Here is a 144,179-nt window from a genome sequence, read left to right as displayed (position 1 = left end):
TTAATTATTATTATTTTTTGTAGCGACAGGGTCTCACAGTGATGCCGGTTGGTCTTGAACTCCTGGCCTCAGGTTATCCTCCTGCCTCGGTCCACCAAAATATTGGGATAACAGGCATGAACCACTGCACCTGGCCTCCATTTTACATTTCTTTATCAATATTTTGGTGAGATTTTGGGTGGTAGTGAGATTAACAGGTGTTTTGCTTTGCCGTATTTGAATGGCAGTCTAAATTTTTTTTTTTTTTTTTAAGACAAGGTTTCACTCTGTTGCCTAGACTGGAGTGCAGTGGTGTGATCTATGCTCACTGTAACTTCTGCCTCACGGGATCAAGTGATCCCCCCAACCTAAGCTTCCCTAGTAGCTAGGACTGCAGGCACATGCCACCATGCCTGGCTAATTTTTGTATTATGTTGTAGAGATGGAGTTTCGCCATGTTTCCCAGGCTGATCTCCAATTCCTGGGCTCAAGTGATCCGCCTACCTCTGCCTCTCAAAGTGCTGAGATTACAGGCTTGAGCCATCGCACCTGACCTGCAAACTTCTTTGTTTGTAATATAAATGGTGGTTGCTTCCAAACGATAAGTCTTATGGAGTATCTGCATACTCAGGGAATAAGGAAATAATGCCAGCACTGTCCACTGTATGTTCTATTCTTCTTTAGTAGGAATTTTCACATGGGCCTAAGACTGCCTGCTTAAGCCCATATCTCTGCTTACAAGGCTTGCCAAGTGGTAGATTTCACAGCCAAATCTAGGTGTTTCTATGGGACTAATTTCTTTCTTTCTTTTTTTTTTTTATTTAAATTTTACTTTAAGTTCCAGGATACATGTGCAGAATGTGCCAGTTTTTTATATAGGTATACATGTGCCTTGGTGGTTTGCTGCACCTATCAACCTTCATCTAGGTTTTAAACCCTGCATGCATTAGGTATATGTGACTAATTTATTGCCATTTCTGTGATCTGGAATATAAAGCAACAAGATAGAAAACAATCTTGAATAGCAATCCCAGAGATAACACTACAGAGCAAGATAGAATAATCTGGATTCTTGACACTGTGAAACTGCCACTCCCTTATGCTTGGAATGCTGTGTAAGAGAGACATTAGCTATAACTTCTATTCTGTATAACCCTCTCCTATTGCTTTTTATTTGTCTATTTTGTTTTTCTTCCACCAAGTAAATATTTAAATTAATAAACAATATTTTATGTTGAGGAAGTCAAGAATTATGGCATGTGGTAAAGTGATAAAGAGGAAGGATGAAAAAGGAAGAAAGAAAAGAAAAATAGTTAAGAATAAATATTTAAGAATTTTAAGAATAAAACAAAAAACATTATTCCTTTAAGATTTAGAGAATAAAAAATTCTCATCCTGCTTTTGGCATCTTTTCCACAAAGAGCTTCTGTGTACCACGTAATTTGATTTCTTTTTTTTTTTAAATAAGAAAAGGTTGGAGAAAAATAGCATCATGTAATACTTGGTAGTTGACTAATCTTAGGTTTATTTTATTATTAGTGAAAAAATGGGATGCCTTTCTTCCATTTCTATATTTTAGTCAGACATTATATCATGCAAACTGATTCAATTTTTAATAGTTGTTTTCGGGTGATTCAGTGTCTTTCATTTATTTCTTCACCATGTCTAGATTCTTGTATTGGAAAAAGATGATATTAGACAGATATGTTTTATTTAACATTGACCAAAAAAGTTCAGAATGTTGATATTACTTTTATTTTTAAGAAATAAAACTCTTTAAATATTTATTTTTATTTTTCTTTATTATTATATTTATGGGCATATAGTTTACATACAATAAAATGCACAAACATTACATGTTCAGTTCAATGAGTTTAGACAAAACAAGACAGAATACTTACAGCACCAAAGAACTTTTCCTCATGCTCCTTCCCAGGCAATATTCTTTGCTATGGTTTGAATGTTTACTCCCTCCAAAACTCATGTTGAAATGTACTTGCCTGGCTGGGCGCGGTGGCTCACGCCTGTAATCCCAGTACTTTGGGAGGCTGAGATGGGCGGATCACAGGGTCAGGATTTTGAGACCAGCCTGGCCAATGTAGTGAAACCCCGTCTCTACTAAAAATACAAAAAATTAGCCGGGCGTGGTGGCCCGTGCCTGTAATCATAGCTACTCAGGAGGCTGAGGCTCAAGAATCGCATGAATCTGGGAGGTGGAGATTGCAGTGAGTGGAGATGGCGCCACTGCACACCAGCCCAGGAGACAGTGTGAGACTGTCTCCTGCCCTTGTAACAGTATTAAGAGCAAGACCTTTAAGAGGTGATTAAGATACGAATGGGTTGATGCTGTCATGCTCTCTGTCCCTCTCTTGCCCTTTTGCTCTTCTGCCATGTGATGATGCAGTAAGAAGGTCCTTGCCAGATGTTGGCACCTTGATATTGGACTTCTGAGCCTCCAGAACTGTGAGCCAATAAGTTTCTGTTCGTTATAAATTACTCAGTCTGTGGTATTCTATTACAGCAGTGCAAACCAATGAAGACATCTTTCAAACCCTCAGAGTTAAGCAATGTTCCGATTTCTGTCATTGCAGATTAATTTTGCCTGTTTTGGGAACTCATATTTTGCTCAATATGATTGAGTACAATTTTTTGAGGTTAATCTATGTTGCTGTGGGTATTGGTGGCTTAAAAAAAAAATGATTCCATTGTATAAAAATATCACACTTTTAAAATCCATTTTCTTGCTGACAGATGCAGTAGGCAGCCTCTTTCACGGCTTCCAGTGATCCTCACCTCCTGGTATTCACACCCTTGTGTAATCTCCTCCCTTTAAGGATGGGTTCAACCTAGTGACTCTCTTCTAATAAATAGAATATGGCAAATGCCATGGCATGTCACTTCCAAGATTTGGATATAAAATATTTGACTTCCATGTCTCTTGTTCTCTGTAGTTCTTCTTGCCTGCTTGTTGTGATAAAGCAAGCTGTCATGGGGTCCACATGGCAAGGAGCTGAAGAAGACCTCCAGCCAACAGTCAGTGAAGAACTCAGGCCACCATTCTAACAGTCTGTGAAAAATTGAATTTTTCCAACAACATGTAAGTAGACTTTTTTTTTTTTTTCATTTATCCATTCATCAATCATAAACCCGGATTTGTTGTACTGGAAGATACAACTGTGACAAGATGTCAATCCTGTGTCCTCATGGAACTCATAGCCTGACAAGCTCCAATTGATTACTAAGTCCTACTAATTCTACTCCCTAAGTATTTCTGGAATTTACCCTTTCTTCTTTGTTTCCTTAGCCCTTACCTTAATTCAGTTGTCATCACCTGATGATTCTGCATTTGTTTTCCCCCTAGCTCATTTATCACGCTACAAGAATGATTTTTTTAAAAAAATTTTATTTCCATCAGTTTTTGGGGAACAGGTGGTATTTGGTTACATGAGTAAGTTCTTTAGTGGTAATTTGTGAGATTTTGGTGCACCCATCACCCGAGCAGTATACACTGAACCCAATTTGTAGTCTTTTATCCCTCAGCCCTTCCCACCCCTTCCACTTGATTTCCCAAAGTCCATTGTGTCATTCTTATGCCTTTACATCCTCATAGTTTAGCTCCCACTTATAAGTGAGAACATATGGTGTTTGGTTTGCCATTCCTGAATTACTTCACTTAGAATAACAGTCTGCAATCCCATCCAGATTGCTGCAAACGCCATTAACTCATTCCTTTTTATGGCTGAGTAGTATTCTATTGTATATCTACACCACAGTTTCTTTATCCACTCATTGATTTATGGGCATATGAGTTGGTTCCATATTTTTGCAATTGCAAATTTTTCTGCTATAAACATGTGTGTGTAAGTATCTTTTTTGTATAATGACTTCTTTCCCTCTGGGTAGATACCCAGTATTGGGATTGCTGGGTCAAATTGTAGTGCTACTTTTAGTTCTTTAAAGAATCTCCACACTGTTTTCCATAATGCTTGCACTAGTTTACATTTCCACCAGCAGTGTGAAAGTGTTCCCTTTTTACCACATTCATGCCAACATCTATTTTTTTTGTTTTTAAATTATGGCCATTTTTGCAGGAGTAAGGTGGTATTGCATTGTGGTTTTGATTTGCATTTCCCTGATCATTAGTGATGTTGAGCATTGTTTCATGTGTTTATTGACCATTTGTCTATCTTCTTTTGAGAATTGTCTATTCATGTCTTTTTTGATGGGATTTATTTTTCTTGCTAATTTGTTTGAGTTATTTGTAGATTCTGGATATTAGTCCTTTGTCGGATGTATCATGATTGTGAAGATTTTCTCTCACTCTGTGGGTTGTCTGTTTACTCTTATGACTATTCCTTTTGCCATGCAAAAGCTCTTTAGTTTAATTAGGTCCTAGCTATTTATCTTTGCTTTTACTGCATTTGCTTTTGCTTTCTTGGTCACGAAATCCTTGCCTAAGCCAATGTCTAGAAGGGTTTTTCCAATGTTATCTTCAGAATTTTTTTTTTTTTTTTTTTTGAGACAGAGTCTCGCTCTGTTGCCCAGGCTGGAGTGCAGTGGCACGATCTCAGCTCACCACAACCTCCACCTCCTGGGTTCAAGCGATTCTCCTGCCTCAGCCTCGCAGGTAACTGAGACTACAGACACATGCCACCATGCCTTTCTAATTTTTATATTTTTAGTAGAGACGTTTCACTATGTTGGCCAGGCTGGTCTCAAACTCCTGATCTCGTGATCCACCTGCCTTGGCCTCCCGAAGTGCTGGGATTATAGGCATAAGCCACCATGCCTGGCCCTAGAATTTTTACAGTTTTAGGTCTTAGATTAAGTCTTTGATCCATCTGGAGTTGATTTTTGCATAAGGTGAGCGATGAGGATCCAGTTTCATTCTCCTACATGTGGCTTGCCAATTACCCCAGCACCATTTATTGAATAGGATGTCCTTTCCCCCACTTTATATTTTGTTTGCTTAGTTGAAGATCAGTTGGCTGTAAGTATTTGGGTTTATTTCTGGGTCCTCTATTCTGTTTCATTGTTCTACGTGCCTATTTTTATACCAGTACCATGCTGTTTTGGTGACTATGACCTTATACTATAGTTTGAAGTCAGGTGATATGATGCCTCCAGATTTGTTCTTTTCGTTTAGTCTTGTTTCGGCTATGCAGGTGCTTTTTTGCTTTCATATGAATTTTAGGATTGTTTTTCTGAAGAATGATGGTGATATTTTGATGGGAATTACACTGAATTTGTATGTAGATTGCTTTTGGCAGTGTGGTTATTTTCAGAATATTAATTCTACCCATCCATGAGCATGGGATGTGTTTCCATTTGTTTGTGTTGTCTATGATTTATTTCAGCACTGTTTTGTAGTTTTCCTTGCAGAGGTCTTTCACCTCTTTGGTTAGGTATATTTCTAAGTATTTTGATTTTTTGTAACTGTTTTAAAAGGATTTGAGTTCTTTATTTGATTCTCAGCTTGGTGTCTGTTGATGTATAGGAGGGTAAAGATTTGTATATTAATTTTGTATCCTGAAATTTTGCTGAATTCTTTTATCAGTTCTTGGAGCTTTTTGGAGGAGTCTTTAGAGTTTTCTAGGTATACAATCATATCATCAGCCAACAGCAACAGTTTGACTTTCTCTTTATGGATTTGGATGCCCTTTATTTCTTTCTCTTGTCTGATTGCTCTGGCTAGGACTTCTAGTAGTATGTTGAAGGGGAGTGGTGAGAGTGGGCATCCTTATCTGGTTCCAGTTCTAGAGGGAATGATTTCAACTTTTCCCCATTTAGTATTTTGTTGGTGGTGGTTTTGTCATAGATAACTTTTATTACATTGAGGTATGCCCCTTGTATGCCCAATTTTGCTGAGAGTTTTAATCATAAAGTGATGCTGGATTTTATCAAATGCTTTTTCTGCATCTATTGAGATGATCATTTTATTTTTGTTTTAAATTCTGTTTATGTGTTGTATCACATTTATTGAATTGTGTATGTCAAACCATCCCTGCATCGTTGGTATGAAACCCACTTGATCATGGTGGATTATCTTTTTGATATGCTGTTGGATTTGGTTAGCTAGTATTTTGTTAAGATTTTTGTATCTATGTTCATCAGGGATATTGGTCTGTAATTTTCTTTTTTGGTTATATCCTTTCCTGGTTTTGGTATTAGGGCGAGACTGGCTTCATAGAATGATTTAGGGAGGATTCCCGCTTTCTCTGTCTTGTGCAATAGTGTCAATAGGATTGTTACCAGTTCTTCTTTGAATGTCTAGTAGAATTCAGCTATGACTCTGTCTAGTCTTGGGCTTTTTTTTTGTTGGTATCTTTTTTTATTACCAGTTCAATCTCATTGATTGTGATTGGTCTGTTCAGGGTATCTAATTTTTCCTGATTTAAATTACGAGGGTTGTATCTTTCCAGGAATTTATCTATCTCCTCTAGGTTTTCTAGTTTATGCACATAAATGTCTTCATAGTAGCCTTGAATGATCTTTTGTATTTCAGTGGTGTCAGTTGTAATATCTCCCATTTTGTTTCTAATTGAGCTTATTTGGATTTTTTCTCCTTGTTTCTTGGTTAATCTTGTTAATGGTCTATCAATTTTATATTTTCAAAGAACCAGCTTTTTGTTTCATTTATCTTTTGTATTTTGTTGTTGCTGTTTCAATTTCATTTAGTTCTGCTCTGATCTTGGTTATTTCCTTTCTTCTGCTGGGTTTGAGTTTGGTTTGTTCTTGTTTCTCTAGTTCCTTGAGGTGTGACTTTAGATTGTCTATTTGTGCTCTTTCAGACTTTTTGATGTAGGCATTTAGGGCTATGAACTTTCCTGTTAACACTGCCTTTGCTGTATCCCAGAGGTTTTGATATGTTGTGTCACTATTGTGCAGTTAGAAGAATTTTTAAATTTCCATCTTGATTTCATTGTTGACCCAATGATCATTCAGGATCCGGTTATTTAATTTCCATGGATTTGCATGGTTTTGAAGGTTCCTTTTGGAGTTGATTTCCAGTTTTATCTCACTGTGGTCTGAGAGAGTACTTGATATAATTTCAATTTACTTAAATTTATTGAGACTTGTTTTATGGCTTATCATATGGTCTATCTCGAAGAAAGTTCCATGTGCTGATGAATAGGATGTATATTTTGCGGTTGCTGGGTAGAATGTTCTGTAAATATCTGTTAAGTCCATTTGTTTAAGGGTTTAAGTCCATTGTTTCTTTGTTGACTTTCTGTCTTGATGACCTGTCTAGTGCTGTCAGTGGAGTATTGAAGTCCACCACTATTATTGTGTTGCTGTCCATCTCATTTCTGAGATCTAGTAGTAATTGTTTTATAAATTTGGGAGCTCCAGTGTTAGGTGCATATATGTTTAGGATTGCAATATTTTCCTGTTTGACAAGGCCTTTTATCATTATATAATGTCCCTCTTTGTCTTTTAACTGCTCTTGCTTTAAAGTTTGTTTTGTCTGATATAAGAATAGCTACTTCTGCTCGCTTTTGGTGTCCATTTGCATGGAATGGCTTTTTCCACCCCTTTACCTCAAGTTTATGTGAGTACTTATGTGTTAGGTGAGTCTCATGAAGGTAGCAGATTGTTGGTTGGTGAATTCTTATCCATTGTGCAATTCTGTATCTTTTAAGTAGGGCATTTAGGCCATTTACATTCAGTGTTAGTATTGAGATATGAGGTACTATTCCATTCATTGTGCTACTTGTTGCCTGTATAGTTTGTTTTTTTAATTGTATTTTTGTTTTATAGATCCTGTAAGACTTACGCTTTAAAGAGGTTCTGTTTTGATATGTTTTCAAGATTTGTTTCAAGATTTAGAGCTCCTTTTAGCAGTTTTGTAGGGCTGGCTTGGTATTGGCGAATTCTCTCAGTGTGTGTTTGCATGAAAAAGACTGTATCTTTCCTTAATTTATGAAGCTTAGTTTCACTGGATACAAAATTCTTGGCTGATAATTGTTTTGTTTAAGGAGGCTGAAGATAGAGTCCCGGATCCTTCTAGCTTCTTGGGTTTCTGCTGAGAAATATGTTGTTAATCTGATAGATTTTTCTTTATAGGTTATCTGGTGCTTTTGCCTCATCGCTGTTAAGATTCTTTCTTTCATCTTAACTTTAGATAACCTGATGACAATGTGTTTAGGCGATGATCTTTTTGCAATAATTTCCCAGATGTTCTTTGACCTTCTTGTATTTGGATGTCTAGGTCTCTAGCAAGGTCAGGGAAGTTTTCCTCAATTATTCCCCCAAATGTTTTCCAAAATTTTAGAATTCTCTTCTTCCTCGGGAATGCCAATTATTCTTAGGTTTAGTCACTTAACATAATCCCAAAGTTCTTGGAGGCTTTGTTCATTTTTTCTTATTCTTTTTTCTTTGTCTTTGTTGGATTGGGTTAATTTGAAAATCTTATTTTTGGGCTTTGAAGTTCTTTCTTCTGCTTGTTCGATTCTATTGCAGAGACTTTCCAGAACATTTTGCATTTCTCTAAGTGAGTCCATTATTTCCTAAAGTTTTTATTATTTTTTATTTATGTTATCTATTTCACTGACAATTTCTCCCCTCATTTCTTGTATCCTTATTTATTTATTTATTTTTCAAGACAAAGTTTCACACTTGTTGCCCAGGCTGGAGTGCAGTGGTGTGATCCTGGCTCACTGCAATCTCCACCTTTCGGGTTCAAGCAATTCTTCTGCCTCAGCCTCCCGAGTAACTGGGATTATAGGCACCTGCCACCACGCCTGGCTAATTTTTGTATTTTTAGTACAGACGGGGTTTCACTATGTTGGACAGGCTGGTCCCAAACGTCTGACCTTGGGTGATCCACCCGCCTCGGCCTCCCAAAGTGCTAGCATTATAGGAGTGACCCACCATGCCCAGCTTTGTATTTTTTTTTTTTTTTTTTGAGACAAAATCTCGCTCTTGTCCCCCAGGCTGGAGTGCAATGGGGTAATCTTTGCTCACTGCAACCTCTGCCTCCTGAGTTCAAGCGATTCTCCTGCGTCAGCCTCCCGAGTAGCTGGGATTACAGGTGTGCCACCACGCCGGGCTAATTTTTGTATTTTTAGTAGAGACAGGGTTTCACCATGTTGGCCAGGCTGGTCTCGAACTCCTGACCTCAGGTGATCCGCCCACCTCGGCCTCCCAAAGTGCTGGGGTTACAAGTGTGAGCCACCGTGCCCGGCCTAATTTTTTTTAAATTCCCTTAAATTGGACTTCATCTTTCTCTGGTGCCTCCTTGATTAGTTTAATTACTGATTTTCTGAATTCTTTTTTAGGAAAATCATAGATTTCTTCTTGGTTTAGATTCACTGTTGGTGAGCTAGTGTCATTTTTGGGGGGTGTTAAAGAGCCTTGCTTTGTCAAATTACCAGGATTGTTTTTCTGGTTCCTTGTCATTTGGATAGTCTATGTCAGAGGAAAGGTCTAGGTCTCAAGGCTGCTGTTCAGATTCTTTTGTACCATGGGGTGTTCCCTTGATGTAGTACTTGCCCCCTTTTCCTATGGATATGGATTCCTGAAAGCCGAGCTGTATTGTTATTTCTCTTCTGGATCTAGCTACCCAGGAGGTCTACCAGGCTCTTGCCTGGTACTCGGGGTTGTCTGCACAGAGTCGTGTGATGTGAACCATCTGTGGGTCTCTCAGTTGTAGATACCAGCACCTGTTCTGGTGGAGGTGGCAGGGGAGTGAAATGGACTCTGCGAGGGTCCTTATTTTTGGTTGTTTAATGCTCTATTTTTGTGTTGGTTGGCCTCCTGCCAGGAGGTGGTGCTTTCAAGAGAGCATCAGCTGTGGTATTATAGGGAGGATCAGGTGGTGGGTTGGGGCCTCGAACTCCCAAGAGTTCTTTGTCTTCAGCTACCAGGGTAGATAGGGAAAGACCATCAGGTGGGGGAAGGGCTAGAAGGGTCTGAGCTCAGACTGTCTTTGGGCAGATCTTGCTGCAGCTGCTTTGGAGGATGGGAGTGTGGTTCCCAAGTCAATGGAGTAATGTTCCCAGGAGGATTATGTCTGCCTCTGCTGTGTCATGCCGGTTGTCAGGGAAGTGGGGGAAAGCTGGCCGTCACAGGCCTCACCCAGCTCCCATGCAACCCAAAAGGCTGGTCTCACTCCCACCTTGCCCCCGACTCCCAACAGCACCAAGTCTTTTTCCAGCAGTGGGGGAACAGGGCTGAGAACTTGCCACAGGCTACCAGTCTCCCAGCAGCAAAAGCAAGCAGGGCTTTCGTGTCTACCCGCTTGTGGAGTCTGCACACCAGAATCACTCCCTCCCCGGAGTTCTGGCCAGGAGATTTTGCGTTCTGTTGGAATTGTTACAAAGTTCAGCTGGAGGTTTCCTTTTCCCTGTGGTCCTTTCCAAGTTCCTCTAGCAGCCCTCCCCAAGGACTCCTGTGAGACAAGGCGGAAATGGCTTCCCCAGGGACCCCAGAGAACCCACAGGGCTTTTCCCACTGCTTCCTCTACCCCTGTATTTCACTCAGCTCTCTAAATTGACTCAGCTCCAGGTAAGGTCAGAATCTCCTCCTGTTATCTAGACCTTCAGGTTCCCCAGTGAGGGTGTGTGTTAGGGGACAGACAATCCCCCTTTCCCACTTCCACAGCTTGGGCAATCACTGTGTTTGGGCTGTCTCCCAGGTTCTGCAGGAGCAATCTTCTTCCTTCAGAGGGTCTTTGGGTGTTCTTGGCTTTCCTGATTTATTCCTGCAGTAGTTCTGGAGCAAAAGTTCACGATGAGAGTGTCCACACACTGCTCTGTTGTCCGAGTGGGAGCTGCAAACCTGTCCTGCCTCCCATCTGCCATGACGTTCTCAAGTCTCTTTTGTCCCTTCTCTCTAAAATACATTTGGTGAATTCATTCTTCAAAATACAGGTAAAGCCTCACATTCCCTGTGAGACCACTTCCAACCATCTTTTGCACATCTCTAGGATATCACTTAGCATATCACGTTAGAAATTTTTGTTTGATCTATGTCTCTCCTTTGAGTATAGGAAACCTCAGTTTCATGAGAGCGATTACCTGAATTTATTTTGTTTGTTTCTTTGTTTTTGTTTTTGAGACAGAGTCTCGCTTTGTCACCTAGGCTGGAATGCAGTGGCGTGATCTCAGCTCACTGCAATCTCCACCTTGGGGGTTCAAGCAATTCTCCTGCCTCAGCCTCCCGAGTAACTGGGACTACAGGCGTGTGCCACCACGCCCAGCTAATTTTTCTATTTTTAGTAGAAACAAGGTTTCACCGTGTTGCCCAGGTTGGTCTCGAACTCCTGACCTCAGGTGATCCACCTGCCTTGGCCTCCCAAAGTGCTGGGATTACAGATATGAGCCACAGCACCTGGCCTGTTTATTTTAAAAAATAGTACCAGGCATGTAATAAAAACTCAATGAGTTAATGAATGAATGAATGAATAAACCTATGTAATGAATACAAGATTCACTCACTTAACTATGGAGTGACAGCCATCTTCTTTTACTCATTTAACACATTTATTTGGCAGTTATTTGTTTCATGTCTACTTTATGTGGGGCATCAATCCAGTACAGCCAATGAGCAAGACACACAAAGTCACTGCTTTCATGGAGTTTACATTCTAGCAGCAGTGACAGAAAAAAACCTGAGAAATAAGTAAACAAGGAAATTATCAGATAATGATGAGTGCTTTGAAAGACTCAGCATAGGCTGATATGATAGAGAAAGACTGGGTAGCTATTAGAAAAGAGGGTCAGGAAAGGCCTCTCTGAGGAGGTGACATTGAAGCTTAGATCTGAATGACCTGAAGGAGCCAGCCATGCCAGACAGATGGGAAGGCTGGAGCAAAAGCCATGCGGCAAGAATGGAGTTGACCAATTCTCCAAAAACAAAAGGGAGAACAAAATCATGAAAGAGCTTAGTGAAAGGGGGAACTTACTGAGAGGGGAAAGGTAGGCAGTGGCGGGTACTATGGGACTGTGTAAGCCAGGTTGGGCATATGGAGTTGAATTTATACGCAGCAGGAGGTTTTTCAGCAGGTGACAACATGATTTAATTTGTGTTTTAAAAAGATTGCTCTGATGTCTCATCAGAGAACAACTTATAGTGGATTAAGAAGGGGAGCAGGGGCCGGGCACGGTGGCTCAAGCACTTTGTAATCCCAGCACTTTGGGAGGCCGAGACGGGCGGATCACTAGGTCAGGAGATCGAGACCATCCTGGCTAACATGGTGAAACCCATCTCTACTAAAAAATACAAAAAAATTAGCCGGGTGTGGTGGCAGGCGCCTGTAGTCCCAGCTACTCGGGAGGCTGAGGCAGGAGAATGGTGTGAACCTGGGAGGCAGAGCTTGCAGTGAGCTGAGATCTGGCCACTGCACTCCAGCCCGGGCGACAGAGAGAGACTCCGTCTCAAAAAAAAAAAAAAAGAGGGGGAGCGGGGAGTCATCTTGGGAGACTACTGCAGTTGTCCAGGGAGAGTTGATGGGATGGTGGCTTGGATGGTGATGGCAGAAATGGAGAAGGGAAAAAAGTGTACTGGTTCAGGGTCATTTTGGAGGTTTGCTCTTGAGGGAGTAACAGCTTTCAAAGATAGTTTGATGAATGCAAATCCTTTATTCACTTTTGTTACCACGAATTTAGTACGAAGGATTTTATTCACTTTTGTGACCAGGAATTTAGCACTAAGTATTAGTCAGAAAAGAAAAGAGTGTGGAATCCCTTTGCACATCCTTGCTGATGGCTGCTGGGTCAAGTGGAAAGGTAGAGAAGACTTGTTTTTGGACAGAGGCTGACCTTGGGGATACTAAGCATTTTCTTGAGGAGGGGAGTGCTTTGGCTAACAATGTTTAATATGCCCTAGCAAGATAGCAAAACCAACCAGCAAGAGACCCATAACATCTACTGAGGTGCCAACAATATCAGAAGCTGAAGATGCCAGCACAAAAGGACCTCCTGGGCCTTTTGTTTAGGTGTGTCAGTGAATGTGAGATGTGGAGAGACAATGGAACATGGTTAACTAAAGTCTTTTTCAAAAATGCCTTCTAGGAGAAGACCATCAGGCTGCCTACTGGAGCTTTGGCTACTTTTCTAGCCAAATAGGAAATATGTGAGTGTCCTAAGGGCTCGGGCCACGACTTAGTCATGTTTGAATTCCCACCCAAGGATTAGCAGAATGCATGACACAATACATTGCAAGAGCTGAGTGAAGATTTAAGCAAAGGGAAAAATGATAATTGTCCCAGAGGATAGCCCAGCCCTTTGTATGCTGTAACCTCAATATCAAATTTATGTTTTGTGGTTTGGCTATGATCCCATTAAGGCTAATTTCTCTTTCCTGGGAAACATTAGTTCATAATCAATTCCTTTGCTCCTTTTTTTTTTTTTTTTTGTTTGAGACGGAGTCTCGCTTTGCACCCAGCCTGGATTGCAGTGGTGTGATCTCGGCTCACTGCAACCTCCACCTCCCGGGCTCTCGCCATTCTCCTGCCTCAGCCTACAGAGTAGCTGGGACTACAGGTGCTTCCCACCACGCCTGGCTAATTTTTTGCATGTTTTTTTAGTAGAGACGGGGTTTCACCATGTTAGCCAGGATGGTCTCGATCTCCTGACTCCGTGATCCACCGACCTCGGCCTCCCAAAGTGCTGGGATTACAGGTGTGAGCCACCGCGCCCAGCTTTTTTTTTTTTTGAGACAGGGTCTCACTCTGTCACCCAGGCTAGAGTGCAGTGGCGTGATCTCAGCTCACTGCAACCTCCTGAGCTCAAGCGATCCTCCATCCTTGGCCTCCCAAGTATCTGGGACCACAAGCATGCACCACTGAGTCCGGCTAATTTTTGTACTTTTTGTAGAGACAGAAAAATACCCAGCTCAGCTAGTCTCAAACTCCTGAACTCAAGCAATCTGCCTGTCTTGGCCTCCCAAAGTGCTGGGATTACAGGCATAAGCCACCATGCCCGGCCCTCCATTTGTTTGATTAAATATGCTAAACCCAATTTTCCAATGTACATTTACAAAATAATTTTTATTTTTTGTTCTGTTGCAAATTTTTGTGTCACTTGATAACTAATTGCCACCTCAGTTATATTTACTTATGTGTACAAACATGCTATATACATATTTTCTTCATTTGTTAAAGAAAATAAAATTTAATTGAATAAAAATTATGAATACAAATAAGTGTAGAAATAAAGGGTACCCATAACTTTACCTTCAAAGAGACTTTAAAGATTTATGCAGGGACTTTTTTCTATGTATATAAACGCGCGCACACACACACACACACACACATTTTGTGGGGGTGACAAAAGTGGGATCACTGTAGACTTAATGTTTTGCAATTGTATTTAAATATTCTTTTTAAATATAAGTAATAATTAATAAGTGGGAACTTAACTTTGAGTTTAGAGTGTGCTGCTTCTTCTTTTTCTCTTTTCTTTGACAGTATTTCTTTTTATACCTTTCATAACATAGAACATTATTCTATGAGCCCAACTGGGAAAATGAATAGAAGTTCAACTAAGTAAGATGTCAACCCAATTTAAGGACTTAGGCATCTGGTGAGTGGTTGGACAAGATGACCTCTGATTTCTCCAACTCTGAGATTCTGTGCATGGAGACAGGAGATAGGAATTTGTAAGGCCAATTGGACTAAAAAGACTGAATTACTGGTATAAGGGAGTTCTGGGAAATTAGGTTGCAAAGGCAGATTATGGCCTGGTTGCATTTACATCTTGGCTCTCCAGCTGGGCATGCAGATGCATGTTGGGAGCAAATGCACATGAAAGAAGAGTGACAAGATCAGGAATAATCTTCTTCTCCTGCTCCTCCTCCTCCTCCTTCTTCTTTTTTCTTCTCCTTCTTCTTTTTCTTCTTCCTCCTCCTCCTCTTCTTTTTTCTTCTTCTTTCTTCTTCTCCTCTCTTTTCGTCTTCCTCTTTTCTAACTTTTATAGAAAATGAACATCAAATTCTCTCACTTTTGTGAACCTCCTCTTCCTTGAATTCCCATATGAAGTAACTTGAACTCACTTCGCACATAATGAAGGAAAGTTCTATGCCAGATACACAAATCTATCCTCTCTTTTCCTATAAATCTGAAAACAGTAAATCTCCATAAAGACAGGGACTAGTTTTACCTACATCGTCTTACAATAGTATACAAAGACTTGCATGCAAATAGGACTTACTACAATTTTTACTATTTATTTTTAATTGTGGTAAAATACACATAACAAAATTTATCATCAACCATTTTTAAGTGTACATTCCAGTGGTATTAAGTACATTCACATTGTTGTACAACCATCACTACCATCCATCTCCAGAACTCTTTTCATCTTGCAAAACTGAAACTCGGCTGAATGCAGTGGCTCACACCTGTAATCCCAGCATTTTGGGAGGCCGAGGTGGGCGGATCACCTGAGGTCAGGTGTTTGAGACCAGCCTGGCCAACATGGTGAAACCCCGTCTCTACTGAACATACAAAAAAAATTAGCTGGGCCTGGTGGCAGGTGCCTGTAATCCCAGCTACTCAGGAGGCTGAGGCAGGAGAATCGCTTCAACCCAGGAGGCAGAGGTTGCAATGAGCCGAGATGGTGCCATTGCATTCCAGCCTGGGGGACAAGAGCAAGACTTTGTCTCAAAAAGACAAAAATAAAAACAAAAACAAACAAAAGACAAACAAACTGAAGCTCTATGCTCATTCAACAATAACCCCCCATTCCCGCCTTCCCTCATCCCCTGGCAACCACCATTCTACTTCCTCTGTAACTTGGATTATTCTAGGTACCTTATATAAATGGAACCATATAATACTTGTCCTTTTGTAGATGACTTATTTCACTTAGCATAATGTCCTCAAGGTTCATACATACTCTATCCTATATCAGATTTTCCTTCCTTTTTAAGGCCAAATAATACTCCATTGCGTCTCTATGCCATATTTTATTTATTGATTCATCTAACTAAAATTATTTTGATGAGAATCCTGTAGCCCATAGATCCATTAAGGCCACAGACTTCTTTTTGGGCCTGCTAAAGTCACCACTGTATCACTTAAAAGTTTCCCAACATTTCCTGATTTTGTTTTACAGCCTAGAATTCTTTGAGATGCTTTTTATTCTCAGACATAGCTGCTGTTCTTTCAGGGATCAGGGTATCTTAGGGCCAGGGCTGTGGTTAAATAGGAAGAGGGGTGAGATCAAGGCCACAAGTAGGTTAATATTACCTTGTTCAACAAGTATTCACAGGTCACTCTTTTTGGAAAACACCACCTTAGTTGCTACGGTAGCTACTCTATATCACAATGGCCAGGTGGCCTTTGGGTGGAGAGAGTAATGTAATTTGTAAATCAACGGACTTGACACTACTTAGACTCTGGACTCAACAACCAAGATAGACTCTTACAGAGAAGTTGTGCTTTTCACACACATGCAGGCATTTCCACAAGTCAAGAAACAGCAGAAGATGCCGGACGCGGTGTCTCACGCCTGTAATCTTAGCACTTTGGGCAGTCAAGGCGGGCGGATCACAAGGTCAAGAGATCAAGACCATCCTGGTCAACATGGTGAAACCGCCATCTCTACTCAAGATACAAAAACTACCTGAGCGTGGTGGTGTGTGCCTATAGTCCCAGCTACTCAGGAGGCTGAGGCAGGAGAATCACTTGAACCCAGGAGGCAGAGGTTGCAGTGAGCTGAGATTGTGCCGCTGTACTCCAGCCTGGGTGCCACAGTGAGACTCCATCTCAAAAAAAAAAAAAAAAAAAAAAAAAAAGAAAAAGAAACAGCAGAAGATGGACAAGAGACTCTGCCTCCCATCTTCCCTTCACAACTCACCCTCCTTACCCCAACCCCCTCCTGCTGGTGGCTTGGTTTTGAGGCCACGTTGTAAATTAGCTGCAAAAGAGGACCTGGGAAGACGTTTCTCCTAACATTCTTTCCGTACACCATACAAGCCCCCCTCCCTGTATTTTCAGTATTTCTGGTAAGGACCTCACCACATGTGGTACAGGGCATGGTACTATGCAGAATGACGTAGAGAGAATGAATTTTCCCTTTCCAGACACATTTTATGTTATCACTGTTGTCAAAGCAGATGAAAAATCAGGTTGCCGCTGAGTCACAGCCTCCACAATGGCACACCCCCTCTCCTTCATGTGTCCAGGGAACTGATGTAATTTCTTAAGAGATTTCTCAGGAAAAAGTGATTCTTTGTGTGTATCCCCCAGTAATATTACTTTGGTTTATGCTCATAAAAGCATAGGTTGGCTGTAATCTTAATTAGCCCTCAATGAACAATTTTTTTCTTATTTCTTCCCTAAGGTTTTCTTCAATATCCACATCTAATTCTTTTCTCATAGACTAGTGTGCCCCAAGAAAAAGTTTCAGACAGCAGAAACAGATCTAAAGATTAATAGCATATACAAGATTTTCTACTTTTTTCCAAAAAGTGAAGCTAATCAGAATGAAATATAAGAAAGTGTAATTTTTCTAGATGTTTATGTCTGTACCACAGCAGGGGGGTTCCCTTGTGAATGAGTTATCTTGTTTTTGCCAAAAAGAAGTTTATTGCAAGGAGGCTTATTAACCACTCCTGGGAGTTGATGAAAGTCCCGTCTCTTTGCCTGGGGTGCGTAACTCAGTGGGAGTCAATTCCACACGGAGTTTTGGTGTCGATGATCTCACTATTTTACACCTCATGTCTACACTTTAGTTTATGTAAAAAAGTTCCTTTCCCTGATGAAAAATGTCCTGTCTGTGACAAAGTTGTTCTTGCCTTTTAATGTGTCCTCCCAGGAGGACATGAATCACACTCTTCATATTTTGGCATGTAGTAGTTATTAATTAATTCAGCCAGTTAAAGACAGTCCCATGCCAGATTGTTACTGGCACTTGTTATTTGACATCTTTGGGTACAACTGGTAATGAGTGGGCTTTATCTAAAATCCTCAGTCAGCAGCACAATATTCCAGGAGACGGGACCATCACAGCTAGCATGCACGCCCTGCTGCTTTCTGCCTCCCACATAAAGGCTGGGAGATGGCCACATAGATGCAATGATCTAGGGCTAATAAAGTATAGGCTTCCCTAAAGCAGCTTCTTCACTGTTATTCTAGTAAGAATAACATTAAAGTTAATTTAAACAATTTCTAATTGATATATAGTATTTGTACCTTTTTATGGGGTTCATATATTTTTTATAGGCATAGAATGTATAATGATCAAGTCAGGGTATTTAGGGTATTTATATTTTTGTACTGGGAACATTTATTTCCAGTATTTATTTATTTGTATTTCTTTGTACTGGGAACATTTCAAGTCCTCTCTTCTGGCTAATTTGAAATATACAATACGATGTTCTATTCTGCTATAGAATATTAGAACTTAGTTTTTCTATCTAACTGTATATTTGTACCTATTAACTAACCTGTTTTCATCCCTGCCACACTCCTCCCAGCCTACAGTAACTACTATTCCACTCTCTACCTCTATGAGATCAATGCTTTTAGCTCCATGTATGAGTAAGAACCTGCGATATTTGTCTCTCTGTGCCTCGCTTATTAAGGTAATTCTTTAGGTTAATATTTTACCCTGTAAAATTTCATTTAAACCAGAGCCCTTAATCTAGGTTCCATGGACTCCCAGGGGTCTATGAATGGCTTAGGCGTTAAGTGAAACACCTGAAATTTTTTGCAGGTTTTTTGTATGTAGGAATGCTTCTGGGAAAAGAATTCCTAGCTCTCGTCAGAGTCTCAAATATACCTGTCCCTCCCTCACTCTTGAAGTGATTTGGGTGATTGCATTATGATATATGTATAATAGTTCCCGATCATTTAGTCAATTAACCTTTATTAATAAACACAGGATAAATGATTGCCTGAGAAGGGCACTGCATTAGTGAGGGTTCTCAAGAGAAACAGAACCAATAGGATATTTATAGATATATGGAAAGAGATTGATTATAAGAGATTGCCTCACGTGTCTGTGAAGGTTGAGAAGACCCACAACCTGCCATCTGCAAGCTAGAGCCCCAAGAAAACCAGTAGTGTAGTTAGAGTCCAAGCCCAAAGCCCTGAGAACCAGAAGCTCTGGTGTCCAAGGGTAGAAGTAGATGGATGTCTCAGCTCAAGCAGACAGAATAAATTCACCTTTTCTTTGCCTTTTTGTTCTGTTTAGGCCCTCAATAGATTGGATGATGCCTGCCCACATTGGAAAGGGCAGATCTCCTTTACTCACTCCACCAATTCAAAAGCTACTCTCTTCTGGAAACACCTTCACAGACATGCCCAGAAATAATGTTTTCCCAGCTCTCTGAGCATCCCATAGCCCAGTCAAACTGACCCATAAAATTCATAACCACAGGCTCTATGTTAGACATTTTTGGGAGAAACACAGATACAGCACAACTCTTATTTTGGAAAAGATTACCATCTTTGGGAGAATGAATTGTATAATGGTTCCCCAAAGACAGTAACGCAAGGCTGTAAATGTGCCCAGTAAGTGGTATGGACAAAATGTGCTAAAATCATTTAGAGAAGGGAGGGATCACTAGGGGCCCTTGGGTTGTTGGAAAAGGAGCTTAAATTGAGCCTGAAGATGCATCAGCAAAGCCTGACACTGGTGTTCAGTCAGCATGCGCTAGAGGTTTAGACCAGTTGTTAAATAATGAACTACTTTTGTGTCCTTTGGTAAGCAGTAGCAGTCTTTCCCCATCTCCATCCTAGCGCCTCCACCAACCTGGCCATACCTGTTCGTCCACCAGGAATTCCCAACTTCTCTTCCCCTGACCTTCTTAAGATCTAGCAACTGAGGGATTAAAGGCCAGCCTAGAAAGAATTCTCTGGGACACTGCTCCAGCACTCTGGTGAGAGCCATTCTCATGGTTCAATGTCCATGCTGAGCAGTTGTGTTTTCACTATCACCACTGCATGAATAGTGTTTTGTTGAAAGTTCACTTGTCTGACTGTATGACTGAAATAATAGGAAAGAGGAAACAACTCAGGAGAGGAAAATAGTAAGAGAGAGAAGAGGCCTAGTTTGTTCTGGAGTTGGATAGCTGACTAATTCAGAGGGATGTGGAAGGGAGTAATGAATGATGAAGTTACAGATAAACTGTAGTCAGCTTCTAGTGAAAAGTTTGGTATCGGGAGTGATGGGAGGAAGCGTACATCTTACACTCTGGAATTTTGATGGTATATATGGAATGTCATCTGCAAGTGCTTAACATGTCGAATGACATGATGTTACTAACCCTTTTAGAAGAATAATCTGGCATGAGTATGCCGGATGAAAGGAAAGAGAATCATTAGCAGGGTAAATTCCAGATGTAGATTAGCCCCATGAAAAGTCCTGTGGGAATAAAGCAATCAACTATGAATTTTCATACAAGAGAGTATGGGGAAAAAGAGACACTGGCTGTGGCATGAGAAATGAAACTGGGCAGAATTTTTGAAATCAAGTTTTAAGAAATCTGTGCCATCTGGTCACATTGTCCTTTGCAGGAGGCCAGATGAGGTTTGTGGCCACAGAAGGGACTGTGTGAGCAGCAGAAAAAACTGAATTGCTGATTGGTATATCTTCAGAGACTACATCACAAAAAACCCACTCAATATTACCTGTCTTTCTTATGTGTAGTTCATTAAAGAATACGGCAAAAATGGCCAGGTGCGGTGGCTCACGCCTGTAATCCCAGCACTTTGGGAGACCGAGGGGGGCGGATCACGAGGTCAGGAGATGGAGACCATCCTGGCTAACAGGGTGAAACCCCGTCTCTACTACAAATACAAAAAAAATTAACTGGGCGTGGTCGTGGGCGCCTGTACTCCCAGCTAACTCGGAAGGCTGAGGCAGGAGAATGGCGTGAACCCGGGAGGCGGAGCTTGCAGTGAGCCGAGATCCGGCTACTGCACTCCGGCCTGGGCGACAGAGCCAGAGACTCCGTCTCAAAAAAAAAGGAAAAAAGAATATGGCAAAATTAAGAGAAACAGAGTGAGTAAGAGAGAATCTTAGACTTATTCTTTGACTTACTTGTTTTTATGTGTTCTAACTAAATCTAGATCAGCAAACGACTAAGTCTTGGTAGCCCAGAATCCGTTCCTGGCACACACTGCACAATTCCAGGGGACATGAGGAGGCATTGTGCGGTGCCCATCCAGTGTCATTTTATGCAGTTGTCTTGGTGACTCTATTCAGGTCTTGCATTTTATATTTTAACCTATCCAATTATTTTTCCTATGCAACAGTCATCCCTTTCAACTCTTATAATCATAGCTTAAAATCAGATGATAATATTAATATTAATAATATTATTTAATTTTGCATTTACTGTTTTATGTACATTAGCTAAATTAATCCTCACAAAACACCCTATAATTGGTAGGTAAACATTATTGTCATCATTTTTACTTTTGAGAAACTGAGAAATGGATCCTCAGAAAGCTAAAGGGAAATGCGATCAGTGGTGACATTTTTTTGAGCACCTATTATGTACCCTTTACGTATGCCCAAGTTCACAGAGCCAGTCAGGGTCAAAGCAAAGACTCAGCTTGGTTCTCCTGGTGATTTTAAGGTGGTGCAATTTCCATAACAAACCAGCCTACCAGTTGTTGTTTGTCCACCTGAGAAAACTTCTATTTGAGTATTGGCACCAAAATTAGAGTTTCTTATTCTTCAAAAGGTTGAAAAACAGCTGAGGTCAATCTCCGAAAAGGCAACAATGTTTCCATTCCAATTCATAAAGTCGCCAAGCAGTAAGATCTGAAGGACACTGTTTTGTTTATTTTTATTGGAGATGAAGCTTGTTTTTATTTATAATTTCCCTGGAGGGGTTTAAGCCCTGAGAAGGATGAATTAACCGTGGCTTTGTATATTAAACATCATCAAACTGCCCCATGCAGATATCATGTTATTAAAATGAGTCCTGTGTGTGAGATCATTCTATCTTGTTACATTGTACACTAGGGCAAACTCTTTAGAATAAATTGAAATGAATAATTAAAGAGAAAAGAATACCCCTTTCAAGATCCCGTATACACTTGCCCTGTTCTTTGTTCTTGGCTTCTCCTACTTCCTCTTTCCACTCTTTAATGTCATTTTGACTCATTTCCCCTCACTGTTTATTCCTTCCTTTCCATCAGAGTAGCTATAATGGCAGCCTAGCTACAAGCATGAAGCCAATGCTCTCTGAAGGAGATGGCATGAAAGACAGGAACAGCTGTTCTTTCCTCAGGAAAAGCACACCAGGGTGTGGAGACAAAAGGTCTCCATCTTGGATGCCGATCTGCCATGTTGAGTTCTGATTACCCCAGTTCCATGAATGCCTCCTAATTCCACATTTATTTATGGTCCTTAGTGTAAGAACATGTCAACCCTGATGTTATCACACAAATTATAGGCTATAATGCATATGGCATTCTTGCCTGTTTTGGAGGGTTGCTTTTAATTGTCTTGCTGGAGCACACATATCCTTTCCCCATGGTATATAAGCCCTGGGTCTGGGGAGTAACAGTGCAGAGAGCTGTTTTGCGGCCATACTTCCATCTTAAGTTTCCATTGGAACACTCCTTACTGACAAACTGGATTTGTCTGCTTTGTTCTTTGGTATCTCAGCTCCTTTGGTATTTGGGGGCTGCTTTGCATATACAGCCCCTTCTTGAAACACAGGGACACCTAGAAATACCTCACTTTCCGACTATGGACTCACCAACCAGGCTGGCAAAGAGGAAGAGGGTTCTGTGCTTCCTCATAGCCAGGACCTGAAAGCCAGGTAGCACATAAAACCCATCCACCAGAATGACGATTTCTGGTCATGCTTTTAGTGAATCAGTTAGTCTACAGCCTTGTTACTCAAAGAGTAGTCCAAGGAACAGCACCATCAGCATCATCTAGGAGCTTTTGGAATGCAAAATTCCAAATTCCTCTGTCCCAAGGCAGAGGTCGTAGTGAGCCAAGATCACACCACAACACTCCAGCCTAGGTGAGTGAGACCCTTTCTCAAAATACATATGTGTGTGGGCAGCGGCGTTGGGGGGTGGGAATTACATTCCTATATCTAGGCTCACTAAGACCAACTAGAAGACAAATTTAACATAATACAAAAAGTTGAGCTCTTTTGCCTCTTACGTTTTTTAAAATTCTGAATAGATTAGTGACTAGTGACTTTCTTTGTTGCAATCATTTGATACCTTTTGTAAAGTACTATTTCAGACAGGAAAATAATCAGAAACAACATATTCAGAAACAACCCTAATCCTACAGAATCACACTGTGTATTTTAACATGATCTTCAACTGATTTGTATGGACATGGAAGTTTGTGAAACACTGGTCTACAGAAAGTCTTCTTGCCCAGAAACATATTTTCCCCTTTCTTGTAACTATGCCACACATTTCAAGGGAGATGAACAGAAATAATTTATTATATCAAGGTATATATTAGGCTGGGCTAATATGTATCTTCATAGATATATATTAATCTATCTTGCTAGATTAATTAGGTGGTGGCTCATGCCTGTAATCCCAGTACTTTGGGAGGCTGAGGCTGGTGGATTGCTTGAGTCCAGGAGTTTGAGACCAGCCTGGGAAATGTGGCAAAACCCCAATCTGTATCAAAAATATACACACAAAAAATTAGCTGGCCGGGCGTGGTGGTGCACACCTCTGGTTTCAGCTACTGGGGAGGCTGAGGTGGGAGGATCTCTTGAGCCCCACGGCAGAGATTGTAGTGAGCCAAGATCAGGCCACAACACTCCGGCCTAGGTGAGTGAGACCCTTTCTCAAAATACATATGTGTGTGTGTGGGGGGGGGCGGGGGAAATTACATTCCTATATCTAGGCTCACTAAGACCAACCAGAAGACAAATTTAACGTAATACAAAAAGTTGAGCTCTTTTGCCTCTTACGTTTTTTAAAATTCTGAATGGGTTAGTGACTAGTGACTTTCTTTGTTGCAATCATTTGATACCTTTTGTAAAGTACTATTTCAGACAGGAAAATAATCAGAAACAACATATTCAAACACCAATCTAAATCTTGCTGCTTGACAATTTCTAGAATGCCTCCAGCAGCCCCCTCAGGCAAAACAGACTACAAATTCCCAAATCAAAAAACATAGTCAAGGCCGGGCACAGTGGCTCACGCCTATAATCCCAGCATTTTGGGAGGCCGAGGTGGGCGGATCACGAGGTCAGGAGATAGAGACCATCCTGGCTAACACGGTGAAACCCTGTCTCTACTAAAAATACAAAAAAAAAAAAAAAATTTGCTAGGTATGGTAGCGGGCACCTGTAATCCCAGCTACTCAGGAGGCTGAGGCAGGAGAATGGCATGAACCCAGGAGGTAGAGCTTACAGTGAGCCGAGATCTTGCCATTGCACTCCAGCTTGGGTGACAGAGTGAGACTCCGTCTCAAAAACAAACAAAACAGAAACTAAAACAAAACAAACAAACAAAAAACATACCAAAGCAAAATAAATGTCTTTTAATATTTCCTTAGCTGTTTTCACTATGTTTATGCATGTTTTTTTTTTTTTTTTTTTTTTTTTGAGACGGAGTCTCGCTCTGTCGCCCAGGCTGGAGTGCAGTGGCCGGATCTCAGCTCACTGCAAGCCCCACCTCCTGGGTTCACGCCATTCTCCCGCCTCAGCCTCCCGAGTAGCTGGGACCACAGGCGCCCGCCACCTCGCCCGGCTAATTTTTTGTATTTTTTAGTAGAGACGGGGTTTCACCGTGTTAGCCAGCATGGTCTCGATCTCCTGACCTCGTGATCCGCCCATCTCGGCCTCCCAAAGTGCTGGGATTACAGGCTTGAGCCACCGCGCCCGGCCTATGCATGTTTTCTTAAAAACTGAGCTCCCTGAGAAGCTGACTTGACATATTTGGATGCTTTGCTCAATTCTTTCTCATTTGAGATTTTTGGCGACAAAGTTAATATTTTTGTTTTTCCAACTTTCCAAGGCTATGTTCTCTTTGGGTCTCTGAAAACCTCAAGATTCATTGGGCTTTTTCTCCTTTATGATTTTAAGTTCAAAGCAAACAGTTGGGTTTGTCCGACCATCAGTTCGTCCTATGACAGTTCTGTCAGAAGCCATTTTTGGATTGTAATTGAGACAAGCAAAGCAGGAAAACATCAGCAGTATTCTCAGATTTCCTTTAAGAAATTTCCTTAACCTGATATTGAGATTTACTGCTATCTTACAGCCTTGAATACTACAGATAAATGTTTATTTTTGAGCCTTTAGTTTATAAGCAAAACACTAACTGTTCTTCTTTATAGCATTGTCAAGGATATCAACTTTATTCTCTATGTACTTTATTTAACACAACAAAATTTTCTAACTGATCATTTATGTTTATATGATAAATCAGTGGTCCAGGCAGATTTGACAAGAATAAAGTCCTTAATTCTTTAATTTTATTATTATTAGTTTGCTTGGATTTATGTGAGTCCTTCTTTTCTATGGACTCATCTGACCTCTCCCCTTTTCCCCAGGCTACTCCTTGCCAGGCCGAGCTAGGTCCCAATTTTTCCTCAGCCTCCGCTCCCCAACCCTATAATCCTTTTATCACCTCCCCTCCTCACACCTGGTCCCAGCTTACAGTTTCCTTCTGAGACTAGTCCTCCCCCACCTGTCCAGCATTTTCCTCTTAAAAAGGTGGCTGGAGCTAAAGGCATAGTCAAGGTTAGTGCTCCTTTTCTTTGTCCGACCTCTCCCAAATCAGCATTTAGGCTCTTTTTCATCAAATATAAAAACCCAGCCCAGTTCATGGCCCATTTGGCAGCAACCCTGAGATGCTTTACAGCCCTAGACTCTGAAAGGTCAGAAGGCTGTCTTATTCTCAACATGCATTGTGTTTTATTACCCAATCTGCTCCTGACATTAAATAAAGCTCCAAAAATTAAATTCTGGCCCTCAAAGCCCATAACAGGAGTTAATTAACCTCGCCTTCAAGGTGTACAATAATAGAGGAGAGGTAGCCAAGTAGCAATGTATTTCTGAGTTGCAATTCCTTGCTTCCACTGTGAGACAAACCACAGCCACAACTCCAGCACACAGGAACTCCAGACGCCTGAACCCCAGCTGCCAGGGGTTCCTCCAGCACCTCCTCCCCCAGGAGCTTGCTACAAGTGCCAGAAATCTGGCCACTGGGTCAAGGAATGCCCACAGCCCGGGATTCCCTCTAAGCCATATCCCATCTATGCGGGACCCCACTGGAAATTGGACTGTCCAACTGGCCCAAGGCTCTGACTCCTTCCCAGATCATCAGGGCTTAGCAGCTGAAGACTGACACTGCCCAATCACCTAGGAAGCCTCCTGGACCATCACAGATGCTTTGGGTAACTCTTACAGTGGAGGGTAAGTCCGTCCCCTTCTTAATTAATACAGAGGCTACCCACTCCACATTACTGAGAGGTGACAACGTGCTAGCAGCCCTTGCTCTCAGTGTCTCCTCGGCCTCAGCGTCCACTCTGGCAGCACTTGAGGAGCCCTTCAGCTTGCCACTGCACTGTGGGAGCCCCTCTCTGGGCTGGCCAAGGCTGGAGCTGGCTCTCTCTGCTTTCGGGGAGGTGTGCAGGGAGAGGCGCGGGCAGGAACCCGGGCTGTGTGCAGTGCACAGAGGCCAGCCCACGTCCCTGTGGATGGGGTCTGCCAGTGCGAGTTCCCGCCAGTGTGGGCTCAGCGGGCCCCGCACTCGGAGCAGCCGGCCGTTGCCACCAGCCCAGGGCAGTGAGGGGCTTAGCACCCAGGCCAGCAGCTGCGGAGGTTGCCCCGGGTCCCCTGGCAGTGCTAGCCCGCCAGTGCTGCACTGGAGTTCTCGCTAGGCCTCAGCTGCCGTCCCATGGGGCAGGGCTTGGGACCTGCAGCCTGCCATGCCCCAACCCCCCCAACCCCACAGTGGGCTCCCACGCGGCCTGAGCCTCCCCAGTGAGCACCGCCCTCTGCTCCACAGCACTCAGTCCCCATCAACAGCCCAGGAGCTGAGCAGTGCGGGTGCATGGTGCAGGACTGGCAGGCAGCTCTGCCTGTGGCCAGGGTGAGGAATCCACTAGGTGAAGCCAGCTGGGCTCCTGAGTCTAGTGGGGACTTAGAGAACTTTTCTGTCTAACTAAGGGATTGTAAATGCACCAATCAGCACTCTGTGTCTAGCTCAAGGTTTGTAAACACACCAACCAGTACTCTGTATCTAGCTAACCTAGTGGGGACTGGAGAACTTTTCTGTCTAGCACTCTGTGTTTAGCTAACGGATTGTAAACACACCAATCAGCACTCTGTGTCTAGCTCAGGGTTTATAAATACACCANGATTGTAAACACACCAATCAGCACTCTGTGTCTAGCTCAGGGTTTATAAATACACCAATCAGCACTCTGTGTCTAGCTCAAGGTTTGTAAATACACCACTCAGTACTCTGTATCTAGCTAACCTAGTGGGGACTTGGAGAACTTTCATGTTTAGCTAGAGGAGTGTAAATGCACCAATCAGCATTCTGTCAAAATGGGCCAATCAGCTCTCTGTAAAATAGACCAATCAGCAGGATGTGGGTGCAGTCAGATAAGGGAATAAAAGCAAGCTGCCCCAGGCAGCAGTGGCAACCCGCTTGGGTCCCCTTCCACACTGTGGAGGCTTGATTCTTTTGCTCTTTACAATAAATCTTGCTGCTGCTCACTCTTCGGGTCCACGCCGCCTTTATGAGCTGTAACACTCACCGCAAAGGTCTGCAGCTTCACTCCTGAAGCCAGCGAGACCACGAACCCACCGGGAAGAATGAACAACTCCAGACGCTCCACCTTTAAGAGCTGCAACACTCACCGCGAAGGTCTGAAGCTTCACTCCTGTCAGCGACACCACGAACCCACCAGAAGGAATAAACTGCGGACACATCTGAACAACTGAAGAAACAAACTCCGGACTACCATCCTTAAGAACTGTAACACTTACCGCGATGGTCCGCGGCTTCATTCTTGAAGTCAGCGAGACCAAGAACCCACCAATTCTGGACACATTACCTTCTTTTCAAAAGCCTTTTTCCTTCGCCTCCATAACTGTTGTGGGTATTGATGGCCAGGCTTCTAAACCTCTTAAAACTCCCGAACTCTGGTGCCAACTTGGACAACATTCTTTTATGCACTCCTTTTTAGTTATCCCCACCTGCCCAGTTTCCTTATTAGATGGAGACATTTTAACCAAATTATCTGCTTCCCTGACTATTTCTGGCCTACAGCCACACCTCATTGCCGTGTTTTTCCCCAGTTCAAAGCTTCCTTCACATCCTCTCCTGTATCTCCCCACCTTAATCCACAAGTATAGGATGCCTCTACTTCCTCCTTGGCGACCGATCATGCACCCCTAACCATCCCATTAAAACCTAATTACCCTTACCCCACTCAATGCCAATATCCCATCCTATAGCACACTTTAAAAGGATTAAAGCCTGTTATCACTCGCCTGTTACAGCATGGGCTTCTGAAACCTATAAACTCTCCTTACAGTTCCCCCATTTTACCTGTCCTAAAACCAGACAAACCTTACAGGTTAGTTCAGGATCTGCGCCTTGTTCCCACGCTGCCCCTAGTCCTGCTCGAAGCAGCCCTGAGAAACAATGCCCATTATCTTTCCAACCCACCCCCAAAAATTTTCGCCGCCCCAACACTTTACCGCTATTTTGTTTTATTTTTCTTATTAACATAAGAAGACAGGAATGTCAGACCTCTGAGCCCAACCAAATTGTCTTGCCTATCCACCCCGTGGTGCCAAACCCATATACACTCCTCAATACCTCCCTCCACAACCCCTCCATAACCCAGTATTCTGTTCTGGACCTCAAACATACTTTCTTTACTACTCCTTGTACCCTTCATCCCAGCCGCTCTTTGCTTTCACTTGGACTGACTCTGACACCCACCAGGCTCAGTAAATTACCTGGGCTGTACTGCTGCAAGACTTCATGGACAGCCGCCATTACTTCAGTCAAGCCCAAATTTCTTCCTCATCCATTACCTATCTCGACATAACTCTTCATGAAAACACCTGTGCTCTCCCTGCTGATCGTGTCCAGTTAATCTCCCAAACCCCAACCGCTTCAACAGAACAACAACTCCTTTCCTTCCTGGGCATGGTAGGATACTTTCGCCTTTGGATACCTAGTTTCACCATCCTGACTAAACCATTATATAAACTCATAAAAGCAAACCTAGCTGACCCCACAGATCCTAAATACTTTCGCCACTCCTTTCCGTTCCTTAAAAAACAGCCTTAGAAGCTGCCCCCACACTAACTCTCCCTAACTAATCCCAACCCTTTTTCATTACACACAGCCAAAGTGCAGGGCTGTGTGGTTGAAATTCTTACACAAGAGCCAGGAGTGCACCCTGTAGCCTTTTTATCCAAACAACTTGACCTTAACTGTTTAGCCTAGCCATCATGCCTCCGTGCAGTGGCTGCCGCCGCCCTAATACTTTTAGAGGCCCTCAAAATCACAAAGTATGCTCAATTCACTCTCTACAGTTCTCATAACTTCCAAAATCTATTTTCCTCCTCACACCTGACACATATACTTTCTGCCCCCTGCCCCAGCTCCTTCAGCTGTACTCACTCTTTGTTGAGTCTCCCACAATTACCATTGTTCCTGGCCTGGACTTCAATCCAGCCTCCCACATTATTGCTGATACCATACCTGACTCCCATGTCTGTATCTCTCTGATCCACCTGACATTCACTCCATTTCCCCATATTTCCTTCTTTCCTGTTCCTCACCCTGATTACACTTGGTTTATGGATGGCAGTTCCACCAGGCCTAATTGCCACATACCAGCAAAGGCAGGCTATGCTATAGTATCTTCCACATCTATCATTGAGGCTACCACTCTACCCCGCTCCACTACCTCTCAGCAAGCCGACCTCATTGCCTTAACTCGGGCCCTCACTCTTGCAAAGGGACTATGCATCAATATTTATACTGACCCCATATCCTGCACCACCATGCTGTTTTATGGACTGAAAGGTTTCCTAACGTTGCAAGGGTCCTCCATCATTAATGCCTCTTCAATAAAAACTCTTCTCAAGGCCACTTTACTTCCAAAGGAAGCTGGAGTCATACACTGCAAGGGCCACCAAAAGGCATTAGGTCTCATTGCTCAGAGCAAGGCTTATGCTGATAAGGTAGCTAAAAAAGCAGCTAGCATTCCAACTTCTGTCCCTTCTCTTCTGTCAGATATAATTCCTCAGTTTGGCCTTCCCACCTCAGTTTCTCAGGCTCTTGGTATTTAGTGGCTACTGGTTTTACCTCAAATCGCCACCCTTAAGTCTCTCTTGAAGTGGATAGAAGATCTTCAGTATCCGCCAATACTTTCACCCTGATGAAGTCCTATTCTTTACTTTTATACTCACTCTTACTCTGGTTCCCGTTCTTATGCCACCCTCTACCTCTCCCCAGTTATCTCCACCACACTATCAATCTCACTCCCTCTTAGCCATTTCTAATCCTTCTTTAACAAACAGTTGCTGGCTTTGCATTTTTCTTTCCTCCATAATCTCCGAGGCCTTGACTTACTGCTAAAAAAAAAAAGGTGGACTCTGTATATTTTTAAATGAAGAGCGCTGTTTTTACCTAAATCAATCTGGCATGGTGTATGACAACATAAAACAACTCAAGGAGAGAGCTTAAAAACTTGTCAACCAGGCCAGGCGCGGTGGCTCACGCCTGTAATCCCTGCACTTTGGGAGGCCGAGGCGGGCGGATCACGAGGTCAGGAGATCGAGACCATCCTGGCTAACAAGGTGAAACCCCGTCTCTACTAAAATACAAAAAAAATTAGCCGGGCGCGGTGGCGGGCGCCTGTAGTCCCAGCTACTCGGGAGGCTGAGGCAGGAGAATGGCGCGAACCCGGGAGGCGGAGCTTGCAGTGAGCCGAGATGGTGCCACTGCACTCCAGCCTGGGGGACAGAGTGAAGACTCCGCCTCAAAAAAAAAAAAAAAAAAAAAAAAAAAAAAACTTGTCAACCAAGCAAGCAATTACGCTGAACCCCCTTGGGCACTCTCTAATTGGACATCCTGGGTACTCTCAATTCTTAGTCTTTTAATACCAATTTTTCTCTTTCTTTTATTCGTACCTTATGTCTTTCATTTAGTTTCTCAATTCATACAAAACTGCATCCAGGCCATCACCAATAATTCTATATGACAAATGCTCCTTCTAACAACCCCACAATATCACCCCTTACCTCAAAATCTTTCTTCAGTTGAATCTCTCCCACGGTAGGTTCCCACGCTGCCCCTAGTCCTGCTCGAAGCAGCCCTGAGAAACATTGCCCATTATCTCTCCAACCCACCCCCAAAAATTTTCGCCGCCCTAACACTTTACCACTGTTTTGTTTTATTTTTCTTATTAACATAAGAACACAGGAATGTCAGACCTCTGAGCCCAAGCTAAGCCATCATATCCCCAGTGACCTGCACGTATACATCCAGATGGCCTGAAGCAACTGAAGATCCACAGAAGTGAAAATAGCTTAACTGATGACATTCCACCATTGTGATTTGTTTCTGCCCCACCCTAACTAATCAATGTACTTTGTAATCTCCCCCACCCTTAAGAAGGTTCTTTATAATCTTCCCCACCCTTAAGAAATTTCTTTGTAATTCTCCCCACCCTTGAGAATGTACTTTGTGAGATCCACTCCCTGCCTCCAAAACATTGCTTTTAACTCCACCACCTATCCCAAAACCTGTAAGAACCAATGACAATCCCACCACCCTTTGCTGACTCTCTCTTCAGACTTAGCCCACCTGCACCCAGGTGAAATAAACAGCCTTGTTGCTCACAAAACAAAGTCTGTTTGGTGGTCTCTTCACACGGACCCATGAGACAGTCCTGTCCTTTCGTATCTTCTTATAAAAAATAAAAATAAAAGAAGAAATGAGGTTCAACTAAATAAACTTGGAAGTTCATATTCCCTCTAAAATTTCAAGGTAAAACCAAAGTAATTCTTTCCCAAGTTGCAGCAGATGGAGTTTTTGTATTTTCTTTTCTTTTTTTTTTTTGATGGAGTCTTGCTCTGTTGCCCAGGCTGGAGTGTAGTGGCGTGATCTCACCGCAAGCTCTGCCTCCCGGGTTCACGCCATTCTCCTGCCTCAGCCTCCTGAGTAGCTGCGACTACAGGCACCTGCCACCACGCCCGGCTAATTTTTTGTATTTTTGGTAGAGACGGGGGTTCACCGTATTAGCCAGGATGGTCTCGATCTCTTGACCTTGTGATCCGCCAGTCTCCGCCTCCCAAAGTGCTGGGATTACAGGCGTGAGCCACCTCGCCCGGCCGAATTTTTGTATTTTCTAACTGGTCTGATAAGCCCAAAGAAGTCTAGTTTTTTTTACATAGAAATGCCACTTTGGCCGGGCGCGGTGGCTCAAGCCTGTAATCCCAGCACTTTGGGAGGCCGAGGCGGGTGGATCACGAGGTCAGGAGATCGAGACCATCCTGGCTAACACAGTGAAACCCCGTCTCTACTAAAAATACAAAAAAAAAATTAGCCGGGCGTGGTGGCGGCGCCTGTAGTCCCAGCTACTCGGGAGGCTGAGGCAGGAGAATGGCGTAAACCCGGGAGGCGGAGCTTGCAGTGAGCCGAGATCGCGCCACTGTACTCCAGCCTGGGCGACAGAGCGAGACTCCGCCTCAAAAAAAAAAAAAAAAAAAAAAAAAAAGAAATGCTACTTTACAGGAGGCTGAGGTAATGGGATCACTTGGGGACAGAGCTCAAGATCAGCCTAGGAAACACAGTTAGATACCTGCCTGCAGCCCCCAAATTAAAAGTACAAAAAATCTGGGTGCGGTCGTGAATTCCTGTAATCCCAGCTACTTGGGAGTGGAAGTGGGAGGACTGCTTTGAGCTCAATCTCAAAAAAAAAAAAAAGGAAAAAGAAATGTCACCACTTTAAACTGGTTCCCATCTTTTTGATATACAGAAAATTTGCTTTTGTTAATCTGTTATTTTAGACAACTATATCAGTTATTATATGTGACTAGGAAGCATGATAACCTAGAATTTATGCCTTGAAATCGTTTTGATTCATTTTCTTTCCACATCTGTATTTATGAGCAGGGGCAGCTGTGGGGTGGTTCTTTGTGTGGGATTAAGAGACACTGCAGTTCTTGAAATAAAGCAGATGTTTGAATTTTCAAAGGAAAAGTTCACACCTAGTGAAGTATTTATTTACAAGCTCCGCAACAAAACAAGAGATTATAAGAAAACTTTCAAGGGACACGGGTCATAGAAACCAACAGGAACACCACAGCTTTCCCAACTTCATGGCCCGGGGGATGTTACCAAAGACACAGAAACGCCGATCTTGTGCTGGCTGTAAAAATGTATAAACTAGTGCTACAATGACTAAGAAATTACAAGAGTTACAATCTGAAGAGCGATTCCTGCTTTGACTTTGTTTGGTTTCTATCCACTTTTCCTACATGCCTTGTAAAATACATGCAAAAACTGGTTTTAGAAAACATTCCCTAAAATTAGTGTGTACAGAAACTTCAGGGATACTTCTGCTTTTCTCCGCAAAACCACCCCTTTTTAAAAATCGAAAGTGAAATTAGTTCTAACTTTTTTTTTCTGTTAGTGACTCATCATCATGCGAGACACCAGATTTAGTATTTGAGCAGTGGTTAAGTGCTAAAGAAAAATCGCCGTTAAAGCAGTTTTCTTTTTCACTTTTTCCTTTCGCAGGGACCTGAGCTGTTCCTGCGAGGCCCACCTCCTCAGAACTACACCCCAGCTCTCCCGAGGCGCTTCTGCAGGAGGCAGCGCCAGTTTCGACAGCCCGGCCCTTCCCCTCCCAGTGCCTCCGGGGGTTCCGGCGTCCCGGGCCCGGGCGCTGCTGTTTTCCGGGAAGAGCAGGCGCGCTGGGCCTCTGCGAGCTGCGCTCGGCGGGCGGACGCGGGTGAGTGGGGAGTCCGTTTCCCGGCTGCCACTCCCGCTGCTGGCATTCCCGGGCTGGAGAGCGGGGGTGGAAAGGGAGGCTTGGGACCTCAGCGCCGACGGGAGTGGGACAGCGCCAGGGTTGAGATCCTGCTCCCGGGAGCTGCCCGCAGGCGGGTCGCAGAGGCCACGCTGCCTTCGAGGGGGCGCACCTGCTCCTGGGCCGGCTGTGCAGTCTCTGGGCCGTCAGGGCTTCGAGCCCTGTCACTTGTTTGCTTTGCTTCATTCAGGAAATTGAAACATAAAGTTATTTGTGTTTCCTCGCTGTTTTCTCGGAGTGTCTCTAGATACAGTTCTTCGGAAAACGGATTTCTTAAGAAAACGGTTCTTGGCAGGGGCAGTGTTGTGCATTCATGGCTGGCATTTCAGAATAGGCAAGGTTTTTCTTGAAGGAGACATCCTAAGGAGAATACTATGTTTCCAGTCTGTACAACAGGCAGGCGCTCTATGGCCTTTCTTTCTTTTTGCTGCCGGGCATGCATATAGGAAGATTCGATTCTACACGGCCTGGCACCGCAGTGATATGCCTATACTTAGGGAAATACGGTGATGGTGATTTGTATTAGTTTTTTTTTTTTATTCGCTGCCATAACAAATTACATGGATTTAGTGGCTTAAACACATAGGAACGCGCGCGCGCACACATACATACACACACTCTCTCACACACAATTTACTATCTTAGGATTCCGTAGCAGTCCTACCGAGGTCTCACTGGGTTAAAATCAAAGTGTTGGCAGGGTTGCCTTCCTTTCTGGAAGCTCTTGGGGTGAATCCCCTTTCCATCTTCCGGAGGTCACCTACCTCATTTGGCTCAGTAGCCCTTCCTCCATCTGCAGGGCCAGCAACATTGCACCTCTGAGAGTTCTGGGTTCACATCGCACTCTTGACTCTCTTCTGTCTTCCGCTTTCACTTTTAAGTATCTTCATGATTACAGTGGGCCCCCACAGGTAATCCAGGATTCTCTCCATATTTAAAAGCAAGCTGATTAGCAACCTTAATTCAATCTGCAGCCTTCATTCGCATTTGCAATGTAAACAAACGTAATCACAGATTCTTGGGATTAGGATGTGGACATCTTTGAGGGAGCCATTGTTTTGCCTACTACATGATTGCATAAAAGGAATGACCATACATCCCACTCATGCGTAGAGCAAAAGTATCCCGACGGTAAAGATGCCAAAAGCGTTCTTGGGGTGTTAGACAGTAGGCCATTTATGCTGAGAACCTTTATTACAGGCTCTTAGGAAGATTGGCATTGTCACAATAATAAAGATAAAAAGCAACTAAATAACATTGCAGTTTCTGTCTTCTGAAATGTAATGAGGACTTCATATGCACTTGACGTCCTGAGTCCAACAAATACTGAAGATCCCACATAATTATCTAAATTGAGTGTTTTCAGTGTGTAAGCTTATACTGAGAAAGTGCTCTGAAGGTCTGCAGGGAGGAGTAGACATGGTCCCAGCCCTCAACATCTTTACTGACGTGTCATGGAAAAATGACACAGGTACACACATAATTAAAGTGCCACAAAAGAGATAAAGGAGGGGGAGTAACATCCTTTAGGGGAATCAGAAAAGGCTTTGGGAACTTGGGGAAAATTTGGAATGGACCTTGAAGAAGAGTAAGATTTCATTAGATGGAGATGAAGGTTAGGAGAGGAGGAAGGATGTGACAGTTTGAGGGACAGAGGAAAGAAAAGGAACTATGCACGTGTTCAGTGTGGTTAGGGAACTGGGTTGTGGAATTGACTAAATAAGACTGGAAAGTGAGTTGGAGTTAGAATGCAGCAGACCATGGCTGACCATTAGGGAGATTTTGCAGTTGATACAATAGCGATATATGGCCGGGCGCGGTGGCTCAAGCCTGTAATCCCAGCACCTTGGGAGGCCGAGACGGGTGGATCACGAGGTCAGGAGATCGAGACCATCCTGGCTAACACGGTGAAACCCCGTCTCTACTAAGAAATACAAAAAACTAGCCGGGCGAGGTGGCGGGCGCCTGTAGTCCCAGCTACTCGGGAGGCTGAGGCAGGAGAATGGCGTGAACCCGGGAGGCGGAGCTTGCAGTGAGCTGAGATCCGGCCACTGCACTCCAGCCTGGGCCACAGAGCGAGACTCCGTCTCAAAAAAAAAAAAAAAAAAAAAAAAATAGCGATATATATGTATGCTCTGTGTGTGTGTGTGTATGTGTCAGAGATAGAGAGAGATGTGGTTTAAATATATATATGTGTGTATATATATGTGTGTGTGTGTGTATATATATCGTCTCAAACCATCTCAAACTTACAGAAAAGTTGCAAGTACAGTAAAACAACTTTTCCTTTTCCTAAATTATTTAAGAATAAATTTCCAATCTGGTGACCTATCATCTTTCATTATATAATTGAGTATATATTTCCTACAGAAAAGATGTGCTCCAACGTAACCACAATACCGTCATCAAAATCAGGAATGTGGAGTGCTACCTTACTACAATTTAATAATCAGATCCAATGTGAATTTCACCAGTTGTCCTGATAATGTCTTGGATAGTGTAGCGGTCAAAGGAAAACTTCCTCTTTGCTCTCTGAAGGGCAAAGGCAGATGAAATAGGAGAAATGGCATACACATTTATTAATGTGCACAGGGGAAAAAATCACATAGTGATTGTACTGCACAGTGGGGTACAGATGGTTATATTCCCTACTTTTTAGGGGAAAGGGAGATGGGGAAGCGTGGATGATTATAGGGGGTTAGTACATGATTTCTAAGGGAATTCAAGGGACTCGAAGAACACACAATGGCCTTGTACAAAGCCTGTTGGGCTTGCAGAGCAGACAGTGGTTGTAACACGTATCTGTCCAGGTTTGTTGACAGACTTCAGTCTTCTTTCTGTGATATGAATTCAGAATAAAAACTCAGGGAAGGGACTAGAGGTAATTGTTCTGTTTTCTGTCAGGTCCCACAATTAGGCAGATAAGAAAACATCAGTGCACCTTCATGCTGTGCTTTGGGAGAGACAGAGGAGGAGGGGGAGGTCAGAGAGACCTTGAGCCATCTTCACTTCAGGATGTCAAAGTGCCATACTTCAGGGTATCAGTGTCTGAGCCCCAATGATAGCAAAAGGATCCAGTTGAGGATCATGCTTTCTATTTAGTTGTGATGTCTCTTTAGTCCCCTTCAGTGTGGACATTTCTTAGTCTTTCCTTGGCCTTCTGAACTTGAAACTTTTGAAGAGAACAGGGCAGTTGTATTGTAGAACCCCTCAATTTGAGTTTGTCTGATGTTTCTTCATGCTTAGATTCAGATTATGCATCTTTGGCAGGACTATTGTCGAAGTTACATTGTGTTCTCAGTGCACCTTGTAATATGTTACGTTATTTTGATTTATTCCATTATTTACTTTGATTATCTCATTATGTTGATGTCTGCCAGGCTTCTCCAGTATAAAGTTACTCTTTTCTTCTTTGAAATTAATAAACATTTTGTGGGGAACTATTTTGAAGGTAACTAAAAATTCCTTTCTTCACCAACATTTCTAATTTATCTGGACTCAGTTTTTTACTTTAATCAACAGATTTAATTATTACTACCATTCTCTATTTTAATCTTTAATTTATTCCCAGATTTGGCCACTGAAAACCATCTCAAGGTGGATTCTGTGTCCTTCCGACACGTCATCATTCTTTAAGCATTTCCTTGCTTTTTGGCATCATAAGATGTCCCAGGCTCATCTTGCAGTTTTTCCGTCCTGGTTTTGGGATCAACCATTTCTCTAAAGAGTCCTGGTTCCTTTTAGTGGAGAATAGTATTAGAAACCAAAGTCTGGGTGCTGAGTGTGCTCATTGCTCATTGTGGTTGTATCTACTCTTCCAGGCCTTCTCAACAGACAGAACTAGGGTATTTACATATTTGTATATATCCAAATACACACATAGGCATTTCTTTTTTTTTTTTTTCCTGAGACGGAGACTCACTCTGTTGCCCAGGCTGGAGTGCCATGGCTCAATCGTAGCTCACTGCAACCTCCAGCTCCAGGGTTCAAGCAATTCTCCTGCCTCAGCCTCTCAAGTAGCTAGGATTACAGGCACGCACCACCACATCCAGGTAATCACACACAGGCATATCTATCTATCTATCTATCTATCTATCTATCTATCTATCTATCTATCTCATCAANCATATCTATCTATCTATCTATCTATCTATCTATCTATCTATCTATCTATCTATCTCATCAATCAAAAACCACAGCCGTAGGATTACATTGAAATCTAGTTCCAATCAACAGTATTTATTCTCGTTTTCTCCCTTTCCATATTTATAATTATCTTCTCAATGGTGAAAAACTTGGCTCCTATTATCCTCCATATATTTACTTACTTGATCAATTATCTGTATGTACCTTTGGCCACTGGAGCTCTTTCAGTTGGCTGCCCATGTCCCTTTCACATACTCCCATCATATTGTATATGTCTGTGCATGTGTTTTAGTGCTTTTTACTTTTCTAGCTCTACAAGATATTCCAAACTTATTTTGTATATTTTATGCCCCAGACCCAGAATCAGCCATTGCTCCAATGAGCCCTGGTTTCTTATATTGAAGAATATTATTAGAAACCAAGATCTGGGTGTTATGCGACTCTCCTCTTTTTTTTTTTTTTTTGACACTTTTCTAACTAAACTGAGACATGGCTAAGTATTTGCTAGTCTTCTATTTTATTTTTAAGGAGGAATAGATGTCTTTTATTTCTCTTTCAAGAATATTGAGAATTTAGCCACTTGAAATCTTGGAAAATTATATTGCAGACTGTTTATTAATGTGTATCTAAAAACATAGAATCATGATATCCTTTGTCCCATTTTTGATCTGGGAGTTTTTCATCTCAGTAATTTCATATGTAGGCAAGAGTTCTTAAATTTTTTTGTACCGTAGATTCCTTTGCCAGCTTGGCAAATCCTATGGGCCTTTCTCCAAAAAAAAAAAAAAAAAAAAAATTTGGTGGGGGCAGGCATGGTGGCTTATCCCAGCATTTTGGGAGTCCAAAGGGGGCGGATTATTTGAGCCCAGAAGTTCGAGACCAGTCTAGGCAACTTGGCGAAAACCCATCTCTACAAAAAATACAAAAATTAGCTGGGCATGGTGGCACACACCTGTAGTCCCAACTACCTGGGGGGCTGAGGTGGGAGGATCACTTGAGCTTGGGTGGGATGTTGAGGCTGCAGTGAGCCGTGTTCGTGCCCTACTGCACTCCAGCCTGGGCAACAAAGTGAGACCCTATCTAAAAAAAAAAAAAAAATTACATGCATAAAATAAAATACTTAGAATTACAAAGGAAATTAATTGTATTGAAATATGGCTGGGATTATAGGCACCTGCCACCACACCCAGCTAATTCTTTTTGTATTTTTAGTAGAGATGGGGTTTCACCATGTTGGTCAGGCTGGTCTCAAACTCTTGACCTCGTGATCCACCCGCCTTAGCATCCCAAAGTGCTGGGATTACAGCCGTGAACCACTGCGCCTGGCCAGAAATCAATTGTGTTGAAATATGGTTACCAGACTATTTTAAAAGCAAATGTTTGATATAGTGATATATATCAATGTATTACAATATATTACAAGACCTAGTGTTGAGGTTAGTAACAAATGTAGAAGCAACGTTAGACACAAACTATTTTAGCATATCTGCAACAATATTCTGTGAAACTATCTGTGCTTTCTACTGGTGACTATCACAGGTGCTGTGAATACTACTATAGTTTGTTACAATATTCATAATTGAAGAGAATGCTAAGCTTCAATTAGAGGTTATTAGAAATAAACATGTAATTTCTTCCCAATCCATGTTTATGGACCCAACAGGAGAGTTAGTGAAAGCTCCAGGTAAGAACACCTGTGTAGAGAAAGCATATGTTGGAGGCCTCTTGACTTTGACTTTGTTTATATTTGGGGAGAACAATAGGGAGAATTAAATATTTTAATCAAAACCTTTGAAAAACGTTGGAAAACCAAAATAGTATTCTTTTAAAATGGAGCATGGAGCCGGGCGCGGTGGCTCAAGCCTGTAATCCCAGCACTTTGGGAGGCCGAGATGGGTGGATCACGAGGTCAGGAGATCGAGACCATCCTGGCTAACACAGTGAAACCCCGTCTCTACTAAAAAATACAAAAAACTAGCCGAGCGAGGTGGCGGGCGCCTGTAGTCCCAGCTACTCGGGAGGCTGAGGCAGGAGAATGGCGGGAACCCGGGAGGCGGAGCTTGCAGTGAGCTGAGATCCGGCCACTGCACTCCAGCCTGGGTGACAGAGCGAGACTCAGCCTCAAAAAAAAAAAAAAAAAAAAGGAGCATGATACTATGATTGGAATATGAACTACAAAGGAACATTAATGTTCATTAGTTTCTGTATATTATTTTGTTGAAAAGCAAAGGATTTTTAGAATCTTTTTATATATTATAGATGTGAAAGTTATTTGAAATAGTGGCCAGGCGTGGTGACTCACACCTGTAATCCCAACACTTTGGGAGGCTGAGGGGGGCGCATCACTTGAAGACAAGAGTTCAAGACCAGCCTGACCAAAATGGTGAAACCCCATCTCTACTAAAAATACAAAAATTAGCCGGGCATGGTGGCAGGTAGCTGTAATCCCAGCTACTTGGGAGGCTGAGGCAGGAGAATCTCTTGAACCTGGGAGGCAGAGATTGCAGTGAGCCGAGATCGGACTATTGCCTTCCAGCCTGAGTGACAGAGTGAGACTCTGTCTCAAAAAAAAAAAAAAAAAAAAAGGAGTTATTGAAATACAGACTTTGTTTGGATATAAGCCATATGAGAATAAAGCCTTTGATGATAGGAAAAAAGATATAGCAAAGAAAAGAGATGTTTCTTCCATAAAAGGGTAAAAGTTGTTATTTCTTTGTTCTGAAATTTGTGTATATATGCTATGCTTACAATATTTATTTTTTATAATGTCAGGGAATCATGGAAGCTGATAAAGACAACACACAACAAGTTCTTAAGGAGCATGGGCCACATGAATTTATAAAAGATGAACAAAATAAGGTAAAAAGGAAATTACTGGGTATTACTAAAAATTAATTTATATCTATTAGTTTTGCAGTAAGGCATGTTTTGTATGTCTTTGTCCAACATTACCTTGAATTTGGGAGGCTGTTAGGCTTTAAAAAATTTTTTAACTTCCATTATGTTATTTAAGTCTTACAAGAAGTGTCGTATTTTTATTCTTTCTCATATAAGGGTTACAACACTAGCTGCTTTCTCACTCACACCCTCATTTCTTGGATTTGCATCAACAAGTTAAGAGCACAGTTAGCAAGTATCTCATTAGACCCCAAGAGGGAACAGAGGCCAGGTAGATTCAACTACTTCCCCAAGGTCATATGTCTGGCTTGTTAAGGCAGCTGTGTACTATGGGATACTATGGGAATCACAGATAATTAAAAACACCACCACCAGCACCACCACCAAGAAACTGCCCCAGAATATGTCCACTATTACAGTGCAATTTAAAAGTCTTATCGTGGTCACAAATAGCTAAGAAAGGAGTTGATGCAGCACTGAAGTAATATTCAGAAGATCTGATCTCAATCTTTGCCTTACTATACAAATTTCTGTGACTTTGGCCTAGTGTAAAAGGTGGTTTCCTGATATAGATGATGGAGATAGTACTACTTGGCAATGTTAGAATGGACAGGTGATGATGTAAAATATTCAACAAATGCATTATGCACATAGTCATATTTATTCTGAGACTGTCTAATGTCTTTCTTTGCTCAGGATGAGAGAAATTTATAGTCTTTAGTTCATTCAGAAAAATGAGTTTGGGGCTATTTACTTTCTTTGGTACCGTTTGATATTTTTAAGGAACTAACTGATGAAATGACAAAGAAAAATATTCAACTAAAGGAGGAGATCCAAAAGCTTGAAACGGAGATACAAGAGGCTACCAGAGAATTCCAGGTACTCTCTTAATTATTTTATACAGTACATTTTTGATGGACGCATGGTTTTTGGAAAAAGCACTTTAATTATATAAAATTCATTTTTAAAACCTTATCATCCATGGCACCACCATTTGTAATAGTTCAAAATGGAAAACAGCCCAATGATTCCTTCATAATAGAATGAGTTAGTGAAGTGGGGTATAGTCATATGATAGAAAACTACACAGCAATGAGAACGAACAGATCATAACGACATGCAGCAACACAAATGGGTTTCATAAACACAATGTTAACACAAAAAAGACAGATGAGGACGTACCATATGCTTCCCTTTAAATTAAGCAAAAGCAGGATGTTCGAAGTTAAAACAGTGGTTACTTTTGGAAGCAGGTAAGACCCGGAAGGGAACCCAAGGGAGTTTCTGGAGTGTTGTCATGTTCTGCCTGTCATCTGTGTGCCAATCACATATGTGTTAGCTTTGTAAAATTGCATCTTGCTGTACTTATGATACATGCATTTTTCTATTATTTATATACACTTTAATAAATTTACCAAAGCAAACATTAATAAAATTTACCAAAAAAAGATGGTCATTAGCAAATCACTGTTGGATCAAATTCTGGCTTTTCTCACTGAGTTCTTTTATTAGTATTCTCATCCAAGGTGCTTTGCTAATTTAAATGAGTTTCACAGTTAAAAAAATTGGACATATATTAATCCTCACTATTTAAATTCTCTCCTAAATTTTCCTGTATTTTAATTATACATAATTTTCACCCATTTTTTTCTTAACAACTCAGATTGTTAAAAAATTAAAGCATTCAGGCTGGGCGTGGTGGCTCATGTCTGTAATCCCAGCACTTTGGGAGGCTGAGGCAGGTGGATCATGGGGTCAGGAGTTCAAGACCAGCCTGACCAAGATGGTGAAACCCCGTCTCTACCAAAAATACAAAAAAAAAAAAAAAAAATTAGCCGGGCATGGTGGCAGGTAGCTGTAATCCCAGCTACTTGGGAGGCTGAGGCAGAGAATTGCTTGAACCTGGGAGGCGGAGGTTGCGGTGCGTTGAGATTGCGCCACTGTGCTCCAGCCTGAGTGACAGAGCGAGACTCCGCCTAAAAAAAAAAAAAAAAAAATTAAAACATTGACACTTTTTGTTTCTGAAGTGGGAGATAGGATATTGAATATCAGGAAGTGAGGTTTTCTGTGTTTATGAGATGGGTGTTGGCAGAAGACTCTGTTAAGATTCGGGTTACTTCTCAGACTGGAGCTAGAATCAAGCAGTCTTACAACCCAGAGAGCCTTTAGAAACCAGCCAGCCTTAGTCCACCCACTTTGCAGGGGACCGAACCCATGATCAGAGAGCTGAAGTGAATTTGCTCTGTCACAGTGTGGTCAGAAATAGAATCAAGCTTTCTCTAATTTCAGAAAGGCCTTGGTTCCTCAGCATATACTGGGTATTTCTGCATTATTGGGTGACAGTCTGCCTTTTCTCAGACATTGTAGATTGTTTTGATGTCAGCCTTACCGTAATCAGAAGTTCCACTGGAGTTATGTGTACAGGCAAAGAATAAATGTAAGATTAAATCGAATGACTCACTGAATATTTCTCATCTCTGTCATTTTCAGCATGTAAAATAACCACGGGAAATAGAAATGCAAGCACCTAGCTCATTTGTGCTTTTATGTGTGGTTATACATATCTGTTAATCCCAATAATTCTAAGCGGCTAAGTATAGCCACCTACCTTTATCTTTCAGGTTACAATTTGTTTGTTTGTTTGTTTTTGAGACAGAGTTTTGTTCTTGTTGCTCAGGCTGGAGTGCAATGGTGCGATCTCGGTTCACTACAACATCTGCCTCCCTGGTTCAAGCGATTCTCCTGCCTCAGCCTCCTGAATAGCCGGGATTACAGGTGGTTGCCACCACGCCTAGCTAACTTTTGTATTTTTATTAGAGACAGGTTTTACCATGTTGGCCAGGCTGGTCTCCAACTCCTGACCTCAGGTGATCTGCCTGCTTCGGCCTCCCAAAGTGCTGGGATTACGAGTGTGAGCCACCTGCCCAGCCTCAGCTTACAATTTTTGTTGATACTGTCCCTTCTCGTTTTTTATGAACCTAAGTTGTGGTAATGGTTAAAAAGTTGATGGGCAGGTGTTGGGGAAGGTGGAATTTGTAAATTTGATAAATTTAACATCATCTAATTCTAGGCCAGGTGTGGTGGCTCACGCCTGTAATCCCAGAACTTTGGGAGGCCAAGGCAGGTGGATCATGAGGTGAAGAGATTGAGACCATCCTGGCCAACATGGTGAAACCCTGTCTTTACTGAAAATACAAAATACGAAAATTAGCTGGGTGTGGTAGCGCATGCCTGTAGTTCCAGCTACTTGGGAGACTGAGGCAGGAAAATTGCTTGAACCTGGGAGATGGAGGTTGCAGTGAACCGAGATCACACCACTGTACTCCAGCCTGGCAACAGAGTGAGACTTTGTCTCTAAATAAATAAATAAATAAATAAATAAAATTATCTAATTCTGGAGTCTTTCTTTTTGGATGAAATTATCTGGATTTGAAATGCCATATTATACCCAACACTATATTTCATACTTTGCAGCAAAATTAAACATGCTATCTAATGACTTCCTTTTGAGATAGTCTGTTATTGACACTTGTTTAAAAATTCCTTATTTACATGAATGATGTAGGCTTTAGAATTGAACACCATACAATATTGACAGTTTAAACATTGATTAGAAAAAAGTGAGAGGATTATGTATTTTTAATTTCATCTGTGAAATGATTTTAAAAGATCAGCATTTGATTACTTTACTGAGTACTTACATGGGAAAAAGCAATTACTAAAGATGTTAAGTAAGACCATACTCAATATTCTATAAGGTTCTAAAATCAGTGGGGAATGAATTATTGGTTGACCAAATTACATTATCATTAGAAGAACTTAAGTTATTTCTTGTCTTGATTTTAATCAAACATTTTCATTTGGATTAGATTAAAGAGGATATTCCTGAAACAAAGATGAAACTCTTATCAGTTGAAACTCCTGAGAATGACAGCCAGTTGTCAAATATCTCCTGTTCATTTCAAGTGAGCTCGAAAGTTCCTTATGAGCTACAAAAGGGACAAGCACTTATCACCTTTGAAAAAGAAGAAGGTATGACTAATGTTAAAAAATATGACGATGTTATTTGGAAAGCACTTTCATAGACATTTAGCTATTACTTCGCTAATATTACTTTGCTTATATTATTTCTTATCCTCATAGTGACATTCGGAGGCAGGTATGATTATTCCCATACCTGAATATGATCTCTTATTCAGAAAGCCATGACTGTGGGACTTAAATCCAGGTGTTATGATGATGTCCAATACCAGCCTCTTTCTACTCCACATGCTACCTCCAAATAATGATAGTAATATATCAAGGTAGTAGAGCTTGTACAGTTCTCAGAAACATTATCACATCTTATATTCACAGAATTCCATAAATGTAGGAGGATAGGATAGTTATTATTGTGTACTTTAAATATAGACATGCCAGAGCCCAGAAAACAGATTCTGAGGATGTTTAAGTGATTTACCTAAGGGCACATAGCCGACGAATGGAAAGAGCCTGGGAGTTAGAGATTTGGGATGAGACCTGATGTTTGCTAAGTCTGCCATGGTGAGGGCCCCTAGTCAGAGCTGGGGGTTCCTGAATGGGGAGGATCTGGCTTTGAGTGCCAGCCTTGTCCCTTCCTAGAAGCATGATTTGGGATGGGTTCTTTATAAACCTCAGCGTTTTATACAGGTGCTTCATGGTAGTTCCTACTTCATGAGGCTGCTTTGAGTATTAAATGAGAAATGTTGATAAAATACTTCACACAATGTCGGACACTTAATACAAACTTAATGAATGGTAGTTGTTATTACTGCTACATGTTAGGACTTTTTCAGATAAGGAAACAGAAACTTAAAGAAGATAAGTAACTTGGTTAAAGTCTTTACAGTTAATTGCAGAGCTGAGAGCCAAACCCTGAGAGTCCATGTACTTCCACTGGGCCAATATTTCTCTCGGTAGGCCACCAGCTCAGGCCTTTGTTCTTTTATTAAGTTATGTGGTGAGGAACCAGATGGTGTTCCCAGCCCTTCCAGTGCTCATTTTCTGACAGTCTATAACCCATGTTTCCTGACAACTGGTGCACCACTGTAGCCTGAAAATCAATGTCCAGCAGGTCAGTATCTGCATGTAGAAGACATACATTGCCAGTGTGTTTTCCTTCACCCTGGAGCTACTGCTACAGGTAGAAGAGGAGTTCAGGACTCATATTGGTGACTGTCCCTGGTAAACGGGATATAACTAAAAGATAGATATAAATGAGGATTTGGGAGGCAGGGTTTCTGCACAGCAATTTCCTGGGAATGTTGGAAATGGAATTCTCTAAAGAAGCACCTACATCATTGCTTCTACCCTTGACGAGGCTCTGAGCTCCCGATCTCCTGGGACAGCAATAGGTTTGAAACACAATTAAGTAGGAGTTGGCTCTTGATTGTCAGCGTCACAAAAGTTGAAACACAAGAGGTCCCTCTCAGCTGCATCAGATCACCAGATGTTGGGGGTTTGCGGAGGAGTGGGAGGGAAGGAGGATCATCTGAGTATTACTCATTGATATTTTCTGTTACTGTCTGTTGTCATTAGCAAAAAAACACAAAAACACAAAATAACAAAAAACCATCATCCAAGTTATAGAGTCATATTTTGGTACATTGAGTTGAATTCCCACATGGCCAAAGCCCTGCCTTCTGGCCCTTTTTTCCTCTTCCTCCAGCTGTGATGTGGTGCCATCTGGTCTGGTTGTCATAAACACATATGAGATTTTATAAGACAGAGAGTGAATGTCACTTATTTTCATGATACATTGGAATAGCAGTCCCGAATATCAACAAGTGAAGTGTTATAAACTCATGCCACACAATTAAAAATAAATGCCCACTCACATTTTTAATTGACATAGAGTTGCTTTTTGGAGTGCTAGTGACTTTTAGCATTTTACTAAACTGCTCCCATTTGCATAGGTAAATTAGACTTGACGGCTTTGTGATCAATATAGCAGGACTATCAACTTTTTAAAGAATGATTTCAAGAGTATTTTTGCAAAAGTGAAATTCATCATTAAGTATGACAGAAAAAAAGACTCACTCTTTGATATTCCAGCCTATGTAGTCTTTAACATGTAGTCTTTGAGGAGACAAAGAAAATGAATATATATTGCTCTAGTGCTTGTAACATGAAGGAGTAACAAATGATAAGGTTAAGTAAAATCAAGACTAATTGTACAAATGACACTTAGCCATGAAAGTTTTCCCAGCTTACTGAACATGGGAGAATTTCTGGCTGTGCATTAATGTACTAGAGGAATCCTCTGGTAATGGTTAACAGTGGAAGGAAGGGTATGTGGCTGAGCTGAAGTAATATATGAATTCTGGAAGATCGTTAGGCTTATCTCAAGAGATAAGAGAAAAGATTCATCTTATGAGGTGAATCTAGAACTTGAGAACTTCTACATTGTGATTTTGCTGATGTACTTTGACATTAATATATTCTACTTTGGAACCAAGAGCAGTGACTCATGCCTGTAATCTCAGTACTTTGGGAGTCTGCTGTGGGAGGATCACTTGAGTCCAAGAGTTCCAGGGCAGCCTGGGCAACAAAGCGAGACCTCGTCTCTACAAAAAGTTTAAAAAATTAGCTAGGCGTGGTGGCATGTATCTGTAATCCTAGCTATTCTGGAAGCTGAGGTGGGAGGATCTCTTGAGCCCAGGAGTTTGAAGTTACAGTGGGCTATGATCACACCACTGCATTCCAGCCTCAGTGACAGAGTGAGATCCTGTCCCCCTTCTCCCTGACCCCCCAAAATATATATTCTATTTTGGTGGCAAGACCATTATCACTTGGAACCACCCCCTGCCAAATTTTTTAAATTAGACCCTTTAATATTAAAGAAAATTAAAAATATTCAGGATAATTTGTTCTTAAACCAAAAGCATAACAATTCTTAAAATATTGGAAATTAATACTTCCTTCCCGAATTATTTTTCAGTTGCCCAAAATGTGGTAAGCATGAGTAAACATGAGGTGCGGATAAAAGATGTAAATCTGGAGGTTACGGCCAAGCCTGTCCCATTAAACTCAGGAGTCAGATTCCAGGTAACAGGATGATTAAAATTTTTTGGATTTCTGTTCATCATAGGCACTTCTCTTATCCATATTTCTGAACATCAAATCATTTTCCAGGTTTATATAGAAGTTTCTAAAATGAAAATCAATGTTACTGAAATTCCTGACACACTGCCTGAAGATCAGATGAGAGACAAACTACAGCTGAGCTTTTGTAAGTCCCGAAATGGAGGTGGAGAGGTGGACCACGTGGACTATGACAGACAGTCCGGGAGTGCGGTCATCACGTTCGTGGAGACTGGAGGTACTCAAGGGTGTAGAAGGTTAACAGACGCTCTGCCATTTCAGTCATGTTCTGTTGTTTCTGAAAGTATTCCTATTCTACTTCTTTTATTTGGAATGTATTAGCATGATAATTGGGGATTTTAAAAAATCTTATAAAACAGTAGAGTGTAGGAAATTATTTCTAGGGACAGTGCTAGGAACAATAATATTGCTGCATATAGGCAGGGTGCGGTGGCTCACCCTGTAATCCCAGCACTTTGGGAGACCGAGGCAGGCAGATCACTTGAGGTCAGGAATTCGACACCAGCTTGTCCAACATGGCGAAACCCCATCTCAACTAAAACGACAAAAATGAGCTGGGCATGGTGGCCGGTGCCAGTAATTCCAGCTACTCGGGAGGCTGAGGCAGGGAGAATCGCTTGAACCCGGGAGGTGGAGGTTGCAGTGAGCCAAGATAGCCAGGCATAGTGGTGCATGCCTGTGGTCCCAGCTACTCAGGAGGCTGAAGAGGGAGGATTACTTGAGCCCAGGAGGTCGAGGCTGCAGTGACCTGTGATTGCACCACTGCATTACAGCCTGGGAGACAGAGTGAGACACTGTCTCAAAAAACAAAATTAAAAAAGAAAATTGATGGATTAGATTTTTTCATGACAAAGTAATACATGCTTTTTTAAAGAGGGTGAAATAATACAGAACACACGTTTAGTAAAAATGAGACATTTCAGCCGGGCCCAGTGGCTCATGCCTGTAATCCCAGCACTTTGGGAGGCCGAGGCAGGCAGATCATGAGGTCAGGAGTTTGAGACCAGCCTGACTAACATGGTGAAACCCCGTCTCTACTAAAAATACAAAAAAATTAGCCGGTGTGGTGGCGCTCGCCTGTAATCCCAGCTACTTGGGTGGCTGAGGCAGGAGAACAGCTTGAACCCGGGAGGTGGAGGTTGCAGTGAACCGAGATTGCACCATTGCACTCTAGCTTGGGTGACAGAGTGAGACTCCGTCTCAAAAAAAAAAAAAAAAAAAAAAAAAAAAAGAGATACATTTTCTCAAACTTCCTTTTCTCCTACTATTTAGTTCATTATGGTTATTTTGGTGTCTTTCCAGGTCTTTCTTTGGACACATTAAAACAATATCAATATGCTTTTTTTTTGCTTTTTTTTTTTTTTTTTTTTTTTTTTTGAAAGGGTTTTTTTTTTTCACCCAGGCTAGAGTGCAGTGGTACTATCGCAGCTCACTGCAACGTCCGCTTCCCTGGTTCAAGCAATTCTCCCACTTCAGCCTCCCGAGTAGCTGGAATTACAAGTGCATGCCACCATGCCTGACTAATTTTTGTATTTTTGGTAGAGACAGGGTTTCACCATGTTGGTCAGTCTGGTGTCAAGCTCCTGACTTCAAGTGATACACCCGCCTTGGCTTCCCAAAGTGCTAAGATTACAAACGTGAACCACTGCTCCCGGCCCAATGTGCATTTTTGACCTGAGCTTTTGGATGATGTTTAGGACATCCTGGTGGGATGTGTTAGGGAGAGCTACAAAAGGAAGGGGTCTTGAGGGCTCCCATAATATGTTGTCTTGAAAATTAACAGTAACTTGGTGGAAATTTCCATAGTCAAGCATCCAGATTTTAATTTGCCAAATTCCTATATTCATTTGGCCTATTTGCTGTTAGTTTGTCCGTATCTTGGATTTTAAAAAATCTGACCAGGCGCACTGGCTCACGCCTGTAATCCCAGCACTTTGGGAGGCTGAGGCGGGTGGATCCCTTGAGGCCAGGAGTTCAAGACCAGTCTGGCCAACATCGTGAGACCCCGTCTCCACTAAAAATACAAAAATTAGCCGATGTGCTGTCCCACCCCTATAGTCCCAACTACTTGGGGGGCTGAGGCAGGAGAATTGCTTGAACCTGAGGGGCAGAGGTTGCAGAGAGCCGAGATTGCATCACTGCACTCTAGTCTGGGTGACAGAGCAAGACTCGGTCTCAAAAAAAAAAAACCAAATAAAATAAAATAAAATAAAATAAACTAGAATGCAATTTATAACTCTACTGTGAGAGATAGTACTAGCTATGGAACCTGTGTCCATCTGGGGATGCTCTCCTAGAGGTTACATCTAGCCAGATGGGGAAGAATACTTTTGCAGGTTATAGGTGATCCTATAGGTAACTACTGAAGGATATGAAGGTATTCTGGAGATAAATATTCCAGATACTTCATAAACTGTGTCTTACTGACTCATCACAATAATCTACAGGGTAGTTACTGTAATTATGCTTATTTTACAGAAAAGGAAACTGAGACTTTAAGAAGTCAAGCAACATGTCCAAGGCCACATAGCTCATAAGTAGCAGAGCTAGGACTGAAGCTGGACTATTTGACTCAGGACCTGTACTCTTTTTTTTTTTTTTTTTTTAAACTGTGGTAAAATATATATAACATAAAATTTACCATTTTAACAATTTTTAAATATACAATTCAAAGGTACTAAGTACATTCACAATGTTGTACAGCCATCACCACTATCCATCTCTAGAACTTTTTAATCACCCCAAACTGAAACTCTGTACCCATTTAACAATAATTCTCCATTACTACTTCTTCTAGCCCCTGGTAACCACCATTCTACTTTCTGTTGCTATGAATTTGCCTATTCTAGGTACCTCACTCGAGTGGAATTATACAATATTTGTCCGTTTCATGTCTGTCTTATTTTGGTTAGCATAATGTTATCAGGGTCCATCCATGTTGTGGTAGGTATCAGAATTTCATCCTTTTTAAAGGCTGAATAATATTCTCCGTGTGTGTGTGTGTGTGTATTTTATATACCCATTTTGTTTATCTATTCATCTGTTGGTGGACACTTGGGTTACTTCCACCTTTTGCCTGTTGGCCTATTGTGAAAAATACTGCTCTGAGCATTAATGAGCAAGTATCTGCCCGAGTCCCTGCTTTCAGTTATTTCGGGTATATACCCTGAAGTGAATTGCTGGATCATATCATGTTCTATTTTAATATTTTGGGGAACTGTCATACTGTTTTCCACAGTGGCTGTACCATTTTACATTCCTACCAGCAATGCCTCAGGGTTGCAATTTCTCCATATCCTCGCCAATAAGGGCCTACACTCTTAATCATCGTACCATATTGCTGATTGATCCAAGGTAGATGAGTGAGAAGAGTGATAAAAAAGATGGTTGGATATTCCTAAGAACTGTTTCTGTTACACGTTACAGTCTTGATACACATCCTTTCATCCCTCTAGGAAACAAAAATACTGCTAAAAAATAGACTATTCTTTGTGTTGTAGAAAACTGATGAATTTTTATTTCCTTTCAGCTTTTCTAGATGACATTCAGTCCCCTCCCTGCTTTGGTTAACATCATTACTTAAGTTTATTGAATATATTGAAAAAAATATTTTTTTAATAGTATTCTAATCATAGTTTTCACTTATAGCTTTTGAGACACTGGGAAACATTCCAGTCTTGTTAGATGAGTGGGTTACTTTCTGCAAAAAACTATCGTATTTTTTGTAGCTCAAAGTAGATCTGTCTGAGGACATTGCAACCCTTTGTGCATTGATTGACTGCAGTGAATAATTCAAGATGGAATGAAGCCTTTAAACCTCATTATTGTTTGGTCTTGTAGTTTTCAAAATTATGTACTGTGAAGTCTTCAAAGTGGGTTTTAGAATTTCTTAAAAATTAATCTTTTAACTCAGTATTTACTGTAATAGTGTTCTTTTTGAAGGAAGTTTTAACTTTGGTTAAAAATGTTTATGATATAAAAGAGACAAGTATTGTTTTTGCTTTGCTTTTAGTTGCTGACAAGATTTTGAAAAAGAAAGAATATCCTCTTTATATAAATGAAACCTGCCATAGAGTTACTGTTTCTCCATACACAGAAATACACTTGAGAAAGTATCAGGTAAAGTCATCTCTTTTCTCTCATTTTGAGAACTTACTGCCCAAACCCACCCCACAAAAAATAAAGTTGTTGTGAGTCTGTTACTATATGAATCTTATCAATGAGGGATAGCCAAATGGTTTCTTTACTTCATTTTTGCTTAGTGCAAAATGAGTTTGTCTTTTGAAGGAGTGTTTTAATGCAAAACTGTACTTTAGTATACAATTTAAAAAACTGGAATTACTCAGATAATGGCACAATTTTTATTTTTGTACATGGAGACATAGCTGCATTTCTCTCATGTGTCTACTATCAGTGAGCATGAGAAAGAATTCCTGCCTACTTCCTCTGAACTCAGTACCTTTATCCCAGACCTGCTGCCTTTTCCTCTTCCTTCTCAGGTATCCAATGGTACCACCATCTACCTAGTCCACTGACTTAAAAGCTAGAACTCACTTAACTCTTCAGTTTGCTTCACCTCCAACATTCATTTGGTCACTAAATCTTGCCAGCTCCGCTTCTGACTACCTCTTTACCTGGTCTTTCTGTTCCCAGAGCATCCCTCCTTTCCTCTATGTTCCATAATGCCACCAGAGTTCTTTTTCTAAAACTGTCCCCAGAGCTTCCCCCCTTTCCTCTATGTTCCATAATGCCATCAGAGTTCTCTTTCTAAAACTCAGATCTGACTTGGATATTCTCTTGCTTGGAAAATCTTCCTAAGATTTCTTGTCTCTTCTAAGATAAAGTACAAAATATTAAGCAGATTATGAATGTAAAGTTTTGTAATTCAAAGCTCTCAGAAATCTTTCTATTTATCATTGTTTTTCCTACTTAGATATTTTCAGGAACATCTAAGAGGACAGTGCTTCTGACAGGAATGGAAGGCATTCAAATGGATGAAGAAAGTGTGGAGGATTTAATTAACATTCACTTTCAACGGGCAAAGAATGGAGGTGGAGAAGTAGATGTGGTCAAGTGTTCTCTAGATCAACCTCACATAGCATACTTTGAAGAATAGACTTAACAGAATCATGAAAACTATAGCTTTTTAACGCAGATTACTGTAAATGTTTGACAAAAATAAATATGCTTTTCCTTAAAAAATATAAATATGCTTTCCTTAAAAAAAATATGCTTTCCTTAAAAAAAATAAATATGCTTTTCCTTAAAAAAATGAAAACTTTGGCCGGGCGCGGTGGCTCAAGCCTGTAATCTCAGCACTTTGGGAGGCCGAGACGGGCGGATCACGAGGTCAGGAGATCGAGACCATCCTGGCTAACACGGTGAAACCCCGTCTCTATTAAGAAATACAAAAAACTAGCCGGGCGAGGTGGCGGGCGCCTGTAGTCCCAGCTACTCGGGAGGCTGAGGCCGGAGAATGGCGTGAACCCGGGAGGCGGAGCTTGCAGTGAGCTGAGATCCGGCCACTGCACTCCAGCCTGGGCGACAGAGCGAGACTCCGTCTCAAAAAAAAAAAAAAAAAAAGAAAACTTTAATTTTTATCATCCATTTATTTTTAGATACAAAACTTATTTCCATGTGTCTGAATCTTCGTTGTTTCAAATGGTGCTTGCTGCATGTTTTCAATTACAATAAATGCACTGTAATAAAAGGTTTTGTTTATAGATTATGTGTATTGGTGCCATGTCTGCTGAAATCAACCTTAAGTGATTCAGATGTCCCCTGCTAGTGCTGGCTTATCCTGTTATGGTCTTGTGGGCCAATTCAGTTGTGGCCCCATGCCCACCAATATGGAGACTTGACTCTTAACATTTTCCAAAACAAAGGCAGTTACATTCAGCAGTTTGTGATTCCTGTAAACTCAACTGAAGATTCGAAGGACTCCAAGAGCAACAATTTTCCACTGTGTGTAGTGTTTCACTCCACAACTCTAAAGGTTCTCAGAGCTGAGCATGGTCTTTTTCTTGAATTTTTGTTCACGCAAGTGCCATGTGTCCCTTGATTCCTTCCAAGCCATCCCCTCTCCAAATAGAGCTCATAAAGGACTAGCTTTTTCTTTCTTTTGCACTTACAATGGAAACAGTTGGTATAAGAGTTTGAAAACCTTGGCATGGAGAGAGAGGTAAATACAAAGTTAGTGACTCATCACTCATCATGCTCGGTGCTGGGGAATGCCTGGAGGTAAAAACACAGTACCTGCCCTCCAAGGGCTTAAGGTTTAGTTGGAAAGAGACCCAGTTTACTAGCATCTCACTGTTTTTAAAAACTTGCAGAAACTTTAATGATAAAAAATTAAAGATTCCTATTCAGAGAAGGTAAAAGTCTTTTTGGTAAAGAACCTTTAGGCCGGATGCGGTGGCTCACGCCACCAGCACTTTAGGAGGCTGAGGTGGGCGGATCACTTGAGGTCAGGAAACATGGTGAAACCCTGGCCAACATGGTGAAACCCCGTCTCTACTAAAAATACAAAAATTAGCCGGACATGGTGGTGGGTGCCTGTAATCCCAGCTAATTGGGAGGCTGAGGCAGAATTGCTTGAACCTGGGAGGCGGAGGTTGTAGTGAGCTGAGATGGCGCCATTACACTCCATCCTGGGTGTTGCAGCGAGACTCTGTCTCAAACAAAAAAAAAAAAAAAAAAAAAAAAAAAAAAGAAAAGGAAAAAAAGAACCTTTGGACAACTTCTATTCTGACATGGTAGGTTTCATGAAGAGCTGGCAGCAGAATTAAATTCATATTAAAATGCTGGCAGAAATGAAAGGCTTTTAGAAAAGGTTCTAAACCTATTGAATGCTGCCTGGCATCTAAAACAAACAAAAGGAAAAGCTCGAGTTTTGCTTCTGATGTTTCATTTTTAGTTTTTAAAGTTATATTATTCTCAGGAGTACTGATTTTCACCTTTAAGGAATGAGAGATGGTGCCTAAAAACTACAATTTATAAATCTTCATGTTTACCATTTAAACAAATCCCTCGTGTCTATTATTCTTTTAAAATAGAATGACTATTTAAAGCTCTCAAAAATAGTAAGAAGAAAACTTTAAAGTACCTTTTTAATTTCCATTGTGCCAGTGTCATAGGCACAGAAGACATTGTTGATAGTCTGTGGCAGATTGCCTACCAGGAAGAATTTTATGTTAATATTTATTTAGGACAAAGGTGAAATAGTCACTTTTGTTTTTTGGGGGGGCCACTTCAGGCAGTAAAATTGATAATTCAATTCTAAATTTTCATATGTGTTTTTTGATAAACATTTCTAGCTTAGAAAATGATACTTTTCCTTTGGATTCCTTTCCCCCTCACCCAAGAGCAGTCTGGCTGGATGTCAGAAAACAAGTATTAGCTCTCCTGCTTATTCCTAGAGTTTTAGAGATTTTACAGAAGGACAGCTGTCTTTGAAAACTTACCAAAAGTACATATTGACTATTTAATATACTGAATATTAAGAAAGGGGCCTTCACATGTATGTCCAAGATGAGCTAACTCCAGATATTGCCAATACGATAAGTCAGATAGATACATATGTGGAATTACAAGTTCCTCTTGCTGTTTGTTGATTTATCAGGCAGGACGGGCTAGGTAATGCCATGGTAACAAACAACCTGCCAAACCTCATGGGCCTAAACAATTCTTACCCGTGCTGACTATCCAGCACAGGTTGGCAGGGGGACTGTGTTTATCCTCATCACTTAGAGACTCCATCTTGAGACAAGAATCATGGAGGTGGGGAGGAGAGGGAGGAAACATGAAATCTGGAAAGTCTTGTATTAGCAACTAAATGCTATGACCCAGAAGTGCTTCTTGTCATTTCTTCTCACATCTCGTTGGTCAGAAATAGTCACATGGCCCTATTCAAATAGGAGGGACTTGGGCTGGGCATGGTGGCTCATCTGTGTAATCCCAGCACTTTGGGAGGGCAAAATAGGAGGATCACTTGAGGCCAGGAGTTTGAGACCAGCCTGGGCAACATAGTGACACCCTATCTCTATTTAAAATGTAAATATATACATATATATGCTTATATATCTCTCTTTTAAATCTAAATATATATTTGATGACTAGGAAATTCTGTCTTTTCAAAAGTTAGGAGAACCAGATATCTCTGAGCCAGAATAATAACCAGCATATCCTACCTGTCCTACCTATCTTACCACCAGTATTTAGTTCATTCCTCTTCTCACACAAAATACACTAAAAGTCATCTCATCCTTAAGGGAGCAAAACAAAAAACAAAAAGTTCCATCCAATCGTGATATTAAATTCAAAGTGCATGAATCCTAAGTGCTCTACATCAGGTCTGAATGTTACTCCTCTTTATGCAGAGACCCCCACGCATCCAATATAGCGTAGTGGAACTTGAATAAGATAATTGCAATAAACTCTTACACTTGGGAGGGGAAAGAATGGGAGACACACAGCAGTCACTAGGCCAAAGCAATTCTGAAATCCCATTCAGTAGATGTGTGCTCCATACTCCAAGGGTGTGGAATTTGGATTAGGTCCTGATTCCATTCTCTAAGAATTCTCCTGCTCATTGTCCTTATGGCTCTTGAACATTCTTCTTCTTCTTCTTCTTTTTTTTTTTTTTTGACGTGGATTTTCACTCTGTCACCCAGGCTGGAGTGCAGTGATGTGATCTCAGCTCACTGTAACCTCCGCCTCCCAGTTGAACATTCTTCTTTTTCCATTATTCTCCTTGGCCATACCTAGAATGGGCATTTGAAATCTCTTCTTGGAAACTGAAAAGCTTCCCTAGTGCACTTCCTATGATCAATGTTTGTGACCAAAATTATTAAAGTTTTGAACAGTCATGTTCTCTTTAGTCTGGAGTGGTGGTTATTTAGCTGGTAAAATGGAAAAACTCAATAGGCATCTTGTCTATTTTATTCCGGCAAGCTTACACATCCACAGTTCTTTTCTAGACTTACTTTTTAGAGTTGCTACTATTCTCTGCTTTCTTAGCCTCATGCTTCTTTCACTCTCCTCATTTAATTACAAATACTTTGGGTCTATCAGGCCACACTTTTGCTTTCATTTCCTTGAGCTATTTTGTCCAATTGAAAGGGTTTACTGTGTTCCACAACCTTAATTGGTGTTTTCACTCTGAGAGATCTTAATCTATTTAGAGATTTACACCTTGATTTGATCCCCACCATAAACCGGAGTTTTTTTTTTTTTTTTTTTTTTTTTTTTTTTTTTTTGGGAGACAGAGTCTCGCTCTGTCGCCCAGACTGGAGTGCAGTGGCCAGATCTCAGCTCACTGCAAGCTCCCCCTCCCGGGTTTACTCCATTCTCCTGCCTCAGCCTCCCGAGTATCTGGGACTACAGGCACCCGCCACCTCGCCCGGCTAGTTTTTTGTATTTTTTTTTTTTTAGTAGAGACGGGGTTTCACCATGTTCGCCAGGATGGTCTCGATCTCTTGACCTTGTGATCTGCCCGTCTCGGCCTCCCAAAGTGCTGGGATTACAGGCTTGAGCCACCGCGCCCGGCCCGTAAACCGGAGTTCTAATCAGTCTTTGTTATTCAACAGGTTTCTTGGTTTTATCGTTTATTGTTTGGGAATGAGAAATGTTTCTTCCAACCCCATAAGTTGGAAGTTCACATTTCTGGATTTTCTCTATTCCCTTTCATTCCTGCTTTCAAACCGGTCAGTTCTTGTCTAAAGTCATTTCTTTCTTGTATTACTTTGTTAAATGCACTCAATGATAACAGACAAATGCTAGTAACTTTCTGCTTCCCATACTTTAAAAAAAACTCCCAAAACCACAAGCTACTTAGGTACATTATCTGCTTTCCAAGCTATCACACGACAGTTTTACAAAGTACTTTTATACTACATAATGTGGGTCACCATCCTTCTAATCTCTGATATCTATTCTCTTATTATCTGCCACTTGGCCTCTAAGCCAAAGCCATGTATTTCAATTAGTGTTTGGATTGTGTGTTTTTCTCTTGGCCATAGTAGTACTCTATTTCAGAATACCAATTTCTGTATTAATCAGAATAGGCTATGTGATGCTGATGTGAAAATGTTTAAAATTTAAAATTTTTAAATGTTAAATATTTTTAAATTTCAGAGACTTAAAACAACACACATTTATTCCTTCCTCAAGCTACATGGCCATTGATGGTTCAACAAAAAGAGCTCTGCTCATGGTAAACACTTAAGGACACGAGCTCATGGCAGCCACCATCTCCACTACTGCTAGATGTCATGCCAGAGGAAGAAAAGAGCTTTGCAGGGTCTTTAACTGGTAATTAAATTTTTGGCCCAGAAATGATACTTGTCACTTCCACTCACAACTCAGAACTAAGCATATGGACCTACCCAACCATAAAGGAGCCTGGATGTTCATTCTTACCATATGGTTGGAAGGCAGAAAGCCAAAACTGTATGGAGAATAGCATTAATGATACCTGCTTGGTATTAAAAAAGAAAAGATGCTCAATCTTGAAAAATACACATAGTATAATGGAGATAATAAGAATCGCCAAAAGTACATCTCCAGAGATAATGGTGAATATTTTTGTGTTCTCCTTTCCATTCTTTTTTTCCCCCCCTAACCACATCACATTTAATGCTGTAAATATACCCATATATCCTATGCTATTTGTTACTTCCTTATTGTTGGGAATGAGGTTGTTTCTAATTTCTTCACACTTATAAATATTCTGATGTACATAAGTCCTTATATGTCTTGGTACGTAAGTCATTTTCTGCAGTTCTGACCTTACTTCAAGGTGATAATTACTAGGTTGAAAGGCAGAAGGATGAAAAACTCTTTTAAGGATCTTGTTAAGTGAGGCCAGCATTGCTTACTAGAAAGGTAGGCATTGGTTTGTACTTTCACTAACAGTGTAACCAAGGACTACCTCATTGCTCCATTTCAGCACTGAATCCAACTTACCTAAACATGTTTTCTTTATTCTATTTTTGGAAATTTTCATAACACATCCCAGGGTTTTATGAAAATAAGTAATTACCAAGATACAGGTGAAACATCCTGTAATGGGTTTTGCTTTAGTTTTTTGGTATCACAAATGAAAAATGTTCAGGAAAATGTTGATTTTATTTATTTATTTCTTTAGAGACGGAGTCTCACTCTGTCGCCCAGGCTGGTTGCAGTGGCACAATCTCGGCTCACTGCAACCTCTACCTCCTGGGTTCAAGTGATTCTTCTGCCTCAGCCTCCTGAATAGCTGGGACTACAGGGGTGTGCCAACTTGCCCGGCTAATTTTTTTGTATTTTTAGTAGAGACGAGGTTTCACCGTGTTAGCCAGGATGGTCTCGATCTCTTGACCTCGTTATCTGTCCAACTCGGCCTTCCAAAGTGCTGGGATTACAGGCATGAGCCACCGCGTCAGGCCCTCCAATTTGATTTTATTAAAGCTTCAAGACAGAAAAGTACAGTGAGGCAAGAGGCCTTATAATCAGGGCTATAAGATGTTAAAAGATTTTCTTTGATGCAGTTCTAGTTAGTAATATGCTGCTAAAATAATTTGGCCACATTTGGAGTCCTCTTTCTTCAAGGGTGTTGGAATAGTTTGGCACATATATGATTAAAGGTTACTCTAGGTCATGTTCGATGGCACAGACAGGTTGACCTGAATTCCCAACTCTAATCCTAGACCTCCCATCATTTTCTGGAAGAGAATGGAGACTTCAGTTACGAGTTAGGGAAAGCAAGAAAGACATTCAATATGAGCAAATATATAAAGATATTTTCAGAAAGGGGCCAGGGCTATTAAGATGGTATAACGGGGTGATGGAATAATGATTAACAAGGAAGATAGACTGGGTGATGAGAGCTAGTCTTTCTGAAGAGAGGTTACTGTGTTGGAAGCTGAAAGACTGAGGGGGCGTGACTGCCCTCAGCATTCCTTCTGGGTGGCATACTCAGTTTGTCAGTTTGCCAACATTATGCATTTATGAGAACAGTTTGCTGTTTACTCATACAGCCTTCAGTGGTATACTGAGTTGATCACGACCCTCAATCTTTCGGCCTCCAACATTATTGTAGCTAAGACCCAAGTGACAGCAGGAGCCAGTCAAGTGAAGATCAGGGCGGAGCTATTGAGGCAGGGACACAGTACATAGGTCAGGGAAAACTCCCAGGCTGATAGCTTGTTGTGATTGCAGCAGAGGGTCATGGCAGTGGTAGGAGATCTGGCCAGAAAAAAAGGATCAAGGTCATTGTGGCTCAGGTGAAAGCAATGAAAACAATGACGTGCTTAAACAGAAGTCAAATCTGATTTACATTTTAAAAAGATCCTTCTGGGTGTGGTAGCAAGAATGGAGTGAGGAGCTAGAGAGGATGGAGACTGGATGAGGATGGTAGGGATGCAGCTGGAAAGAGGGACTGATACTAGGTCCCTCTGGAAGGCCTGTTGTTGGGGTATACAAAGAAGGATGAGGAAAAGAGAAATCAAGGACTGGGTCATGAGCTTGAGCTCATGGGTGGACAGTGCTGCCAATTCTTGAGGGGGAATTAAGAAGGGGAGAAGAAGAGTTCTACTTGTTAAATTTCAGATGCTTGCTTGACATTCAAGTCGGCACTTAGATATATACATCTGGAAAGATAAATTGGGGAATTACTTACAGATCTACCTCATTCTGTTTTTCTTTTTTTTTTCTTCTTGAGACAGAGTCTTGCTCTGTCGCCCAGGCTGGAGTACAGTGGTGTGATCTTGGCTCACTCTGTTTCCAGGGTTCAAGGGATTCTCTAGCCTCAGCCTCCCGAGTAGCTGAGATTACAGGTGTGTGCCACCACGCCCGGCTAATTTTTGTATTTTTAGTACAGACGGGTTTCACCATGTTGCTCAAGCTGGTCTTGAATTCATGAGCTCAAAGTGATCCACCCACCTTGGCCTCCCAAAGCTCTGGGAATGCAGGTGGGAGCCACTGCTCCCTTCCTCATTCTGTTTTAAAATCTTCATAGCCTTGTGCCTTACTGATATACCATCAGCCATATAATAAATAGCTCCATTCAATGATAAACTAGGTGGATCCCAGTTTATAAAAAAATATTACTACCTGTATTTCAAGCAATAAAATAAAATTTCTATACAATATCTTAGTACCATTTGTGCACTATAACTTCAAGTTCAGTTCTAAAAGTAGAATTGCTGAGACTAAGGATATGTGCGTTTTACATTTTTTTGCACTTTACATTTTGATAAAAATCTTTAGACGTATTAGCATCTATCTATGCTTGCAGCAACTCTGATGCTTTCTTACATTCAGGCTAACGCTTTTTAGTTTTCCAGATCTAGCTGTGGAAAAATGGTATCTTATTACTTCAATTTCCATTTCTTAGGAGTGGGATTGGGTTTCTTCATATCTGCTAGCTATCTACCTTTGTTCTTCATGCATTCATTGATTTGATTTTGAAGTTTGTCCAGAGATTCTCTGTGTCCCCATAGGTGCCATTCAGGGGTCCTATACTAAGGCATGGACAAAGTGGTGAGCTCTCTGTTGGCAGGGACCTGGCGCTTTCATCCTGTGTCCTTAGCACCCGGTAGAGGTCCAAGGGGGCTCCTGGTCTGGGCTGGGAAGGTGACCAACACGGGGTTGGGGGTTGAGGTGAGGGTCGGGGAACTGGGGTAGGTTGTACAGAGGAAAAGGCACAGGTGAGGGGTGGGGGAAGGCGAAGATGGCTGGACAGATAATAAGGGCGTAGGAAAGACATGCAGATTTCACTGAGCGAAGGGCTTTTAAAAACTGATGCTAGAAAAACTTTACTTGCTGTTGTAAAAAACCATCTGTGTGAAGTAGAAATTGGTATCAATATTATAGAGAATACGTTCTAAAAAGTAAAGGTAGCTGGATGTAAAATTCTGGTAGCAGTTTAATATCCTAGATGGTTAGGTTGAGGCCAGCAACTAATGAGGACAAAAGCCTTCTCTATGGGAAATTTTGGACAATTATCTGGAGAAATATTACAGTGCCCATAAACCACATTGAATTGTTTTCAAAAGTGTTGTAAAGTTTCATGTAGTAAAAAGGTTTTAGCCACATGCCCTTCAACTTCATGGCATCGAATATACAAACACAGAAGACAGCATGCATGCAAGATATGTAACTCCCTTACATGCTAATGCATGCGATTCAAAACTGTCATGACATCTAGGGCTCTCTGCAACTACGAGATGATTGACGTTATGAAAAGCGTAGCCCCCCCCGAGTATCAACACAGGAAGCGGCCACCACCTCCTATGTGTTTTCCCTTTTTGCGTTTTTTCTTTTTTTAAATCAACTCTGCTGTTGTTGCTGCTGCTTAGCAAAACGGGTAAAAACAAAATTGCAATCATTGATGCATCACCCACAGAATCCCCAAATTTCGTGTCGAGGAATCCTCTCGGCCTCTCTCCAGCGTGCTTCCAAAAGTTGCAAAAATACGGAGGGCGTCTGGGCAGGCGCTGGCAACAGCACTCCTGAGTCCGAGCTCCCACCCACAGGCCACGAGGTAGCAGACAGCCGGAGCGGGTGGAAGGGCCGCCCTTTTCTTCGTAGCCTCCAAGGGAGCGGGAACAAAAAAACGAAACCAAAACCTGCCTGCTCGCTTCTCTCCCCATCCCCCGCGTTCCGCTGGTTGTGGGCTTCCTGCGGCCGCCGAGGGCGCGTCTCTCCTCCGCCATGGCAAGTTCCTTTTGCTTTGGATTTTGCGGAGCAGGTCCGTGCCTGCACCGTCGCCATGGTCCCCTAGAAGGGCGCGGAACCGGGCGCGACAGGCCAGGGTGCAGGGCTGCGCGGGAAGGGGCGGCGCGCGGAGGGGCCCTGGGGATCCTGGAGAGCCGTCCACCCCGGCGGGCAAACTCAGGTCAGCCTCGCTGCAACTTCCCGGGTGGCGGCACTGCGTGCTCCTGAAATTCACATACGGCGCTGCGGTGTAGGCCCGCTCCAGAAGCGCAGGACTAGGCTGCCACCTCCCGCACCCACTGCACAGGCGACGGGGACGCAGCCGTTTCCTCGAGGAGCTGCTTCGCAGGCTCTTAGGGCTTAACTGTTGGCCTCCCACGCCTCGGGGGGAACAAAAGTGGACTGATTAGCCAGAAATGGAGGCCACAGTGCCTGTAGAAAAGGGCTAGTAAGAACGAGGACGCAAGTCAGGAAGACATCCTCATGTCTTATGTCTGCCTTGGTGCGAATTCTTGTCTTTTGTGGTCTTAGTTTTCCCTCTAGAGACACAAAGGACGTTTTTACTATTAGTGCTGGTGAGGAAGAAAAGTTAGCAAATTCAAAATGTAGCCTCTGTGTTTTGTTTTGTTTCCATCAATCGCTTAAAAGCCTTGGCAAGGCCTTTAATTCCTGCTGTGAAATGCTAGAGTCCCGGAAATGCAAAAGCAATTGTGAGAGGCAAGTGCGTTTTTGTTGACCTGGTGGCGGTAAAGGCGTCGTCATTCAAAATGAACAACTGATTTTGAGAAAATCAATATAAACAAATGCAGTGAATGAATCTTCTTTTTCTTCCCAATGCCTTACTTACAAAAGTAAACTTTTTCTATATACTTTTTGCTTTCTGATAAGATGGCCAAGTCTGTTATAACACAATACTGATGCAAGGAAAAGCGCCATCACCTTAGTATTTATTGGCTAAAAGCTGCTGGTTGCAAAGTCCTTGAAAGGACTGTCTTTCTCTAGGACAATTCTTTATCTTAATCGTGGGTAGAAGAGATTAATAACCCTCATTATTCATAACTGACCTCAGTAAAATTATCTGTATTAGCCATACTTTCTCCAACCTACGAAACGAAGGACAAATACTGGCAAGTCATTGAAGTACTAATTCATTAGATGATTCATAGAAACTAGTTCTTACCAAACAAAATTTACACCTTTATGTTTTTTTCTCCTAAAAATACTGGTTCAGGGAGAAGTTTCTTTGATTTTAAAGATAAATTACATGTAGACATTCAAATAAAGAAATACAGTATTAGTACTAATGAGGGCATGGAACTGAAGTAAGATTTCCTGAGTTTACATTAATTGCATGTTTTTCTTTGATATTGTTGGAGTGCAGAAAAAGATCTCCCTGCCGGGCGCGGTGGCTCACTCCTGTAATCCCAGCGCTTTGGGAGGCCAAGGCGGGCGGATCACGTGAGGTCAGGAGTCTCTACTAAAAATACAAAAATTAGCCGGGCGTGATGGCACGCACCTGTAGTCTCAGCTACTCGGGAGGCTGAGGTAGGAGGATCACTTGAACCCGGGAGGCGGAGGTTGCAGTGAGCCAAGGTCGTGCCATTGTACTCCAGCCTGGACAACAGAGCGAGGCTCCGTCTAAAAAAAAAAAAAGACTTTGAGAGGCCAAGGGGGTTGTGGAGCACGAGGTCAGGAGTCCGAGGCCAGCCTGGCCAAAATGGTGAAACCCCCGTCTCTACTAAAAATTCAAAAATTAGCCGGGCATGGTGGCTGGTGCCTGTAGTCCCAGCTACTCGGGAGGCTGAGGCAGGAGAATCACTTGAACCTGGGAGGTGGAGGTTGCAGTGAGCCAAGATCACACCACTGCACTCCAGGGTGGGTGACAGAGCGAGATTCCGTCTCAAAAAAAAAAAAAGAAAAAAAGAGAAAGATCTCCCAAAAGAAATAAACACAAATGAGTGAGTGAATCTTCACTGGAAAAATAAAGTTTTTCTTTATGCCTTTTTGCTTTCTGATATGATGTCCCTGCCTTTATTCTTACATTGACAGGGTTGAGCACTTCTATTTTTTTGTAGCCATATTTAAATCTTCAATATTTTTGTTTTTATTTTATTTTATTTTTTTTTGAGACAGTCTCACTCTGTCACCCAGGCTGGAGTGCAGTGGCACGATCTTGGCCCACTGCAACCCTCACCTCCCGTGTTCAAGCCATTCTGGTTCCTCAGCCTCTGGAGTAGCTGGGATTACAGGCGCCTGCCACCACTAATTTTTGTATTTTTAGTAGAGATGGGGTTTCACCATGTTGGCCAGGCTGATCTCAAACTTCTGACCTCAAGTGATCTGCCCACCTCAGCTTCCCAAAGTGCTGGGGTTATAGTCGTGAGCTATTGCACCTGGCCTTTTTTAAGAGTTAGCAGGTTTGTCTAAAAGTAAAAACCAATAATAATGTAAACAGTAAATATTGTTTATAGCAGGTCCCAATAGTGTGCTGTGATTACTTTTTCTCCTTTTGGTCCAATGTTATGTGTATTTTTCCTTTTCCACTTCTAGGAAAATGTTCCCAGCAAATGGGTCAAATGGATTCCCTCCCTCCCTCCCTCCCTTCCTTCCTTCCTCTCTTCCTTCCTCTTTCTCTTCTTTTCTCCTTTCTCTTTTCTTTTCTTTATTTCTCTTCTTTCTTTCTTTCCTTTTCTTTTTATTTATTTCTTTCTTTTTCTTCTTTTTCTTTCTTTCCCTTTTCTTTCTTTTCTTTTTGCATTCCATGATTTTTTTTTTTTTTTTTTTTTTTTTGGGACAAAGTCTCCCTCTATTGCCTAGGCAGGCTGGAGTGCAGTGGTGCTCACTACAACCTTCACCTCCCAGATTCAAGCCATTCTCCTGTCTCAGCCTCCAAGTAGTAGCTGGGACTATAGGCATGTGCCACCACGCCCAGATAATTTTTGTTATTTTTGGTAGAGATGGGATTTCACCAGGTTGGCAGGCTGTCCTCGAACTCCTGACCTCAGGTGATCCGCCTGCCTTGGCCTCCCAAAGTTCAGGGATTACAGGTGTGAGCCACCTTGCCCAGTCTGCATTCCATGCTTTACTTAAAATCATGCAAGTACTTATGATTTTTAGGCTGGGGCCCCTTCAAATCCCATAAATGGGGGAGAACTTGCTCTGGGATATAAATGCTAGCAGATTCTCTCTGGAGTGTTCATTCAGGCTTTTTTTTTTTTTTTTTTTTTTTTTTTAGACAGAACCTTGTTCTGTCACCCAGGCTGGAGTGCTGTGGTGCCATCTTGGCTCACTGCAGCCTCGAGCTCCTGGGCTCAAGCGATCCTCCGATCCTCCTATCTCCACCTCTGGAGTAACTAGCTGGGACTACAGGTGTGCACCACCACACCTGGGTAATTTTTTGTGTTTTTGGTAGAGACCGGGTTTCATCTGGATTACAGGCGCCTGCCACCACACCCAGCTTATTTGTAGTAGAGACGGCATTTCACCACGTTGACCAGGCTGGTCTAGAATTCCTGACCTCAGGTGATCCATCTGCCTCGGCCTCCCAAAGTGCTAGGATTACAGGTGTGAGCCACCGTGCCCGGGCTTCTTTTTAAAATTGTTTTACTTTCATTTTACGGGGCTCTTGGGATGGACAGGACATTGTGTGTGTGGTGTGTGTGTGTGTGTGTGTGTGTGTATGTGTATGTGTGTGTGTGGGTGCTTACACCGTCTTCCTGATCTGGTAGGTCAGAAATAGTTTCAGTGGAGTCCTATTGAATAGAGAGGCCTCTGGACTGAGGGCCCCAAATTCCTTTCTGGTCTGCTAACCATTACTGTAGCCCATGAGCTGTCCTGTCCAACCCCAGGTAACTTAGGACAGCTTATGTTTGAGCTTGGGTGGACTAACTGTATAAAAATTGGGAGAAGCTTATAAATCCATTTCCCTAAATGAGGCTGAGGGACAAATTAAAACATTTAAATAGAAGCCTTAACTGGATAATAAAAATTCAAATAGAATGAGCCCAAGGAAGGATTTACTTGCAGTTGATACTCTGTGTCCAGCATGGTGGCAGGGTCTGCAATAGTGTGTATTTGCTATGGCTGACTTTCATGTCAGATATGTGCTGGAAGGCAGGATTTACTCCGTTGCAGTCCCTATGTTATTGCCAGGGCTTTGTTTGTTTGTTTGTTTATTTATTTAGAAACGAGTCTCTTGCTGCCCAGGCTGGAGTGCAGTGGTATGATCTGGGCTCACTGCAACCTCCGCCTCCTGGGTTCAGGTGATTCTCCTATCTCAGTTTACCGAGTGGCTGGGATTACAGGCACCCGCCACCACGCCCAGCTACTTTTTGTATTTTTAGTAGAGACGGGGTTTCACCATGTTGGCCAGGCTGGTCTTGAACTCCTGACCTCAGGTGATCTGCCTGCTTCAGCCTCTCAAAGTGCTGGGATTACAGGCATGAGCCACTATACATAGCCCAGGGATTTTTTTTTTTTTTTTTTTTTTTTTTTTTTATGATAACTTTCCTGATTCTGACAAAGTAGGGAATGTGTTTCTTAGTCTCTCACATACTTTAGACTCTACAATGTGAAGAAAACATATAGCCACCTCCAAATACCATATTTTGCGGTTAGTTTGACTTATTTTTAATTAATAAATTTTTAAATTTATATTTTTGATCTTTTCCTTTGTAACTTCTTCCATTATTTTTAGACCTTCCTAAATCAGACAAATATTAACCAATATTTTCAACTTATTAAAAAAAGGATGGTAACTTCTTTCATTATTTTTAGGGCTTCCTAAATCAGACAAATATTAACCAGTATTTTCAACTTATGAAAAAAAGGGTGGCTGGGTGTGGTGCTTCATGCCTGTAATCCCAGCACTTTGAGCAGCTGAGGCAGCAGATCACTTGAGCTCAGGAGTTTGAGACCAGCCTGGCCAACACGGTGAAACCTTGTGTCTACTAAAAATACAAAAATTAGCTGGGTGTGGTGGTGGACACCTGCAATCCCAGCTACTTGAGAGGCTGAGGCAGGAAAATTGCTTGAACCCAGGAGGCAGAGGTTGTAGTGAGCTGAGATCACGCCACTGCACTCCAGCCTGGGTAACAGGGACTCCATTTAAAAAAAAAAAAAAAAAGAAAGGTTTAATTTTTACATTTAACTCTTAAATTCATACAGAGTTTATGTTGGTATATGGTGTGAAGCAAGGATTTACTCCCCTACACCCCTTTTAAAAAGTATCTAAACAGCTGCACCAGTACTTTTATAGAATCAGATATTCTCTCTACTGAAGTGTGATGTCACCTTTATTACGTAGAGTCTTGTATTTTTAAAGAATAACCTACTGTTTCTCTTACAGGCATCAGTTTTGAATGTCAAGGAATCCAAAGCTCCTGAAAGAACGGCTGTAGTTGCTGGTCTTCCAGTTGGCCTTTTTAGTGATCAATTATTGGCCCTATTAGTAAAGAGCCACTTCCAAGACATTAAGAATGAGGGTGGAGATGTTGAAGACGTGATATATCCGACAAGAACCAAGGGAGTTGCATATGTAATATTCAAAGAAAAAAAAGGTATTTCTAAATCAAATTTTTGTAATTTTAGAAATACTTCTTCAATGAAATTTAAAAATTACATTTTATTAAAATGATCCACAGAACTGGTAAATTTTAAAGTAGCTTTTTTTTTCTTTTTTTTTGTTTTGAGACAGTCTCACTCTGTTGCCCAGGTTAGAGTGCAGTGGTGTGATCTCAGCTCACTGCAACCTCCACCTCCCAGGTTCAAGTGATTCTCCTGCCTCAGCCTCCTGAATAGCTGGGATTACAGCAGGTGTCCACCATCACACCCAACTAATTTTTGTATTTTTAGTAGAGACGGAGTTTCACCATGTTGGCCAGGTTGGTCTCAAACTCCTGACCTCAAGTGAGCTGCCTGCCTTGGCCTCCCAAAGTACTGGCATTACAGGCGTGAGCCACCACGCCTGGCTGAAGTAACTTTTTTTTAAAAAAATATTTTATTGTGAATATACAAATGGCATGATACTGCTTTAGGAAGAAAAGATATGAAAATGGCTCATGATAAAGTTGCTAGTGACTGGCAAATTCTTGAAAACTTTTTTCTGAATTTTGAATCTGTCTATATCTTGGGGTGAAAGTGTTATATTTTATTGTAGAAAACCTGTAAAATACAGACAAAATGGAGAAAAACCCCATAAAGATGATATATAATCTCATAAACGAGATGACTACTTTGGGAATTTTCAGGTGGCCTCAACTATATATTTTAGAATAAGTAGATATTCTAATATCGTATCTGCCTCAATACTGGCAAAGTTGAATTGAGAAGTATGGCTTGACTCTGAGATCAGATTGAGTCATTCTGCTCCCTGCACCCAATTCCTGACTTAGATGGTGAGGAAACTGGGTTGGCAGAGCACACACACCCCTTCAGCCTCATGGAACGGGCAACCTTCTTTACAACTTAGTGGCTGGCAGAAAATACATTGCCAGAGAAAAACAAGTCTCCATGCCAGGCTCTTGGAGGTGAACATACCACATGGGGGTAGGAGCAGAGGAAGAGACCTTGCTTTGCTTGAGGGAAGACAGAGTCCAGAGAAAGATCCAAGGCACTATGGATTTTCAGTACCTTTAGCTGTCACCATTAATTAAGTCATTTCTTCTCAATGGGGATGTTCAGGTAAGGGATGGCAGGAGGGGGCTCGGGGGCTCAGTGGCTCAGTATTTCTCTAAGGAGATGGTAGTGTTTTTGAAAGTTAATATTTTATATGTTGAATTGGCAACTCAGAGAGAGATTGAGAGGGAGAGATTGGCCTTGGTCATTCATTCATAAATATTTTCTGAGTACCTATTATTTACCAGGCAACATGCTAGGTCTTGAGGATACAGCAATGAGTGAAATAGGCAGAGTCTTTTTCTTCTTGAAATGTACATCTGGACAGATTTTAAACAAATGAATCTATAATATGTTGGGTGCTTTATTTATATACAACTTAGATATTTGTTTATTTAAATATTTTTATTTATGATTATATATTCATAAATAATAAGTGCTACGACAAGATATAAAGAAGAATAAAGGGATAGAATATGATGGAAAGTGCTGTTTTAGATGAATAGGAAGGGAAATGCTCTGTTTAGGTGACATTTGAGCAGAAGCCAAGTAAGGGAATGATTCATGCAGATAAGCAGGGAGAACATTCTAGGCCAAGGGAAGGACTGGTAATTCTGTGAGTGGGGAGCATGCTGGGTGTGTGGAAGAACAGCAAGGAGGCCTGTGTGGCTGGAGTGGAATGAGCTGGGGGATAGTGATAGGAAATGTGGTTAGATGGGGAGCTGGGGCCAGTTGATGCTCAGTAATTGCTGGATCATGGCAAGGTGTCTGGGATTTTATTCTGGGTGACAGGGAAGGTTTCAAGCAGGAGATTGACAAGATTGGACTGCCTTTTCTTAAATGAGCAACCTAGCGGCTGTTTGAAGAAGAGGAATTACTATTCATCGTTGGTTTTGATAGGGCAGTAGCAGGGCAGGTGATAAGAACTGGTGGGTATTCGGGACATGTTAATGGATTAAATGTCATTTTCTGCGGTAGAGAACACTGGGGATAGAATACATTTGGAAGGGAGATAGTTATCAAGAGTTCAGTTTGGGTCAATGAGATGCCTATTAGGATAATGAGGTAGAGAGTTCTATAGGCAGAAGGGAGAAAGATGGAGGCTGAAGATAGAATTCTGAAAACGATTCATGTAGAGATGGTGTCTAAAGCCATGGAGATTGTTGAGATCACCCAGGGAATGGGTATAGGTTAGCAAAGAAGCATGAGGCCTGAGGTCCAGGTCTTGCCAACGTCTAGAGAATGGGAAGAGAGGAGGATTAGGAAGGAGACTCAGCAGGTCAGCCAGTGAATTGGGAGGAAAACCATAGTATGATAACTTGAATCAAGAATGTAAAGTCTTCTTGTGAGTTAACAGAGATGGGGATATACCTTTATTTTGTTTTATTCATGCATATAATGCCTTGTGTGTTTTATAACATGTAATTTGGGTCATACTTACACATAAAATGAACTTTAATGAGTTAAAGTGCAACAAAAAAGTGATCTGAATGTTGAATTTAGAGGAAAAATGTAGAAAAAAGCTTAGACATTCTTGTATAATTGAATATGCCTATTTTATTAAAAAATTATTAGTGTATCGTGCCATAAACACTTTTGATGCCAGTGTTTCCACTTAGTTGCAGAGAATGTCATCAGACAAAAGAAACACCGGCTAGCAAGGAAGGCTAGACATGCTGAACTCACAGTCTCTCATTTTAGTGACAAGGTAAGGTGTGATGCTGAAGGTGTACTGATAGTCCTGTATCCCATTTCTTCTTTGAAGTTTTTCTTACGGCAGGAGACACAAAGTGCTCTCACTCCATGACTTCTAGGAAAGAAAATGCAAACTCCCTGAGTCAGTGTTAAAGGCCAACCCTGGCCCTTGAAATTTTGGTTATCGCCTTATCTGTTTTTATCTTTCTATGTGTGTCACTTAATGTTTTATTTTACAAAATGTGTATTTTTTGAGACAAGGTCTTGCTCTGTCACCTAGGCAGTGGCATACTCTTGGCTCACTCTAACCTCTGCCTCTTGGGCTCAGGTGATTCTCCTGCCTCAACCTCCCGAGTAGCTGGGACTATAGGTGTGCACCACCAGGCCTGGCTAATTTTTGCAGTTTTTGTAGAGACAGGGTGTCCCTATGTTGCCCATCCTTCTTAAACTCCTGGACTCAAGCAATCCTCCCACCTCAGCCCCACAAAGTGCTGGGATTACGGGGGTGAGCCACCACGCCCAGCCTCACTTAATGCTTTTAAAGTGATGGTAAGCTCTTATACTGTCATGGATGATGGCAGGTACCAACCTAAAGGCTTATTTTGGGAAAACACAATTAGAATGAACATTAAAAAGAAGCTTTGAAGAGACAGGAAATAAGAAAAAGAGGAAAAAGTTAAAATACAAAGCAATGGTTTACTAACTTGATTCTGTAAGACACAGAGTTGTATGCAGCCATCTGATGAACTTTAGACTGGGGGTGGGAATGACTCTCGGGGGACCCCTATCCAAGCAGAACCAGAGCAATTTATATGTATGGTTCTGCATAAAACTGTTTCAAAAAAAAATTCTGCCTCTAAAAATTATTTGAGCACCTCTGTTTTGGGGTATGTGGTGAGGGAGTGTGAATCCCAAATTGAACAAAATGGGATCACTTTGATGGGCTGCCCTGGTACAAGAAGTCAGGAAGTCTGGGGCAGGCAACTGGGGCCTGGTTTAGTGCAATTTCTGCAGAGACAAGAAAATGGCAGAAAAGAACATGTTTATGTAGTCTCTCCCACTAAGCAGTACTGTTTTCTTTTCTCTCTTTTTAATTTTAGATCTTCAGCTCTGTAAATGCCATCCTTGATCTTTCTGTTTTTGGGAAAGAAGTTACTCTAGAAACTCTGGTAAAGGACCTGAAAAAAAAAATCCCGAGTTTAAACTTCAGTCCTTTGAAACCCAATGGAAGAATCTCCGTGGAAGGATCATTTCTGGCTGTCAAGAGGCTCAAAGAATCTTTGCTAGTAAGAGCATGTTCTCTCTTAGAAAAAGACAGAAATTTTACCAGTGAGGGAAGAAAGTGGAATAGACAAAATCCCCAAAGGAGTCTACAGAGAAGTAATAACCCTTTGGCATCAGTCAGGACTTTAGTACCTGAGACTGCTAGAAGTGGAGAAATGCTTGTGCTTGACACAGATGTTTTTCTTTACCTGCACCACAAGTGTAGATCTTACGAAAGCACACTGAAAAAATTCTGCATTCTGAGTCAGGAGAAAGTGGATGGTGAAATCACCACAATTTGTCTAAAAAACATTCAAGTTGGTTCTCAGCCAAACAATGCAAAACATGTAAAAGAGCTCATTGAGGAATGGTCACATGCTCTTTACTTAAAGCTTAGAAAAGAGACATTTATTTTGGAAGGAAAGGAAAAGAAAGAGAAAAGAATGATCAAATGGGCATGTGAACAATTAAGTTCGAGATACCCTGAAGTCCTGATTAACTTTTATAGGACACACGTTGACGTTATAGGATCTTCTTCTGACACTTACCTGTTTAAAAAAGGGGTCATGAAATTAATAGGGCAAAAGGTTAGTTAATGAAATCTCAGCAATATAGTCATAAGGGCTGCTTTCCCTTGCTGAGCAGTGACCATTGCCATGAATGAGGCTAGCTTTACACACCCTATCTCATTAATCCTTATGCTCATCCTTCATTGTCAGTGTTGACTATTCTCATGTTATAGTGGAAGAAACTAGGATTTGGAGAAGTTAAAACACTTTTCTGAAGTTATCCAGTTGACAAGGAATGAGGCTGTGGCTTAGCCCAGTCTATCTGATTATACAGATAATATCTAAGGAATAAAACTTTGAAAAAAAACTCACCAAACTTTTTTTTTGTTTGTTGTTTGTTTTTGAGACAGAGTCTTGCTCTGTCACCCAGGCTGGAGTGCAGTGGCGTTATCTCGGCTCACTGCAACCTCTGCCTCCTGGGTTCACACCATTCTCCTGCCTCAGCCTCCGGAGTAGCTGGGACTACAGGCACCCGCCACCACGCCCGGCTTATCTTTTTGTATTTTTTTAGTAGAAACGGGGTTTCACCGTGTTAGTCAGGATGGTCTCGATCTCCTGACCTCATGATCTGCTCTCCTTGGCCTCCCAAAGTGCTGGGATTACAGGCGTGAGCCACCGTGACCGGCAAACTCACCAAACTTTGAAGGAATCTTACTTTCTCTGTAACTCCAAATTATTAGAAAATAATATTTATTAAAAAGTAACTTTAACATATGAGAGGTTTGAAAGGTGATTATTATGCTATGGGCAATTTCTTAACGTTTACAGTTTGTGTTTACTCCATGTAGAATTAGAATACTGGCAAAAATCACTGGGGAAACTACTTAGGTGGAAAGCATATCTGATGCAGGTAATCATTATTTGACTAAATTCTATTGTTTCAAGGCTGCTGGCCACATAGGATGTTTTTACTACTACTTTTTTAGCCTAAGTGATTACATAAATTTGTGATTCTCTTATAATTGTTCTCTTATAATTGTGATTCTCATATGAATTGAGTCATTCTTGTCACACCCAACTAAAACAGAGTCAAGAAGCTAGGGGGAAAAAGTACTTGACACACATAATATTTCTCAAAGAATATAATTCTCTGTGAGCCTGGCTACTGAAACTACTTGCTGTAACCTGAGACCAGTTTTGTCTATAGCTGTTGAGATAACTTGCTGTAACTCTAGGACTAATTTTGCCTATGGCCATTGCTCACCAGTTGGAACTTGCCAGCTCCCTAGAGCTTTACTAATACCAATGAGCTTTCTCTTAAGACCACAAGTAACATTCTTCGTTTAAAATAAAACCCTCAACCTTCTCTTTGTTGAACACACTAAATATCACCTAGAATTGAAATTCTTCCTTCTCAAATAAAACACTAAATTTAGAGTTTTGTGTCTACATTTTCATTTTGACTTTGACATACATGGTGTCAGAAGTGAGATACAAAGCTGACTCACCTCAGGGAAAATCACTGGCCTTTGGGGCTATGGCATGAGGTACCTGTGTTGGGGCCCTTTGAACCCCCCACACCCCCACGACTTTCACAGGTCATCCTTTCTCTTCCCAATGAGTATCTCTAGGGCAGAACTCTCAAATATGGTTTGAGTTCTGTTTTATTTAGGATATGATTAGGGAGAGGTCGTTCCCCCTCTTGTTTGGTAGATCTGTTGGGTAGAATTATTTTCCCCCAGTTGACCTCAGCTGCGAGGTTTGGACCTTGAGGCTTGGATGAGGGAATTTTTCCCTTTCTTTGGAGAAGGCTTATCATTCTTACTGGTAAGCATGTATTTTATTTTCTGTCTGGGCTTTTATTTAATTGGCGTTTGTGTATTCAGTGCTTGCATTTACTTGGGTTTTGCATAGTTGGCATTAAATCAGAGCACCCACGAAATGAGCTCTCAAAGTTCAAAGTCATGCCAGAATATTTTCTAGAACTCCAGCTAGAAACATATTCAAACATTACAGGGATCATTTAGTCTGTTGTTCTTAAAACTGAACTAAAAGATGGAGGCTATAAAATCATATACTCCAAATAAGATATGCATATTTCATTGATATCTTGAGGCTAAAAAAAATTAAAACAAAATACATTGAGGATGCAAATAATTGCCTTGTTAAAAAATACTGTCTCAAAGGTGGCTGGAACTTTTTCTTTTCCTGACCTTTCACCTCCCCTTCTTACAATATCCCCACTTTATCCTTCTCTAAGCCGCTATTCTAACATACTACATAAAAAACAAAAACACTTGAAAACCAGCAGATATAAAAGAAAGTCATTTTGACCTTCCTACTGTTTTTTTTTTTTTAAAGCAAAGATGAAATTCCCATGTAAAACCTTCCTCCCTATACAAAAAAGAATGGCAACATTCTTATCTTCAACAACAAAGAATTGAGTCCAAGAAAATACTGTACAAACCTTGTTAAAAATCACTCTTATCTTTTGGTCCTACTCACATAATTCAGCACACTTTCACAGTTAACTATTCTTTGTTCAATTCAGTGCATTGGTGAGTGACTCAAACTGCTTTATCCCAAATTTGATTCACAGCCTTTATAAGATTGCCTATTAAAAAAGCTTAAAGCTTATCCTTAGCCCATTTTGTCAGAAAAATAATTTGCGTCTAATCATTTTTATAAACTGGTGAATTTTTTTGTGTTTTACTATATCACGACTAAAATTCTAAAATAAAAGTTCTGATATCTTTATATGTATGTATATGTGTTTATGTTTATGTGTATGTACATATTTTATGTTATATGTTGTATCTACATAAAACCTGGTGTAGTCAGCCAGAAATCCCTTAAGAAATTTTATTCTGATTTGTTTAAATAAATTAGCACTCATATAAAATGTATAGTAATTAACTCCCAGTTTTTTTTAGTTGATGTGGCTTAAGTAAATCTTTGATAAATTAATTGGTTTTAAAATTGTGGATAAAATAAAATTAGAAATGTCTTCAAAATTGTCAGCATACATTTTTATCTGGGTTTACTGGTCAGATCGTTTTATATTTGCCTCTGCTAGATGTTTTAAAGTCATAAAGCCTAAAACAAAATTATCTTTGTTTATATAGTTTTAAAATAAATATGATTAATATTGTTGATTTAATAAAAATAGCTATAACTTTTCTGAGTTATCAACAGGGTGGCTGTTTTTAACTTTAAGGTTCTTACTTAAACCTTAATATCAAGATAAACCCTTGATGGTAACAGTCTATAAAACTGATTAATAAAAAAAAATGACTAGTTCTATCTCAATTTTCATAAATTTAGGAATAATAATTGAGAAATAAATAAATATAAATGAAATAAACATTTATAAATGAGCTTTTCATGTAATTTTAAAATGTTAAAATTATGTTAAATGATACTTATTAAATGTCTGGATCATATCCCAATTTAAAAATAAAAAACAAATTGCTAAATACATAGACGTTTGTTCTTGGCTTCTTAGGTTTTATAAAAGGACTAAAAGTATTTAGGTCTATTAATCAAAATATAAATTTAGGAAAATACAATTGATATAGTAAAAAAACTTATATGGTAAATTTTTATCCTAAGATAAAATAATTGGTTGTTAAAATTTTTATTTTTTATTTTTATTTTTTGAGAGAGTTTTGCTCTTATTGCCCAGGCTAGAGTGCAATGGTGTGGTCCCAGCTCACTGCAACTTCACCTCCTGGGTTCAAGCAGTTCTCCTGCCTCAGCCTCCCAAGTAGGTGGGATTACAGGCACCTGCAACCACACCCGGCTAATACATTTTTTTTTTTTTTTTGAGGCAGAGTCTCGCGCTGTCACCCGGGCTGGAGTGCAGTGGCGCGATCTTGGCTCACGGCAACCTCTGCCTCCCGGGTTCAAGCAATTCTCCTGCCTCAGTCTCCCTAGTAGCTAGAATTACAGGCGTGCACCACCACGCCCGGCTAATTTTTGTACTTTTAGTAGAGAGGGGGCTTTCACCATGTTGGCCAGGCAGGTCTCAAACTCTTGACCTCAAGTGATCCACCCACCTTGGCCTCCCATCTTCCTGGAACTTTTTGAAACAACAAGAACTCAAGGTGCAACAATTACAGGTGGATACTTTTTCATAGCACATACCCCCAAAACCCTGGGCATCCTGGGTTACATAATGAGCTCCTTCTTGGATTATTTGCAAGAGTCTTCTATGTGGGCCTTGTACACCACTACCAAGTTCCCTGTACACCACTACCAAGTTCATGTGTCTGAAGCGATTCCTGGTATCTGGGAGGCTTAGACTGGAGGTCTGGTGTTAATTGACTCACTCTGAAAGTGGACTGCAATATTTAATATTTAATTAAATATTTAAATTAAATAATTTATTTTAATAGATCATTTTATTAAATAATATTAATCTTATATTGTCTTTTTTACCCATTTATAGCATGTATTTTCTGAAAGATATAGCTTGTTCATAACCATAAAAATGTAGTATTTCATTATGTATTCACTGACACTCTTTGGTTTTTTAAAAAATGTCTGTTTTTAGATTTGAGTAACGTACTTTCCCTTCTCCTGAGGACTAAGGTCTGATTTTGTATCTTGCCCAAATTCTTGTCTAAGGGGTCTGGGGAGTCATGCCCTACAAACCATAAACTCTCATCAGATGGGTTTTATTTAACCCTGTATATTGTGACTTGCTTTCTAATCTGGCATGACAAGGAAGAAAATAAAAATGTTTTACCCCAACATATATTTCCTTGCCATAACTTGAAATTGCCCTGCAAAGTCTCTTGTGGGAAAAATCCACATTCTATAGAGAATCCCTTTCCCCGTTTGTTTTCCTTCTTCCTTTCCAGATCTAGGAGACAATCAACTAAGAGCCAGGCACCGTTTTAAGTCCAGTAAGAAACATTTTACAACCTGCTCTCTCTGAAGTCTGCTATCTGAGAGCTTCCTCTGCACAATAAAACTTGGTCTCCACAATCCTTTATCTTAACTGGAACATTTCCTTTCTATTGATCCCAGGTCTTCAGATAAAGTCATCCAACTGTCAACCAGAAAATGTTTAAATTTACCTGTAGCCTGGAAGCCCCCACTTTGAGTTGTCCTGCCTTTCTGAACCAAACCAACGTATTTCTTAAATGTCTCATGCCTTCCTAAAATGTGTAAAACTAAGCTGTACCCTGACCACGGTGGGTACATGTTCTCAGGACCTCCTGAGGGCTGTGTCACAGGCCATGGTCACTCATATTAGGCTCAGAATAAATCTCTTCAAATATTTTACAGAGTTTGACTCTTCGTCAGTACCCCCAAAGCTAGTAAGCATCATTTACTTACAGGCAGTCCTGTGTGTTAGAAGGATACCGCCTATATGGCAGTCAGAGCAGAGTGGCTGAGGGCATGGGTTTTGTAGCTTGATAGATCTGAGGCTGAATTTTGGCAACACTGCTTACTGACTTTTGACTTCCATTGCACATGTATAAAATGGGGATAATAGCTACTGTTAGAAGCGTGTGAACCAGAACAAGTCCATCTTGAATAGGAGCTGGGTGAAATGAGGCTGAGACCTACTGGGCTGCATTCCCAGATGGGTAAGGTATTCTAAGTCACAGGATGAGACAGGAAGTTGGCTCAAGATACATGTCATAAAGTCCTTGCGGATAAAACAGGTTGCAGTAAAGAAACCGGCTATAACCCACCAAAACCAAGATGGTGACGAGAGTGACCTCTGGTGATCCTCACTGCTACACTCCCACCAGCGCCCTGACAGTTTGCAAATGCCATGGTAATATCAGAAAGTTACCCTATATGGTCTAAAAAGGGGAGGCATGAATAATTCACCGCTTGTTTAGCATATCATCAAGAGATAACCATAAAAATGGGCAACCAGCAGCCCGGACTGTCTGTGAAGTAGCCATTCTTTTATTCCTTTACTTTCTCAATAAACTTGTTTTTGCTTTACTTTATGGACTCACCCTAAATTCTTTCTTGCACGAGATCCAAGAACCCTTTCTGGGGTCTGGATCTGGACGCCTTTCCTGTAACACTATTACCTCATCAGATTTTGTGACAGTCAGGTGAAGTTCTCCGCCTGGGGCTGGACTCTTTGTATAACTAACGGTGGCCGTTCCTCTAATTCCTGCCAGTCAAGGGAGAGAAAGTGATGCAGTTCACAGTAAGAAGGGAAGGCGATTTGCTTTTGCTTCAGGCCTTTTTCTGTAGTAGAAAAACGGGAAGACCATGCTTGACATTACAAATCTCTTATCCCACAGACACAGAGGTATAACTGAAGCAGAGTTCGTTGTTTCACAACATGGTTTTGAGAGGGAATATCAGAATTCCGTTCTGATGTTTTTCATGCCATAGGGCAGAGGGAGTGGTTTGTGTCCTGGTGGAAGACAATAGGCGACTCCTGCTTTTGAGAGGGCAGAGCTCTGGCTTTATTATGTTAAGGAACCGCCGGGTTCTTCTCTAGTCTGGAGCATCTTAAAGGAACCACGGAGATAGCTCTATGTAGTGCCTCTAGGAGTGTGGATCAGAAATTCGGTTTTCGAATTTCCCCTCTGATTTATTTTTTAAAGCAGGGTCAGGGTTGGACTTCTGCGATTGGCTGTATATTGTAAACCATGCCACATGGTCAGAAAATTGCTTCAACCCTTTTAACTGATCCATTCTGTTTCACCACTGTCAAAAGACAAAGTGATAACAAATTTAGTTGAAGTTCTTAATTGGCTTTTATTTGCAATTCTAAAATTGGGCAACACTGCGTTCTATAAGATAGAATGAGTGTTTTGATGAGCTGTGCAGACAAGGTTGGCTTTATAGACATAACAGGGCTGAAGAGAGCAGAAAGAGACAACAAAAAGTGGACTGCTTGATTCAAAGTTACTTTTCGTGTAAGGGTGAAAGCAGAGGGCACTTCTTTATCCTGCTGGCTGAAACTGGCCTGTTTGGGGATTTGGCTGTTTTCTTCTGATTTCTCAGTTCAGATAAACAACTGAGTTTCAGGTTAGTAGTGTGAACCTTAGTAAAGTAGTCACTTTAGCATGAGTGACTCCATTTTGGTTTGGTCTGTTGGGTCTAGTGCAAGAGCTCGGTCCAAACCAATGACCTCCTGTAAATTTTATTTCAAACCACACTGGGGCACAAGATAAGGTCAGTCTTTTTAAATATTTAAATGAATGACCCTAATCCTTATTATTTTTTTTCTTTTCAGTTTTAAGATGGCTTTTTTCTTTCTTCTTTTTTTTTTTTTTGATTCTCTCTCTAACTCCCAGGGATACTTACTCAGCAGAGGGTGTCAGGCCTAAAGGAAAGAAACCTGTTAAACTTGCCCAGTTTGCCATGGGAACCCATCCTGTTTAACAAGTTGTCTCCAGTGGTCTGTCATTTTAGTGCAGTCCTTGTCATCATGCTGACCAAGTCCTGTGGCCATTGCTGATGGCAGTACTTTCCACAGGTGAAAAAAGAAGAGTCTGCCCAGTTAGACTCAGCCGTGTTCATTACATAGCGAGGTAGGCCAGCTCCCGGGAATGCACATCTTTAGGGACAGAGCCCTCTCCTCTTACAAAGTTGGCCCTCATTATTCACGGATTCCATGTTTAGACGTCTGCTTACTTGCAAACATTTATCAGTAAGCCCCGCTCCATGTGCACAAAATGGCAAAAAATTTGAACCACCTGTATGTTCCCAGGTGTGACCTTCTTGTTTCAGCTCTCTTATTGTAAACAAGTGTCTCTTTTGAGGTCTATTTAATGATGCATTTTCCATGTTTTTATTTATTTTTTATTTTTAGAGACAGGGTCTGCAGTGGCGTGATCATGGTTTATTCGGTTCAAACACTAAGCTTGGGCTCATTCTAAACAGCAAAATCGCCAACTAAATGCACAAAAATGTACGGCAGGTGTGGTAGCTCAAGTCTGTAATCCTAGTGCTTTAGAACACTGGGGTGGGAGGCTGAGGTAGGAGAATCGCTTGAGGCTAGGAGTCTGAGACCAGCCTGGGCAACAAAGTGAGACCCCCATCTCTACAAAAAATAAAAAATAAATTAGCTGGGCATGGTGGCACACACCTTTAGTCCTACCAATTTAAGAGGCTGAGTCAGGAGGATCCCTTGAGCCTAGAAGTTCAAGCCAATTTTTTTTTTTTTTTTTTTTTTTGAGACAGAGTTTCACTCTTGTTGCCCAGGCTGGAGTGCAATGGCGTGATCTCGGCTCACTGCAACCTCTGCCTCCTGGGTTCAAGCAGTTCTCCTGCCTCAGCCTCCTGAGTAGCTGGGATTACAGGTGCCCACCACCATGCCTGGCTAATTTTTATATTTTTAGTAGAGACAGCAGGGTTTCACCATGTTGGCCAGGCCCTCAGGTGATCCACCTGCCTTGGCCTCCCAAAGTGCTGGGATTAAAGGTGTGAGCCACTGTGCCTGGCTCAGTTCAGGTCATTTTTAAAAGGTACATTCCTGAAAGAAGAAATAAAGCTCAATTGAAGTTGAGAGTGAGGCCAGGTGTGAATTTGGCAGTCTGTTGACACAGCTGAAAAAATTTCTTACATGTGCGAGAAACCAGTCTTGAAAAGCTATGTTATTGCTATCCTGAGAATTCCTATATAAGGGACTTTGGGTGTGTTCCTGAGATGAAACTCATTTACACCTGGCCTCACTCTCAACTTCAATTCGGCTTTCTTTCAGGAATGCACCTTTTAAAAATGGCTTGAATTCCTGGGCTCAAGGAATCTTCCTGCCTCAGCCTCTTAAGTTGCTAGGACTATAGGTGTGCCACCATGCCCAGCTAATTTATTTTTTATTTTTTGTAGAGATGGGGGGTCTCACTTTGTTGCCCAGGCTGGTCTTAGACTCCTGGCCTCAAGCGATTCTCCTACCTCATCCTCCCACCCCAGCCTTCTAAAGCACTGGGATTACGGACTTGAGCCACCACACCTGCCCTACATTTTTGTGCGTTTAGTTGGTGATTTTGCTGTTTAGAATGAGCCCCAAGCTTGGTGTTTCAAGTGTTTTCTAGAGTTCCTAAGTGTGAGAAGACTGGGATGTGCTTTACAGAGAAAATACATAGATAAGTTTCTTCTAGGCATGAGTTTCAGTGCTGTTGGCTGTGAGTTCCTTGCTAATGAATCAAGAGTATATATTGGCCGGGCGCGGTGGCTCAAGCCTGTAATCCCAGCACTTTGGGAGGCCGAGACGGGTGGATCACGAGGTCAGGAGATCGAGACCATCCTGGCTAACACGGTGAAACCCCGTCTCTACTAAAATATACAAAAAAAAACTAGCCGGGCGCGGTGGCGGGCGCCTGTAGTCCCAGCTACTCGGGAGGCTGAGGCAGGAGAATGGCGTGAACCTGGGAGGTGGAGCTTGCAGTGAGCTGAGATCCGGCCACTGCACTCTAGCCTGGGCGGCAGAGCGAGACTCCGTCTCAAAAATAAAAAAATAAAAAAAAAAAAAAGAGTATATATTAAATAAAGTGTCTTTAAACAGAAACATACACCAAACAAGGTTATGTATTGATTGATTAATGAAAATGTGACCAGAGGCTTGTGGGAACCTAATCTTGTATTTCTCCCGAGAGTGATGGTTTAATATTTGTGGATTCGTTATTCTCGAAAACTTTATAGGACACAACTGTCAACAATCAACAACATATACAGCCATTTCCCTAAGGTGACCCAGTAATGCCAGAGAGGATGAGTCAGAAATTCTTTCTGTATGAATTTGTGGAAGGACCAGACTCTCCTAGTTCCTAGTTTCTACTTTTTATTTTTGTGATGGACTCTTGCTCTGTCACCCAGGCTAGAGTTCAGTAGCACAATCTCGGCTCATTGCAACCTCCACCTCCTAGGTTCAAGTGATTCTCCTGTCTCAGCCTCCCTAGTAGCTGGGACTACAGGTGCATGTCACCATGCCTGGCTAATATTTTTTGTGTTTTCAGTAGAGATGGGATCTCACCTTGTTGGCCAGGCTGGTCTTGAACTTCTGACCTCAGGTGATCCACCTGCCTTGGCCTCCCAAAGTCCTGGGATTACAGATGAACCACTGTGCCCAGCTTCTCTTAGTTTCTAAAAGATCATCCCTATCCCTCTTGCTGTTTTTCTGTGGCCTGGTACTTACCTGTGTTCCCTAGACAAGGGGACTCTGTCCCCTTTGTCACTGCCATTAGCTAGGGAGGGGTGGCAGTGATATGGCACAAGGTGGAAGGGTAATTCAGAGATACGATGGTGTAAATCACCCTTGCCGATCTCAGGCAGTCTTCTTCCAGCTCTACTCCTGTGGTCTTTTTTTTTTTTTATTTTTGGCCCAGATATGGAGAAAATTTCTCATTCCAGCCTCAGAATGATTTGTAGTGGGAATATTTACTGTCTTGCTCTCATCTTCCCAACATATAATTGCAAAAATAAAACAATCTGACACTGGTACATTTCCTGAGATCTGAGCTGTCCACTTGCAGCCAAGGTCATCCTGGTAGAGAATGATGTAAACGCTATAAACAGTTATCTGTGGGTCCTATTTATTATTCCTAGAATAAAACTTCAGGATTCACTGGAGAGCGAGGAGTAAATCAACACTGTCCACAGTCAAATCGGGTTTGAGCTGGGCTGGATTGAATTCACAATCAATCAAAACTGTATTGGATTTGTTGCTGAACCTTAGCTTTTGGTGAAGAATTCAAAGGTGGCAATGTTCTTCTAAATTTGGCATTCTCTCGACACAGCTGAAAAAATTTCTTACACGTGCAAGAGACCAGGCTTGAAGAGCTATGTTATTGCTACCCTGAGAATTCCTATATTCTCAGGATGTGTTCATTAGATGAAACTAATTTACACCTGGCCTCACTCTACTTCAATTCAGCTTTATTTCTTCTTTCAGGAATGCCCCTTTTAAAAATGGCTTGTGGCAGAGTAGCTATAGTTTTAAAACATAAATATACAAAAGTGTCTATAAAACTATGTATTTCTATACACTCAGAGATGAAGAGGTTATTCATGGTAAATAAGCCTTCCTAGATTAGGTGTATGTTTTCTTGCCCTTGCTTTCTTTTTTTTTTAATGCCAGTTATAATACTTTGTACAATAAATTATTATTTTAAAGTGCATTAATTTAGTAGATGTCAATTATTTGTAACACTTTCTATGCTTCCCTTTTCTTGCCACCTGGTGCCAAGGCCTGGTCTTAACGATTTTGTCTCTCATCTTTTTTATATATATATATATATATATATTTTTTTTTTTTTTTTTTTGAGGCAGGGTCTCACTCTGTCATCCAGGCTGGAGTGCAGTGGTGCAGTCTCGGTTGCAGTGGTGCAATCTTGGTGCAGCCTTGCCCTTCTGGGCTCAAGCGATTCTCCTACCTCAGCCTCCCGAGTAGCTGTAACTAGAGGTGCACACCACCACGCCTGGCTAATTTTTCTACTTTTTGTAGAACAGGGTTTCGCCATGTTGGCTAGGCTGATGTCGAACTCCTGGGCTCAAGCTATCCGTCCGACTCGGCCTCCCAAAGTGCTGGGATTACAGGTGTGAACCATCGTGCCTGGCTCTCTCTTCTGTTCTATTTTCATCCATTTGATGCCATATCAGAAACAGCTGTAAGAATGTATTTCTCTTTCGAGAAACCTCCATCTACTCCCAATTCTAACCCAAATGCAGTGGAGTAAAATGAGAAAGTGGCAGTTTGAAATAAAGGAGCTGTTAAAACAATAGGAGTACCTTGGAAACAGCAGCAAGACTTCTGGCAGAGATGATGTTACTTTGATGTTGTTGCTGTTGTTGTTTTAAGTAAGTCTTTGCACTCCTGTATGATGATGTTACTTTAAATGATGGAATATGACATCTTCTCCCATAGACTGTGGAATAAACATGTAGCTTCTGACTCTGTACTTAATATTCAGTAATCGTTATCTTTCATTATTAAAGAAAATAAAATAATTCCTTCCTCGTTGAATGGTGTGATGTAAGAAATATGCAGCTAAAAGGGCATACATCATGGAATTATTTACATTGGGATCATTTTTCTAGTTCTTACTTGGTTTGAGAATCAGAGGCTGTTATAATCTGTAAAAGCACTAGAGGGAGCCAGATCTCTGTCTGAGGAATTCTTTGCTCTTATGCTGAAACACTGCTGTAGCCCACATTTAAATCAGCTGTGGTGGCTCCAGAGGCGCAATCAGTTAGCGTGGTACTTACAAATCAGCTTGCAGACTTGTGAATTTCGTGCTCGGCCTTAGTTCACAGGCAAGATTCCACGTGCATTAGAAATGTAGAAATCACAGACTTTAGAGGGTAAAGTGTTACACAATAAAGGGACCTAGGAGACTTCCAAATACAATCGGTGGAGCGTGTTTGGATTATGATTCAAACAAAACAGCCATAAGAAGATGCTAGTGAGGGCCGGGCGCCGTGGCCCACGCCTGTAATCCCAGCACTTTGGGAAGCCGAGGCGGGCGGATCACGAAGTCAGGAAATGGAGACCATCCTGGCTAATACGGTGAAACGGCGTCTCCACTAAAAATACAAAAAATTAGCCAGCCGTGGTGGCGGGTGCCTGTAGTCCCAGCTACTCAGGAGGCTGAGGCAGGAGAATCGCTTGAACCCGGGAGGCGGAGGTTGCAGTGAGCCGAGATCGCACCACTGCACTCCAACCTGGGCGACAGAGCAAGACTCTGTCTCAAAACAAACAAACAAACAAAAAAGATGCCGGTGAGACAACTATGGAAATTTGAACAGGAAGACAATCTTAAACCATATTATAGAATTACTGTTAATCTTTTTAGGTGTCATAATGATATCTTGGGACTGGGCATTGTGGCTCATGCCTGTAATCTTAGCACTTTGGGAGGCGGTGGTGGGAGGACTGCCTGAGCCCAGGAGTCTGAGACCAGCCTGGGCAACATGGCAAGACCCCGTTTCCACAAAAAAATAAAAAATAAAAAATATTATGATATCTTGGTAATGCTGAAATCCCTTTTCTATTAAAGATACATAGGGGAATTGAAAGTATGTGTGCGTGTGTGGAGAGGGGTGGGAAGATAATAGAAGAAACAAGATTGACAACATCTGATAATTGTCGGAGCTGGAGTTCATTATGCTATTTATTCTCCCTTTGTGAATGTTTTAAATTTACCTTTAAAAGTGAAAATGAAAAAGTAGAGACATTATATTCTTACAATATATATTTATGATGTAGTTTACCACCATTTATGGCTAATGTATATTTCTTAGGTTGCAAACTCAGTTTTGCAAGAAAATATCACCTTTCCCCATAACTGATTTTAATTTCTAGTTTGAATTTTTATTTTACTAGCTGTCAGAAACCAAATATCAATTAATTCAGAGTAATCTCACATTGCACCGAGTCAAAAAATTAATTCAAGATCATCTTGGTCAATTCGGGATTTTTCCACCTCATCTGCCAGCAGAATTGCTAAGTGAAAGCAAGTGAGTGAGAGGTGGTGATGCTGAGTCAGGGACTGGTCCTTGGTTGTCACCTCCTGAGTCAGACATCTAGTCAGACAACCTTCACCTTCTCTTAGGTAGGTTTGTCCTTGCAAATGACAGCCACATTGTCTGATGACTATCCACAAAATCTCTCCAGATGTGCTTCTCCCTAGCTCTGTCAAACCTTCCTGGGGATGGGGAAACATTCAGAGGCTTTCACACTGGCTTTCTCAGCTCTGCCTTTGTAGTCATTTCCGCTGTATTTCTCCAATACTATGTTCGTCATGGAAGGTCCTGGAACACTTCTTTAGGACATTTGCCACTTCCACAGGTTCTATTTGGGAACAAAGGCATTTTCTGCTTTCAAATCCTTAACAAATCTAGGGGCTTCAGGGTTCAGTCCTCAGAGACTAGGGATATACACAGACCACATTCTTAAGGAAATACTTCAGTGTCTAATATCTCTTCCTGAAGCCTGTGGTGTCTTTGTCTGGTCTGGTGGGGAGACTTAGCTCATAATCTATGATTGCTTATAGCATAAACATACCCAAAGTCCTTCAGAGCTCTGGATGCAGAGAAAGGTCACAGGTTCACAGAAATCATGAAGAAAAATTTTTTTCAATTAACAATAAAATATTGTGCTATTGAATAATTTTAATTCAAAACTTAACATTTGCTTCTCACCACGGAAGTAAACTAGGGAAGCAGTAGTAAATAGTAGTTGTGAATGCAGTTTCTGGGCTTAGAGATCAGTGTTCTAATCCTTCCTCTGTCTTTTTAGTAGGGATCAGGCACAAATTAAGGTTTCTAAATCTTATGTTTTTAATTCATAAAGCAGAGGTAGTAATATCTACTGTGCAATGTTTTAGGGGAGGGTTTAACAAGAATATGTATATAAAGTGCACATAGAGTTTGGCCCTTTGTATAAACCTATAAATGGCAACCATTTTTATTATTAAGAATAGCAAACAGGCAGGAAAAGTCCGTTATGCAATTTTTGCGTCTGGTTAATGAACCTTTCTCCTATGACTTCCTAAGTTATTAGCTCAGATCTCAAAGAACCACATAGGAATCTGGGTGCAGCCCGGGGCACAGAAATGACCACAGTTAAAAAAATTCTCTCTGGTATCCACTGCAAGGTACATGGAGCCCAAACTCCCAGGCCATTTTAAGAAAAAACTGCTTAGACTTTATTTCTAATGTGGCCCATTCTTTATGAACTGTCAGTGGAAAGGAAGCAGATGAAAAGAGGAATTCCAAGAGTATAATATCCCCATGACCTCACGAAAGAGGAGAAATGAAACCAAACCATTTATAGTGGACAATTTCTAGATGTTTTTTGCCAGGACCTTCTTTTTTTTTTTTTTTTTTTTTTTTTTTTTTGAGACGGAGTCTCGCTCCCAGGCTGGAGTGCAGTGGCGTGATCTCGGCTCACTGCAAGCTCCGCCTCCCGGGTTCACGCCATTCTCCTGCCTCAGCCTCCCAAGTAGCTGAGACTACAGGCGCCCGCCACCACGCCCGGCTAGTTTTTTGTATTTTTAGTAGAGACGGGGTTTCACCATGTTAGCCAGGATAGTCTCGATCTCCTGACCTCGTGATCCACCCGCCTCGGCCTCCCAAAGTGCTGGGATTACAGGCTTGAGCCACCGCGCCCGGCCTGCCAGGACCTTCTGCTCAGAGTGAAAAGAATATCCACACGAATGCCATGTTCCTCTCCAGCATTGTAAGAAAAAGCAAAGTTACTTTATTCAGCACCCATCTCCCATGCTTCGATGGCTTTGGTGTTCTGGCTAGGAGAGAAAGATCCACTGCTGCTCTGTTTTCCGAGGAGGCCTTGACAGGGATTCCATGCTGAACTGGCTTCTGATTTCTCTTTGTTCTTGGATGTTAGATTTTAACCCCCTGGATAGAGATGTCCAGTTTTGTAATTAGCCTCCTTCCAGAGGCAGCATGGTGCTGGTAAGCTACCAAGAATTGGCTTGGAGTGGAAAACTGCAGTCTTAGATACATACAGGCTCTCTATTCAGATGCAATCTATTAATTAACCTTATGCACCCAGAGTATTTCATTAAGCTTTAATGCTTTAGTGCTTAAAGTAGGTTCTGTGAAAAAATGTGACTCATATTGAGAAATCAATTGATGTTGCACTATTATTTAACATTAACCTCTCAGACTAGGGTATTTTTAACATATGTCCTTGGTGGGCATCTGTATTCATTTCCTATTGCTGCTCTAACCCCTATGATTATGTTGGGTCCATCAAGATAATCCAGATAATTTCTTCGTCTCAAGATCCTTAACATAATCCTCCTTTCAAAGTCACTTTTGCCATATAAAGTAACATTATCTGCAGGTTTTAGGGGTTAGGATATGGACGTCTTTGGGGGTTTTAATTCTACCATCCACAGTCCACCTCTGCCCCCCAAATCTTTACTTCCATCCACACGTAAAATACATTCATCTCATCCCATCTCCAAAGGTCTCAATCCATTACAGCATCAACTCAATGTCCAAAATCTCATCTAAATTTCATCAGCTCAAAAGTCCCAAATCTCATCAGGTCTGGGTAAGGCTTTGGGTATAATTCATCCTGAGGCACAATTCATCTCCATCTGGGAAGTTGTGAACTCAACTCAAGAAGCAAGTTATTTGTTCTCCAAATACAGTGGTGGGACAGGCATAGGATAACAGATACAGAACATTCCAGTTCAGAAGGGGAAAAAATGAAAGGAAAAAAGGAGTCATCAGTTTCAAGTGACTTTGAAATCCAGCAGGGCAAACAACATTAGGTTTCAAGGCTTGGGAATAATCCTCTGTTTTGCAGCTTTGCCCTCTGGGCTGAAGGCTCTGCCCTTGAAGTCATCCTTTCTTCTTCATGAAGGCTAGCATGTGTTTGCAGGTGAGTAGTATTATCAGCCTGTTTCCTACCTGTAGAATTTTGACTCTTCCATGATTACAAAATGCATGCACAAGTTTTTCTCAGTGTTACTATTTTCTGAATTCTCTAAAATGATTTATAATTTTCCAAAGCACATTCATGTAAACAAGATTTCAGATTCTACATACGTATAAACTTTTAGTTGGTTCTTACAGGATTTTCAGTTTTCTGGTAGCAAGCAAATTTGAGATAATAGCTTTCTTATAGAAATAGGATTGTTGGGCTAAATCGTTAATGTAGTCTTTGAGAGAGAAGGCAAAATAACTATGTGTATGTTCTATGGGATAAGATTATAAGAATTATTGGCTAGTGGATCCTGTCTACGTTGCCTAGATAAAAACCCCTGTGACTGACGTTCTTTTCTTAAAAACAAAAAACAAAAAACACATTTATTTTAGTTTTAAGGATACACATACAGGTTTGTTCTGTAGATAAATTGTGTGTTGTGGGGGTTTGGTGTGTTTTGTGAGCCGGGTAATAAACATAGTACCTGATGTTGTTTTCCGATCCTCACCCTCCTCTCAACTTCCACCCTCAAGCAGGCCCTGGTGTCTATTGTCCCCTTCTTTGTGTCCATGTGTATCAATGTTTAGCTCCCACTTATAAGTAAGAACATGGGATGTTTGGTTTTCTGTTTCCGCAAGCTTAAGATAATGGCCTTCAGCTCCATTTATGCTGCTGCAAAGGACATTATCTCGTGTTTTTTTTTTTTTTAATGGCTGTGTAGTATTTTCTTGTGTATATATACTGTATTTTCTTGATCCAGTCTAACATTCGTGGGCATTTAGGTTGATTTCATGTCTTTGCTATTGTGAATAGTGCTGTGATGAACATACGTATGCGTATATCTTTATGGTAAAACGATTTATATTCCTTTTGGTGTATACTAAATAATGAGATTGCTGGGTTGAATGGTAGTTCTGTTTGAAGTTCTTTGAGAAATCGCCAAACTGCTTTCCATAATGGCTGAACTAATTTACATTCCCACCAGCAGTGTATAAGCAGACCCTTTTCTCCATAGCCTTGCCAGCATCTGTTATTTTTTGACTTTTTTTTTTTTTTTAGACACAGTCTTGCTCTGTTGCCCAGGTTGGAGTGCAGTGGCACGATCCCTGCTCACTGCAACCTTTGCCTCCTGGATTCAAGCGATTCTCCTGCCTCAGCCTCCCGAGTAGCTGGGATTACAGGCGTGTGCCACCACGCCCGGCTAATTTTTGTATTTTTAGTAGAGACAGGGTTTCATCATGTTGGTCAGGCTGGTCTCAAACTCCTGACCTCAGGTATTCCACCCACCTTGGCCTCCTAAAATGTTGGGATTACAGTGAGCCACTGGTGCCCGGCTTTTGACTTTTTAATACTAGCCATTTTGACTGGTGTGAGAGGTATCTTATTGGGGTTTTGATTTGCATTTCACTAGTGATCAGTGATGATGATCTCTTCTTCATATGCTTGTTGCCCACAAGACATATGTATATGTCTTCTCTTGAAAAGTATCTGTTCATGTCCTTTGCCCATGTTTTAATGGGGTTATTTCCTGCTTGTTAATTTGTTTTTCTTATAAATTCTGGATATTACACCTTTGTCAGATGCATAGTTTATGAATACTTTCTCCCAGTCTGTAGGTTGTCTATTTGCTCTGTTGATAGTTTCTTTTGCTATGAAGAAACTCTTTAGTTTAATTTGGTTTCATTTGTCAGTTTTTGTGTTTGTTGCAATTGATTTTGGTGTGTTTGTCATAAAATCTTTGCCAGGGCCTATGTCTAGAACTATATTTACTAGGTTTTCTTCAAGGGTTTTTATAGTTTTAGGTTTTACATTTAAATCTTTAATCCATCTTGAGTTGATTTTTGTATATGGTGTAAGGAAGGAGTTCAGTTTCAACCTTCTGCATATGGCTAGCCAGTTATCCCAGCACTATTTATTGAATAGAGAGTTCCATTTATTGTTGACTTTGTCAAAGATCAGATGGTCATAGGTGCACAGCTTTATTTCTGGGCTTTTTATCCTGTACCATTGGTCTATGTGTCTGTTTTTGTACCAGTACCATGCTGTTTTGGTTATTGTAGCCTTGTAGCATAGTTTGAATTATGATAATGTGATATCTTCAGCTTTGTTCTTTTTGGTTAGGATTGCCTTGGCTATTCAGGCTCTTTTTTTGGTTCCATATGAATTAAATTTTTTTCCCCCCAATTTTGTGAAAAATGTTATTGGTAGTTTGATGGGAATAGCATTGAATCTATAAATTGCTTTGGGCTGTGTGGCCATTTTAATAAGGTTGATTCTTCCTATCCATCAACATGGAAAATCTTTCCATTCATTTGTGTTATATCTGATATATTTGAGCAGTGCTTTGTAGAGTTGTTGTAGAGTTCTTTCATCTCCCTGGTTAGCTGTGTTCCTAGGTATTTTATTTTAATTTTTTGTGGCTGTTGTGAATGAGACTGCATTCTTGATTTGGCATTCAGCTTGGAGAGTATTAGTGTATAGAAATGATCTTGATTTTCATACATGGATTTTGTATCTTGAGACTTTGCTGAAGTTGTTTGTCAAATCTAGGAGCTTTTAAGCAGAGACTATGTGTGGGGTTTTCTAGGTATAAAGTCAGATAGTCTGCAAACAGAGATAATTTGACTTCCTGACTTCCTATTTGTATGCCTTTTATTTCTTTCTCTTGACCAATTGCTCTGGCTAGGACTTCCAGTATTATGTTGAATAGGAGTAGTAAAAGTGGATATCCTTGTCTTGCTCTAGTTCTCCAGGGGAATGCTTTCAGCTTTTGCCTGTTCAGTGTGATGTTGGTTGTGGGTCTGTCATAAATGGCTTTTATTATTTTGAGGTATGTTCCTTCAATGCCTAGTTTTTTGAGGATTTTTAATATGAAGGGATGCTAAATTTTATCAAAAGACTTTTCTGCATCTATTGATTGTGTGGTTTTTGTTTTTAATTCTGTTATGTGATGAATCACATTTATTGATTTGCATATGTTGAATCAACCCTGTATTCCAGGAATAAAGCCTACTTAATCACAGTGAATTAGCTTTTTGATGTGTTGCTGGATTTGGTTTGCAAATATTTTGTTGAGGATTTTTGTATCTATGTTTATCAAGGCTATTGGCCTGAAGTTTCCTTTTTTTTTGTCTTTCTCTGCCAGGTTTTGATATCAGAATGATGCTGGCCTCATCGAATGAGTTGGAGAGGAGTCCTTTGTCCTCAATTTTTTAGAATAGTTTCAGTAGAAATGGTATTAGCTGTTTTTTGTACATCTAATAGAATTTGGCTGTGAATCTGTCTGGTCCTGGGCTTTATGATTGGTAGAATTTCTATTACTTATTCAATTTCTAAACTCGTTATTGATCTATTCCGGGTTTGAATTTCTTCCTTGTTCAGTCTTGGAAGATTGTGTTTCCAGGAATTTATACATTTTTTTCTAGGTTTTCTAGTTTGTGTGCATAGAGGTGTTCTAATAGTCTCTGATGGTTTTTTATATTTCTGTGGGGTTAGTGGTAATGTCTCCTCTGTCATTTCCTATTGTGTTTATTTGGATTTTCTTTCTCTTTTTCTTTATTAGTCTAGCTAGCCATCTATCTTATTTATTCTTTCAAAAAACAACTTCTGTTTTATTAATCTTTTGTATGGTTTTTCATGACTCAGTTTCATTCAGTTCAGCTCTGCTTTTGGTGATTTATTGTCTTCTGCTAGCTTTGGGCTTGATTTGCTCTTGTTTTTCTAGTTCCTCAAGGTGTGATGTTAGTTTGTTAATTTGAGATCTTTCTAACTTTTTGATGTGGGTGTTTAGTGCTATAATTTTTCGTCTTAATACTGCTTTAGCTGTGTCCCAGAGATTCTGGTATATTATATCTTTGTTCTCATTACTTTCAAATGATTTGTTGGTTTATGCCTTAATTTCGTCATTTACCCAAAGGCCATTCAGAAGCAGGTTGTGTAATTTCCATATAATTGTATGGCTTTGAGTAATCTTCTTCGTATTGATTTCTATTTTTATTGCACTGTGGTCTGAGAATGTGGTTGGTATGATTTTGGTTTTTAAAAATTTGCTGAGTATTGTGTTACGGCTGATTGTGTAGTCAATTTTAGAGCCTGTGCCATATGCAGATGAGAAGAATGTATATTCTGTTGTTTTTGGGTGGAGAGTTCTGTGGATGTCTGTTAGGTTCATTTGGTGATTAACCTTCTTGAGTTCAGACTTTCACCACATCTGTCCTGTATTAATGTCCTATTTCTTTGATAAATTACCACCAATGTAGTGGCTTTAAGATAACACTGATGTATTATAGTTCTGAGGGCGGAAGTCTAAAATGTGTCTTATAGGCTAAAATCAAGGTATTGACAGGGCTGGTTCTTCCAGAGACTTTAGAGGAGAAATCATACTTTACCATTCCTAGCTTAGAGGCTGCCAGCCTTTCTGGTGGCATGGCTCCATATCACTCTGACCCTCTTTCTTCCCTCTTACAAGGACTCCTGTGATTACATAGGCCCCACCAGATAATCCAGAATAATCTCCACATCTCAAAATCCTTAACATAATCACATATGCAGTCTCTCTTGCTGTCTAAGGTGTAACATATTCACAGGTTCTGGAGATTAGGATGTAGATTTCTTTGGCAGGCTATTTTTCAGTTTACCATATACCCATTAATATTGTGCTTCACAACTAAATTGGCTCCTGCTAGACATCTTCAGTGGCTTCTTACTTCTTCCCATGCAAATTCATATTTATTTTAGTGTTTTTAAGGCCTTTTATATTTGGAGTCCCTTCTTTCTAATTTCAACCCTCACTTCTTCCTTGCATTTAACCTCTGTTTTGATAGGCTAGTCTTTGTATATTTAGTCAAACTTCTGTGCCCTTGTTTGTGTCAGCTTTCTCACTGGGAATGTCTTTTCTTTGATCCATAAAAATCCTACTCATTATTTAAGGTTCATGCTGAAATCTTGCCTCTTAACTGAGACTTCTCGTGGTAACTCTGTCCTCTTTGATTTCTTTCTTCATGATCTTCTAAGGCATTTGTAGTTTTTGTACAAAACTTATTATATATATGTTTATATATACAATATTGGTTTTTTACTATTACTTCACTTGTGTTTTCCTTGCCTCCTCATTTTGTTCATAAACTCTTTGAAAGCAGAAAAAAGTCATATTTGTTTTGCATATTGAATCACCCTTAGCATGGTTTTAAGCTTATGGTAATGCCAAATAAAATATTTGCTCACTGCCTCATTGGGAGCTCTTTTGGTAGGTCCATGGTTTTCAGAGACTTTTACTTAGCATATGGGAAAACAAAGCCCAAACTTGCCATGTACTGAAGAAACAAAAGGGGATTCTTTATGTATCCATTCTGTAATCCACTGTAAAGCTATTCTTCTTCATTTGCATTTTAAGATCTATGATTTGTAGTCTTTATAACCAAACTTTCTCAACATTGTGATAAGAGCTAACTGGCACCCAGCACATCCATTCTCCCAAGTGACTTCCCTTTGTGGTCTAGTGCTTGGTTTGGTCTTATGTCCTTGTGGTTTATGGAGGACTCTGTTGCCTCTCCTGAGCTCAGATGGGTTCCAGGGATGAATAGCCATCATAGAAGTTTCCTGCTAGGCTTAGTTCATTTCACTCCTTCTGCAGGTAGGTTTTTTTGGGAAGCCTAGTTTATTAAAGGCCCAGTCATGATCTTCTGTTTCAATGGCAATACTCATCATCATTGTCAGCATCAGATTCAACATTGCTATTATTTATTGAACGCTTTTTCTCTACCAAGCATTGTGCTGAGTATTTTACATGTAACATCTCATTTAATCATTTCATTACACTTGAGGATAATTCAAGGAGTAGGTTTGGGTTAAGTAAAGGGGTATAAAGATGTTCAATTCCGTGTTCAATGATTTCTCTTGAGATGTTACAGCATAGTTCAGTAACAATAGACATTCTTCTGGACAGTTTTCATTTTGGCCCAAGGCCTGACAGGTACTACATATTTCATCACAGTATGGGGGGCAGTGAGTCAATTGTTTCTTGAATTTTAGAACACTCAGCTATCTTGCCATTCAAACAACTGACTTTTTCCAGTAAGTTCCAGTGTTTTCTAGAGGGTGCTGAATATTCTTATCTTTTAAAAATTTAGATGTGGGTCTCTTTCTTATTGGGGTTGGGGCCAAAAGGGAGGAGAGATTGGGAATGCTGCTTAAGCCATTAAAGTCTGAGTACAAATTGAATGTGACAAGTAAGACTGCCAGTCTAGAAGTTATAACCAAAAGCAACCCTCCCAGTTTTTCCTAATGCTATATATGTTTTTTTGTGTATATTTTTCTATGCTCAGTATTTATGGTGATCTGAAAAACAAGTCATATTATCTGACACATCATGCATCAAGATATTTGCAAACATGCTCACCATTTCAACAGAAGTTAGAATTTTATGTACAATATGGTATCTTTTTGTAGTTCTGGGCTCAGCTATGAAAATCTGTTCCATTCTTGTAGTTTTGTGAAACTAAAATTTTGACTCTTTGTAGACCATGGCAGAGTGTATGTGAATGACAAAGTAAATCCTCTCATTTTGTAATTTTGGACTTAAATTTTTGGTGTCGTGTTAAAGTCTCTTCCATGATCTATGTAAGTGAGTGGATGAATGAAAGAGCATATTCATTGGTATCTTCCACAGGGGCCTCTCTGGCCAGTCTTTAGGATGACCAGGTACTTACACAGAGGCCCTGTGTATGAAGAGCCCTTAATGCAAGGTGATTTTTGGAGGACTTGAACACAGAGACAAGGCCTTTCTCAAACTTACAAGAATAAACTATGTGGCTTTTTTTGTCTGTTTGCTTGCTAGTAATTATTGGTGCATTTTGGTATCATTTTGTCTAACACTTGTTTTTCATTGTAATATGCAACCAGGAAGGAAATTGTGGAGTAGTGAAAGATGCCTCTACCTACTTCTGATTGTGACTCTATCAAGGAGGCTTTCGACATTTACCAAAAAAACCCCAATAATTGCTAAATAGACAGTTTGGCTTAGGTCAGTTTGCAATACTGAACCTGGCAGAAAGGTATTATTATTGCTTTCATTTTATGTATATATCTAATACACTTAAATGAATATACTAAAGCTCATAAGATTAAGCAACTGGTCAGTGACAGAGCTAGGCTGTCAGAGGTATTTGTATTTGCTCTTTATCTTTATGCTAAACAATTGAGTTATGTTTATATTCACCCTGGATAATTGGCAAAACCCTCACATATGAAGGATATAACCTGCCATATAGCGTAGGGCAAGAAAATGTTAAAAGACTTAATAGTACTGAAACAAAAATGGCTTCTCTTTTGGCCTAGTGGCACTTAGAAGCATGGCACATATCTTGCACATTAAGTAGGCCTATTTTGTCTCTTATTCCTGTTGCTATGGGAAAGAAGATGTGTAGGATGGAACTTATTGATTTCCTCTAAGGCAAACTCACTAGTGGAATTTTGCCTGAAAGGGATTCTATTGCCCAAATTTCACAAGGTGAGAAGCCATTATTGACCCAATATTATGGAGACATAAGAGGAGTTGGCCTGTGTAGATAATATAGTTACTGACATAGAAATTGATTCCTGGACACACACACACATACACCTCACATGCACAGACATCTTTATATTCTATAAAGCTATTTCAATTCATTTCAATCCATTCATTTTTCTCAATGTTGATGTCTCAAATTATGGACTATTTTACATATTATTTTGGCCAGAAATAGCTGTCTTCAAAGAATATAAATATTGACTATAATAAAATGCCAGTATGTAGCTTCTACATTTGTATTAATTTTGATAGATATTAAATGATAATTAATTTCAACCAAAGCAATTTACATTGGGGTATCACTTTCAGTACAATTTATAAAACACTTCACATAGCAAAATAAAACGTTTGTCTCTTGGGGTAACTACTGATGTCTGATTTATACTCTGTGAACAAAATATTAGACAGCCATCTGCATCACTATAGATTATGGAAGATTAGAGTAATAAAAAACTACGTTCTAGAAGAAGTGCAGCAGTGCAAGATGCTCGTCTCAAATTTTTCTTACTAGCTGGTAAACTCACCTTGGCTAGGGAACATCTTTAATCACCATGAAATAAATAAATAAATCTCTGCTGTTACTCACCTCGCAGCACAATACATAGAGCTGCCCACACAACAAGCAGCCCTATTGCCATCCAATGCGTATGTTATTTATGCTGCTTAACTTTGTGGTTTTTAATTTGTGCCTCATGTTTGAAACCATAGTTTATTTTCTCTGTTCAAAGAATCCTAATATACAGGAGGTATTTTTTGAAGCTATTAATCAACTTAGTATTTTATGCTTCAGTTTCTGCTGTTTTTTTAAGAGTGATAGTTTGTATTTTGGATGTGCTCTCCAGGTTCTCCTTAAACACATTTGATGAACACTATTACACAAGCTTGCTTTATATATCTAGGTGATTTCAAATATAACTGCAAATTTGGTAAGTGTTTGATTGGGTCTTTTGTGCTTGACATAGTAATAAAAAAAACTAGATGAAATTTAATTATTTATATAAAGTAGAAAATGAGGAATAGGAACCGATATACAAAAACAAAGCAAATGATAATCCTCAACTCTGTTGTAGAATTGTGCAAAGCTAACTTGAAATTGAACAGAAATTAATGTAAAGTTCTATCCTTGGGTTCAAACAGCAACCTGCATAGGTAAAGGTTGGGGAGATATGTAACTTAGAGTAAAGTAGATATTATGGTTGTCTAACATTCATTGGACACTTCCTCTCTTATGTAGCTGCTATATGGTTTAGGTGAGCCCCAGAAGTGGGACCTAAGCCATTTGGGGTAATAGAGGTTTTATGTCATTTGCCTCAACGATTGGTTCAGGTGACCCTGGCTTTAGCCAATCATGGTTTGTGTTTCTCCAACTGCAGGGATTAGTTCTGAGGTGGTACAAATATCAAGTAGCTCAACACTTTTGATCAATGATTGTGGAACTTCTCTGTCTCCAATAGGGAACAAGAATGCATATGGCTTTATATTACTGCTGAAAATGATCTTGCCTCCATGAGGAGAGTTAGCTGGAGGACAAAGCCAGAACATGATGGGAAAATTACAGAGAAACAGAGTGAGGCGCGATTGAACTATATCAGTTCACATTATTTCTGGACTTTTCAGTTACTTGAAGCAAGCTTCCTTTGTAGATTTAATTAGTTTGAATTGGATTTTTCTGTTTTATTAAAAATTATGTATTTATTTTATTTTTGTTAAAAAACTTAAAATAATACAAGTATCATATCTGGAAAAAAGACCTAGAGAGGATTTCTGGGATTAGAAAATAGTAAATTGAGCTAACAAGGTTACCCATCTGCTACAAAAACTTTAATATACTGGAGAAAATATTTTAAAACAACTAGAAATAAGGAGAGACTGAAAGCCTCAAGTTTACGTTTTCAGGGGAATGACATCACCATCTGGAGCTCTATATCTGATCCAGACATGAATCCTAATGGTCAGAGGTTGGGGTTTTAACCTCCATATAAAGGCAAGAGATGGAGGCAAAGTGGAGTCTGCTGGAACCAAGACTTCTACAAAGCTTAAGATCCGGGAAGTCTTCCCTCTCCATAACAGAATGGATACTAGAACTGTAACAACTAGCCCAGATAAATCACAAGAGTGTTTTCTTTTGCCTAAATGGAAAAAAAAAAAAATCCCTATTAGAAAATAAACCCCCTGACTGGATGTGGTGGTGCACGCTTGTAATCCCAGCACTTTGGGAGGCTGAGGAGGGTGGATTGCTTGAGGTTGATAGATTACTTGAGGCCAGGAGTTCGAGACCAACCTGGCCAACAATGGCAAACCCCATCTCTACTAAAAATACAAAAATTAGTCGGGTATGGTGGTGCACACCTGTAATCCCAGCTACTCAGGAGGCTGAGGCATGAGAATTGCTTGAACCTGGGAGGCATAGGTTGCAGTGAGCCAAGATCACACCAACCGTACTCCAGCCTGGACAAAAGAGTTAGATTCTGTCTCAAAAAAAGAAAAAAAAGAAAATCCCTGTATGAATGTGAAATCCGAATGTGTGCTATTCACCTAGTGTAAGAACAACTTATCCAAAAAAGTAAAAATAAAAACCAACTTCAGCTAAGTGAAATTTCCAGTGTGTTTTACAGAAATAATGTGAAAACAAGTTTGCACAAACACAAATGGCACATGATATATTTCACTAAAAATGCAAATAAGCTCAGAAGGAAGGAGTGAGATATAAGGTGCAAGGAAAACAAATAAATTGTAAACCTGGTTAAATCTGAATAAACTGATGATCAAAGAACTCCACAATAAAAAAAAATTGATTTTTTGAGGGGATGTAGATGGTAGTACTTAAAAAATAGGGTGAAACTAAAATACTGAAAAATGATAAATGGAAGATAGAAGGGAATGATTGAAATTAGTGTCCTAATTTTTAAAAATCATTCGGGAATATTATAGAAATACTGAATAACTTCAGATATTTGGCTAAGTATGCATGTTGAAAATTTAAAGTTAATACTAAAAGAATAGAAATTGAAATACAGGCCAGGCGTTGTGACTCACACCTGTAATCCCAGCACTTTGGGAGGCTGAGGTTGGCAAATCACCTGAGGTCAGGAGTTCAAGACCAGCCAGGGCAACATGGAGAAACCCCACCTCTACTAAAAATACAAAAATTAGCTGGGCGTGGTGGCAAACACCTGTAATCCCAGCTACTTAAGAGTCTGAGGCATGAGAATCGCTTGAACCCGAGAGGCGGAGGCTGCAGTGAGCTGAGATGGCGCCACTGCCTTCCAGTCTGGGCCACAGAGCGAGACACTATCTCAAAAAAAAAAAAAAAAATTGAAATACAATATGACTATGTGTGGATCTAGGTCATTGTGTAAATTAAAAAAAATTGATGTGTAACATAGTAGTACACTAATCTTATGTGTGTTCAATCAAATTAAAAAAAAATACCTGTTGTATTAGGGTTCTCTAGAGGGATAGAACTAATAGGATATATGTATTTAAATATATATGTATATAAACTCCCCTTTGTATATAATGATTTACATGATCACAAAGTAAGGTCCCACGATAGGCCATCTGCAAGCTGAGGAGCAAGGAAGCCAGTAGTGGCTCAGTCCGAGTCCCAAAACCTCAAAAGTAGGGAAGCCAACAGTGCAGCCTTCAGTCTTGGCTGAAGGCCTGAGAGCCCCTGGCAAACCACTGGTGTAGGTGAAAGAGTTCGAAAGCTGCAGAACGTGGAGTCTAATTTCGGGGGCAGGAAACATCCAGCATGGGAGAAAGATGAGGGCCAGAAGACTCAGCAAGTCAGCCTCTTCCACCTTCCTCTGCCTGCTTTTCCTAGCCACACTGGCAGCCAGTTGGATGGTGCCCACTCACATTGTGGATGGGTCTTCCTGAGGGTGGGTCTTTCTCTCCCAGTCCACTGACTCCAATGTTAACCTCTTCTGGCAACACCCAGAAACACCCAGATACACAGAGAAACAATACTTTGCATCCTTCAATCCAATCAAGTTGACACTTAATATTAACCATCACACCTGTTTACCACTAGAATAAGATATGGGACATCACCATCACCCCAGAAGTCTCTCTTGCAATCATTATCCTATAGGTAATCATTATTCAAGTTTCCAACTTCACAGATCAGTTTTACAAGTTTTTGAACTTCAAAAAGTGGAATCATATATATATATGTATACACCATGGAATACTACTCAGCCATAAAAAGGAACGAAATAATGGCATTCACAGCAACCTGGGTGGAGGTGGAGACCATTATTGTAAGTGAAGTAACTCAGGAATGGAAAACCAGATATCGTATGTTCTCACTTATAAGTAGGAGCTAAGCTATGAAGACATGAAGGCATAAGAATGATACAATGGACTTTAGGGATGCGGGGGGAAGGGGAGCAGGGTGCAAGAGATGAAAGACTACACACGGGCTACAGTGTACACTGCTCAGGTGACGGGTGCACCAAAATCTCAGTAATGACTGCTAAAGAACTTATCCATGTATGGCTAGGCGTGGTGGCTTACACCTGTAATCCCAGCACTTTGGGAGGCCGAGGCGGGCAGATCACCTGAGGTCAGGAGTTCAAGACCAGCCTGACCAACATGGAGAAAACCCATCTCTACTAAAAAAAAAAAAAAAAAAAAAAAAAAAAAAAAAAAAAAAAAAAAAGCTGGACGTGGTGGCACATGCCCGTAATCCCAGCTGCTCAGGAGGCTGAGGCAGGATAATTGCTTGAACCTGGGAGGCGGAGGTTGCGGTGAGCCAAGATCGTGCCATTGCACTCCAGCTTGGGCAAAAAGAGCAAAACTCCGTCTCAAAGAACAAAACAAAACTTATCTATGTAACCAAAAAGCAAAGCAAATAGTTTTGTTCCCCCAAACTATTGAAATAAAAAAGTGGAATCATACATATATAATCCATTGTGTTTGTCCTCTTTCAACATTTTGTCTGTCAGAATTATTCATGTTGTTTGTAGCTGTAGTTTATTATTTTTCAAACTGAGTAGTATTCTATTGTAAGAATATATCATAATTTATTTATTCTATTGTTTATGGATATTTGAGTTATGTCCTATATTTGCTATTATGAATAAAGCTCTATGAGCATGCTTGTACATGACTTTTGGTGCACATATACACTGATTTCTTGTGGATATATCCTATGAGGGGAACTATTGGGCCATAGGGAAGGGGTATGTTTAGCTTTATTAAATACTGTCAATAGTTTTCCAAATTGTACAAATTTACACTCTCATCAGCAGCATATGAAAGTACCAGTTATTCACATCCTCACCAACACTTAATACTGTCAGTTTTTTTTTTTTTTTTTTTCTGAGACAGGGTCTTGTTTTGTCACCCAGGATGGAGTGCAGTGGTGTAAACATGGCTTACTGCAGCCTTGACCTCCTGGGCTCAAGCAATTTTCCTGCCTCAGCCTTCTGTGTAGCTGGAACCACAGGTATGTGCCACCACACCCAGCTAAATTTTATTTTTTTTTGTAGAGACAGGTTCTTACTTTGTTGCCCAGGCTAGTCTTGAACTCCCGCACTCAAGTGATCCTTCTGTCTTGGCCTCCCAAAGTGCTGGGATTACAGGTGTGAGACACCTCACCTGGCCTATAAATTATATTTTTTAAAAAGTTTATTGCTGATAAAGATATGCCACCTCGCCTGACCTACAAATGAAATTTTTAAAAAGTTTATTGCTTATAAAGATATACAATTGATTTTTAAATATTGATCTTGCATCTTGTGACTTTGCTAAATTCTCTTGTTATTTCTGTTTATGGAATACATATTTTTGGATATTCCATGTAATAGATGTATTTGTAATTATTCTGTTTGGGATATTGTTACATTTCTCCGACCAAAGGGGACACATCTTTTACCAGTTCTGGAAATTTTCCTGCCATTGTTTTAGTTGAATATAGCTCCTCCATTTTCCTTATTTTTGAATTTTTGTCTTTCATTTAGACACATCATTGTAAAATTGCACATTGCCAAAGACAAAGAGAAAAATCCACAAAGCAACCTGAAAAAAAAAAGATTACTTACCAAAGAGCGGTGATTGACAACACATTTCACATCAGCAGAAATAGAGGCCAAAAGAGAGTGAAACAATATATTTGAAGTGCTGAGCTACCTACCTAGAATTCTATTTGAAGCTAAACTTTTATTCAAGAGAAAGGGTGAAATAAAGACATTTTCAGAGAAAGATTCAAATAATTTAATTCTCCCATAACTTTGCTAAGAACTGTGAAGTGGCTCATGTTACTAAGAAGCGAGAACGGAGAACAAAACAATATTGTATGGGGGAAAGGGGAGCCATAACTACTGATGCTGGAGAGATTGAAACAAGTGGAAGAGATGATCATGAACAACTTTCCACCAATGCATTTTAAACCTTTTGTTAAAGGAATAATTTTCTTAAAAAAAGTTTTCAAATTGAATTAAAGAAGAAATAGCATACTGGAACAGACCAGGATTCATTAACAACAATGGATAAAATACAATCAACTCATGTAAAAAAGCCCAGATAATTTAAGGGTGAATTCCTACAACCTGCAAGAAACAGATTAACTATATAGCTGTCACTCAGTGTCTGCAGGGGATTGGCTCCAGGACCCTCAAAGATACCAAAATCCACAGATGCTCAAGTCTCTTTCGTAAAATGGCATAGTATCTGCATATAACCTATGCACATCCTCCCGTACACTTTAAATCATCTCTACATTACTGATATTAGCTAATTCAACAGTTGTTATACTGTATTGTTTAAAAATTTGTGTTATTTTTATTGCCAAATTATTTTTCATTATTTTTCAAATATTTTCTCTTAGAAGTTGCTTGAATCTGTGGATGCATAATCCCTGGATATGGAGGGCTGACTGGATACAGATTACTGTAATAAATAAAAAGGAATTTTTCTATTTCCAGACTCATTTTATGATACCTATATAATTTTGGTAAAAAACCAAATGTACAAGAACGATATAAAAAATGTATGAGCTGGGCATGGTGGCTCATGCCTGTAATCCCAGCACTTTGAGGGGCTAAGGTGGGAAGATTGCTTGAGCTCAGGAGTTCGAGATTAGCCTGGGTTACATCGTGAGACCTCGTCTCTACTAAAAATAATAAAAAATACCTAGCCAGGTGTGGTAGTGTGCGCCTGTAGTCCCAGCTCCTTAGGGGTTGAGGAGGGAGGATCTCTTGAGCCCAGGAGGTCTAGTCTGCAGTGAGCCATGATCGTGCCATTGCACTTCAGCCTGAATGACAGAGAGAGACCTGTCTCAGAAAAAATAAAAAATTATGAACACATATACTAAATAAAATATCGGCCGATAAAATTTGCAACTGCTTATCATGATCAAATAGATCATGTCTAGGTTGATTTTACTTCAGGAATAAAAGACATTAACTTTACACAAAATGTAAATGTAACTGTAAACCAGGAACACTTCCTTAAGCTGAAAAAGCGTATCTGTCAAACCCACAGCAAGGATCATACTTGGTGGTGATACATTTGAAAAGAAAACAGACTGCACTCTGCTCAGCAGACATGTTGTCTTTTTAGGTTTTATTTAGAATGACTGGCGAATGTTCTCTTTTGTTTCCCAAAGAACTCTGTATTTGAAAACTTTTATACTGAATGATAAAATGCAGTTCATGTCAGAAAAGCTGTGATCTACAAATAGTTTATTCTCATGTGTCAACCAGTTCATTCAAGCACTTGCAGATATCAGTGCTAGATGTTTGGTTTTGACATTCAGACAAAGACAGACTACTTATATTTTAGAGCATTCCATCTTAAACTCTCCCTAAATCTGGTTATATATACATTTCACACAATATCTTACCCATATGTAAATAAAACATCAAGTCATTGGAAAAATTTATGACACAGACATTGCCATTAATTTATGTAATATGACAACAATGAGTGCTATATAAACATTATACTGAGACTCTTGCAATTGTATGCTATAACCAAAAAATAAAATAGGTATAAGGGCTGGAAATCAAGAAACAAAATGTTGTGATTCATAGATGATATGACTGTCTATGTAGACAATCCAAGATAATTGCAACTGATAAGAAAATTCAATCAGTTACTAGATACAGTGTAATTAGAAAACAGTCTATGACATTTTATTCAGAGACAAAATGCAATTAGAAAAGGTAATTAGAATAGAAATCTTGTATATAATGGCAAGAAAAATTATAAGGAACCCAGGAATAAATTTAAGATAAGATATGCAATACCTTACTTCTAAAATTATACAACTTTATTGAAAAGTATGAAGGAAAATCTAAGTAAATGAGAAGACTCTCAGTTTATGAATGAGGTTACCTAATGCCATATGGCAACTGTTCCTAATTTATAAACAATGGTATTTAAAAGATAATAATAGTAGAGTTTTTTTTCCATAAAACTTGGGATCCTGAGCCAAGGAAATTTTGAAGAAGAACAAGGACAGTAGTCCTGCTACCAGATATCAAGAGTTAGTTATTTTAAATATACTATTAAATAGCGAATCAAAACAGGTACTATTAGTACAGAGATAGATAAGCCTTTGGGAAAAATGTCCAGAATCATATCCATATCAATATGAAAACTTGGCATATTTGTTCACTCAACGCCTATGAAGCACTCTCTTTTTTGCTAATGGGGACTTCCTCAAGTTGTCTTCCAGGTTCTTTTGACAGGATACCAGCAGTCATTGATAACTTATTATCTGGTAAGACAAATTTTCCTGATTCTTCTGTACATTTCTTGCTCTTAACATTGGAATTAGTTATTTCCTCAAGAAATCTTGATTTCTCTTATGGGAAATACAATTTCCAGACACCAACTATGTGTTGGGGTGCTCATTGCTACTGGGTTGGTCATTGTTTCTAGGACTTTTCAGTTAACAGAGCTAAAAAATTAAATATCTTCTATATATTCATATACACACACATATACATACACATATATGTTACATTTAAATATATATAAAATGTGTATATATATTATGTCTAGTTCAGTGTATACATACATATTTAAAGATGAAAACCCCATGAATTCATAGTGATACTTCCAATTCAAATTCAGGAATGCAAGATTTGTACTTACATTTTCATCTATTAAATCTGTGTCTTCTGCAGCACTGGAAATCATGGGTGTTAAGGGTGTTGTTACAGTGGGTAGCTAGTCTGGTATAAGCAGGCAGGAGAGGGCTCCCCTCCCCCACCACACCCTGAGTGTCAGGTGACCATCTGGTGATGGTCAGGCTGTTGTTCACTGTCTAAAGTAACAATTGGTCATAGCTGGTGCCAGGGAAAAGCAGTTTTCCAATAGATAGGAAACACCTGAAACTGGTGATTAGCTGCTTCCCAATAAGATGTCAGGAGTTGGGCGAGTGGGTTCAAGCATGAGCATGCAGACAGTCTATCCCAAGGGAAGACTCAGGGGAGAAGTAACACAAGACCCTGGAAGCATGCCAGTGTATAAACCCCAAGTCAAAAGGTCCAACCACTCACTTGATCTCTCCAATTGCCTGCTTGCCCTCTTCCAGGTGTATTTTATTTCCTTTCATTCCTGTTCGAAAGCTTTTTAATACACTTTCACTCTTGCTGTAAAACTCGCCTCAGTCTCCCGTTCTGCCTTATGTCCCTCAGGTGAATTCTTTGTTGTGAGGAGGCAAGAAATGAGGTTACTGCAGCCGCGTACGGATACTTTCCACTGATAACAACATGAGGGACGAGAAAATTAGAATATTCTATCATTACTAATTTGCTTTATTCTCTATTATACACAGAATCATCTCAGAATAGTAATATTAATACAACCACTGCCAATATGATCACAGAAGAGACTTAGTTTTGTTGTAACTATTGTCTGTGGCTTTTGGTTTTGCTGTATATTTGTTTTGTCTGTTTTCATGTGGGGATTTGGGGGGATTCAAATCTATGCTACTGTTCCTATAGTGGCATGGGTTCCAAATCCCCTTTTGAAAAGTTCTGAAATATTCTTCCCTGGATAATTAAAAATATACAAAGAGTAGTCCAATTGGTTGATGACTGTTTAATTTAGTCTAGGGTGTGCTTTGTAGCTCACTACTAAAGGCCATTGTAGCGAAAGGAGTCCACATGGTGGTCTCTCGTGGTTCATCCTACTGGGGATTCTAGAATAAGGTCAGTCAAGCTGCAATAGCAGTCAGAGGATGTCTCTGGGGCTGTGATCAGTCGACAGCCCCAGGCATGGCTTGTAGAGGTTTAATCTAGCCAATAATCTATTTTTTTTTTTTTTTTTTTGAATCCCAGTTTCACTCGTTGCTCAGGCTGGAGTGCAATGGCGTGATCTCGGCTCACTGCAACCTCTGCCTCCTGGGTTCAAGTGATTCTCCTGCCTCAGCCTCCCAAGTAGCTGGGATTACAGGTGCGCACCACCATGCCCAGCTAATTTTTGTATTTTTAGTAGAGATGGGGTTTCACCATGTTGGCCAGGCTGGTCTCAAACTTCACCTGCCTTGGCCTCCCAAAGTGCTGGGATTGCAGGTATGAGCCACCACACCCGGCTCAATAATCTTAAGCAACTCTTCAAAACTACCAACATAAATAAACAATCTAAGTCAAAACAGTGTGCTATCAAAATGCAGATTAAGAACAGTGCCCTACTGCCTCTTTCCAATCAGATTGCTTCTCTATACCCCGTCTATGTAGATATTCTGGAGTGCGCACTTGCGATAGTGAACATGTACTGTTTTGGTTGCCCATCACCCATTTCCCTTACTTTGGCACACACACTGATTTCCTTTTGAAGAATTAACTCTCCCTCTGGAAATTTTCTTTTTGGGATTGTCTACCTCCTAAGAGGGCAAGTGACTCCAGCTTGGTTAATGAGACGCTCCTGGAACTTCCAGTCTTGATTGGAGCAATGCAGAAAGGGTACGAGATGCTAGGAGATTATTCGTTCCAGTGATGGTAGATGTGGAGAATGTTGATTAATTCCACTTGCTTTGGAGCTACCCTGATTCTTAACCTTTTTTCGACTTGTTTCTCTAGTATTGCTGTCAATTTTGTATATCCCCTGATATCTACCTAATACATTCATGTTCTGTTTAAAGTTGTTTGTTACTTGTGACCAAAAAACTATCACTGATTTAGTGGTGATCTCTGGAGTACATAAGAAATCTTGTCTATTTTAATTGCAATACCTCTTCTAGCAGTTCTGATCCTCCTTTCTCTGCTCTATTTAAAAAACACACACTTTATAATTTACTTATTGTGTTTGTTGTCTATCTCTTTCACTAAAATATAAGCTCTATGAATGCAAGGATTCTTGATTTAAACGTGTTTCTTTGACTCGTGTATCCCAAATACCTATGACAATTAGTGGAACATAGTAGGTACTCAAGAAATATTTGTAAATTTAATAAAGTCTTTAAGCCACTGATTTGTGAATTTCTTGATGGTCTATATGGAGTAATGCTTAGTGCCCAGTTTGTTGTAAAACCTTGGCATGTTTTTGCTGCAGATGGTTTGGTGTGTTATCACTGTGTGGGTTGGGAGAAAATGTAATAACATGAGGACAGTAACCAGCTGCCTTCCATCTCCAAGGGTATGAACAAAACTCTGGGCTCAGATGGTTAAAGTTCTACACAACTGTCCAAATCTTGATATCTAACCAAAGTCCATTTTAGTTTTTAAGGGAAATTTTGGAAATATCAATGTCAGTTTTGGAAATATCAATAGTAAGGTAAAAGTAGATTCGAATAAATGACTCAAAAGTAATGCATTTATTTTTGAATTTTTTTTTAAATTTAAAATTTGCATTTATTCCAACTGAATGACATAGCACCCAACTGAGACTGAATGTCATAATCGGAGGGCAGATCTCAAGGTGGCAAGTACAGCCAGGAGAGGATGGCTAGTGTGATTTGAAATAATATTATAGAAATTGAGCCCAAAATGAGGTTATTACCAGAATGTTATAGTTGCTAGTGGAAGGTAAATTGAACAACTAATATTGGGAAGGAAAGAAGAATTAATATTTGTTAAGCAAGTATTATGTTTTACATGAGATTTGCATATGTTATTTTACATATGCCTTTCATATGTTTTTTTCACATTATCCTCAAAAGAAGCCTATGTGTTAACACCTTAATTTTATAAACAGAGAAACTGAGATGAGAAGCTAGTTAATTTGTGGCCACACAAGAAAATGGCAGATCCAGAATCTGGCTCAGGTTGACTGATTCTAAATCGTTGACACTTTCCACGACATCACCTCCAACCAAGAAATTAGTTATTAAATCTGAAAGTACAGAAAACAAGCCACCTTTTCTGGGTGAAGATGGTGGATGAATATAGGCAATAGCCATCACCCTCTTGTCAAGCCCCAAGCCCCTCTAATCTAAACTTTTTTTTTTTTTTTTGAGATGGAGTCTTGCTCTGTCACCCAGGCTGGAGTGCAGTGGTGCGATCTTGCGATCTTGGCTCACTGCAACCTTCACCTCCCGGGTTCAAGCAATTCTCTCACCTCAGCCTCCCAAGTAGCTAAGATTATAGGCGTGTGCCACCAGGCTCAGCTAATTTTTTGTGTGTTTTTAGTAGAGACGGGGTTTTTCCATGTTGGCCAGGCTGGTCTCAAACTCCTGACCTCAAATGAACCACTCGAGGACAAGAGAATGGGAGAGAAAATGAACAAAATTTTGAAAATTGGTAAGTAGACGGGAAAGTGGTAATTGATTAAGCAGACTTGACATGACTGAATCCTCACTAAGCAGTGGAGAAACTTGAGAAACAAATTGATTTACACTGAGTTGAATCCCTAAGGCTCAATTAGAGTGGATACCTCTGTAAGTGCAAAGAAAGTAGTCTGATTTCTTTTTGAAGCAGTTAAGCTCCCTAGGCCTATGTCCCAATTCTACAGAATTGCTCTTCCCTCATCAAGGAAGAAGATTGAAGCTATATTCCCTGGAAATGTAACATAGAAGGCGTAATGTAGAAATAATTCCAAGCACAACTTAGGACAGGGGACCATACTGAAAGTGGGGAGAAGGAGGTAAAATTTGTATACTCAATTCCGAAATCACTGAATCACTGTCTTTTCCTACAAACCTCACGGAAAGCCAGCAGCCAGTCCCATACCCTATAGGAGAGGGATTTGGGTGATCATTCTCTGAGGAATCTCAGCAGCCCATGACTTTCCAAGAGGAGAGACCTAATGACATTAATGCTAGGGATTCCTTAGTGAAATAGCGGTCCTCATCGCTTGGAACTGGAGCCCATGGCAAAACAGCCCCACCTTGGTGCCCAAAGCTTCTAATCAATTTTTTAATAAATGTAAACAAAAATTTTAATTGTGGTAAAAAAAAACACATGAAATTTTTCATCTTAACCATTTTAAAGTGTAGACTTCAGTAACAGTATTTCAGAATATTCACATTGCTGTGCAACAGATCTCAAAACCATTTTCGTCTTGCAAAACTGAAACTGTATCCTCTCCCTCTTCCCTGGAGAACACCATGCTTCTGTTTCTATGAGTTTGACCACTTTAGATCTCTCGCATAAGTAGACTCATACAGTATTTGCCTTCTGTGACTGGCTTATTTCACTTAGCATAATGTCCTCAAGTTGCATCCTTGTTGTATAGCATGTGACAAGATTTCCTTCTTTATTTAATATAAAATATTCCAGCTTTTAATTGACTTGTAAAGTTCCACTCTTAAGTATGTGCAGACAATCTGCAACTCAGGCATCAGAGCAAAGCTTCTTGAGTCATGATAAAGAGAAACAAACATAAAACGCCAAACTACTCAGGGATAAGATAACTTTACAAAAACTGTCACTTAAAACCTCAGAGAAGGCTGGGCATGGTGGCTCATGCCTGTAATCCCAGCACTCTGGGAGGCCGAGGCAGGCAGATTACCTGAGGTCAGGAGTTCAAGACCAGCCTGGCCAACATGGCAAAACCCCTGGCCAACATGGCAAAACTAAAAACACAAAAATTAGCTGGGCGTGGTGGCGTGCACCTGTAGTCCTAGCTACTCGGGAGGCTGAGGCAGGAGAATCGTTTGAACTTGGGAAGTGGAGGTTGCAGTGAGCCGAGATCACACCACTGCACTCCAGCCTGGGCAACAGGGGGAGACTCTATCTGAAAAAAAAAACCAAAAACCTCAGAGAATAGGAGATTCCATACAGGAAGCAAGAAGAGAATAAGAATAGAATAGAACAAAAAGATCAATAAAAACAAAAACAAAGTGTTATTGGGAAAACCTGAAAGAATGGTTGAAATATAAAGTTGAATAATTTCTCAGAAAGTGGTAAAAGAGAAAAAGGATGAAAAATGAGAGAAAAAAGGTAAGAAAATTAAAGCACAAGGTCAGGAAACCTAAAATCCAAAATAATAAGAATTTTACAAAGAGAGAACAGATAGAGGAGAGGAATTCATCAACAAAATAATTACAAAATTTATGCAGAACTGAAGTACATGAATTTCTCAGTTGAAGGGTCTACCGCATTCGCTATACAATGGCACAGCATGATGAAATCTCAGGGCACCAGGGACAATAAGTGAACTCTACCAATTTTATTTTATTTTATTTTTTTACAAAGAAAGATAAAAAAGAATTCAGTTAGAATGGCATCAATATTGCAACAGCAATGCTAGAAACTCTAAGATAATAGAGAAATGTCTTCAAAATTATAATAGAAAATGATCTCCAATTTAAAATTCTTTGTCCAGCTAATTTATTAATCAAGGTATCCAAGGAATATTACATTTGTAAGTGTCAAGGCTCTACTTTATCACTTGATTTGCTGAGTAGCATTGCAAAAATAAAAACGTCAGCTCAGGCCCGGCATGGTGGCTTATGCCAGCACTTTGGGAGGCTGAGGCAGGTGGGTTACTTGAGGTCAGGAGTTCCAGACCAGCTTGGCCAACATGGTGAAACCCTGTCTCTACTAAAAATACAAAAATTAGCTGGGCACGGTGGTGTGCGCCTGTAATCACAGCTACTCAGGAGGCTGAGGCAGGAGAATTGCTTGAACCTAGGAGGTGGGGGTTACAGTGAGCTGAGATCGTGCCACTGCACTCCAGCCTGGGCAAAACAGTGAGACTGCACCTCAAAAACAGAAAACAAAAAACAAAAAGTAATACATCAGCTCATTTATCTGTATTTCCTTTTTGTTATCTTTAAATACATTTTAATTGTGGAATAGTTTCAGATTTACAAAACAGTGTGAACATAGTACAGAGTTCTCCATTAGTCCATGCCCAGTTTCTCCTGTTATTAACATTTTGCATTAGTGTAGCATGTTTGTCACAATATAGGACCCAGTATGGATACATCATTATGAACTAAAGTCCATGCTTTATTCACTTTTCCTGAGTTTTAACCTAAAGTCCTTTTTCTGCTCTAGTTTCCCATCCAGGAGACCAGGTTACACTTAGATATCACAACTCCTTAGGCTCCTCTTGATTGTGACAGTTTCACAAACTTTCCTTGTTTTTGATGACCCTGACAATTTCAAGGAGTACTGGTCAGGCATTTTGTAGAATGCCCCTCAACTGATATTTGCCTGATGTTTTTCTCATGATTAGGTTGGGATTATGGGTTTCGAGGAGGTAAAGTGCCAGTCCCATCACATCCTATCAAGGGCGCATGCTATCCACATGACTTACCACTCTTGATGTTTACCAGAAGCACCTCGCTTAGGTGTGTTTATCAGGTTTCTCCACCGTCAAGTTACTCTTTCCCTCCTTTGCTTGCTGTACTTGTTGGAAGTCAGGATGTGCAGCCTACCCTTGAAGGTGAGAGTTACGCTCCACTTCCCTGAGGGTGGAAGAGCCACACAAATTGTTTGGAATTCTTCTGCATGGTAGATTTATCTTTTCTCTCCCTATTTATTTATTCACTCACTTATTTATACTAGCATTGATTCATGGGTGCTTGTCTTATACTTTGGGTTATAATCCAATATTACTATATTTATTTTGCTGTACTTTCTTTTTGTAATACTTATTTCAGAGGTGTTATGTCACAGAGACCCAGGATATTCTAGTCGTCTTTCTTCTAATTTATAGCCTTTAGTCTAGATTCTAAAACATATAAAATTAATGTAGTGAAAAAATGCTCTTCTACTCGTACACAAGTCACAGACTTTTATTAAAATAAATGCAGTCAGCATTCTCTGTTAGCAATGAAAACTGTTCCGCGGAAAGCATGGCGCCTGTGGAGCTTACGATCTGTTCAGTTACTGTAACGACATTTCTCCTGAATTAGGTCTGTAGAGAAGAATTTACGCTGTAGTTAACCGAGCTGCTATGGAACCTGAGGCATTAAAATGCTTTTTACTCCACTGATTGTCATTGCACTTATATTCCCGTCAAGCAGTGTACGTAAGAAAATGTATTTTATTTAATTTCTAAATGACTTTACAGTAGAGAATTATGTTTAGAGTAAACAGAGCTTCTTAGGCTTAGGCAACCTTACAAAAAAACCAATCCGATGAAGCTGGAAACCACAATTCTAAGCAAACTATCACAAGGACAGAAAACCGAACACTGCATGTTCTCACTCATAGGTGGGAGTTGAACAACGAGAACACACGGACACAGGGTGGGGAACATCACACGCCAGGGCCTGTCGGGGGGTGGGGAGTTGGGGGAGGGATAGCATTAGGAGAAATACCTAATGTAAATGACGAGTTGATGGGTGCTGCACACCAACATGGCACATGTGTACGTATGTAACAAACCTGCACGTTATGCACATGTACCCTAGAACTGAAAGTATAACAACAGTAATAAAATAATAATAAAAACAACAACAACAACAAAAATCCTCAAAAGGTTTGGATATTACATTTTGAATATCTCTTTTTTTTTTTTTTTTTTTGAGACGGAGTCTCGCTCTATCGCCCAGGCTGGAGTACAGTGGCGGGATCTCGGCTCACTGCAAGCTCCGCCTCCCGGGTTCACGCCATTCTCCTGCCTCAGCCTCCTGAGTAGCTGGGACTACAGGCATGCGCCACTAACGCCTGGCTAATATTGTATTTTTAGTAGAGACAGGGTTTCTCCATCTTGGTCAGGCTGGTCTCGAACTCCAGACCTCATGTGATCCACCTGCTTCAGCCTCCCAAAGTGCTGGGGTTACAGGCGTGAGCCACAGCGCCTGGTTTTTGTTTGATCTTTCTAATTTTTCTACCTGTGATCCTCATGATGTAGACTGTGTATCTTCAATTGTGTAAATGACTAAGTGCTAAAAACAAAGACTCATAACAAGTCATTTAGCTTCCACAGGTTAAACAGAAACAATGTAAAAGAGTATTAATGATAGCATTAAAGTTATTCCTAACTTTAATGTGAATGTTAGCTTTCGTCATTAAGTATGAAGTTTCCTGAGGGTTGCTGGTGGAAGCAATTTATCAAGTTTAAGTAATTTTCTTCTATTCTTCTATTAATAAGATTTTTTAAAATCTGAAATTAATGGTACATTTATTAAATACTTTCTCTGGGTTCAAGTGATTCTCCTGCCTCAGCCTTCCAAGTAGCTGGGATTACAAGCATCAGCCATCACACCCGACAGATTTGTATATTTTTAGTAGATACGGGGTTTCACCATGTTGACCAGGCTGGTCTGGAACTCCTGACCTCAAGTGATCTACCTGCATCAGCCTCTCAAAGTGCTGGTATTACAGGCATGAGCCATTGTGCCCTGCCCCCTTTAATCTTTTAATAAAGTCATTAGCATCAGTAGGTTTCCTCATGTTGACCATTCTTGTATTATTGGAAAAAACGTTACTTGGTTCATATGACATAGAAATTATTTGTTCCTTGAGGATTTCATAATACTTTCTTGTAAAACTATCTTGGACTAGTACTTTTACTATGAGACACTGTTTTTTTTTTTTCTCACAACTTTTTACTACTTCTATATTTATAGATGAATTTTGGTTTAATAAGTCTTTTTAAGTCAATTTTGTTCATTTTAATTTTCCTATATTTTCTATTTTATCTAGATTTTCAGGTTTACTGGTATAAAGTTATACCACATTATTTTAAAATTGGAAATAACCTTCTTTACATATATCATTGTAAAAGAAAATAAGATTTCAGGACCCTGTAAATTCATTATGCCAAGGGAGAAATTAAGCCCTTGAGTCATGTAGCATGTTTACAACTTCTGCCTCTTAGTTTATGGATGAACTCTCTTCCTCATTGTTCTTGTTCTGTGAATGACTAGGGACAACCAGACACCAGATCTCCTCTCTTTTCAATCGCTGATCTTCAGTATACATTTACTGAATCCTTTACTGTCTCATACCTAGACCACCTTGCTCATCAGATTGTTGCAATTATGCATTAAGCTTTATGTAAAAAGATATTGAAATACTGTTCTGTTTTCTTAAACTTTGTGTACATAAATGACCTGAAACTTCTACACTGAGGAACACTGACTTCCATTCTTTGGAATCTGTATTTCTTGGTAGGCCCTCCTCAAACTTTGCGTTTGAACAAACTCTCTTTAAACTAAAATTTGACCTTTTTGATTGTTTTAGGTTGATATCATTATATTGTCTTTCTTGATTCTACCTTAATTTATTACTTGTGTTTTCTTTAGTCAAACTGACAAAAATTTTCCTATTTTATTGGCTTTCTGCAATAATCAATTTTGTATTTACTTGATTGCTTTATTGATTTCTATTTTTTGAATAAACAAGATAACTCCAAAGAACCATTTAAAAAACTAATTTTTTTACTAAAAAGAATTGACTAGAAACATGCTGGTGATTGAAACAGAGGCCCAAACAGGTCCAAACCAGTAGAAGTTTTGAGTTGCTTAAACTTTTCTGTTCTTGTTTTTGTCAGAAGGAAGAAACTTTATTCTACAGTAGTATTCACAGATTTGCAGATTTTCAGAGATCTCAGGATACATCCCATGAGAATGTCAGGGTATTTTGTCTTTAACAAACTGGCTTGGATGGAATCAAAATGATCCCCATGCATGAAAAATAATTGTTCAGTTATTACTGTAGACCTCTCCATAATGCATAATATGATAAAGCGATAAGAAGATTACATAATGGACAGAGAAAAAGCCCCTTTGGCAAACCAATTTATATAGCAGAATAGATAAATGGGTTTGCACTAAAATTGTGCATCAATTTTGAGCCTGCACCTAAAATGTCACAGAAGACTGGCTTCTTGGTAATATTTTAAAATAGCTGTACCAATTCTATTTTGCCCTTGGGGTCCTTTTATGACTATACCTGCAGGAAGACTTCAATAATGAGGGAGACAATGAAAATATTTGCATTATGAATAAGTTTTACCGTCATTTTTCTGTCTTTCTTTTTACTCATATGCATTTTTGCAAATACTAAAGCCAGAATTGATTAGAACAAGAATGCTGTGGCTCACACAGTATACCCTAAATCAACACTTCTGTCTGGAAGTTGAAAATTTATCTTTCTAAGCCAGGCTAACACCTAATAGTCTCCACATTGTGAGATGTGTAAAGGCCATCATGACAATGGGGCAGAAAGTTTAGTCAATTCAATTTATTTAACACCTCATAACACTCTGGGGTGTTTCTTCACTGTCCAAGCTTGTAAAATTTATTATGAACCTTTAATCCTTCCCCCAGCTTTTCTTAGGTTTTTAAAGTGAATGTAAAACAAAACAAACACAGTCTATAAAAACAATTCCTCTGTAGCAGCACACGTTGCACTGTGCATGCTATGAACACAGGCTTGTCAGGGCCTCTAAAAACCTGTGCCAAGTGTGTTAGGCTTTTCAGACATTCTTACGGACCTTTTTTTTTCTTTTTGAGACAGAGTTTCACTCTTGTTGCCCAGGCTGGAGTGCAATGGTGCGATCTTGGCTCACTGCAACCTCTGCCTCCTGGTTTCAAGCAATTCTCCTGCCTCAGCCTCCTGAGTAGCTGGGATTACAGGCGCCCTTGTAATTTTATGTATTTTATAATTTTATGGCTAATTTTATGTATTTTGTTTGTCTGTTTTTAAATGTAAGAGAGCTGTCAACAGGAAGTCAACATTTACATGAATTGTATTCCTCATTCTACCTTTCCTTTTTAAATGTTATTTTTATTATAAAGATGAAGTCACAATAAAAAATCATACTTTCAAATTATACAAAGGATAGCACATTCACATGGAAAAATTAAAACCTTATGGAAAAGAAAAAAAAATAGTAAAATTCTCTTGTTCCTTGTCTCCACTTTGACTCAAAAATAGATTTTTGTCTTTTTATAAGTGTGAGAAATGTAAATATTGACTAAGGATGCTACCAATTACTTCAAAAGATTGAGTTGTATTCACAAAACCAAAATAATTGATCATTGATAGCAGTACAATAGCAGAAAAGCAAAACAAAGCAAAAAACAAAAACAAAAACCAAAAAAAATCACAAAATTCCTTAATATATGATTACTAGGTGTCATTTCCAAGGACAGAAGATGATGGCTATTCTCCTTCTATCCTAGTAAAGAATTAACAATGCATGCCTTTACTCTAAGGAGGGAAAATCCTTTCTTTGAAATGACACCATACTATATATAATTTATAATCCAAACGGGGACAAAGGCATAAACCAGGAGAATTCTGGATTAACAGTGACATGTGGTCATCCTATACAGTATGCTAATCTATTCAATGTTAGCATTCATTATGCACTGCCTGTTACTGTTATTTTGTAGTTTTATATGTGACGTTTTGTTCCACATTTTAAGTCTCAGTTACTTACAAGCACTGTGACTTTTACTCTTGATAACAGAACAAAATCTCCAGGAACATCACTAGGTACACAGTAAGAACTTAAATTCTCTTTCTGTATTAACTTGATTAACAAATACCTTCTGTATTTTCTTGATTTCTGTATTTTCTTGATTAACAAATACCTAAATGACTTCTAAGATCTTTCTATCTTTGCTTCCAGGTTATCAGAAGCCTCCTAGCTGTGATTTTGTGGATTGTTAGGTTTTGCAGTACTTTTTCAAAGGCTCCAAAATTCCATTAAAACACACACAGTGGGGCATCCCTACCTGATTCTGGAGATCCAGGCTGGCTACTAGTTCTGGGCCCAGAACTCCCAGCTGACTGTGTCACTGAGTCAGATTTTTGAAGTGGCTGATTATATTCCTGAATTTCTAATCTGTTTCTCCGGGGATATAGTTATATCATCTGGTACTGGTTTGTTTTAGGTGATATTCAATCCCAAACAAATAACAACAACAATAAAAAACAGATTTCAAAGGCGGCAGGACTAGAGGGAGCTATGACCGTTGGAGGAAGCAACTCATTAAAAACTTATTTGGAGGTGGCAGCACTTTTTCACTGGAATTTCTTTACTTGCCTTATTAGGTTTGGAAATGATTCTGCACTTGCTCTGCCATCCCCTTCAAAGATGTACAAGACGGAGTCCCAGCCTGCTGGAAAGTCTACTGGGGAGGCAAATGCTTGAGTGAATAAATTACCATACAGGATTGGAAGAACAACAATAGACAGACTTACAATCAATCCTGGAGAGAGTGAGAAGCTCTGTTAGGGTGGGAGTGGTGAATGGGGTGTGACATTTGGGCAAGTATAATCTGATCTGAGTTTTGAGAGACAAATAAACTCCATTATGAAGTATGGGGATAAAAGGATCATGAAAGACTTGTATGAGTTTAAAAATATCAGAATTGAAGTACTGGGTGCTAGAAACTACTGTTAATGTTGATTTGTATGGCTGGTTAAGTTTTTTCAAAGGAGTTATGAAGCTGTGGATGATGATCTCTTTATATACCACATGCTTGTATAAAAACTTATACAAACAATATAAATAGTACTTGGGTGATTTTGTTGTCTTAATGACTATATCATTTAATAAGACATGTAGATGTCATACAAAGTATGTAATTCATATAATTAAAAATATACACATGTGTAATTATAGGAACTATACACGTTTTTATGACTTGCAATTGATTCTTTTTCTTTTAGTTTTTAAAACCTGCTCTTTTAAAAAGGATCGTTTAGCTCTCCATGGAGAGCATATTTTGCAATGAAGTAAGGTCTTTGAGTTTCTTTAAATTCATAAACCTCTGTCCAGAGATTGTAACTCCCTCACTAAGTCATAAAACACATATGCTCAAGTAATTAAAGGAACTTATGGGGTTAAAACATGCTTGAAATTCCCAAACAAGTCTGTGAGTACTTTCCCAGAGAACTACTTGCCTAGCAGGTTATGGCGGGTCTCAATGCAATAGTGATTTGTGTCACTGAGCTTAGAGCTTTATGACTAGTTTTCCTCAATGCAGAGATTTGATTCTATGTTTGTTTTTGTTTCACTGTGCTGAGAACATAATGCTGAACTTGTGGCTTGGGGGTCCTGTGGGTTAGAAAACCATGGTAATGGCCGGGCGCAGTGGCTCACGCCTGTAATCCCAGCACTTTGGGAGGCCAAGGCGGATGGATCACGGGATCAGAAGATCGAGACCATCCTGGCTAACATGGTGAAACCCTGTCTCTACTAAAAATACAAAAAATTCTCCGGGCGAGGTGGCGGGCAACTGTAGTCCCAGCTACTCGGGAGGCTGAGGCAGGAGAATGGCGGGAACCCGGGAGGCGGAGCTTGCAGTGAGCTGAGGTCGCGCCACCGCACTCCAGCCTGGGCGACAGAGCAAGACTCTGTCTCAAAAAAAAAAAAAAAAAAAAAGAAAACCATGGTAATTAGTTTCCCTTGTTAGGGTTTCTTACCATTCCTTGGTGTTGCTGTAACTAAATCTAGGGTGTCTTCCCATAATGGTTTGATCCTGGTTTATTCTCAATGATGTAGGTCCAGTGGTAGCCTGTGTGGATGATTGAAAAACACAGTAAATCCATTTAGCTTGGTGACTGTCATACCTCTGGCCCATGATGGGAAGTAATTCTGGTCACCTTATAGTGGGCTCATTCCCTTTGGCCAATTGTTTTAGCTCCACTATCAGTAATGACTTCTCACAAATCTACCAAGCATTTTCCTTTCTTTAACCATTTCTTTATAGGGGAAGGAAGAGATGTGATAAAGCACCACCCTGTGGGAATTTGTGTTTGGGAAACTTGTGCAAGATAATGCTGATGTTCAGGCTACTGCTACTATTGTCAGTAATGAAACCCTTTGTCTCCAACCCAGGAGTCTTGTGTCTTCAGCAAGTAGAGTACAAGCTGACTCTTCACAGTTCTTAAACTTTTGTGATAAGCTGTCTGGGGTCTACTTTCTTTGCTCTACTTTCATTTCTACTTTCTTTGCCCACTCATTAAACTTGGGTGGTTCCCAAAATTCTGCCTCATCCTTTTTCTGAGTGTTTGTATTAAGTCTCATGTGTACAGTTCTAAATGATAAAAGATGAACTCCAAATCTGCATTTCCAGCCATCCTCTCCTCTGAACTCTGGACTCATATATTCAACTCTGATGCCCAGAGCACCTCAAACTCAACATGTCTCAAACTCATGACTTGTATTAGCCTGCCTGGGACTTTGCCTCCTCTAGGGTCTCTACGTTAGTTGATGGTACAGCTACGCACCCAGACACTTAGCTAAGTGATGGTCTTTGACTCCTGTGCTAGAGTCAAAGAGGTACCATAGAGGCACCATATTTTGCAATGAAGTAAAGTCTTCGAGTTTCTTCCACTTCATAAACCTATGCTAGAGCACAGGAGTCAAAGACCATCGCTTAGCAAAGTACTTGGGTACACAGCACCTCCTCACACCTCCCCACACTTTAGTCACTAGTATTGCTGATTTTTCTTCTTAAATTATATTAAGTCCCACCTTTATTATCACTACCCCAGTTTGCGCCTCATTATCTATGTCTTGGGACACACAGTGTAATACTCAGGTGTTTTCAAGAAACAGAACCAATAGAAAATCAATTAATCAATGAGTTGATTAACTATAAAGAATTCACTTATGGTATTATAGTGACTGGTAAGTCCAAAATCTGCAGGTCAGGTCAGTGGTGCAGGAGATCCTGGGAGAGCAGAGATTCTCTCAGGATGTCAGGCAGGAAGAACCAATGGTGCAGATGAATCTGAGTGTGAAGGCAGTCAGCTGGAGAACTCTTCCTTCCTCAGGGGCGGGTTGGTTTCTTTTTCTACTCAGGCCTTCCACTGCTTGGATGAGGCTCACCCACATTATGGTGGACAATTTGCTTTACTCAAATTCACCAATTTCAATGTCAGTCTCATCCAAAAACACCTTTACAGAAATACCCAAATAATATTTGACCAAATATCTGGGTATCCTGTGTCCCAGCCAAATTGACATAAAAATAACAGTCACACGTAGTCTCCTAAGTGATTTCCTTGTTTTCACTTTTGTCCCTTTCAAATTTGCCCTTCAAAGTCATCTATCTGAAAGACAAATCAGACCACATGACCCTCCTACCCAAAACCTTCAATGACTCCACATTAACCTCGTATTCCTAAACATGGCTGGTTCTCCAGAGAAACAGAACCAACAGGATTTAGGATCCTACAAGAGTCTAGAATAAAAATCATATCATGAGAATCTAGGACCTCATTGTTGTCCATCTCTCCGACTTCGTTTTGTGCCACCTCTTACCTTACATGTTATGCCACATTGAGACATACAGTATTATAACTCCTTGAACATACTAAGTTGGGACTCTGCTCTTCCTCTAACTGGAATTCTCTTCAGCTTCCCCTTACACTTGGCTAATTCCTACAAGTCAAGGGTAAACTCTAGAAGATTCCTGGCTCTCTTGGATTTCCCAGGCTAAAGTTTGTGCCTCTCCTCTGTGCTCTTTCTTCTGTGAATAACATGCTGCCCATATTTCTACCACTGCTTTACCACAGTATATTAGAAGTTACTGGTCTAAAAAATTAGACTGACTAACCAATGTCTTCTATGAGGAAAGAAGCTATATCTTATTTATCTTTGTAACCTTAATGTCTAAATAGCATCTGGCCTAATAGTACTGCTCAGTAAATGCTCACTGATCAAGGGACTGATTTTTAAGTCCACAAAATTCCATATTGGAGTGTGATGGAGGAAATAAGGGGTAAAGGAATAGAAAACAGGGGTCTTCTTTGGTGAAATTAAACAAACAAACACACAAAACAAAACCCATCTGAAACCCACAATGAAGTTTCAGATTCTTTTGGGAAAATGGCTTTAAACAACTTCCTAGAAAATCAAAGTTTTCTTATTGAGCATTTAGAATACCTGTAGGGTCAGAGATATTTGTGACTTTATCATGATCAGAGGCTATGCAGTTCTCTGCTAGACGTCTGGGGAGGGCTTGGGTTTTAGTGCAAAGATAAGCCTCAGGACTTGAAGCAGGAACGGCTGACGGCTGTCACACTAACAGGTAAGATCAGCTGACACTTAAAAATTATAATTAATCATTATTTTATTTTTGAAAGATTTTGAACACTTAAGGACACTATAATTTATTTATTTATTTATTTATTTATTTATTTTTTTGTTTGTGACTCATGCTTAATACACAGGCATTTTTGCTACAAGGCAGTATTTAGCCCATACACCACATTGTGGGCACCTGAAACCATGGCAACCATGTTTTACTGATCATTTGTAAGCAATTTAATTTGGCTTAAACATTTAGAGGCTTTATTTTGCCAGTTATTTCTGGAAGCGGTTTAAAAAAACACTTCAACAGGCATACGTTTTTATTGCCACTCTTCCCCTCCCCCCAAATTCTTGTGCTTTTCTTCTGAACACTTATCTTCTCCTTTTTTTTTTTTTAGATTCTAGAGGTAGAGAATGATTTACAGCCACAAGGCTATCAGTGTGCTCATGTATCATTTACTTAGTCTTTGAAATCAGGCTCAAAGGATTTGGTCTAGGGCAGAGGCTAGTACTATCTTTTAAAGAAAGTCAAAATGCCCCTTTCTCATTTTCCTATAAGTTAACACCATTGCAAGTTCAAGTAATTTTCTGCTAAAAGGCAAACTGAGATAAAAGAAGACATTTATTGATGCTTTTACATGTGTGTCAGGAAGTAGGATAGAATCACTACTTTTTAAAGCTATTAACTAGGAGGAAAACACATCTAATTTCTAACAAACATCCTTTGAATCCAGTCTCACTGTAGCTCTTCCAAGTACATTAGCTGAATTATCTCTATATTACCAAGATTGGTATCACAAAATAACAGCAGAGTTTCAATCCTAAAAGCTCAATAACTGACATCCTTTGCAAGCCTCTTATACTGGAATTTAGAAGCTTCCATTCAGAATGACTCAAGACAAAATTTGTCAAAACTTGTGGCTATATATGGAAAATTTTCTTCCACTCAAATCAAGAAAGACAGTTTTGTTTTCTCTAAAAATCAGTGGGTGGGGAAGTGCTAAAACTTCTTGTTGATAAAATATTTATAAGGCAGTATTTTCAAAGTTATAATCATGATGGTAAACACATTTATAAAAAATTAAATGAAGCTAAGTGGGAGTGTAGTTAAACATCTTCTTAAATATTTTGGCCGGTTACAGTGGAGATTAAGATTCCAGGCTATTTTAAAACAGAATTCAATGATTTCTTATCTCTCAACTCTTTTGTAACTGTAATTGGGGAGCCATAAAAATAATAAAAATATTAAGATTATTTATGCAGATATTTGTTTGACTTGCCACTATCTATACAGCTTATTTTTCTTTGCTCAGACCTCATGCTTGGCTAAATGTACACTGGGTTCTGTTAGTTGCAGACATATTTTTATAATTAAACTCGAAGAAATTTTAAAATGTTTCGTTTCTGTATATAAACATGTATTGACACTAATAGTTCCATTTCCTCAGTGGCACTCTGAAACTATGATAGACTTTTGTGGTATGCGGTAAAGGAGTATTAAGAAATTGGCAGTGAAGGAGGCTTGGTGAGGGATCTCTTAGACAATCCTGCATGGATTGGCCTTCCTTCACAGTAGGCCCGTCCAAGCAAATTCCACTTAGAATTGAGATTTTTCTTTCTTTGGTTTCCCTATCCTCTACACATTTGCAATAGAAGCCTACAGACCTTAGATATAAAGTTGACTGGTGCAAGTTGCCTAAAAATGCACTTTTTTTTTTTTTTTTTGAGATGGAGTCTTACTCTGTCCCCCAGGCTGGAGTGCAGTGGCACAATCTTGGCTCATTGCAACCTCTGCCTCCCGGGTTCAAGCAGTTCTCCTCCCTCAGCCACCCAAGTAGCTGGGATTACAAGTATGCACCACCACACCTTGCTAATTTTTGTATTTTTTAGTAGAGATGGGGTTTTGCCATGTGAGTCAGGCTGGTCTTGAACTCCTGACCTCAAGTGATCTGCCTGCCTTGGCCTCCCAAAGTGCTGGGATTACAGGCGTGAGCCACGGGGCCTGGCCCCACTTTGATTTTTGAAGCAAAATGGTCGAATTGGCTTTTAATTGTGCATTTAAAAATGCTTGTTCATTCCTTTCTCCCCACCCACCCCATGTCCTTGAAAAACTTCAGCTCCATCCTCCTGACCACCCTGCTATGCTGGGAGGCTGGCTTCTCAATGTATCTAGGCTACTTGCCGTTTGCCTGGACATTCCCTGTAAGTAAGACTAAAATCAGCTGCCTTATTTGAAGCGGGACCCCCTGGTGTCTTTCTGAGGAGCATTAGACAGTGGGACAAATGTTTGACCCATGCTGCGGCATTGCATCTCCTAGGCTTTTCTGATGGAAGGTCTTCCCTGAGCTGGACTGATGATATAGAAGCCAGTTTCCCGAGGCCTTCTGGCCGCTGACCTGCACCCGTTCCCCAACGTGACTCCTCAGTCATCAGCATGGGCCACATACTACTTGGAATGTTGAGAAGAAATGATCTCCTCTCTGTGGCTAGAAGTATACCATTTCTTTCCCATTGGATTTGAGAAGTTGGGAGGAGGCATTAAACTCTGCTTGTCCTTTTCGTTAATATCACGTTCTGTAAGTCTGTTTTTCTGTGTGAAGGTACACTTTCCTGGGTAGAAAAAAACCTGTTCTTGGATTCACCTTGGACCTAGAAAACTAGTCTTACATCAGGCTAATATCCTCTGCCTGACATCATCACTGTGATCTCATTCAATTCGTTATTCAATGTCTCAGTCCTCTTCACAATGGGTCAGCAGCTCTCTTCCTTCTGACTTTTACGTATATATGCCATCAGAAGTGAGTTAAGTGATTACAAATCAGATGGGAAAAATATATATTTATTTAACAGAATTTAATTCTTTTTAAAGCCACTATTTTCACTGGGCAGTGGAAAACAATCTTGGCATGACCATGTATTTCAGTCAACTACATTTAAAAACTTCCTGTTGTGTAAATCATCCGTCAAATTGACAGGTTACTATCTGCTTCACATCACAGTTCACAGCTCCCTCTCTGAGGCTTCCCTTCCCTCACTCATGGTCCTGATGCTATCCCATTAAGCTTCAGGGTCCATCCCCTGGCAGTGTAAGGCAGAGGGGGAGTTTATTTATGTGCCCGGGTACAGTTTGGCAACATAAAAGTTGGTTTACTGCCTTATTTTTTGTTTCCCACTCCAGTGCTAATGCAGTCCAGCTACTGATGTCCATGGTTGAGCCTCTAGGCATGGATGACTTCCAGTGTTGGCTCTCTGTGTGTCACATGGGATGATCTTTGGTGTCTGGGCTGGTGCCATTTACAGAGTACTGTAAGGGGTCCTGTGGAGGCACCACTGCTTCCCCTCCCCTGCTCTCCAATGTTCAAGAATGTGGTTCCCTTCTGATATGGTTTGGGTGTGTCTCCACTCAAATCTCAACTTGAATTCCCACATGTTGTGGGAGGGACCTGGTGGGAGGTAATTAAAGCATAGGGCAAGCCTTTCGTGTGCTGTTCTTGTGAAAATGAATAAGTCTCGAGATCTGATGGTTTTAAAAGGAGGAGTTCCCCTGCACACGCTCTCTTTCTCTTTGCCTGCTGCCATCCACGTAAGATGTGACTCATTCCTCCTTGCCTTCAGCCATGATTGTGAGGCTTCCCCAGCCACGTGGAACTAAAAGTCCATTAAACCTCTTTCTTTTGTAAATTGTCCATTCTTGGGTATGTCTTTATCAGCAGCGTGAAAACAGACTAATATACCTTCATTCTTCTGGCTGGCTTCTCTTGGGGCTAGTTAGCAAGCTGGATCTTCTCTCTAGGTATTAAATGTCTACTCTTTATTTTTTTATATTTTTTATTTTTATTTTTTTGAGATGGAGTCTTGCTTTGTCGCCCAGGTTGGAGTACAGTGGCGAGATCTAGGCTCACTGCAAGCTCCACCTCCCGGGTTCACACCATTCTCCTGCCTCAGCCTCCCAGTAGCTGGGACTACAGGCGCCTGCCACCACGCCCGGCTAATTTTTTGTATTTTTAGTAGAGATGGAGTTTCACTGTGTTAGCCAGGATGGTCTCGATCTCCTGACCTTGTAATCCACCCTCCTCGGCCTCTCAAAGTGCTGGGATTACAGGTGTGAGCCACCGTGCCCGGCCAAATGTCTACTCTTAAGTTCATGAAAAACCTAGAAATCCCCACTCTACCACACTTGGCTGTTTATGAAACCAGAGGTGATGCTTGCCTTATCTTGCCTAATTTCCCTCCTCCTTCTCTCTGCTGACCATTTTTCCATTCCCTACCAGGCATCCCACTGGGTCTGCCAGAGAAGTGGTGAGCAATTCCCTCCACTCAAAATCCCTCTCACACTTCTGGGGAGATTCTCTCAGGCACCCATTCTGTCTCTGGGATGGCAGTAGGAAGTGGTGTGCGGGTGTCTTAAGTATAATTTTTACTTCTTTTCTCCAATGCACTTTCCCAACTTGTTTTATATTTTGTCCTCTGGAAGAGTGTGTGTGTGTGTGTGTGTGTGTGTGTATGTGTGTGTGTTGTTGGGTTGCTGGGTGTTTGTTTTGAAAGTAGAGAGTTGTTTGAGGGAGTAGGGAAGCTAAAATCATTATTTGATGTCTCAAGTTGCAGATTGCTGGAAATGATACATTAGGAACAGAAAACTTGATGTACAAGAGGGAAGAGACTTGCTGGGGTAATTCCGTAAACAGGAGGAGGGAGGGGAGGGATGGGAGATAGTAATCCTGTCTGCCTCCCTGGACCTTTGCTTTTTGTCTTTCATCAAGAGGTTTCCTGTCTTGTTCTCTGTTGCCCAATTTCTGCTTTGGCGCTCTGAACAAGGTAGCGGAGTGGATGAGTTATGTATTAGGGAAGAAATCAGAACTCTTGAGAGCCGAAATTATGGACTTACTAGCTATTTCACAACAAGTGGATGTTGTGAGTTAAAAGTAGTATATTCAAACAGCATAAAACAATTAAAACTTCCAAGTAATGATGGTTACATTAATGCATTTATTTATTTTCCTAAAAAAAATTGCAAACTTCTCCTATCATGGTAACTGTCAGTGTTAGAGTTGGGAAAGAAGTTGGGGCATGGACTCAAGGTAAGAATGTAGGACCAGAAGGGGCAGAGCCAGGATGAAGTAGAGAGTCTTATGGGAAATTGAAAAGTTATTTCTAAGTCCAATATGTTGTTTACAACATTCAATGGCATTGGAGGATATCGCAACTCCCTGAACTTGTAAAAGTTGCAGCAGTCCTTCTTATTTCGGGCGGACATTAGAAGCTATGTGGATCTGTGGTTTGCTTTCCAAGACTGGAAGTTATACTTGTTTTACAATTGCTAAAGTTTACCATTCTTGAAAGTGCAGGTAGCTGCTTTAAAATATTGTTCTACAAAAAAGATCATTCTAATCCAAGAAAGAAAGTGGTAAGAAATCTCCATAGGCTTCAATTGCTGAGTAAACAGAGTCCTTAAAGGTCTATCTACACACACCACAAGTCAGAAGTGGGTTTCTTTAGTAGAGAGATGTGACAGACCAGAAGACTGGGATCTGGAGATTAGGTAGGCACACCTAGGAACCTCTGGCAAAGGAAACAGCAATGTCAGGAGATCTAGGAAGAGGAAAAGACGTCTAGGTAGAGTGCGAGAGAGTGTAGGTAGGAAGCAGAGGTGGACTGGAGGTTGGACATCAGAGCAGAGGGTGAAACTGAGGCAGAGACTGGTATCAAAAGGGCCCAGCAGGGCCAGGTGTCCTGGGAAAAGACAAGCCCAGCAGGTCTCATAGGTGGGAACAAAACAAAATGTCAACTAAAAGTATGCAGAGTAAGGTGAGGCCAGAATCCAGGCAAGCAATTCAGTAATAGTTTTGGGGCATGAGAAGCAACAAAGATCCTAAGGTCAACACTTAGGGTTCTGAGCTCAAAACGTCTTGAGACCAGGTGTCGTCTTAGTGTGGTGGAGTTACATAGGTGCATGTGGCAAAGCAAGTAACGTGGACAATGAATTCCAACACTCAGATCTCTAGAGTAGACACACGCGCACCACACATCCCCTGGGATGTGTGCAGGGGATCGAGGCCCTGAGTTTTGGGTTAAATGAAGATTGCTGGGTGGAGATAGTTAGAGGGAGGATGTTAAGTGAAAATGCTGTATAACCTGCATGCTATTTGCAAGCGGTTGCGGTTCTCCTGTCCAGCACCTGCCACTGGGCTGTTCCCGCTGTGTGTAAGCCCCCAGTAAAACCCCATGACTTGTTTGCTGGCTCTGGGTCTCTCTTTGGCCCTTGAACCCTCAATAGGGTTAACAGAGTTTCAACATGACACTCCCACAACCCCCGACACCCCCCAATATCACACTCACACACCCCATAAACATCACATACACACACATACACCCACCTATACAGAGGGAGAGAGGATGGGAACATGATGGAACACAAGGGTCACAAAACATATTTTAGAAGTAGGAGGAAAATATGGATAATTTCATTTTCTTTTCTTTTTTGGTTTGAATATACTTTCTAAATTGTCTACTAATAAACATGTGCTATTATTTTAATAATAACATACAGACTTTCTTTAAAAAGAAACCTACCCAAATGAACTGCAGTGTTTTTGCAGACAATTTGAGGATTTGGTATTTGGTTAAATGACTGGGTGACTGCTCCTAGATGGGACACAGATGTAAAAGCAAATGATTGCAGGACACAACAAATTCTCTTGGAATTGGGTACATTTCCATATTCAATCTGCTTGCCTTTTATCTTCTTGTGGAAATTTCTTGATTGACTGGTGGAATATCCACTTTCTTCTAAAACAGTCATTTAGGCCGGATCTATCTGGGACAAAATGAAAGAAGAGTTGAAAATTATTGAACTGAGGCGATTATTTGGAAAGATTCAAACTGAATAAATAAAGGTTGGACCCCCAATCCATGTACCCAGCTGGATACTTTTTATTGGCCAGTTGAGCCCATAATAGGATTGTGGGATAAGAAGAATATTGGGCTTCATTTTTTAGTTCATTTTGCAAATGAGAAGAGCCTTAGGAAAAATTACTTTTGTTCTTTATGCCAAAATATTTCATCATTAACCCGATACAAATGTATTAGATAATACTTTTAAAAAGCACTGGACTAATAAACTTTACAAGATTTAAAAATGTTTCCTATCCCAAATATTTTCATTAATCTCAATGATATAAATGGAGCAAAATATATCAACAATGAAAAGATAAGCAAATCTTAGTCACAATTAAAGTTTTTATTTATACTCAGGAATTGGCCTATAAAAAAAGAAATATTTGGTTACCTGATTAAAATTGACTATTTGTTACACATGTACATGTCCATCATAATCCTCTGGTCGAATTGGGAAGTCCGTTTGAATGGCAGATATGATTTTCACATATTGTTTGTGTGCATTGTCTGAATTTTGGGAAGCCACAGTTGCATTAAGACAATAATGGGATGGTTTGGCTGTAGACTTGGATGTTAGGTAACTCGCATGCTGTGTCTTTAATGCAAGGCCAATTATGTTTAGCAAGAGATAACAAACAGTTCAATAGGTTCATATCACCCTACTCATGGGTTAGGAGGATAAAGATCACAAAAGAGGCCATAAGGAACATAATGATGCTAAATGGACCCTAAATATGCTTTTCCCCACACAAGCACCTATTGCAGTATAAAATCCATTAGAACTTTGCTAACTATAAATACTTTCTAGTCTCTGCTAGAGTGAAATAGTGCACCTCATTAGATATTGTCATTAATATCCTATGAGCCCAGAGATTATTCCCACATACAAATAGTCTCAGTGACTCCTGACCCCTCCCTGGTGGGTGGGGGATGTGCTATTTCTCGATTCAGCTCTTTTTTTCTGTCATTAAGGCTTTGAGACCAAATAATTCAGGCTAAATGAAATTTGATTGTTAGGAGGACAGGTCTGGGCCAATTAGGCCAAAGCAGTAGCTTTCATTTAGTGTTTTCCCATCTCTCATGCTCCGCTTACCAGATGTCTCCTGACGACACTAGCTTAGAGGTACAGATGTGTCTTTTTTCCTACTTGGTCCCACCAATTGTCCTCTCTCATATTTCCATGGGCTTTTAAGCTTCCAGGTGGTAGCTGTGAGATGGCCCCAGTCAATCCTCTTTTATGGGTACACCTGGGGGCATGAAGTCCAGGCATCCCCTGCCCAGCGTAGTCCTGGCTGCTCTGTGTCACTGTCGTTACCCTGTTGATGCTGGCACATTGCCTGGGCCATGGTCTCTGTGCCTGGCACAGAACTTGAGGCCTTTGGCATGGCTTCCCCAAACTTCCATTCCCCAGTAGGGTATACTTCCCTTTTCTTTCTTTTTGCAGGGAGTTAAGCTGCTAAGGCCCAAACTCCAGGCTACATGGAATCTCACCAGGGCCCTGGACCATTTCTGTATGATCCTTTATTTTTTGTTCTAAGCAACTTGTGGAACCTAAACAAGCTTGCTTTTGAAGAACAGTTTTTTAGGTGGCCTTGAACTGGCTCAGTTATCCCCGCTTTTTGTAGTTCCTGTAGTTCTATATATGTAACTATAGAATGTGCTGGGAAGGCAATAGCTGAGATAGGGAGGAGTTGCCTGAAACAATCCAGGCTTTGTTTGTGTCCTTCCTAGGGGATATAACACTTGAGTTAGGCAGGAACTGCATGGGACAGTCTGGGCTTTGTTCCTTTCTCCCCTGGAAGCAGGATGTTCTTTAGCCCAGTGCATTGCATGTCCCTGAGGTATACAACCCAGGGTGGCTGCTTTCAGGGTCCTCAGCTGTGCTGAAAGTGGGGCACGTGCTGTCAAGACTCCATCCAGCCTGGGCAGCTTCCTTGAGCCTTGGGGAACTGGCTCACCATGGATATCATGCTTCTTCTGTTCCTTGCTACCTATCTGTAAGTAACGCATCTGCTTCCTGTAACTTGTTGCATAGGAATGTGTTTTGTCACTAGACTCAGACAAGTTGGCAACTGGTACAAAGTGAACCTGCTTCACAGTCTCATGCCTTCTCCATTCCTCACTGTGTTCATCCACCAAGGACCAACTATCAGACCCCTTAACCACTGAACGCAGAGTTGGGAAGATAGGCCCACAATAGGTTCTTGTGAGTGGGCACGACCTGGCACCAGTAGAGCATTGTCCATGTGCATCTCACACTATGCGTTTTCCTCCCAATTGCAGTAAGAAAGTAAGCTAAATTTAGTGACGTCAACAGTGCAGAGGTGTACCTTGCTGAATGCCATAGAAATAGCCCTGAATGTTGCACCTGAATGGGATATTTATTAATCATAAGGGAGGTCATTATTTCAGAGAAAACTGTAGTGAAGAGCTTAGTAAAGCAAATATTCCATTTTTTTTTTTTGGTAACATAAACTGTGCTTTCTGACATATCTGATCTATAAATTTTGATTTTATGTTTCAGATTTTCTTTAAAGCCAAATATGCCTATAAAACTTAAAAAACCTAACAGTTTTATGGGGGGCTGGGGCTGCGGCAGGGGTCTTTCATGATTCTTTCATCTTTTAAGTTGCTTCTTTCCCTTCAGATGGACAAGTGACTGTTCCCCCTGGCAGCTTTTGCAAGGCTTATAGGAGCCAGTCGCCTGGAAGGCCATGTCTTTCGTGAGGGAATCAGTATTCTCTAGACCTTCTGTTTTTCAAGTCCTTTTTCTGTTCCTTTGAAAAGAGACATATGGAAGCAGGAAAGCTGGAATTTGGTCTAGGTTCTACCCTAGATGGCTGCCTGATTTGAACCAATCAGTTGGTGTTTCCGGGTCTCCTTTCTAATCAGTAAAATGAGAAGAGTAGGCTTAATGATCACTAAATTTGCATCTGGTAGTGCAATTTTAAAAAACGAAAATAATTTTGAAAGTCCATTTTTGAAAATGCCACCAACTCACGAATTTCTCTATTCATATTCAAATGCTAACTAGCAAGGACATGTGTTGCGCTTTTATGAAGGCAAAAAATGGCTTGGAACTTTTGGGAAACTTCTATTTAATAGAGCTAAACGATTCATGTCATGTCCAGCAGTGGCAAACTGCATTCTTGAGTAATGGTGGAATATATTTTCTTAGGTGAAGGCTTAAATTCAGTTCTACTGGGGCTTAATTAAGCAATACTGTCTGAAGTCACGAGTGATTCTGTGGAATAAAATCACCGAAGAAATAGAAATGCCTCAGAATGCAATGCTGGTCTATAACATTTGAGACATGATCTGGTTTAGTTACTTTGAGTTCTTACATTGGAAGGAAATTCAGGGCTCTCTGTTGGATCGAGCAGGGGTGAATCCCAATGGCCTTGCCCTGTTGCAAAGAGCTAGGGAAGTTTATTTTATGTCTGGACTATTGGGTGAAATCCTGAAACCAATTTTCTGCTGGAAATTGTGTGTATCCTTCTGGCAACAAGCCGCCTGAGCAGCGAGCTGTCACATTTCAATGCAGAAGCCTTTGTTTGGCAATGAGATAATTTTAGTTCTTACGCTATTAGGAATGTATTTAGAAATTCAGCACAAATGCTTTTGGAGAATACTGGGCTCTTCATAGGGCAACTAAGGTCCAGGGTAAATCATAGTATATTTTCTTTTCCTACTTTCTCATCTGCCTCTCCTTTCAAATGCCAAGTTTTGATGTAGTAAAAGGAATACCAAGGGCACCCTTGAAAAGTGGTTCCTAAAGCACAGTATGTGCAGAGTGCAGGGAGGTACACAGCAGCATCCATTCCTTACCTTACTAATGCAGGAGGTGGAAGAGCTATCTGGAAATTAAATCTGTACATGGTTGCTGCGGTTTTCTTGACACCTACTGGCTTTTGCACTAGTAAGCTTTATTAGCTTTTTCAGATTTAAACATCTAAGATACTAAGACAAACTGGACATATTATAAAGGATGTGCTGAGATTTGAATTGCTCATAGGTCCATGAGGACAGATAATCCAACCCTGTGTATTGTATTTCTTTTCTTTTCTTTTCTTTTTTGAGACGGAGTTTTGCTCTATTGCCCAGGCTGGAGTGCAGTGGCGCGATCTGGGCTCACTGCAAGCTCCGCCTCCTGGGTTCACGCCATTCTCCTGCCTCAGCCTCCCGAGTAGCTGGGACTATAGGCGCCCGCCACTACGCCTGGCTAATTTTTTGTATTTTCAGTAGAGATGGGGTTTCACTGTGTTAGCCAGGATGGTCTTGATCTCCTGAGCTCCTGATCCACGCACCTTGGCCTCCCAAAGTACTGGGATTACAGGCGTGAGTCACCGTGCTCAGCCTGTATTTCATTTTTTTTTAGAGGCAGGGTCTTGCTCTGTTGCCCAGGCTGGAGTACAGTGGCTATCCCCAGATGTGATCATAACTCACTGCAGCCTTGAACTACTGGGTTCAAGCAATCCTCCTGCCTCAGCCTCCTGCACAGCTGGGACTTACAGGTGCACACCATCATGCCCAGCTTAAATCCTGTTTATTTTTATCTTTAATTTTTATAGTGTAAATTATCTATTTGTTCTTATGTGCTACAAGAATGATATTCAAATATTTTCTTAATATCATTGTGTGCTTCTTCATTGCTTATGAAAGGAAAAGGAGTCATGAGTAATAAAGAGACACTATGTTTAAAGTGCCTTAAATGTCTTCTTACATTGAACTTTGTGTAAAATGTAACCTGAACAGAATGATGGTGCTTTCTGTCTTTTCCATGAAATTTCTGTTCACTTAAATTTTTTTTTTTATGTACCAACAAAGACCAAACTGCAGCTTTTTCTTTACATTTTCTTATATTTGCTCTGTTCACCTAACCTTTTACTAACCCTTTTGAGTTCAATGGAGCATGTAATTATTACACCATATAGAAATAGTTGGGGGAAACAAATGGCATAGTGCAAAAGATGTAATTTATGGAGGGAAGTCATCCAGAAAAACCTGGAAGGAATGTTTAATTTATTTTAAACCTCTGAACACCATTGCCTTTTTCCCTTTCAGTTGTCCACATTACATTCTTTGTGTGACACAGGAAAAATTATTAAACACACATCTCTATAAAAATCCAACAGTAGTTCCTATAAAAATTAAGATGTTCCAATTTTAATTACAATAGGAAACCAGCAGAAATTTAAGGCATTTATTTCCTTGGTTAAAGTATATGACTATACCTAGAGTCAAGTTATTCTCATTTGTCAGCAGCTGAAATGACTTCCTGTGTTCTTCAATTTTAGAAAGATGCAAGGGTGAGATTCTAGCCTTAGAGAGAACTAGCAGGAAGTGGTGCATGCGCCTGTGTGTGTGTATGTGTGTGTGTGTGTGTGGTGGTAGAATGGAAATACTACTGATATTTTAATACTAATTTTATCCCCCAAACCAGATCTATAACATATTTGACTGTAGTGGTATAAAAATAATGCACTTACACAAGCATACTTATCACATGTGTGTTTGTGTTTATGTATATGTGCATAAACATGTATGCATACCTTGTAAATTTGTGAATAGTATACTTATTTTGGAATTAGAATTTTAAAAATAAGCAGATATAGAGTATAGTAATATGGGGAAGCATCATTTTGAAAGATTTACTTGAACATTTAGGTTCTTTGGCTTCTATTAAATCCCTGTGCCTATCTATGGGTTTTCTCATCTTTTAGCTCAGCAGCTGTCAACACTGGATTCAATAGAATTATCTGGGTAACTTAAAAAAAAATTCTAGTGCCCAGACTCCATCCCCAGAGATTCTGATTTAATTGGTTTGGGAGTAGGGTTGGGTATTGGTGATTTTTAAAAGCTCCCTTGGTGATTCTAATGTGCAGCTAGGGTCGACAGCAACTGCTTTAGCCATGCATTGACAAGCAGTCCCTGGCAGTACTTATCGACAGCTATTTGGTGATCCTGAGTTTGCGGATATTTTTCCTGACTCATTGTGGTTGTTGCTGGAACCTAGAGATGCTGAGGCCTTCGAAAGGGCACCGTCTATAGCTTCAGGCAAAACACCCAGGAAGAACAAAGCAAGGGAAAGGACTGAGGAGGACCTAAAAGTTGGGCAATTCGCACAAGATTAAAAACCTTAGTGGATGCTCAACAAAATAAAAGAGGACACAAACAAATGGAAGAACATTCCATGCTCATGGATAGGAAGAATCAGTATCGTGAAAATGGCCATACTGCCCAAGGTAATTTTTAGATTCAATGCCACCCCCATCAAGCTACCAATGACTTTCTTCACAGAATTGAAAAAAACTACTTTAAAGTTTGTATGGAACCAAAAAAGAGCCTGCATTGGCAAGACAATCCTAAGTCAAAAGAACAAAGCTGGAGGCATCACGTTATCTGCCTTCAAACTATACTACAAGGCTACAGTAACCAAAACAGCATGGTACTGGTACCAAAACAGAGATATAGACCAATGAAACAGAATAGAGCTTTCAGAAATAATACCACACATCTATAACCATCTGATCTTTGACAAACCTGACAAAAACAAGAAATGGGGAAAGGATTCCCTATTTAATAAATGGTGCCAGGATAACTGGATAGCCATATGTAGAAAGCTGAAACTGGATCCCTTCTGTACACCTTATGCAAAAATTAATTCAAGATGGATTAAAGACTTAAATGTTAGACCTAAAACCATAAAAACCCTAGAAGAAAACTTAGGCAATACCATTCAGGACATAGGTATGGGCAAGGACTTCATGTCTAAAACACCAAAAGCATGGCAACAAAAGCCAAAATTGACACATGGGATCTAATTAAACTAAAGAGCTTCTGCACAGCAAAAGAAACTACCATCAGAGCAAACAGGCAACCTACAGAATGGGAGAAAATTTTTGCAATCTACTCATCTGACAAAGGGCTAATATCCAGAATCTACAAAGAACTCAAACAAATTTACAAGAAAAAAACAAACAACCCCATCAAAAAGTGGGCAAAGGATATGAACAGACACTTCTCAAAGGAAGACACTTAGGCAGCCAACAGACACATGAAAAAATGCTTATCATCACTGGCCATCAGAGAAATGCAAATCAAAACCACAATGAGATACCATCTCACACCAGTTAGAATGGCGATCATTAAAAAGTCAGGAAACAACAGGTGCTGGAGAGGATGTGGAGAAACAGGAACACTTTTACACTGTTGATGGGACTGTAAACTAGTTCAACCATTGTGGAAGACAGTGTGGCAATTCCTCAAGGATCTAGAACTAGAAATACCATTTGACCCAGCGATCCCATTACTGGGTATATACCCAAAGGATAATAAATCATGGTGCTATAAAGACACATGCACACGTATGTTTATTGCAGCACTATTCACAATAGCAAAAACTTGGAACCAACCCAAACGTCCATCAATGATAGACTGGATTAAGAAAATGTGGCACATATATGCCATGGAATACTATGCAGCCATAAAAAAGGATGAGGTCATGTCCTTTGTAGGGACATGGATGAAGCTGGAAAGCATCATTCTCAGCAAACTGTCACAAGGACAGAAAACCAAACACCCCATGTTCTCACTCACAGGTGGGAATTGAACATGAGAACACTTGGACACAGGAAGGGGAACATGACACACTGGGGCCTGTCATGGGGTGGGGGGTGGGGGGAGGGATAGCATTAGGAGATATACCTAATGTAAATGACGAGTTAATGGGTGCAGCACACCAACATGGCACATGTATACATATGCATACATGTGCACATGTACCCTGTAACTTAAAGTATAATAAAAAATAATGTAAAAAAAAAAAAAAACAACACCTTAGTGGAGTCACGACTTGAACCCAGGTCTTCTATAGTGATGCGCTTGAGGGTCAGGGCTCTGGAGTCAGACTGTTGGCTTGGATGTGTTGGCTCCTACAGTAACTATCTGGTTGAGGGATGGTGAGCATGTTATTTTTTTTGTCTGCCTGGTAAAGATTTGTAACCTCTCAGTTCCCGAGCCAGTGATGTTTGGGAAAGAAAAATATGGCATTAGTGTCAGTCTTATGTAGCAGGTTTTAGCTACTTAACCTCTCTTGGCCAGTGTTCTCATGCCTGTAATCCTAGCACTCTGGGAGGCTGAGGCGGGTGGATCACCAGGTCAGGAGTTCAAGACCAGCCTGGCCAAGATGTGAAACCCCATCTCTACTAAAAATACAAAAATTAGCCAGGCGTGGGGGCAGTCGCCTGTAATCCCAGCTACTCGGGAGGCTGAGGCAGGAGAATTGCTTTAACCGGGAAGGTGTAGGTTGCAGTGAGCCGAGATCACATCACCGCACTCCAGCCTGGGTGACAGAGCGAGACCCTGTCTCAAAAAAAAAAAAAAAAAAAAAGGAGCTATTTATTATGATGCTTACTTCATAGGCTGCGTGGTTGAGAGGATTAAATGAGGTAACAAATGGGCAAACACTTGTGACTCTACGTCACACATAATATCTCCTCAATACATGTAAACTATGATTATTAATTTTTATTACCTGACTACATCTTATTCTCTATTACATCATACTAACTCAGATTCTTCAACTCAACACTATCAAAATGATGGATGAGCCTTCCATCTTCTTTGATAACAGTTCCTTGTATGACTTCAGTTATCTTTTCTTGTAAGCCCACTATAGATGTAGAGAATAAATCTCTATTGCTTATTTTTCATTATGTCCTAGAAATGAAAAAGGGGCTGTATGTAAATAGCATTAAAGTAGATCCATATGCAGATCTATTTTACATGGATACAGATCCACACAAAAATGGAATTTTGCTGTAATAATCAGAGCTATTATATGGTATTTACTATGTTCCAGGTATAATTGTAAATGTTTTACATAAAAATATTTTAAAAACTTTTTGTTATAAAAAATTCCAAAACTATACAGGAGTGCCTGTGTATGTATAGTATATGAACCTCTGTATACTTACAATTCTTTTTTTTTTTTTTGAGACAGGGTCTTGCTCTGTCACCCAGTCTGGAGTACAGTGTTGCCATCATGGCTCTGTACAGCCTCAACCTCCTGTGTCCAAGCGGTCCTCTCACCTCAGCGTCCCAAGTAGCTGGGACTTACTTGCAGGAGTCTACCACCATGCCCAGCTAATATTTGTATGTTTTTTGACAATTCATTTTTAACTATTATCCACTCATAGACAATTTTGTCTATACCCTTGTACCCCAACTATCTCGATATCATAAACATTTTTCTCTATGTAGTTCAATGTGCTTCTCAAAAACATAAAGACCTTTAAAGAAAGATATTCACAATACCAGTACTATGTATAAATACAGCCCTTATAAAAACTTTATGCATCAAGTAGTATTATTATCTCCATTTCATAGATGAAGAAACCAAGGCACAGATAAGTTAAGTAACTTGCCTAAGGTCACACCGCTACTAAGTGCCAGATTTGGAATTTGAAACCAGGTAATCTGGCTAGTCTGTTTCTTTCTCTCTCTTTCTTTCTTTCTTTCTTTCTTTCTTTCTTTCTTTCTTTCTTTCTTTCTTTCTTTCTTTCTTTCTTTCTTTCTTTCTTTCTTTCTTTCTTTCCTTCTGTCTTTCTCTCTCTTTCTTTTCTTTTTCTTTCTTCCTTTCCTCTTTCTTTTTTTCTTTTCTTTTTCTTTCTTTCTTCCTTTCCTCCTTCCTTCCTTCCTTCCCTCCTTCCTTCCTTCTTTCTTTTCTTTTTTCTTTCGCACAAACACATTTATTAACCAAAGGGATGATCCTAATTAATCCAACACTTTGAAATAGTTGCATGTAAAATGTTTGTGATAAAGATAATTGAACACAGCAATAAAAAAAAAAAAAGCAGCAGTATGGAGATTTGCTCATTGAACTGAGCTTGTTCATTCTTGTAGTTAATTCCTGTCCAAAGTGATGATGGAATTTTTATTCAGCGTTTTCATAGATCCGAGTACAGGTGACACCGTTCGTGACACAATCCACCACTGATTGCATCTTTCAATTTTCTTGTTACTGTGTTTTCCTTCTCATCCCACTCCTGATGCTGAACCAATGTACCATCTGCAAAGTTGGAGACAGTCTGAGTTTTTCTGCCATCAGCTGTGGTTACTTCAAACTTCTCTCTCAGGGCACAAGAAAACTGTGTTGTTTTCAAAGTGCTCTCAGTTTTTATGGTGAGGTTTTTGCCATCACAAGTGATGATACAGTCTGGTTTGGCCACTGCGCCCGTATTTTGCAAAGATATTCCCACTCCTAGTGTTTTCATGTATGCATCAAAGCCTTTGCTGTCCACCAGGCGCCATCTTCCTTCCAGCTAATGAACAGTGGCTCCATCGTGCGGGGCTGCGGCGCTGCGGGGCTGCGGGGCTGCGGGGCGGTGTGGGCAGCCTGCTAGTTTGTGTTCTTAACCATTTTGAAATACCAGCTTCTCAAGTGAAAAAATAATGCAATACACAATTTCTTCTTAATGAATACAAGGTTTTTTGTTTGTTTGTTTTGAGACAGAGTCTTGCTCTGTGGCCCAGTCTGGAGTGCAGTGGCGTGGTCTCGGCCCACTGCAACCTCCGCCTCCCGGGTTGGAGTGATTCTCCAACCTCAGCCTCCCCGGTAGCTTGGACTACAGGCGTGCGCCACCATGCCTGGCTAATTTTTTTGTATTTTTAGTAAAGACGGGGGTCTCACAATGTTGGCCAGGCTGGTCTCGAACTCGTGGTCTCCTGTGATCCACCCACCTCAGCCTCCCAAAGTGCTGGGATTACAGGCGTGAGCCACCACGCCCAGCTGAATACAAGGTTTTATCTTTCAGTATTTTTAATGTCCTAATTACAGAGGTGCCCTACCAGTGACCAAAATTCAATTTTGCCTTCTGCAGCTGCATGACCTTAGGTGTCAGACCTATCTGGCGCCTCTGTTTATTGCATGTGACTTTATGCCCATTACTTACCCTCTCTAAACCACAGCTCTTCTGTCTGTTATATGGTGATATAATAACACCCACCTCATGCAGTATACTAGAGAGTTGTATATTTCTAAATGTTTCAGTGTTTCAGTATTTAAATGCTAACACATGGAAGTGTTTTTATTGAAACCTTTGAAAGGATATGATGTACTTGGTTAGATCGAGTCTCTTGACTTGACTGGTTAGGCAGCAATCTCTTGAATGGTCAAGAACTGCCTTGATAAAGACTCAGTGCAGCTGATTTAGAAATGCCTCTTAATTTACAGCTGGAAGGCTGTCAGCTTGTTAAACCAAAATAAATGTTATAATATGTCAGCTTATATGAACCAGGGAGCATCGTTTTTCAAGAAATGATGCCCCTCTCTTTGAGCTACTTTAAAGTCGTTTGTCAATATCCATCCTAAAAATACAGTGAAAATTCTTAAACACATATGTACATCTTTTGTTGCCTGGCTTCTTCCACACCAGCCTTCAGCTGGGATCTACACTGTGAACAATAAGCTGGAGTGTGAAGAGTGTTAAGACCAGGGAGTGTAAAAGTGTGTGTGTGTATGTGTGTGTAGGGTCCATATGTGTGACTACCCTCTAAAATGAAATAACTTGTTTCTTAATCACCTTCTATTTTGCAATATATGTGCTATTCCTATGTACCAAAAATTTGAATAATCAAGGTTTTATGCACAAAATATTTTATGATATTTTTTCCTTTGCTGTGTATCATCTGATATTCAGAAACTACCTGATTCTGGATTCTCTTTATTTTTTTTCTTTGTTCATATTAGTTCTTCCCAGGGTTTATATTGAACAATTCATCCTTGTCAAGGAAAAATCATGCTTTCCCAATATTATACTTAATTGTGTGTCCTGTAACTCTAACCCACGTGATTTATAGACCTTACACATTTTGACAACAACGGCATTCCCTTTAGTATTCCCACTAGGTAAGAATATCACCTTGTAACCTTGTTCTCTCCCCTTTCTCGTCTTTGTTAGGTAAAAATGAAAGGGTTATTTTGATTTACAAGCAGCAGCTGAGCTTGGCTCTCACCTTCAAGATATCCTTGTACAATGAAAAAAACAAATGTTATTTTGCTCTATAAACATTATATTTGAAATTTTTCTTCCCATGTCTTTTAAATCATCTATTTGGCCTAAGGCTTCTTGCTACCCCTGGCTTTGGAATCCCTCCAAACCTAGCCTCACTTTATATGGGTTGTGGAGGATGCTGATTATTTGAAATTCTCCATTGAAATCAGATTTCTTGCCTCCAGCCGTATGTATATAGGGGAAATTAGGCTGCCTGTTTTTTCTAAAGTTGTGTCAAGGTAATAGCTTATGCCGTCTCATCAAACACTGGGCAGGGCTTCGGTGACATGTCAACCGTTTTGAATTTTGCATTAACAAACTCTGAATGAAATAAAAACTCTAAATTATATTCAGTTTAGGGAATTGGATCCTAAGTGTAAAGTTAGAAAATTGGAGATGGTTCGTTATTTGGATGAATTTGGTTTTGCTGTTAGCTGATGCTTCGTTTTGTCTATCAATCTGTCTATTGTTTTGTCCAATCACCTTTTTGAAGTGTACTTTTTATGCAAGAATAGGTATCTTTTAAAGTATAGAGTTCATCGAGTTTTGTATATATTTAGGTAACCACCACTCTAAGCAAGATATAGGACATTTCCATCCCCTCCAACTGTTCCTCATGCCAGTCTCAAAGTGACAAGGAAGAACGCCCATCAGAGACTGTCATTCTTAGGAGAAAACATATCCTTTAAACCCAGTTGTAACAGTGTGGTTTTCCTTTAACAAAAGCAACACTCACTGTAATGACTTTATTATAAGTAGACACACGCAGGCAGTCAATGCGCTCCTGCAATGACTGGCAGCTCAAAGAGGAGGAGGGGAAGAGACAGTGGAGGTGGGTGGATGGATGGTGGGCAGCGGTTTATTATAACCACAATCAGCTCAGGATGCTGGTATTGGCCTCAGAGGGACTTGGTTTCCTGTGGTGTTAGCAAAAGGGATAAATTATAGTCGACATCTGCAATGAAGGACAGCAAGATGACCTGGAGGGGAAAATGTCAGATGTGGTAGAGGTCAGAGAGCCTGGTTATTCAACAAATGCAGGTTTGGAGCAGGGATCAAAGGCAGCTGCCAGAGAGTAAAATGGTGTTAGAGGTATGTTCTCAGTAATAAGTATACGGGTATACCTAATACTGGTCAAGATATTGAGACGTCAATAAATCAAACAATTCTGCCTGGGCAAGGCAGACATAGGACTTCATGGTGGTGGATATAGTGGATGATAGGATGAAACAAAGGCAAGGAAGCTGCTGATTTCAATTAAACAGGGTTTATTTTTGATGAGATAGGTCTGAATTCTTTTCCCACCACATCTCTGTGGGCGTTTGATATTGTTCAGACAGCTCAATTAGAGGATTTTGATGCCTTTAGTGGCTCAATCAATCATCTGTAGTAAGGCTTGGATTGTTTGCATGCTGTAATGTGCTGGTGAAGATGGCAGTTAGCTCTTTCATTGTAAGAATGGTAGGACTGCAGCAGGGGAAACACTCAAGCTAGTTCTGATTTAAATTGTCTACACATGATCCGATCTGAAAAGAATAGTTTGGAAGACAAATAAGAAAAAAGTCTCAGTTTTGCCCATGTGCCAGGCTCTATTTATTTTTTAATTATTCCATTTATGCCACATTATCTAAATTGAAATACTTGCAACTTGGTCCATAAGACATCTAACAAGTAAGGACTTCTCTGGAGAGTGGATTCAGGATAGTTAAAATAGATTCTTCCAGTGGATACTGTGGTCAAATTTCACAGTTCAGATTAATTTTCCAAAGCAAGAGGATTTTGGTGATGCCAGGACATACGGCAAAGCCTCCAGCAGTAGTGGTACATTGGTGTTTTGGTGTTTTCTGCCATCCTGACAAGGAAAAATGCCAGCAATTTAGTTAATCCTACAGGCTCTCCATGGAATGCCTGAATTTCCATTTGAGAGAGTCACCGTGTCTCACCAGAATTCAATCCATTAAGTTTTATTTGTGGAGTTTCTCCTAACCTCCTCATAGAGTGAGATGCACCTTTTACAGCGCACTAAAATATCTTATCCATTCCTTGCCATATGACTGCTTCTTCCTATTTAAATAAAATAAATAATTCTTAAATATGCATGTATTCTTTGCATAGACATGTGCTTGAATTACCAACTGTTTGTTGTGGTTTTTGTTAGTTCGCAGCAAATCAGTGTGTTCCATGGTTATATTTCTCCTATGACAAGCCTGTTAGTTCACTTTTAGTACATGCTAATTCTCCTAAGACTAGCATCCTCAACTCATTTCCTTGGAGACAGTAAGAAAACCCCAAATGTATCAGGATCAGAAGATAGTACTACTCAGGAAATTTTACTTACGATTTTTTACAAGTATATTCTGATTAAGCAAAAAAGCACGTACAATCTCCCTCTCTAATTCTCCAAATCGCCTTTTAAATACAGCCCCCTCTCTTTTCCGTAACCTTTGCAGGAACTAGTTTTCTTCTCTCTCAATTATGTTTTCATTCTTTAAATGTGGTTGGATAACAATGACTTTAACTTTCCATCTTACAGCTATTAAAGACCTTGACCTGTTGGTCCCAATAAAAGAGTTATGAACCATGCCCTGCTAAATGACTTCACTCCCCGTCTCTCCCTTCACCCAGATAAATTCCCTTGGTGGGTGATAAAACACTGGATTGAAACGGACACGTTTGGTCTCTGTTAAAGCTATTTATGGTGATTTCTCTACTGCGAGCATTATACTTAGGGCAACCAGATGCTCTTCTTTTGGGGTCCACCTCGTAACATGTTCTCTCAATATGCGAGAACTCCTTTGGGGCCAGGAAATAATCTCCTGTCCACGAGAGCAGTTGCATAACAGCTTCATCCAGGAGAAGCAGTGCATATAGAGAAGAAAAATAGCACAAGATGGAAAAGCACATTCAGTTTTTTAAAGAAAGCATTTAAAAAATCCCATTTGATTTCTCTTTGTCCACATTCTTAGCTCCTTGTAGTGAGGTACTTTAGAAATGGGCTGGCAG

The 144,179-nt window shown here is 40.4% G+C and overlaps 2 protein-coding genes and 1 pseudogene across 2 annotated transcripts; 2 read left to right on the top strand and 1 right to left on the bottom strand.

The window, feature by feature from the left end:
- The first annotated feature begins 33,547 nt into the window (after positions 1-33,547).
- Positions 33,548-53,351, top strand: NMI (N-myc and STAT interactor). The gene is made up of 8 exons (XM_025404719.1): positions 33,548-33,884; positions 40,881-40,967; positions 41,790-41,885; positions 44,876-45,038; positions 47,965-48,071; positions 48,159-48,345; positions 52,141-52,247; positions 53,062-53,351. Exons 2-8 carry the CDS (start codon positions 40,887-40,889, stop codon positions 53,242-53,244), a joined length of 924 nt encoding a protein of 307 aa, XP_025260504.1. The 5' UTR covers positions 33,548-33,884; positions 40,881-40,886; the 3' UTR covers positions 53,245-53,351.
- A 9,324-nt stretch (positions 53,352-62,675) lies between these two features.
- Positions 62,676-75,664, top strand: RBM43 (RNA binding motif protein 43). Its single transcript, XM_025403877.1, has 4 exons — positions 62,676-62,825; positions 68,173-68,383; positions 71,060-71,148; positions 72,236-75,664. Exons 1-4 carry the CDS (start codon positions 62,823-62,825, stop codon positions 72,992-72,994), a joined length of 1,062 nt encoding a protein of 353 aa, XP_025259662.1. The 5' UTR covers positions 62,676-62,822; the 3' UTR covers positions 72,995-75,664.
- Positions 75,665-139,070: 63,406 nt separating this feature from the next.
- LOC112636752 lies at positions 139,071-139,397 on the bottom strand (annotated as a pseudogene).
- Between the last annotated feature and the right edge of the window lie 4,782 nt (positions 139,398-144,179).

Source organism: Theropithecus gelada, chromosome 12 (genome assembly GCF_003255815.1).
Source record: "Theropithecus gelada isolate Dixy chromosome 12, Tgel_1.0, whole genome shotgun sequence".
In the NCBI taxonomy this organism is placed as follows: domain Eukaryota; kingdom Metazoa; phylum Chordata; class Mammalia; order Primates; family Cercopithecidae; genus Theropithecus; species Theropithecus gelada.
Note: the sequence above shows the minus strand (reverse complement) of the source record. Positions and strands in the feature narration are given on the sequence as shown.

Bases quoted from the DNA above. Each gene is read 5' to 3' on its own strand.
- RBM43 (XM_025403877.1), top strand. The intron at 68,384-71,059 runs GTATTTCTAAAT...GTTTCCACTTAG, and splicing joins AATATTCAAAGAAAAAAAAG to TTGCAGAGAATGTCATCAGA. The intron at 71,149-72,235 runs GTAAGGTGTGAT...TTTTAATTTTAG, and splicing joins TCTCTCATTTTAGTGACAAG to ATCTTCAGCTCTGTAAATGC.
- NMI (XM_025404719.1), top strand. From the start codon at position 40,887: ATGGAAGCTGATAAAGACAACACACAACAAGTTCTTAAGGAGCATGGG. The intron at 41,886-44,875 runs GTACTCTCTTAA...CATTTGGATTAG, and splicing joins AGGCTACCAGAGAATTCCAG to ATTAAAGAGGATATTCCTGA. The intron at 52,248-53,061 runs GTAAAGTCATCT...TTTCCTACTTAG, and splicing joins TACACTTGAGAAAGTATCAG to ATATTTTCAGGAACATCTAA.